At 34.7% G+C, this 144,179-nt stretch overlaps 8 protein-coding genes and 5 pseudogenes across 13 annotated transcripts; 2 read left to right on the forward strand and 11 right to left on the reverse strand.

Moving 5' to 3' along the window:
• The first annotated feature begins 8,808 nt into the window (after nucleotides 1-8,808).
• LOC145563242 (WAT1-related protein At5g64700-like) lies at nucleotides 8,809-15,519 on the forward strand. The gene is made up of 8 exons (XM_081623686.1): nucleotides 8,809-9,084; nucleotides 9,339-9,401; nucleotides 9,504-9,620; nucleotides 12,484-12,742; nucleotides 13,528-13,686; nucleotides 13,984-14,135; nucleotides 14,940-15,149; nucleotides 15,297-15,519. Exons 1-7 carry the CDS (start codon nucleotides 8,912-8,914, stop codon nucleotides 15,106-15,108), a joined length of 1,092 nt encoding a protein of 363 aa, XP_081479812.1. The 5' UTR covers nucleotides 8,809-8,911; the 3' UTR covers nucleotides 15,109-15,149; nucleotides 15,297-15,519.
• A 1,452-nt stretch (nucleotides 15,520-16,971) lies between these two features.
• On the reverse strand, nucleotides 16,972-25,229 carry LOC145564618 (uncharacterized; annotated as a pseudogene).
• A 2,285-nt stretch (nucleotides 25,230-27,514) lies between these two features.
• On the reverse strand, nucleotides 27,515-30,162 carry LOC145564619 (replication protein A 70 kDa DNA-binding subunit B-like; annotated as a pseudogene).
• Nucleotides 30,163-31,548: 1,386 nt separating this feature from the next.
• Nucleotides 31,549-35,358, reverse strand: LOC145563243 (uncharacterized). Of its 2 annotated transcripts, none has more exons than XM_081623689.1 (2): nucleotides 35,039-35,358; nucleotides 31,549-32,213 (listed from the first exon to the last, which is right to left on the reverse strand). In XM_081623689.1, the coding sequence occupies exons 1-2, from the start codon at nucleotides 35,159-35,161 to the stop codon at nucleotides 31,923-31,925; spliced, it is 414 nt and encodes a 137-aa protein (XP_081479815.1). In that variant the 5' UTR covers nucleotides 35,162-35,358; the 3' UTR covers nucleotides 31,549-31,922. The 2 variants fall into 2 exon arrangements, with proteins under 2 accessions (XP_081479815.1, XP_081479813.1); XM_081623687.1 differs by having other exon boundaries at nucleotides 35,009-35,358.
• A 5,054-nt stretch (nucleotides 35,359-40,412) lies between these two features.
• Nucleotides 40,413-51,619, forward strand: LOC145563244 (uncharacterized). 3 transcript variants are annotated; one of them, XM_081623691.1, is made up of 7 exons: nucleotides 40,413-40,716; nucleotides 43,186-43,215; nucleotides 43,310-43,408; nucleotides 44,258-44,390; nucleotides 44,682-44,982; nucleotides 45,085-45,139; nucleotides 49,169-49,414. In XM_081623691.1, the coding sequence occupies exons 1-7, from the start codon at nucleotides 40,588-40,590 to the stop codon at nucleotides 49,172-49,174; spliced, it is 753 nt and encodes a 250-aa protein (XP_081479817.1). In that variant the 5' UTR covers nucleotides 40,413-40,587; the 3' UTR covers nucleotides 49,175-49,414. The 3 variants fall into 3 exon arrangements, with proteins under 3 accessions (XP_081479817.1, XP_081479816.1, XP_081479818.1); XM_081623690.1 differs by lacking the exon at nucleotides 49,169-49,414 and adding an exon at nucleotides 50,863-51,618 and having other exon boundaries at nucleotides 40,414-40,716; XM_081623692.1 differs by lacking the exons at nucleotides 43,186-43,215; nucleotides 43,310-43,408; nucleotides 49,169-49,414 and adding an exon at nucleotides 50,863-51,619 and having other exon boundaries at nucleotides 40,414-40,716.
• A 776-nt stretch (nucleotides 51,620-52,395) lies between these two features.
• Nucleotides 52,396-53,169, reverse strand: LOC145563245 (uncharacterized). The gene has a single exon (XM_081623693.1). It carries the CDS (start codon nucleotides 53,126-53,128, stop codon nucleotides 52,511-52,513), a length of 618 nt encoding a protein of 205 aa, XP_081479819.1. The 5' UTR covers nucleotides 53,129-53,169; the 3' UTR covers nucleotides 52,396-52,510.
• A 1,095-nt stretch (nucleotides 53,170-54,264) lies between these two features.
• LOC145563246 (uncharacterized) lies at nucleotides 54,265-60,325 on the reverse strand. 2 transcript variants are annotated; one of them, XM_081623694.1, is made up of 11 exons: nucleotides 60,160-60,325; nucleotides 59,969-60,019; nucleotides 59,822-59,863; nucleotides 58,530-58,649; nucleotides 58,274-58,419; nucleotides 58,048-58,195; nucleotides 57,861-57,944; nucleotides 56,647-56,762; nucleotides 55,690-55,748; nucleotides 54,941-55,031; nucleotides 54,265-54,832 (listed from the first exon to the last, which is right to left on the reverse strand). In XM_081623694.1, exons 1-11 carry the CDS (start codon nucleotides 60,254-60,256, stop codon nucleotides 54,599-54,601), a joined length of 1,188 nt encoding a protein of 395 aa, XP_081479820.1. In that variant the 5' UTR covers nucleotides 60,257-60,325; the 3' UTR covers nucleotides 54,265-54,598. The 2 variants fall into 2 exon arrangements, with proteins under 2 accessions (XP_081479820.1, XP_081479821.1); XM_081623695.1 differs by lacking the exon at nucleotides 60,160-60,325 and having other exon boundaries at nucleotides 59,822-59,888; nucleotides 59,969-60,015.
• Nucleotides 60,326-60,809: 484 nt separating this feature from the next.
• Nucleotides 60,810-63,774, reverse strand: LOC145562021 (trihelix transcription factor DF1-like). Its single transcript, XM_081622173.1, has 2 exons — nucleotides 63,285-63,774; nucleotides 60,810-62,462 (listed from the first exon to the last, which is right to left on the reverse strand). The coding sequence occupies exons 1-2, from the start codon at nucleotides 63,542-63,544 to the stop codon at nucleotides 61,241-61,243; spliced, it is 1,482 nt and encodes a 493-aa protein (XP_081478299.1). The 5' UTR covers nucleotides 63,545-63,774; the 3' UTR covers nucleotides 60,810-61,240.
• A 6,150-nt stretch (nucleotides 63,775-69,924) lies between these two features.
• LOC145562022 (protein BOLA2-like) lies at nucleotides 69,925-78,119 on the reverse strand. Its single transcript, XM_081622174.1, has 3 exons — nucleotides 77,985-78,119; nucleotides 70,462-70,484; nucleotides 69,925-70,360 (listed from the first exon to the last, which is right to left on the reverse strand). The coding sequence occupies exons 1-3, from the start codon at nucleotides 78,045-78,047 to the stop codon at nucleotides 70,165-70,167; spliced, it is 282 nt and encodes a 93-aa protein (XP_081478300.1). The 5' UTR covers nucleotides 78,048-78,119; the 3' UTR covers nucleotides 69,925-70,164.
• Nucleotides 78,120-78,736: 617 nt separating this feature from the next.
• LOC145563247 (fibrillin protein 5 homolog) lies at nucleotides 78,737-81,254 on the reverse strand. The gene is made up of 7 exons (XM_081623696.1): nucleotides 80,950-81,254; nucleotides 80,581-80,696; nucleotides 80,348-80,470; nucleotides 79,552-79,650; nucleotides 79,392-79,436; nucleotides 79,207-79,280; nucleotides 78,737-79,096 (listed from the first exon to the last, which is right to left on the reverse strand). Exons 1-7 carry the CDS (start codon nucleotides 81,206-81,208, stop codon nucleotides 79,018-79,020), a joined length of 795 nt encoding a protein of 264 aa, XP_081479822.1. The 5' UTR covers nucleotides 81,209-81,254; the 3' UTR covers nucleotides 78,737-79,017.
• A 765-nt stretch (nucleotides 81,255-82,019) lies between these two features.
• Nucleotides 82,020-109,352, reverse strand: LOC145562023 (uncharacterized; annotated as a pseudogene). The gene is made up of 26 exons (XR_014094263.1): nucleotides 109,047-109,352; nucleotides 108,193-108,377; nucleotides 105,974-108,109; nucleotides 104,779-104,854; nucleotides 101,012-101,134; nucleotides 100,163-100,382; nucleotides 99,534-100,022; nucleotides 99,283-99,468; nucleotides 98,897-99,190; nucleotides 97,230-97,874; nucleotides 96,048-96,444; nucleotides 95,840-95,967; nucleotides 95,010-95,180; nucleotides 94,500-94,712; nucleotides 92,950-93,501; nucleotides 92,767-92,826; nucleotides 92,286-92,614; nucleotides 91,209-91,617; nucleotides 89,834-90,253; nucleotides 87,986-88,102; nucleotides 87,783-87,904; nucleotides 86,962-87,703; nucleotides 86,527-86,781; nucleotides 84,707-84,889; nucleotides 83,440-83,783; nucleotides 82,020-83,352 (listed from the first exon to the last, which is right to left on the reverse strand). The product of XR_014094263.1 is annotated as an uncharacterized LOC145562023 (transcript).
• Nucleotides 109,353-129,626: 20,274 nt separating this feature from the next.
• On the reverse strand, nucleotides 129,627-130,669 carry LOC145563248 (RING-H2 finger protein ATL78 pseudogene; annotated as a pseudogene).
• Nucleotides 130,670-138,982: 8,313 nt separating this feature from the next.
• On the reverse strand, nucleotides 138,983-139,982 carry LOC145563249 (RING-H2 finger protein ATL78 pseudogene; annotated as a pseudogene).
• Between the last annotated feature and the right edge of the window lie 4,197 nt (nucleotides 139,983-144,179).

Raw genomic sequence — 144,179 nt, forward strand, 5'->3', positions numbered from 1 at the left:
AATCAGCGATAAAGTTACTTATAAATGGTTTGGATTTGAATGATTTGGTTATATGGTTTGATATGTATATCTTTGAAGAAGTGAGTTTGTACTTTTGTATGACATGAATCGGATTTGATATTAATCATATCTACTAAATTTGGTTTGTGATCTCATAATTTTGTAAATTTATAAGAAATACACCCCTCTTTCATTTGTTGTGAGACATCATATAATGTCTTCCACCGAGATCTAAACTACAATTGTAATTACGAAGAAAGGATATCCATAACATAACTTGCCGTGTTGAATACTATTGTACAACAACAACAATATTTGTAATCTATAGTGTTTATGTACATTAGTTAATAAAAAAAAATATGTAGTAGGGGTGGCTTTGCCACATTTAGTTCCGCCTTAGTTTTTTATTTCTCGGGCCTTGCCTCTCGTTTGCACCAAAAAAAAAAAAAAAAAAAATTAATAATAAAAAAAAAATTAAATTACACTTTTAAAATATATATTTAGATCAATCCAACAATATTTCATATAGATATTTACACATATTCCCTCTGTCCCATAATAAGTGGTATGATGGACTTTTTTTCACTATGCATATATTAACTTTGACAATAGCTTTATACTAACATACTAAAAACATATTTATCGTGAAATATGTTTTTAATTTGGTATTAATATAAATTTTCATATTCTATTTAGTCATATATAAGTAAGGTTAAAGGTAGTGTATCGTTATGTATATGTGTAAAATTTGACTGTGTCAATTATTTTGGAATAGGGAGAGTATATATTTAAAAGTATAATTAAAGTTAACAGATGAATAATGCATAAAGTCAAAATGTTATATCCATTGCGAAAAATGAAAAATATTGTAAGTAAAAATAAATTATAAATGATGAAGTATGTGCCTATTGATCTTCCAAATTTAACCTAGTTTAGACTTTAGGGTGGTACTTAATTTTTTGTGAAGCGGGAGAAGTAGAAGTGCAGAACGACACAAGTTTTGGGATCGAATGCTTTTTACCGTACTCTTTGCACCCCAAAAAAACCACAAGGTCAATACTCGATCCAGTCATAAAACGAAACATGCGGACAATTTTAAGGATGCTAACTCGCACGAACTATACCATATTGTTTTGGCCCACAAGACCTGTGCTGGTGGTTGCCTTTATTTCAAAGCCCAACTTTACTACATGTCCAAAATAAAATCGTAGCACCTCATTACGAGTTAACGACCCATTATTGAGCTTCTGAGAGATTGCTATATATATCCAAGTACACTCAAGGGTTGTTCGTTTAATAACACATAGGTATCCTAAAAAATCAAGCTAATAAGAGATAAACCATCTATAAAAGGGCTCCAACACTTAATATTTCACTTGAAAGTGGGGGGTGGGGGTGGGGGTGGATGAGATTTGAACATCTGACCTTTTGTGTCACGCTGGCTTCAATATGATATTGAAAGATTAACTCGATTAAAAGCTTAAGTTCAGTGACTGAACCAGAATAATATATTAGGGGGGCCAAGATCAATTTTATTTACTTTAATCTCTATATAATTAAAAAAATTAATTAATGAATAAATTTTTGACTCTCTAAAGTTTTGAAAAAAGTAAAAGTAACTTTAACATTCTACTTTAATAAGACTATAGGAGTCATGTGGCTTAAGCATATGTGAAATACTGATAAATGTGAAATTTAGGAGTAAAGTTTATTAAAAATAGCAAAAAGTGGTTAAAAATGAATGCAGTAAGGTTCGAACCTTGCCAAAAATGAAGAGAAATGATCTCACTTTCACGCTTGACCACCTGATCTACCTAACAAATATTCTCTTAATTACATACAAATATGTATTATACGAAATCAAGGGGGTGGCCATAGCCTACCTCAACCCCCCTTGATTCCACCTCTGCTTAAGTTGATGGTAGAAACCCATAAATATGTTTTATACTTTATTTGTTTATCAGTATCGTTGTTGACTTGGTTGCAAGGTGTAATTTGGACTATATGTGTACCGGTTCTTTTTCACAAAGTATTACATAGCTTAGTCAGAGATTGAATTTCAAACAAAATGATCGTGTTCTATATATCTACTCCTCCCTTTTTTTTTTTTTTAAAAAAAAAAAAGAGACTTGTTATACTTAAATTATTATAAACATTAATTAAGCATTTAAATGGAACACAAAAGTGAACATAAGACCTTCATTTTTTGCGTCTTGATTTTGTTGGAAGAACGTTAAAGTAATGGGGTGCCTAATGCCTATTGTCTAATTATGAATAGAATTTAAAATTTTAGGAGCAAACATCACTTGTTTTCAGAAAATACGACTATACCAAGAGATCGAATAGATTTGAACTTTGGTTGTATACTTGTATAGAGTTAAGGAGTACACAATAACGATAGAGAATAGATTTCTTAAAAAAAAAATTAGTACTCATATAAATTTTCAAGATTTAACTAACTAATTAAGCTAGCTAGCGTGTAAAATAATCTCAAAGAATGTGGTAAACTCCATCAATCCTTCTTTTTTTTTTTGGTGAAAACATCATATTATGCCTTCAACTTAGGTATTGTGGTTCTTGACAAGTTGTCATAATGGACAACTAACCCAAACCTACTCATCTTCAACTACACATAACAAACTTACCTTTGATTGTTTTTTTTTTTTCTTTACCCGAAACAAGTAGTATTATTTCGACGTACACAACCCACTCAACCTACGTAGTCATGTACGTATCAATTATCAATTATCAATTATCAATAATCAATCTTCTCTTTAGTAAAGACGTGAGATGTTTTTCAGATAAGATTATTTTCACAATTATACACAAACAATCTTTTGGAGAACGAAATAAGAAAGTACAAACTTTCTTAGCGCAGTCCAATTATTGGCATAATTGTGTAATATGGCTAGTCTTCTTTTCTGATTTTATTGATGTTATTTCCTTGCAATCTGCTTTATAAGTTGCTTTTGAGAAAGTTGAATGCAAATTTTCATTTCTCATGATACTACAACTAACATGAACCATAAACTTCACTTTCATAATTTCATTTGATCTTTTCAGCGGACCATAGTTTATATTATTTATATATGTGCATTTTGATATATTATATGGTACAACTTTAATATAAATCAGTCAAAATGTAGCATATATTTGGACTTCTATCATTTGCTAATCAACTTCACCCCCTTTATTTATTTATTTATTTTTTTTAAAAATGTCCAAAGTAGATAAGTAGCCATCATAGGCCTTTATTTTAACAAATTACTACGTAAGTTCAATGCAATTTTAAGCAAAATCTTTTATATTATAGAGGGAAATTCCCAAAAAAAAAAAAAAAAAAAAAAAAAAAAAAAAAAAAAAAAAAAAAAAAAAACCACTTAAATTATAATTTCAACGTGTCCGTGTTGGACGGTTCATTCATATTTTATGGTGAAGCTTTTAAGAAATGATAAAGTTAAATTAATCTATTTGTTGATTAATCTTGATTTTGCACTTTAACTTTGTTAATTATTGGTGGATTTATGGGGAATGGTATATAAATCCTAGGAAGAAAACTATTCGAAAAGTTTTACTGTTCATACTTAACCCCTCTCTATCATCTTTCGTACCCTTTAAAACCAAACATAACTTGCTTTTTAGCTCTTTAAATATTACCCTTAGATAGAATTTTACATGTGACTTATTTAATTAATTTGGGGTGATCAACCTTGTTTTATACTTCGTACAAGTTTTTGCCAACTTGTACAGTTATACACATATTATTTTAAATTAATAGGCAGATTTTTAATTTGTATGTGAGATATATATTGGATTGACAACATGCAATGTTTCAAATTAAATAATGAGAAATTAAATGTCTATTTTTTTGTGTGAAATTGGGGTGATGACCACAGTGGTGATGTACACAAGGAACAAATTGGGAGCTTATGAGAAACTCTTCTCTGATACATAAGTCAGTTTAAGCACTAGTGCACTACACATTAGGAGTAGGGCATCCTAATATTTTTTATTTTACCTACAAGAAAAGTAGTTTAGAGATTTTCATCGTGTATATCCTTGATGGAGATTAGAATTAGTATTTATCGATCAAGTGAAAGATGAAAATCATGTGACACGTGTGATGTGTCATCTAGCCGATGACTTAATTCTATTAATAACTATATATAGATCAAGGATAGATAATATATATGGTGGACTTTTAATTCGTGCCTATTATTATTAACGTTTTATTCTATTTAACGGATCAAATATATATATATATATATATATATATATATATATATATATATTGATCCGTTAAATAGAATAAATCTATATATATATATATATAGATGGATAGGCCCATCCATCATCTAATTAATTATTGACATCTTAAGGGCATGTTCACATTTACTGAAGTGTGCTGAATTAAACTGAACTGAACTGAACTGATTGGAGCTGAACTGAACTGAGCTGAAATGAATATTTTATGAGAGGGGGAAATTAGGAGCTGAACTGAACTAAACTAAACTGATTGGAGCTGAACTGAATTGAACTGACTGGAGTTGAACTGAACTGAAATTAAGTAAATGTGAACAGGCCCTAAGTTTCTCCCATGGAAACCGATTATGTCTTAATACTGGTCACACCTTTTCTCATTCGTCAAACATTACACGTATTTTTACAAGTGGTTAGAGCTTCCCTTCTGTTCCCAAGAGATCTTGAGATCGATTCTCATTACATGTCCTTTTGGCTCTCTAAACACCAAAAAAACAATATTACACCTTGTTCTACATGAACTTTTGGTAAATATTGATTCTAGTACCACATTTATATCTCATAATTTGGGGCAATAATATCGAGTCTAGTATATCACTATTCTCATAATAATATTACATCAAATTATCAATGTACTTTTATATCTCAATAATAATATGCTACTAATATCCCTTTTAAATTAAATCAAATTAATATAATTGGCCATATGATTGAAAGGAGGTGACATTATTGATGAAAATGAAAATGAAAAGATGGAGGATAATTGTCACAATACTCAAAAAGACTGACTATAAGCTTATAGATCTATGCTTGTCATCTTGTTTGAACCGCGTATAAAGCTTGTGCAAATTAAAAAAAGTGTCAATGAGGATCTTCAGGTCTAATAAAAAAACAAGATTTTATAGATGCATTATGTAATAGTAGTTTGATATTTAGTCCAAAATTAATGATTATATATTTATACAGGTCTCAGCTTGATAGAGTTATATATACTCACACGATCATATGGGAGGTTGGAGAGAGTTTGACTTATTACAAATTAAACCTTACAAAATTTCATCGATCTTAGCTTAATTAAATGCACATATTAATCGTATTTTTTTCATCAATGTGGGACAATTAGATAAACTATTGATTGATTAATAAAAATCTAGGTTTAGATATCGTTATTACTTAACAAATTAATAAATTATATGGTTTTACATTTAAAGTTTTTTTTTTTCCTTGAAAATGAATGCGCAAAGCATGTGATTTTCGAGTCAAAATTCGATTGTCACTGTATATAAAATAGAGTGCCATCATTGATTAGATAAATCATATAGCCCTTAGCTTCCTTTGTATGGATGCAAAGAACATTGCAAAGTTTCATACTATATTTCTCTTCTTTATATGGATGTAGACATGCATAATTTCATTAAACGAGTTAATCTTCTTTATGAAAGGCATATCTACTTTATAATAAACATGATTATTAATAGCTAATTGCTAAAAGTTGACAAGTGCATGTAGAAAAGCAAATTACTAATTCCTTCCTTGGCCAAGAACTTCCCTACTCCACCCTGGCTTGTATATGTATGTATTTGGTGTGTACATAATCACTCTCTAATGAGTCTAATCTAGTCCACTTTTGGTATCATCTTTTAGCTTTTACTATACGGCTATACCCCTTTTGTCTAGTACAGTACAAAATCTTGAGTTAAACTATTGATAAAGAACTTCATCAACATTTGTAATGATAAATATTCCAAAATTTTTTGGTAGATGATGAATAAATAACTACATAAAAGTAGTTATATTATATCAAAGCGTAAAGTTGTAATAACATGGACGTATACAAGTACCACAAAGTACGTGTTATGTGTTGAACCTATGTATTTACTTATAACATATTTGCATTCGTTAAAGGTCGGATCTATATGTACAAGTAGATGACTACGTGTACCATGGATACTTATCGATACACAAATGTAGTTGTGTTTGTGCAAAGTATGTATGTTGCATGCGAATGTAGCAGTACTGTGTTGATGTGTGCAAGGTTATGCCAAAAAGATAAGATAACTAGCTTGTACAAACCAATAAAATTGGAAGAGAATGTACATCCATTCAATTAATAAATAATTAACCAGAAAACAAATTAAAGCATTTATGATGAAAAAAAGTTGGAAAGAAAACAAAATTAAACCATCACATGCATAAATTCAAGATTTCTAGATGATGAAGGAACCCAAAAAAGTTTGTTTAGCTAAATTTAGGTCACGTTGGTTGGCAAGAATGCAAGACTAACATAGCCCAGTCGTTGATTATCTAAAAAAAGGAAGGTATATATGCTGTGACTTTTAATTTAACTAATATTATCTTTCTATTAATAGTACATGCAGTAACGTACTTAATTAATGGTAAGTTGTGAGCATATTATTTGCGCATCAAATTCGAATATTTAACATAGAGATTATTCATGATTATTACGTAGTGAGAATATTGAAAGAACCTAATGCTTTAAATTAAGCTTATTTAGGATATATTTATTAATTTTTTAAAAGTAATACCAATTTGTTAATAAATTAAAAATTCATTTCTTCTTTCTTCTTTCCCTTTTCCCTTATAAAAAGTACAAAATTACTCTTATAAATAGTGTGATGTCAATTATACCCTTTAAAACGTGTATTTACATATACACCCTCATTAATATGTACAAGATTTTTAAATGCATAGTGTTTGGACAATTATACCATCTACAATGATTATTTACTTATTTGCCCTTATTTATGATAATTACCTTTTTTTAACTCTTAAGAATAGTGTGTGGGCATTTATACCCCTAAATATATTTGTTTATGTATTTTCTCTCATTAATAATGCTGCCAATAACTAAATTTGTGATGTTAGGCCAACCAAAAGTGATTCCAAATATAACTAGCTATGGCGCGCACATCGTGCGCATTAGCTGCCCTAATATTTCTAAAAAGTTGAATCTAAGCTAACAAATACAAAGTCAACATGTTGAATCCACCAACAATTTTATTTCTTCATCATTGTTGAGTAGATCTTGGACTATAAGACATCTCCAGTTAGTCATACAATTTGTTAGATAATAGACTACAAATTTAGTTTATAGTAAAGAGGAATAAGAAGAAGAGGCAAGGATTAATCATGATTAATTTACTCTAAAAGAAAGCATGGAATGTTGTTACTTTTTTGACTTGACAAGAACTTGACGATATTAAGAAAAGAAGAAAGTAAAATGCATTATCCCCGAAAGTAGGTCAATTAACGCACAATTTGTGTATGCGTTTAATTTGATGTTTAGAAATTAAATCATATCTCTCTCCTCTTTCTCTTGGTATGAAAAATTTGGATTTCTTTGAGTCTCCAACTTTTGATATGGGGCTCAAGTAGCTTGAGACATTCCTGTCGATTCATGCTACTGTAAGAACTAACAAATTATCACTAAGCTACCTTTTTGGTTTACTTATAGAGTTTTAGCCTAGTGATTAAAACTAAACGTCTGTGTATAATAGGTCACGGATTCCGATTTCCAAGAATGGCTGAAACGATTTACTATTAGGTGTATTACCAATATATACTGTAGAACCGCCAATAATTTCCACATTATTCATTTAGAAACGGTGTATGTCTAAGTTTGCACTCCAAGTGGTATATGTGGCAAATTTAATTAAATAAGTTAGAAATTTAATTGCAAGAAATTAAATAATAATATAATTGCAAGGATGGAGTGCAATACTTGATTGTACTGTGTTGGTATTAGAACCACTAATTAACAAATTCTACATTGCATCCTTAGCATGATAGGAAGCCTAATTATTATAAAAGGTTTATGAACTTATTCTCATATGAGAGGATATTACAAATTACAGTAATTTATGTTACCTTTCTAATTTAATTAATTTCTCATTAAAATAATTCCTCATGAGAATTCATTGAAAAAACTAATCGAAAAAAGGGATAACACCTGATTGATTCGAATCTCATAAATAAATACATTGTATAATTAATGAATTCACAATAAGAAAGATATGTTATTTTTTTTTTCATATTCTTTTTACAAGTGCCTCTTAGACCTTTTACAAGTTGACAAATTAGAGCGTAATATCTTTTCTTTTTTTTATTATTATTAGTAGTATAATATAATTACTTATATAAAAAAATATCAAGAAACATAAAGAATTACATAATAATTAATAAAGAGAATGTTTTGCCTTCTTTTGTATTAGGAGAGAGAAAAAATGATGCAATGTAACAAAAATGATTCCAATCTTGTTGTTGGCCTATTGTTCACTTCCCCCTTATTTCTTGCTTTGCTTAAACCTACATAGAAAGCACTAAAAACAACTTTTATTTGGGCCACATGCCAAAGATTTTTACTTAAATTAGTTTCTTCATTTTTACTTGAATTAGTTTCTTCCTTACTAGTTTCTTCTTTCATTACTCACTAGTTTCTTCTTTCACTTTTGTTTCAATTCCTTTAAAGTATCTTCACTAACCACTCATGTCATATCACTCTCATCTCACTATCATACCTATATATTGATACTTGTATATATAGATGTGTTTTACAAGCACTAGAAAATATATACAAACTCATTCATAAATTGATTAGTTGATCAATTCAACTATTTATAATACTATTGAAATGGCACTTAGTAAACCAATTCTCGTTGTGTTTTTCATACAAGCCCTATATACTGGTATGTTCTTGCTCTCTAAGGCTGCATTCAACGTCGGCATGAACAATTTCATATTCACCTTCTATAGACAGGCCATTGCCACCATCTTTCTAGGTCCCGTAGCCCTCTTTCTCGAAAGGTATGTTACTTATTAAGTTTACATAATATGTCTATTGCTTGGACTAGTGGGAAGATTTACACGTACCAAGGATCACAAGCTCAAATCCTACCACTAAGATTCTTAAGAGTCAAAATATATCCTTTATATATATCGTGCACAACTGTTCCATATTCAACCTATCATGAAATTGTTTTTTGTTTCAATTTTTGAAACATGAATTATATATCGTCATTGATGACTTAATTATTATCTATTATTTTTTTCTAATGTAGGAAAAATATACCCCCGCTCTCATTCAAGAAATTTTGGCAAATATTCGCAATGTCTTTATTTGGGTAAGTTCGAAATTAACATGCTACATATATATGTGACTTGAATACGCCCGGTATCATACTAGTATTAACATGTGGTAAATAAAACTTGGTATAATGTTGCAGGATAACATTGAGTTTGGATTTGTATGGCATTGGGTTGACCTATACTTCAGCAACCATGGGTGCTGCTACAACCAATTGTCTTCCTGTCATTACTTTCTTCCTTGCTGTTCTTGTTAGGTACGTACGTAACTAAATTATACTGTATCATGTCCTTAATTAGTACTTTTTTTTTTTTTTTTTTCTTGAATGATTTCCATCTAAATATAGCACATATAGACATATAGTCATGCTTAGGCATAATACACTTGTACTATAATATCATATTTTCAAAACCAGACGTAACATATCAAACATACCGTACTCTACTTAAATAGATGGTGGGAGAGTACGTGGTAGTAAGCGGACATCCTTAATTACATCATATTAGCGTCATAATTTGTTTGAATATAGTTTTTCTGAAAAACTATCCGTGTCTCATCAATTTTTTATAGAGTTAAATATACTGTTGTCATATGATTTTGGGATTTAAATTGAATTCATTCTTTCTTATTAACGAATGCGACCTAGATCTATATCTGATCTCATAACATAATCATTTAAGTTTCACAGTCACACAACATTAACCAGAACTAGCCAATTATTATTCAAGAAGCCTAGCATTATTCAAGTGGAAGTAACCGAAGATCCTAATAATTGCTTTAGAAATTGACAAAAACCGAATCAGAGTAATGGGTAATTTTGTTTTCTTATCTATTTTGTAATTTTTTTGTAATTTAACTTTAGGAAAATGGATTTGGAGGAAGATTTAATTGAGCACCACCAAATTATATTGATTGGACTTGTTGTCTGTACGAATTTTTGGATTGGCAAATGGGAAATGGCCATTCACCGCAGGTGCTCTAAAGTAATGTATTGATACAAAAAAAAAATTAAAATAAATGAAAAAAAGAAATAAATTAAAATATAAAATAATATAAAAAAATATTTAAAAAATGGTGGAAGTCATTTTGGTGCTGTACTATTCATCTCAATTTGATCCCACTATTATAAATCTATAACTCCCCACAGGAGACATGTCTCTTCATTTAAGTTAATTTGAAACGAATAGTTTGTTTGCTGCTATAGTGTTATTACTCCATTCGTTTCTAAAAGATTTTATCATCTTAAAATCTTTTTTTTAGCTCCACAAATTTCACTTATCGCTTCTTCTACCTAGTGGTACAAAATAAAATATACATAATCATTTAATACAACTTTTTAAAAAATAACAAATAAAAATAAGACAGATAAAAAAGATAAGAGCGAGAGAATACTTCCGTACAAAATATCCCGTTATTATTTGACTTTGGGGACTTGGGGTTGAGGTGGATGGACTATAGATTAAAGATTTCATACAAAGTGATCTGAATTATGATGATTTATTTTCCAATCACGCATTGATCAATTCATGATCACATTGTACAAGGATGTGATACCATTCATAAGTGTGGTTAGCGGTGTATAGCATTTTTCTAAATTAAATTAATTAATGATCGAGTTTGTCAATAGAGATTCCATGCAATACAAGTACGGAAAGCTAAGAAAACATTTGTTACTCGACTCCTATAAATTAATTACAATTAGACATTTAGACGGCTAACTAAGCAAAGTAAAAGGGATATATCTAGTCATTAGTTAATAATTACTATTTGTATGTGATTTGTTGTTAGCCAATTAGTACAACTACTCTTATAAAAATTGGGGTGTGAACAAGCTCGGTCAAATTGCATATCTTTACATGAAACAAAGGTTTTATACTAATGAGAATCTGTTCATAGTTTATTTTATTTTGTTTTTTTATTTTTTTATTTTTTTTTATCGACAAACATTAAACATGAATTCATTTAAATGGATGCATATAGAATCCATTTTCAAAGGTCGTTTATTATTTAATCCAATTCAGCTAAGCTTATTATTTAAGCTTAAGATTAAAACTCAAAACTCAAAATACAAATGATCATGTTTATGATCATCATGTTCAAAAAAAACCTAAGCTATTAACGAGCTAAGCTCGAACGTAACACTAATAATTTCTATCAAAGTTAGGTTAAATAGACTAATTAAAAACTCGTCTATCCTTAAATCGTTTGCAAAACTAATTTTAATAAAAGGGGTAAACAGTGAACAGCTCACTAAAGAACAAACTAGCTTAGAAGGAAAGACAATTAGGTAAATCCAATTGGTTTTGTTTTGTACTGTGCATTCCACATCCTTTTAGCAATCTGTTTTCACTAGTGATTATATTAGTTGAGTTTCCTGTTTAGGATAAGACCTTGATGTCTCACACACTTATTCAAGTAATAACCTTAAACTGATAATAACCTTAAACTGATAAAACAACGCGTAATGATTAATAGTGATTACTTAGATATAATTATGATGCTTAAATTAGTCTAGTAGTTAATGGAGGTCAAGATCCGCCAAAGTCTAGTAGTCTAAATTCCACATAATAAAATTGTAAACATAAAAATTAATAAGGTCGCATATCAATCGAAAATGGTGCAAATGATGCTTAATATCTAAGTATTCCTAACTTTATGCTACATTTTAATTTAATTTAAAACTTCTTTTTGTACAGTTTAGTAGTACGTTCATAAAGGTTAATTAATAAGGAGAATAATAGGAATCTCTTAGCTTTTGCAAAAGATTTAAGTTATTTAAATGAATAATTAGGGTGCAATTTATAATGTCTGTAATCATATCATGGGACAGCCATATATATATATATATCTTAAACTGAGGAGTGAGTACTTATGGTCTGGTCGTTATCTTAAATAATGGTACCATTGTTTTCCTAATATGCGTTTATGGACACTTGTAAAACTAACTTATATTCAAATTTTAAGAAATTACTATAATAAGTAAATAAATTAATAATCTTACTATACTTAAACAATTGGTCACATGAACAGTATACGTTAAAAAGACTAAGTTGCTAACGTGTTATATAAGTATAACGGTTTTTCTAACGAGTGAATTGAATAATCTTGTTGTGTATCAGATTAGAGGTATGGAAAATAAAGACAGCCCCAGGAATAGCGAAGTTAATTGGCGTAGTGATATGCTTGGGAGGTGCCATGACTCTAGCACTTTATAAGGGTCCTTCCATTAAACTATTTAGCCATCCTCACTTGCTGGCTGGTCACCCAGCAGCCAACCAGCCGCCACAGACTCAAACCCACTCCGGCCCCACTTGGATTAAGGGTGTTTTTATCTTGCTCACCGGTAACACGTTTTGGGCTCTCTGGCTTGTTATGCAGGTAATACACACCTATTTTCTTATTACTATTGCATTATGTTGAGACGTTTAATTTCTTTCATATTTGCCAATAATGCATGAATCAATCATTTATAAATTTATCATCTATAAATACTCTGTATATACTCGTATTATATATTGATGGTATTTTGAAAATGTAAATATACATATTAAAAGTCTATATCCGACAAATGGTCAAGTACTCAAGTTCATGATGATTTTTATTTGTAAAAACTCAATATCTACGTTATAGTCGTACAATTTAATAGAAAATCTATATCCGGCAAACAATGGTCAAGTTCAAGCTTTTTTGTGAGTGAATTTCGATATCTATGTTATAGTTGTACATATAAAGTTCTTTATTACATTATCATTCTTTGTTACGTTATCATAAATCAAACGTGCATTTAAAAAATTCTTATATTTTTTTCAAATCATTACAACATCGGATAAGATGTTCTCCACAATTCAAAGATATACATATGTACTCCACAATTCAAATATTAACATTAGTTAAAGACCTTAAAGTAACTTCAATTTCAAGTAGTGTACCCCCAAAGTAGTTACAAAGGGTACAAAATCTAACCCACCACCAACAATGATTTATGTTCACTCTTTCATTGATATACATATCGTGTTACTCATGTTATAAATCGTACCTTGAATTTGATTGCGCATTATATACTGTTGTAAAGTCACTTACTACTATTTATTTTCATGTGCATGATTTTGATGTTTAATAACTCACTCTTTTTTTTTTTTTTTGGATGAAATATAATAAAATAGGCTCGAATCATGAAAGGGTACCCGTCAAAGCTTTTGTTCACAGCACTAAGTTGCTTCTTGAGTTCAATTCAGTCATTTGCAATAGCTATTCTTGTGGAACGTCGTCCTTCTCAATGGATGCTTGGTTGGAATGTCCGTCTTCTAGCCGTTGCTTATTGTGTATGTTACTTAATACACTTCTCTCTTCTTTCTTTTCGCTTATATATTCTTCCTAACCATCAAGCCTTTTGCATAAAGAAAGCGGAAAAAAAAAAAATACTAAAACAAATATTGGGGGATATAGATTAACACTATATTTTTTAGTTCTAATCTTACAATAAATTATTGTAAATTCGACCATACAATTTTTTTTTTTTTTTAATAGCAATCATAGATTCAATGTCACGTGTACGTAATATTTATTTTTGTTTTAATGTTAAATAACCCTCATGCATACTTAAAATTATGTTGAAACAGGGAATAGTGGTGACAGGAGTGGCATACTATTTACAAGCATATGTGATAGAGAAGAAGGGGCCAGTATTTCTGGCACTGTGGACTCCTTTGGGCCTTATCCTTACCATGCTTTGTTCTGTTCTTCTGCTTGGAGAGATAATCACTTTGGGCAGGTTATTACCTAAATTTCTCATTTATGCACTATATATTGGGCAATTGGCTAATTGGCAAATGTCAACTTCTCTAAATTTGACCTATCACCTTTAATGTCTTGTTCCTTTTTTTTGGTGTACGTGTCAAGTTTCATAAATTTAAACGTGACAAATATTGCAAAGTCAAATTAACATCAATTATATATTGAACTTTTTGTTTAATGTACTTGTAGCTTGTACTATGTACGTAATCATTATAATTTTTTTTTAGTAATTTTTAAAAGAAAAATACATCAAGAACAATCTCTCACGATTGAACCCTACCTATCAAGAGAAAGAACAAAAATGAAAATTACTATATATCTAACTAAGGATGAATTTATATCTTTTCGGATCAGATGAAGATGAATTATCATACAATTATAACTAATTACATTTATTATATCTCTAAATAAAAATTTAACTAATTATACTAATTGTCTTGTCTTACCGGAACTTATATCATTTATTTATCATTTTACTCAAACTAACCAAGAAGTTTATATGCTAAATGATTAATTAAGTACTTATGATACTTAATAAAGATGATTTTCACTTATATGAACTATGTGAACTTCTCGACTTTTCAGAATTATTAGACCTTAAAAGAACCTGTATATATAATTTAGTTCGTTGTAAATCAAATTTAGGTGACCCTTGTTAGAAATATAAGCTTATATAATCATTCATATTAATCCTTATTTGAACTTATATTTTTTAAAATAACTAGAAATAAAGTAAAAAGAACGAGGTCTAAATATGTTTTTGCATGTGTTTTATTTTCAGTGTCATAGGTGGAATTTTGCTAGTTGGAGGGCTCTACAGTTTCTTGTGGGCAAAGAGTAAAGAACAAATGATAATTCCATCAACTTGTTCAACCGTTGTTGAAGCAGATAAAGAAGGCCTGGAATTTAAAGTAATAAAAGGAACCAAGAATTCACCCTCCATTGTTTAAGTATATATATCTAATTATTGATGATTTTGTAAGGCAAGAAGGTATTCCCAAATTTCCTTCGTTTTATTATACTACCTCCGTTTTTTTTTTTTTTTTTACGTTATATCTTACACACTTTTAATTTGCTTAAATTCGCCCCTTTTATTCTTAATATTATTTCTTATTATTCCGTTTTTACGTGGTGTTAGATCACTCGAAATTGAGAGAGCATCAAATCCGATCTAGAGACTTGAAGGTGTCAAGGACCAAGGAGAATTTCCATCATAAGCTCTCAAGTTTTGATGTTGGCTGCTGATTTCTTACACTTACACCAAGTATATTTTGAGAAGAAATATGAAGTATATATACTGTATTAGGGTAGCATTAAATCTATGCATAGATGATGATGTAATTCTCTTACCTCATTCTATGCCTAATATAAAGTACATATATTTTTTTTGTCTCCCTAATAGAAAAAATACGAAGTACTACGTATATACAAGCATTACAACATCAATCTACGATATGAGTGAATTTCATTATATGGATGGTCTATATATACAACTTTCAAATGTAGTGTTCGATTCAGGGGATTGAAAGCATATAAAATTAAGATCACATACTTGCATTGTATACAGTAAGTGACAACGGCCGTGCTAGTGCCGGTGATGCAAGGCTGAAAGGCCTATTTAATTTCAAGGGTTGTCATAACTCATAAGGTTCTCATTTTGTATCGACCAACATGCCATGGTACGAGAAAAGCACGATTGGATTGCCATTGTTTGGCATGTCAAACCATTGTTTTAAAAATAAAAAAATAAAAATAAATCGGAAACAATTGATTGTGGTAGACTTGTAAGGCATGCCGTCATGCCTTGCCATTGTCCTATCCCTTGGGATGGCCTTCGCAGTGAGTGGTTTGACCGGCATATGGCTCGTTAATAACCTAAATGTCTAAGGATCTATTTGTTTCATCTTATTTTAATTTATTTTATTATATTTTATAAATAATTAGTTAGATAAATTTTAATAAATTAAGTTCAAACATGTTTAAATAATTTTAGACAAAATCAAGTTATCCAAACAGAACCTAAACATATCTAATCCTACTTTTAACCAAGAATTTAGAAATAAAATGTCTGTCAAAAAAAATAAAAATAAAAAGACTTGAAAGAGCCTCAAAGAGGGAAGAAGTACAACAGTACAAGGTCTCGGGTTCAAAAATGATGGAAGTTAACTTACTGTATGATAGTGGGGCAGTAATAAGCCCAACAAGGCTAGAGGCCCACCATATATAATAAGCAAACTTTTTTTTTCTCTCTCTCCAGAAAACTTCATACTAGTAGTATACAACTAGTACAATACCCGTGCGATGCACGGCTTATAATATTAAATAAGATTAACTAATTAATATGAGAAATTAATCCAACTTATGAGTAATAAAAATATGAAACAAAACTATCATCAACTGTATAGTGTGAATGATATGTTGTTGTAGAAGTGTTTTTGTTAAAACTTCTTGCTCCCTTATCATATAAGTAATCAAGCAATAAATAATTGTTTTATATGAAGAAAAAAATAACACAAACAAATCTATTTAAGGTCCAGCCCAACACATACAATGTTTGAATAAAAGTTAAATTATTTGACTCTAACCACAAAAATCTAATTAAAGTACTTAATGCCTTTCAATCTCTACCTACTTCGTCCATTAGTTGGGCATTAATAAAAGTCCATGAATTATAGCACTGCAATGTAAAAATTGATTACAAAAGTTAGAGAGTTTAACAATAAAATTAGAGAGTTTAACAATGTAGATTTAAAACAATGTTAGCAAATGATGAATATTAATTTATATATTAATTAGTGTTGAGTAATACCTTCTCATGGCAAATTTTGAAATACTTCTTTGTATACTACATTGTTTGTAGTGTTAGCAATATTTCCGTCCTTATCGCATATTAGAACCTTCAAACCTTTCTTGTTTGTAACTCTGGAGATTGCAACATAAAGCTGACCATGACTAAAAACCGGTCTTGGTAGATATAAACCAACATGTGAGAGTGATTGGCCTTGGCTTTTATTTATTGTCATAGCAAAACAAACTACCAATGGAAATTGTCTACGCTGAAGCTTGATTGGCAAAGTGGTAGTATCCGATGGGCTTAGGACCATTCTAGGAATGAACACTTTATGCCCAATGTTACTACTTGAAATTATTTTGGCTTCAACAACATACTTTCCTAGCTGAGTTATCACCAATCGGGTACCATTACATAAGCAAGAAGACTGATCAATATTTCTGAGAAGCATGACAGGAACACCAACCTTCAATCTTAGCCGGTGATTTGGCAAACCGGAGCATCTAATGGTGTTTAAGAACTCGGGTGGATAAAAGTCTTCAATTCCCATGGTTGTATCTGCTTGACATATGCTATCAGAACTCAAGTACTCTATTTCTTCACCTAGCATTAAAGATAGCAAGTAATAGTCAATAAAAATCGTATATATTAAATTAAGAAGTAATCATTTATAAGCAAGTAATAATTTAAACTTTATCTTCACCTGACATTAAAGATAACACATAATCATTTATAGCTTCAACATTTTCGTGAGTTGGTGCTAAAATTGCTCTTTCTTGAAAGTATTTTTGGATCCCACAAATTCTGAAGAATAGATGGATAAGTACTATCGACAATTGCTTCGATCGAATTTGTTGCTTCCTTTATCAGATTGTCATCAGGAATTTCTATAGTACCTTCACCATCATTTGGCTCTCCTACCGTACCATCTCCAATTTTTAATATCCACTCTGAAAATTCTCTTATATCTGTATTACTTGAATTTGATCGTCCTACTTGAAGCCTCATATTTTTTGTCAATTTTAAGACCTCACAAAAATTCCACAAATAAGATGAATTGATTGTTGCAAACACAATGTCTTGTCTACTTCCCTTCGAGATAACTGGAAGGATTTGTCCAAAATCTCCTCCAAAGACAACTACCTTACCCCCAAATGGTTGCTCTGAAGGCCTTAAAACATCTCTTAAACTTTTGTCTAGTGCTTCAAAACAGAATTTATTTACCATAGGAGCTTCATCCCAAATGATAAGCTTTGTCTTTTTTAAAAGCTCCGCCAAATCACTTCCCGATTTTATATTGCATGTTGAGTCTTCTGTTACATTCAAAGGTATTTTAAACCTAGAGTGAGCTGTTCTTCCCCGGGGAAGGAGAAGTGATGCAATTCCACTTGAAGCAACAGGGAGCACAATTTCTCCTTTGGATCTTATAGCAGTGCATAGAGTTCTCCAAATGAAAGTTTTACCTGTGCCACCATAGCCATATATGAAGAAAACACCTCCCTCATCTTTTGAAACCGCACTCATGATTTTATTGTACACCTCTTTCTGCTCATCGGTAAGACTTGAACAAAGGGCCTCATGTTCTTGTTGTAATGATGATCTATCATACTGCAACTCATCTTGAATCAACTTGTTTCTTCCTTCTGACATTAGCATATCATCTGGAAAAGGTATCATGGGATATTTTCGAAGTGTGCTACCATTACTTTGTAAAAAATTTTCTATTTCAGATAAAGTGAAATTCTTTAGCTGATCATCTGTTAACTGCAAATCTATAATATAGTTGAAATTATGTCAATGATTTGCATTAAAGCTTATTGTAAAATTGTGAGGTACGTAGTACATAATTATGTATACTCAATTATGCAAATGTATTGTTAAAACAAAAAATGGAAATGAGCGACCAAACGTACAACTAAACATCCAAATGCATCAAGGAAATTTTCACGCATCTATCCTTCTCAAAGTTAACATGGCCTAATATATTACAAAAAAGTAAAGTAGTGTAGATATTTATAATTGCATTCACATGCATGAAAATAAAGAATAACATATGAAAACCAAAAGGATATAACGTAAAGTATGTAAAATAAAAAAAAATAAAAAGTCTTTTTTTTTTAATCAAAATTGAGTTAGTTAGGTGTAAAAAAAAAAGAACAAAAAGTGAGTTCGTTACGTAAGTCATGGTAATTTGCATTCACATGATCACATCATATTAAATATCTTATAAGAAATAGTAATAATATTATATGTTAGAATATATTGATAAGTATCAATGTATTCTTATTGTATATTAGTTATAGTTATATATGCTTAGTGTATATTTGCACCAAAAAAAATATATGCTTAGTGTATATTTGTCTTCCATTAATTGTAGGAAATTAGGCCTACTTTATAGTTTACCATACGTAGCTTACAGTGTATATAATGCATTTGATAGGGTTGTTAATATTTGAGGAATTATCTTCTTTCATTATAAACATAATATTCTAGGGAGAACGAATGAGGAAACTAATTAAGATTTAAAATATCTTACAGATTAAGATAATATTCTTTAAAAAAAGGATATTCAAAGTATACTATTCTAATATTTATATATAGGAAATTTACTTATGGTAATTTGCATTTGATTATATATATAATAGCCTTAGAAATAAGAAATATTCTATACATAAAATTGGGATATAAATTAAGGAATTTGCATTTTATAAAATTGATTCCATGAGAATTGCATTACAAGTTAGAGAATATATACATTGTACAAGTTATAAGCATAGAGTTACGGCTAGTGGAACGACATATGTTTATAGTATACAAAGACCCACCTAATAAATAATCCAAATCTAACAGCTTAAGAAATAACATATCAAGGGAATTAAAATGGTCACCTATATTGGCTATATATTATGAATGAAGTATCAAAAAAAAAACAATCAAATCAATTAATATATATAGCTTAATCTTAATTACAAATTAACTATTAAACTTAAATTTAATCTCAAGTATTGACAAACAAATATTTGCTTACCTTGAATTTGTAGGCAACGCCTTTGTTTGTGAAGAATATCCTCCGATAGTAAATGCCATGTCGCATTCCACACATGTTCTAGTCTTGATAGACTATCTGACAATAACAATAATGCAAAAAGGCTCCTAAGGTAGGTTGCAGTTCCCCAAAAACTTGCTTCCGTGATTCCATCAATGTACTCTTTGTCATCATCTAACAACCCTCTTGCATAGCAAGCTTCTTTAAAAGATGAGTATAAAACACCATTGACTGATCTAATATCTTCATAACATGTCGGACCTCTCATATGGTTCAACAAAATTCTCAAATAGTACTTTTCACCACAACCTGGAGGGACATGATAAATTCTTCCAATAGAAAATGAACGTTGCCTTTCTTCCCACCTGCCTTCTTTCCACACATACTTTGTTGGAAACTCAACATAAGTGAGCTTTCTAGCTCTCGCATCTTTTTTATTACATTCCATCCATGCCAAAAACTGAGATTTCCCAATGGAAGGTTTATTTAATACCGCATCTATTGGATCATCATCTTCGAACACGACATTTTGCTCACCAGGAAGATGAAAACTTAGTCTTTCGACAGAAGGAGTTCTATAATGCATGTCAAATCCAAAAATTCTCCACACTGCTTCACAGGGTGAAATATACCTTCAAACAATAAATTAAATTAAAATAAAATTAAAAATAGATAATGGACTTCCTTCAGAAGATGAAGTTGAACAAAACATTTTCAAACTCTTAGTTCCATACATTATTGTTTTTGGATAAATTTTTAGTACATACGAGGTACTAATCTGTACTATACAATAGCAATATACTATAACAATCTAATCTTTTCTAGTATGAGGGGAAAAAAAGGCAATTCAATCATCTAATTGACCTAGTGACACTTGTAGTTGTTGTGGATGATTAAGCAAAGCATATTGTAACATATAAGCTTTTATAGCATGTTTTTAGATGGAGGCCATTGAACTCTTTTATATGCTTTGAGCATTAGCAATTTGTTTCACGAGCACATTTTTGCTGAAGACATGCAATGTTTCCTCCCTCCAATCAACAATCATAACCTTAAATCTAGGAAATAGTCACATATTGTGATATCAAGAGCAGCAATAAAACGACCATAGTATAAGCATGGCAAATTTCTGCCATTGACTAAGTACGTATTTTCCATGAACTAAATTTCATTACATGTGTAATTTAAATAAGTTATTGTGCGACTAAAATTTTAAATAAGTACATGAAATCATACCTGCAGTCGTAGTATGCTTGAATTTCATCAACATTATCACAAGGTCCTTCAGATCCTTTAGAAATGGCAGCAGTGATCCGATCATTTCCTTTATTTATATATTTAAATAAGTACTTGATCGACCTATGTTGATTACACCACTCAATGTTGATATGAGCACCATATTTTAGGAGGAGTGTTGGATTATATGGAACAACAAATCTGTTATCCAACTTTACTCCATTCTTTTCAATAAATCTTCCATTGTCTCGTCTTCTATACATCGGATACCCTTCTTCATCAACACTTGTTTCTTGGATAAATTTTTTTGGGAAATGTTTCGAGCACCTACCCTCTTTCATGCAAGGAGAGTTTCGATTTAATTCACCGCAAGGACCATGCATCGTGTGATCTCCCACAACTTTATACAACTTGGGGTCTTGTTTTGGATCAGGAATTTCAGCATATATGATTTTATCAATTTCTTGATCATTAGAAATCTTGCTTTCACGATGTAAAAAAAGAAGAATGTGAGCATGAGGCAATCCTCTCTTTTGGAACTCTATTGTGTAAACCACTGAAATTATTAAACTCAATTAATTAGTAAATAAAAAATAAAAAAATATATCAAAACATAACAAGATGCATAACTTATATAATTTAAAGTAAAAAAAAACCAATTTGAATTAATCATTTAAAATTTCATATCAAGTCGATATAAATCATGTCATTCTTTTATTCTTGATACCATCTAAATATAATATCCAAATGTTGTTATAAGTAGTTTGAGTTTGGTTTGAGCAATCCCTTAAAAGCTAGAATATTCCATTAGGACTAAATATGATTGATAATGTTGTTGTAGAAACGAAGAGAGATGGAATTAATAGTGTCCCCCACTATCTTGTAAGCCTAATAAAAATCTTAACATTTTTATATGGTTACAACCATTTCAATATTCCTTTGAAGTTCAAGAGGAATAAGTCCACATTAAAACATATACGACATATTATATACATCAACATATAAAAGAATATCCATCACCCACTACTACCTCCAAATTAGTTTACTGCAAATTTTAGAAAATAATGATAATTTTTTTTAAAAAAAATGCAATAAATTAATTTTCATGAGTATTGATATATTTTACTACGTATTTTTACTTTATTTAATCTAAATTTTCTTTTGCACTCTCTCGCAAAACCACATGAAACAATAAATTGACGACCAAATTAAAAGATATATTCAAACAGAGAAAAAGAGATGACTTACAAGCATTAACTTCGAAGGGAAATATCTTTTGCTCCTTTAGATCACTTATTAAGCGATCTAGCTTCATTTTAAAAACTCTACAAAGGATATCTGGTCTATCCTCTGGCTTCAAACCTCTCTTTTCAACGAACCTTGTGATTTCTGGCCATTTTGGATTACAAGTAAATGTAATAAATAAATCCGGATATCCATACCACTTGCAAAGGGCCATTGCATCTTGATAATTCTCCATCTTATATCTTGGTCCAGCCGTAAATGATGAAGGTAAAACTACTCTCTTTCCGGTGGAAGATGGCTCTGTGTCTCCTCTCATTACGGCATCAGCAAGATTCTTGTATAATTCTGATCTTAGCTATTTTTGGTGTGTTCGGATGTAAGAAAGTCTCTCTGCCTCGATCATTGTATAAGCATCAACCAAAAATTGTTGGAATAATTTTTTTGACAACAATAGTGTCGCGGCTTCATTGAGTCTGTCGATAATCCTAAATGCAAAAAACTCTCTCATACTTAGCCTAGACCTTTTCCTCGTAGCTCCAGTGTCCCTTAATGGGAATATCAATCCTATAACCATCCTCACCATATGGAAATAATAATGGATATTGTAAAGCGAGGTAAGAAGGGTGTAACTCGTTGATGCGTTGAAGTGCACCAGATTGTTTCTCCACAATAATATCCCTATCTGTAGAACTTCCTACATCACCAACAATAAGTGCTGCCACTTCGGATGCACTTGGGAGGTTGTATGTCCGCCCATCTGTTCCCCTACTTCCGATAAGCTTTAGCTTAACATCTTGAGAAGCATTAGAAATAAAACGATCCCTTGCCATCCTAAAAGCTTGAGCAAGAGGGTTGTGTAGATCAAGCATAGTTTTGAGATCATTAATAATCCCATCATCAAAATCATCAGAATTTCTTAAATAGTTATGCAAAAAAAAAAAAAAAAAAAATCCCAAAAAAAAAAGTGTTAGTATTATATTTGTAATAATAATATCCTTCAATTGAATGAATAATATTTCATGTATGAAAGATAAATGTTACACACCTCATATTAAACTTTCTGTTGGAAATCTCATTTTCAGTGTCATAGATGTACAATTGAGCAAATTTCGGAGATGATCCGGAAGTCGGTAACAAACTTCCTATTTTGTGATAATTTTGACCATGCAATCTAAAGGTATAAGGCCCTCTACCATGATTAATTGTTGAATCGATCCTTCCTCCCATTGAGGTAAATGAGTGCATACTGTTATAAGGTCTTATGTTTTCTAGAAAATGGTTACTTCTAGGATCCTCCTTCTTTAAAAGACCATTAAGGGGTGGTGGTGGTTCTTTTAGTAAAGGTAACTGCACTTTTCCTTGCATACAACATAATGAAAACTTTGGATCTTTTGATGAGCCACGTTTCTTCTCTAATCGATCCTCGTACCATAACATGGCTCCACAAAATTTACAAATACAAGTCGGATCTCCAATGTCCCAATACTCTAAGTAAACATTAAAAAAATATTGTTAGTTTAGACTTTTTTTTTCTTTTTTTTTTTTTTTTTTGCTAAATAGTTAAAATATTAATACGTTTTGTTGTAGATTAAATTAATTATCAATAGTTCATCAAAAGTACATTAAAATTAAATAGATATATAACTTAAATTTAATCTCAATACTTATATTTGTAATATACCTTGATCTCCTTGAGTATATAATTATTAAAAGTGTTATTGATAGAAATTGAGTTATGGCTCATGTAACACGTCTTCATTTGCACAATCTAAACCTTCAAGCTATACTATATAAACTATAATATTATAGAATGAATTTGATTACTTACCAGTACTTGAAGTAGTAGCACAATTTGACATAGTACTTGTGACAGATTTTGTGATAGACCTTGTCTTATCTTGAGCCACACCATCACTTTGAATTCGGTTGTCAGCATGATTCGCTTCATGAAACAATACAAATAGTGATGATTAGCATAGATTAGTTGCTAAAATATCTTTTACTGTATCGTAGAAAATCACCTTGAGTGTTGCAAAAAAAAAATTAAAAGTTACTATTCCATACAATTGAATAAATCTAATTACTTACCCGAACTTGAAGTAGAAGCAAATGTTGTACTTCTGATGGATTTAGAGTTAGACCTTTTCTTTGCTTGAGTACCATCACATTGGATGAAAACATCATTTCTTTGAATTAAGTTGTGAATATGATTTGCTTCATGAAAAATACAATACGTGAGGATTAGCATATAATATCAACAAATTATTTCACATATAAATTTTAGCTCATACACTATTGCACATTCAACACAAAATGTAGCTAAATTCATACTACGTACATCACATACTCTCAAGATTAGGATATTATGCATAGGAAGTCTCCACTTATACTATATTGATTATGAATTATTAATTGATGAATTAGAAGTAAAGTATGTAAAATATAAAATGTTGATCAAAATATGATGGACCTGACCATTTGAAATGTCACCCAAAGCTGACCACTATTGAATGATTGCTCTCTTTGTAGCCTTGTTTTTGTTGCTTGGTCTGTAGAACCTAAATCAATAAATTAAATGTTAGCTTTGATCATATATACGTACTTGTAAATAGCGTTCTTATTTCATTTTGAGTACGTAAGAGATGTATGGGTATTGAAAAAGTACCAGAGTAATCAATTTCTTTTCTTTGACGCTTCCTTGTTAGAATAGCCTTCCTCCTTAGTCTTGCAAATTTCGCAAAATTTGGATCCATAGAAAAATCTTTTATAAAATGCAAAACAGATTAATTAAGTGTTTCAATTAAGATTCATGCATGAATTAAAGTTTACTCTCAATAATAGAGTTATAAGAATTAGTTCATAAACATGAAACTACTATATAAAGAAGTTATATTATATTATATTATATTATATAAATATGGGAGACAAATGGAATAAATAAAAGACAATTAACCACATAATGAATAAATTTCAACAACGGAAGCCATTGAAGACATGTCTGTCACTAATCACTACGAGCGTCCAAATTTTCCCTAATATATATAGAATTCAGAAAAAAAAAAAAACAATCAAAATTCCCTAATTAGTAATGGCGCTGGCAAGTTCATACTATAATCAATACATCACCAAATACAACAAATCACTTTGAAATTGACAAAACCCAATCAAAATTATATAAGAGTTTAGATAAGTTATCTGTAATTAGTACTAAGCAAGTCGAAATTGAGAAAAATCAATCTATCGCAATTCCCAATTTGCAATTGTTGTTTTTCGTACAGTACACCAAGTCCACGAATTTCCTCCGTTTCTCGCAACAATTCAGTTCACAACATTCAACTGGGCATCAAAGAAACCAGAAAATTATAAAAAAAAAAAAAATACAGAGGTTGAATAGTCATTAATGGCGCTGGCAGAGGAGTAGTTGGAGAAGATTAAAGAAAGTCTTGATTAAGGAGGGAAATTAAGTCTTGATTAAGGAGGGAAATTAAGTCTTGATTATCCGGTTACCAATCATAAGGTTTGTTAAAAGAATATGGGTTTAAAAGTTGAGTTTAAAAATATTACTAATTTTCTTTGGATCTATTACATAACTTCATACGAATTACCATATATAATGTAATTTTGATATCTTTTATATTAAGTAATTTTTTTTCTTTACATAACTTTTATTATTTATATGTATACACATACTAAGATATTTTATCTTATAATTTCCTTACTTTACCTTGCATGTGCATATGTCTGGAATATTTTGAGAATTTTCAAACCTTTTTAACATTATATTGTATGTAGATGACGTAATTTGTAGAATAAGATACTTAGAATATTCCATTTTTTATTGAATAACTCTTTCGTTTCATATTAATCGCAACATTTTAACTATCACACACATGTTAATATTCAACTTTGACCATTGATATTTGTAATTATATTATTATTAGGAAATACAAAAGATTATCTATGTAATATATAAAGAGAAGAGGTGTTTTTGGTTGGGAATTTTTGAATGGACCATTTTACCCTCTCTAAATAATTTATTAACATTATACTTACACCTCCCAATTCTAATTGCGCCATGAATTATGGTAACTCATTTTAATCGGTGTATATCAAAATCATTTACTTACAAGTTTCTTTGAATTCACTTTGTTCTCATTGTTCTCCCAATTTTAAGTTCAAACCATTTACTTTCATTATTGGCTTATTGCAAAATTCACATTACTTTGTATTAATTGTCAAACAAATATTCCATTAAAAAAAAAAATTTGTCAAACAAATACTTCGTATTAAAGATTAATTACAAGTCTGCTACAATGTGAAGCTAAATAGTAAGGGTTAGTACTCTATTCTTTCTATTTTTATGTTGCTGAATTTAATTAAATCTAGAATACAAAAGTTTGTGTGAAATATTTTGATGTTTAGAGTTACTCAATAATTGATTTAACTTTGTATGCTTGAGAGTTAAAGCACAATGAGATAAACCATGAAGTGATGACAGAGATCAAGTGAGATTAATCTTTTACGAAGTAATTCATAATGTATCATAGCTGACCATGTACTTCGTATATATTTATTACATTCCTCTCTGTTATAATTTTTTTTTTGTTGTGCACGCGCTTCTAAACTTGTTTAATATAATGAAAATATAAATAAAAATCAATCCAAATGTATTATACATGGCTACAGATGTTTTTAGTACAATGGTAAAAAAAATATGGTCAAAGTATTGTACTTATACTACATTAGTGTCTCACATGGTTAAGGAATCTAATGTAAACTATATTCATTGATTATCACATTCAAAATATCATGCTATTTTTGTAAAAAAATAAATAAAAATATCATGCTATTAATAAAAATTGAAGATATAAATTTACTAAGATTAGCATATTATTAAGATAAAACCGTTCAAAGAAACACTCCATATAGTCATTGAAAAACTCATAATGTAGATAATTTATTTTGTATTCAAAATACTAACATTATTAAGAGGTCCTAAATATTTTTTATTATATAAAACATTAAAAGTAGCTGAAAATCATCCATTGTTGGTATTGTCTTCCTTTTCAATCTTAACCACGACCTTCTTTTTGTTAGTAGAGCGTTGTGCCGAACTTGTTTCATCATCAATCTCTACATTTGTAGCATCATCAAGAGGTCTTTTTGTTGGAGTGACAAAGGATACATTAGGGTTTTCATTATCACATACAACGGTGGCCAATTCCTACAAAACACAAATACGGAGTATATATATCAATACATATTATAAAAAAAAAAAAAAAAAATTAAAGTAGAGAATTTTGGTAGATTTTTAATATATGACCTTATCTTTGTCGACCGAAGATTTACTTGATTCATCAATAGACTCAATCTCCACACCCTTTTCCTGAAACATGATGAATTAAATAATAGCTTAAAGCTTTATTAAGGATAAATATTTATTGAATTTAATAATATGAATTATTAATTACCTGCAAACCACCGTTGACATCCAAGAATGATTTGATCAATTGTTCATCATCACTTATTCTTAGGACAGTATACATATCCCAACTATGACTAAGATTGTATTTAGAGATATGAAATCGAAACAAAAATTTCCTATCGATAAGCATGTCAAGTTCTTCCGTAAATGAATCATCTTTGCCATCCTACAAATATATGTCACAATTATTGAAGAATCAATCGAAGCAAACATTTTAAAATAGTTGATAATTACTATCATTGGTCAAAACTATTATAATGAGTGTATACAAAGCCAACATTATATGTGATTAAAATTATACACCTTTGATAACTTCTCTTTCAAATCCACTGCAGATATTTGCAAAATTTGATAAACTTCCTGATCAAACATAATAAAACTGGCAGTTCCACTATCATCCTCTACTATTATTGTAAGTTTATACCTGTAGAAAATGTTATTGGAACATGACATAAGAGTTGTTTTTTCAATAATAAATCCTAATCAAAATTTAATAACAATTGCAATTCAATAATATAACACCAATTACCTCGGCAGTGCAGATTTGACGTGTGAGTCACATTTTTTGCACCAATATTTTCCACCACCTTCATAGTCAGCCTTTTTGTTACAATTCTTGCATGAGTTATAATACCACTTGCTATCATTTTCAATAGCAATAATAGTAGCATAAGTCACACAAAAGCATTCCTATCCAAAAATATATATTAAAAAAAAAGTTAATAATTTATTATAATGTCAATATAATTTCCAGCATAAAATTTTGTTTTATAAAACTTATATGGTTTACCTCATTAGTCTCACAAATCTCGTCCAGTTGCTTTCGTTCATTCAAATTTAAGAATTCATCTGATATTGAATGTGAATTTTGACTTGACAAGTGACTTATTACATGCGATTGTGAATTTTTTTCACCTTGAACACTAAAATAATAATTAAAAAATATAAGTTTCAATTAAATTGTAAGAAAATTATAATGTACAATATGATAAACAGTGTATAATACCTTCGTTTGTAATCTTGCACCTCAGGTATATCCTCATTATTGATGAATAATTTTGTCGCCCATAATGAATTTGATATGGAAACTTCATCTAGATAAGTTATGATCATGGTAATTTTCTTAATACAATTATTAAATTTGGACGAAAATTACTTATCATAATATCAATATATATTTAATAAAATATCACCTCTAAAACTCTTAATCTTAGCAAATTGTAGTACTACAATTATGGGTCCTTGGATGTCATCTTTAGTAGTAGACTCCGACAGTTGTTCAGCATATTTTCCATACAAGGCACAAGTCAGCTTGTTTTTGCTACAAAATAGAAGATAATTGTAATTGAAGTTAACACATAAAAAAGAGTTTTAATATTTATATAAAATTCCATTATACTTCGTATAAGTTAGTGCCTTATATGTATAATAACAAATATCAATATTGTCAAGTATATAGGCTAATTCGAATTGATAAATTCCTTACTGCAAGTCTTCTAGCTCAATTGTCAATTTGTGATTAGGAGTATCATTTTTTGAAATATTGATAAGATCGCCCATGCCGGTAAGCTCTCCAATAACATCTGTAATTATTTATAAAAATATTAGTTGATAATTTAAAAACACGAAATTATAAAAAATGGTTAATACATTGATATAATAAATCGTACCTACTAAAATCAACTCATTGACCTGTTGTTTGAGGATTTTGTCGAAGGACACAAAATCAAATCCGTATTGAGGAAGTTGTGCATCTTCACAATCCCTAACAATAGTCCTATAATAGAAGTTCACTTTATAGGCATGGCTAGTAGCCAAATGTTTGCCAGCATTAGTAATCATTCCGAAGCTAGAGATAATACGGGAAGTGCCCTCTTTCACAAGCCCTTCAAATCGTCGAATGAGTGATTCTTTGATAGTTGCTTGTATTTTAGATCCCTGCGTTTTAAACATTATCATATCAAAATCAATTTTGCATTATAATTTACAAGTAAACATATTACAAAAAGTAAACGTATAAAAAAGAAGAAAATAATTATGAACCTATAATAGTGTACCTTCTCATCAACTAAAATTAACTCAAGTGAGTTAATTTTTTTTGGATTGGAATAGTCAGGTTGATACCATAGCCTCACAATTCGGACTTTTATTCTCCATGATTCTTTAAGAGGGGTGAGATCAGATATCATAGTAAACGCCATTAAAAATATATTAATTAACCTGGATAATATGACCTTGAAGTAAAAATTGTTACACTTATATGACTATTATGACTCTTATTTATATAGTTGATAATACAAATAATATTGTATCTTATTTTCTTATTTGAACATATATGATTTCATTTTAATATGTTAACTATATTTTATCTTTGCCATTTTTTGATCAAAATATGTAACAGAATATTATACCTTTTTGATCAAAATATGTAACAGAATATTATACCTAGGCTCTACCTAAGGGTAAGTATTCCGTTTTTCCGTATACAAGATGCCAAAAACGGATTAAGAAAAATTCAAATCATTGGCCGTGCAAGAAATCCAGAAAAAATTGACAAAGTATCAACGAAATTAACCATCTTAATTAAGTTTGCTAAGAAAATATGCAACATATTATGTAACAGAATATTATACATAGGATATTCCTTATTTTTTTGTTAGAATATTATCTTAAGTTTTTAGATATCCTAGATATTTGATCTTTCTCCTTTTTTTGCTAGAATACGAATTACCATACATATGTATTTTGATATTTTTCCATACTAAGATATTTTGTCCTTATGTAACTTTCATTATTTATATATAGTAAGATATTTTTTGATACTTTTCTTAATATACCTTGCATGCATGCCTACGAATTACCATTATCAGATCATATGTTATTTTGATATTTTTTTATACTAAGATTTTTTATTATTATGTAACTTTTATTACTCTATAATAGACTTTACTATAATAAATTATGTATTTATTTAGAATAAGATGTATAGAATTTTATTAATATAAAAGAAAAAACTAATAAAAGACAACGAATCATATTGAGACATTTGTCAGTCTCACATTGAGGTGCTTGTCTTTTAGTATAGTATATAGATTTCATGAGCGTAAAAAATCTAAAATATACTCTATCCGTTTTTTTTAAGCTACAATCGTTTTGATGGTTTCTATTGTTTATGTAGTGGATTTGACTTGTAATTTTAATTAAAAAAATTGTAATACTCGTATGTAATATGCTGTTGAATTAATTACAATGTATATTTTTATGATATCAAAATTTTATATTTAAACTAATACTCGTATAAAATTAAATGTACTCCGTATTAATGATCAAATATGTGTATCGATAAGTGTCTTTAGACAAATAATTGCAAGTATAAAAACGGATGGAGTACTTGAAAAACTACTAGGTAACACATGCAGGAGAAAAAAATAAAACCTTTATCAACCTTGCAATGCTGATTATACCTTCCAAATTCAATTATGGAACATTGCATCATTGATCTCAAGGCATACATTAAGCTTGTGAAGACAATAATGTTTTCTAAGGGATTAGACGCTAATCTTGCGAATACAGTATGTAGTAAAAGATTAACACAAAATAAATAAATAAGAGCAATTTTAATGAACAATCAAACATATCAAAATGTTTACAAAGAAATAATAACAAATTCATGAAACTCAATTTCCCCTAAAAAAAACAACACAAAAGGAAAAAAAAAAAAAAAAAAAAAAAAAAGTCATAAAACACTCTCCATACTCCATAGTCCCCATACATTCACATATTCATTTAAACAAAATCCCAAATAAACTAATGTAAATTTTCAATTAACAATTTTTCCTACCCAAATCACAAACTTATTGTTATTATCAAATTTTTTTTTTTTTTTCTTCCCCTCTTGTATAATTTTTTTTTTTTTCTTTGAACAGCAAATCAACATTTGATTTTTTCTTCATTTAGCCTCTCATTTCTTCTCCGCCGTGGCTGGAGCTGGAGCAGTGGCAGCAGCTGGAGCCGGAGCCGGAGCCGTGGCTGGAGCTGGAGCCACAACTACTGGCTTAGTCTCTTCTTTCTTGGGCTCAGAGGCTGCTGGCTTAGCCTCTTCTTTCTTCGGCTCGTCAGCCGGCTTTGGAGCTTCTTCTTTCTTAGTCTCAATAGCCACTTCTTTGGCTACCTCCTCAACCTTTGGTGGCTCTGAGGCCTTCTCCTCAGCTGCCTTTACGGCGCTCTCAGCTTCGGCCTTCTTTCCATCATCCTGTAAACAAATCAAAGATAGTTCATGAGAAATTGTTCTTATGACAAATAAACTAATAATGTAATGTAACACAATCATAAACAAACATTGAAGACTTGTGACAAATGAATGAATAATGTCATGTTGTCATGCACGCATGTTCGTCCAACAACTTCGTCCAAATACATTCAATAGTTCATGTAAGGAAAATTCTTATGATAAAAAAGTCATACGATTATTTCCCTTTCATTCTATATCATACAACGGCAATAATGTATACCTAACATATGGAATTATATATTAAAATTGGACAATAATATAGACGGGAAATGACTGATATATATGTATTGTACAAACATGTATGTACTTCTATGTAGGGACGATAAAATTATTAGAAGTGACAAATGTGGAAAGGCGGAATTAAAATGAAAAAAACAAGGGAGTGGAAGAAACACTTTAAGAAGACAAACTAATGTTGCAAGGAATACAAAGACATAAAGGTAAGAGCAAATAAACAGGAGGAGGCAAATCATACATATTTGGGTGTTTTTTCCTTGAGCAATCAACATGACCACATAAAGAAAAGATGGACTGAGTATTTGGGTCCCAAAAACAGCTGTGAAAGAAAGGACAACACTCAAAATTGACAATTATAATGTTTTTAACAAATAATTAATGGGATTTAAGGACAAGATTCCTCGTTTTGAACCCTTTAAGTATGTACTACTTTTAAGAAAAAGATACCCTCAAGAAAATGTTGCGGTCTTAGCTTGCGCAATTGTAGTTTTAAACGACATTTTATTAGGCATATATGATTACGACAAACTTCCAAATTACGTGTCACTAAATAAGAGATAATTCTCTCAAAAAAAATAAATAAAATTATGACACATAATATATATGCTTGAAAGCTGAAAGATGAAGATGTTTGATCGACAAAATCATAGAGGTTGATAATTTTTATATCTTACGAAATGGTACTATAATTTCTACCCTAGCTTACAAAGTTTTACTTTCTAGCTTTTACTTGAAAAATAAATACTGGATTTGGTTGTATAAGTTTTTATTCTATTGCCATTAAATTTTTACACTTTTTTGTTGTAGTTGTATGATACGTTTTGACTTTTTTCACTATTAAAAAAAATTAACATGAAAAATATTGTTAAATAGATATTGATATAAAATTTCATAATATTAACTTTTTAATTTATATCTATTTAAGATCAAATTATTGCATTGACATATGTGTTAAGTTTGACCGTGTCAATAATTAAGGAACGAAAGGAGTAGTTCATGACATATACTAATATTGATGGTGATAATTATTGATGATAAAATTTTATCGTTTATTTGTTCATACTATATGATATCATTATCAATTTATCGTCTATCAACGTCAACAATTACGTTTTCTAATTGAAAAACTAACAAAACATGTCAAAATAATGTCATCTGAAAATGAACTAAACTAGAAGACTTGTCAACTGTGTAATTTAAAGATATTGGTTACGTAATTTTCAAGTTTGGATTCCGTCAATGGTGACCTTTGAGAAATTAGGCTTTCTAATTTTAGATTTTTTTAATATATATAATTTTTGATAAAATACAAAAATATATGGAGTGGTAAAATAGACATTTTGGTAGGATTATTTATAAAAAAGTCTAAAATCAAAATTTTACTACAGGCATTGCAAATATGACAATAGTGAAATTTTGTTTTTAGAGTACGTTTTATTTTAAATAATGATCCTACCAACACATTTATTTTTTCCAAAAAAAAATTAAAATAAATGATAATACTCCGTCTCTTTTTTTTTCTTCATTTGGAATTTTTTTATATATAAAAAAAAACGGTTTAAGGAAGAACAATAGAGACGAATTAAGTAAAGCCAATTATTTGGCAAATTTACGAAGGACGATAATTTTTTAAAAAATTGGGGGGAAAAAAAAAGAGAATAAAACTTAAGGCCAGGCACAAACACTTGATTACCTAAAAAAAAGTCCAAATTTGTTTATCAATAATTAAAAATAATTTATATTACATTATTACTGTACAATTTTTATATTATAATAGGAAAATTAAAATATTATTGCAAATTTGCAACTATTACTGGTGTATATTATACACAATTAATATTTTTTTTTTTTTTTTGGAATGGAAACGACAAGAATATTTGGACAAAGGCAATATTTATATACGCTTCCACTAGAATTTTTTAAGATGTCAAAAAAATATTTTCCACTATAGTACTCTAACATCAATGAAAATTTTGATTACGAAGTATATTCTACGGAGTTATATTTATATTCCATATGACATACTTGGATTATTGCCATCCAGGATTGGGGAAACATAAAAAAAAAATAAAAAAAAAATAAAAAATAAAAAAAAAAACCTAAATAGTAAAATCATGTTATATGCATTACCTTAAGAATAAATCACATATAAATATATAATATACGAGTAAAATGACATTAAATTTAGAATTTTTTGAGATGAAATCACATCTCGTCTAATAGCTTTAAATATTTTCTTATAAATTTACCAAATTCCTTTAAATATGTACCCAAAATAATAACCAAAAATATGCTGAAAAAAAAAATTGTATGCATGCATGTCAAATTAAAAAAGTTCTCTACCCATTCTAATATATATGTTGTTAGTATTTGAATGATAATTATCTCATTTTTGTAAAAAAAAGTCAAAACAAGAAGGACTTTTGGAGACGGAGAGTCCGAAAATATAAAACATGGTTGGTTACGTCTAAATGAATGAGAAAAACAAGAATATAGTACATAAATATATGATTAATGACCTCTAACATTATTTGAGCGAGAGATGAAACCTTGTTTTGATCAACTTGAATATCTCTATCCTCCACCGTTGTTGTTGTTGTTGCCTTTGTTTCCGGTACTTCAACCGGGGCTTCTCCTTCTGTTGTCAACGGCTTGTTTGCGCAGTTTCCCATTTTCTTTATGAATTTACTTTTTTACCCCTTTCTCTTCCCTTCAAAAGCTTCCACAAAAACTCTTGTTAGGAGGAGAAATTAAAGGGCTTTTTGGAAAAACTCAAAATATTTAGGGGAGAGAGAAAATGCAACAACTCAAATGAAAAACTTTTTAAGAGTTTTTATTTATAGAAATTTTTTGAGTTTTTATTTGCTGCTCCGACAATCATTCTGCGGCGTTGAATAAGGTTATAAATATATAGACAACTGCCAGCTAAGCCTCCCTTTTTTTATAATTAAAACTAGTGTGTGACCCCGGGCGATGCACCGGGATTTGCTTTGAATATCAATACATATATTATTTGGGCTATAAAATCATAAACTATATAATTACAAAAAATAAGTGGACAATAATAACTAATGAAATTAAATAAATGCTCTCAAATTGATGTCTTGTAAAGTACAAATTAAAGTATTTAGTGTATTATTATTGAATATGAAGCACAATGAAAAGATAGCAAAGTTGGTAATAACATTACTTTATTTGTTATTGGTCTTGTGTTCAAACCTTGTGATAAACATTTCTATTGCAATTGAAACATGTTCGTTCATATTACAATGGATGATGTGGTATATTACGGTGATGTGGCATACTCCTAATACATGTGAAGGGTGGCACATATCTTGTTTAGGAACGCTTTTTAATATATAAGTATAGATTAAAAATTATTTTTACAAATTTTTTAAAATTCTTTTTTAATTTTTTTTGGAATGTTATATTGGACAGGGTGTAATACTAATAGCTTATTGGACACAGGCTGTAGAATTTTTTTTGTTTTGTGATCTTTTGTTTACTAAAAATGTCATTATTATGCATAGCAAATTTTACAAGTTTTGACTGTGGTTATACATTGTTGCTGGCATTTTATTACGAGTATTGATTTAGGCTATGAATTATAAAATTATGGTTATATTGTTATGGAAATAATCTAGAAATGACTAATAATTATGTTGTTTTGATTCTTCAAATAAAATTTAAAAAAAAAAAAAAAGTTGTTTTGAATTCTAGACTAGAGAGCATGTAAGGGATAAAATACTTGATATGTTTTGGATAATCTAGGTCGACTAAGAGCCCGTTCACATTTACTTAATTTCAGTTCAATTCAGCTCCAATCAGTTCAGTTCAGTTCAGTTCAGCTCTAAATTTCCCTCTGTCATAAAATATTCATTTCAGCTCAATTTAGTTCAGTTCAGTTCATTTCAACTCCAATCAGTTCAGTTCAGTTCAGTAAATGTGAACAGGCTTTAGTGTAGATATATGATATTTAAGAGTCTAGGTTGAATGAGAATATTTTGCATAACTAGGTTTAGTATCTGGTAGACACGTGTGACGTATGTCATGTATCATACGTAGACAATTTCAACGCTCGTTGAACATAATAACGATATCAATACAGCTTAGCCATGTTACATGTTTATCACTAATCACGACTCGATTCTCCTTGACATAAACTATTATCAATATATCTTACGCTTCTTGTAAAAAGTACAATATTGCTAAAAATTTCCATTAAAAGAGCTTTCATGGCTTTTCATTTCCCAAATAATCTTATTTTAAATAAATTGGTTATAAGAAAATTTATTTGTTGATTTTTTGTGGGGAAGTTGATATTCACCGGCTTATCTTGAGTGCTTCTAATGTTAGCCAAGTTTACACGTGCAAATGTGCAATGAGAAGGTGTCATCCTTTATTGACAAAAGCTCCTTCAATTTGTCCTTGATTGACTATAACTCTTTTCAATTTTATTGTTTTCCTGATTGTTCATCATAAATCCAAATCCTCATTTATTATTGATTGACATCAACTCTTTAATTTATTTATTTTCTATTTCATTTTCACCTATTCATTTTGGGGTTGGTAATATGAGCCTAAATACCCTTTGAGTGGTTGTAGTGACTAATTACATGATTTCCTTGGTTAAAATTGTGTGACCAATCGATCACAAGTGTATTAGGGAAGTATTTATTGCAGAGAGAGATGATGAAAAAAAGGACCTATATATTTATTTTATTTATGACTTGTGTTATTATTGTAACTCAACCCTTAGATGATTTCATCATGTTGTTGAAATAATAACCTAATTAGAGTTTCTATCCTATACCCGTAACAATTTAACTAGAAAAACCCAATGTTAAATACTTAATAACATCTTTAAATTGTAAAACCTCGCCTAAGTAGGCATTAAAATGTAATTTTTTTGTAAAACACCTCTTAAGAATGTTGATTTTAATCTTTGTGTAGGTGACTGTCCATATTATAATTATCCCGTTGTCGCACTTGAAATGCCAATTATGATTCCCATTTTTTGCTCCGAAACAAAACTAATCTTCAACATCAATTTCCTGTAGTAATAGTGTGTTTTCCTATTCCTTTATATTATGTTCAAGAATTTATGTTACAAAACAAAACTATGTGCTCCATTCCAAAGAAATCACAAATTCCATGATCTAGTAATTGGCTAACAATTCCAATTAGGTGTAATTAGAATATAAATAGTAGAAGCACCAACATAATACAATATATTCTTCCATATGATGTTGTGACATGTATGTAATCCAAGAACTCATGATGTTATTGGGTAGCCAATTATATTCATGTTCATTTTTACAAAATATATTAATTCCAATTAATCTGGCCCCACTAATTCCAAAATAAAAAGTTTGGTAATTTAGGTGATGCATCACCATTTCTTTATCATCGTGGGGGCAAGTACTTTGAGTTATGTACTCCCTCTATTATTTTCTGAATAATAATAAAAAAAATAAAAAATAATAAAAACAAAAAAACAATTATTTTATTTTTTTACAATTTTTTAAATTATTTGTTCGTAATTATTAAAATTGTGTATGATTTTTGACATGATAGAGTTGTGGAGGGATGCCAAACTAATAAAGTATTAATTCGTATTAATTTGTTTGGATATTCTTTAATTTATTCTTATGAGCTATGGTAACACTTGGCAATATTATAAATTCAATGGATTTGATTTATTTTCAATATTTGGTATTTGTAAGAATCTATTAAATTTGTAATATCTGTATCTGTTGTAAGTCCTTGTAACAGATTATCAGCTGGTTAGAAATGGACAAGATGAATGTGATAGGATTGTTTTTTTGGTTTTTAATTATTTGGCCTATTATGAAAAATTGTTCTGTATTTTATTAGGAGTGGTAAGTTGGTTAGTTTCTTGTTTATGATGTTAATTGGACATGGAATCAAACCTTATCATCAATACCGAGTATATGGATTATTATATTCTAGGTTTATTTATATGTAGTATACTAGTAATTTTTTGTTACATAATTATGGTCGTTCGGAAGTTGATAAAAAATGGAAATTGGTGAATGGTAATTTAATTTGATAGTTTATTACAATAGTTTACGGAGTATTTTTCACTAAAAAAGTAAATTATAAATAAATAACAATATTGCCAAAAAAATAAAAATAAAAATAAGATAACAAAATGATAAAAATATTCTCAGTAACTCACCTTTCTCTCTCTTTTTTTTTTTTTTTAATTGATGTCAAGAGTGTCATTTCACTCCTTATCCCACTTCTCGCCTGACCTTATTACATGATAATAGACTTGAATTTCCAATCAAATATTTCGATCATTTTGATCCCATCCTAAAAAGCAAATATGGAGATTTTAAATTACACCTTTTATTTTCAATCTCAAGTTCCATTTTTCATAGAAATAAGTAGTCGGGCCATTTAGAACTAAACCAAACTAAATTGACTAGTGAGAGATTTTAGTTTGATAGGACGCTTTTTTTCTTACCTATAAAAAAAGTCTCAATGAAAACCAAAGGAAGTAATGTTATTAATTTATTTTGTTTCTCATTTCTTGTCATCTACCACGTTCAAGAATTAGAAGTGTGGTTTATACCATATGTAGAAATAAAACTTTAAGATTTAACACCAGATGTATTGTCTTGCCACTAGGATATGTCATATCTCACATGTCACGCTTGCGTTTGCGAAGAAATAATCAAAGCATAGTGAATGAAATGAATCAAACATATATTAGCTATGTAATAGCTCGAGGAATTATTCAACCCAATACTAGATATCTATTAACTGTAAGAGTATGAGACTCCATACATGTGACTAATGATACTATCTATACTTAGTATCTAGAAACTCAACCGAGAAAGACATAGGTCATTAGGTCCTCATCTTATTACACTTCCTTATTTTTTTTCAACCCAATGTGCCACAAGTCTTCTTACATTTTTAATTTTTTTAGCACTATATCTCTTTCATTAAACTTAGATTTTCATGCTATTCACAAAAAAAAAAAAAAAAAAATAAAAAATAAAAATAAATTTAAACCTTATATCTTCATTTCCCATGCACGCTTCATCTTCATTTCCCCTCTCCAATTCAATCCTTTTCTTTTCTCTCTTTAATTTTTCTATTTTAGTCCCTTCACCTTTTTTTTAATTTCCTCATTAAGAATAAAAGTCCTAAAAAAATTAATTTCTTTAATTATGTTTTTGGTTACACATTACACCTATAATAATTTGCTGGTATTTTCTCACCATCTCTCAATATAATTTTCTATGAACAACTCGTACATTACATGGGCTAAAAGACTAATTTTATGCTTTGATATCATATTAAATTTCAGAAAAACTCCTTAATTTGGAATGTATACCATTAATCAATATAGGCATGCCATAAATATATATAGGGTTACAAACCTAAGCCTAATTACATTAGGAAACCTTCAAGATAGGCATACAAAATATACAAAATATATCCGAAATATATGACAAATATTATCATTCTATAATACTCGTATCTATCAATAAAATGTCATGATATTTTTGGTGTTCCACCCAATTCACCCTTTGGGCTAATACACTCGGTTCACCCTCTGGGCTAATCCGGATTTAGGGATCAGTTCTGGCTGGTTAGATTCCAATCCCCTCCCATTTGTTGTTTGCAGGAATCGAACACGAGTCCTTCCTATCAAGTATAACATGTCATGATATAATCACACAGGACTCGGATTATGCTTCTATAGTTGTTTGTGACACTACCCGTAATGAGCTGTAAGCCTGTAACTATTGAGTTGAGCTGTGATCCGGGCCTAGACGCCTAGTATATCCCAAGGTAAGTGATCTTGGCACGAGCCTTATTAGGACAAGATGACCCAATTGGGCTAACCCAACCAAAAAAACTGCGCAACACGAAAGCCTGAATCAAGGCAACCAAAACTCCCAAAGACCTAAAGATGGCCTAAGCAAAAAAATTTCCCAATTTCATACTCTGAATCAAATTGATTCATCCAAACAGGATTGCAGAAAAAAGTCTCAATTTTTTTCATCGATTCTTTAATTAATTGATACTCCATTGAAAAAGAACAGAATTTTCATCAATGCAGGCTCTACCCAGATGCCGCAGCTTATTAATTTCGCGGAATTCGCTTAATTTTTCATCAACACAATTTGCTTCTTTCCATTCAACTCCAATTTTCAATGAAAAATGGAAGAACAAATGGAATTCTGTAAGTTACCCTCCTTATTTCTTAGTTAATTAATTCTATTTTATTTTGTAAAGTTTTATGGATTGATATTGTGTGGATAATATTGTGGAGATGAATGTGGATTTAATTTAATTTTGACAGTGCTGCAATTAATTAGAAATTGTGTGAATTGGAAGGAGAAAGATGTAATCTTTAGTATGTGGGTAACTGGAAATTAAGATTTGAACTATTGAATTATTGTTAGTTTGATGAGTGGTATTTACTGGTAATTTTTAGAAGTGGTGATCTATGTATGGGTTGAAACCGTAGAATACTCAAATCTTAGGTAATCTGTAACTGTTACTAGCTATTTTATGGAATTGGATAATGATATGATACAGACATGAGAAAAGATTGACAATTTTGAATAATTTTCCTTGCAACCAACATGGCAACACCGCAACATGTACCACTGATTGGGATTCCGGTACAGAACACGTTGTTCACTTGTTTGCTTGCTTCGTCGAAGTTTCTGTGTTATATAGTAGGTGACTAGGTCACAAGTCCTTGTCCATTCATCTTTACATTACTAGGAAGTGAGGTATTATTTTTACTGGACACTGCTTTAGATTGATTGGAGTGGTTTTTGGTGTATGGACAAGTAATGGATAATTGCTGTATTGCATCGGTTGGACCTTGAAGCCGGTTGTGTCAAGATTGAGAGTTTAATTAAGGGTTGGATTCATTGAAACGGAATATGATAGTTGATTAACAAGAACAGAAGAGAACCAATATTTACATGGTGTGGCAAATGTGCAATAAGCCTAAAGCCTACATCCATTAACAAGAACAGAAGAGAACCAATATTTACATGGTCTGGCAAATGTGGCAATAAGCCTAAAGCCTACATCCATCATTATTGCTCCGTAAATTCTTTTCTTTGATTTTTGGGGGCTTACATACCTTACTTACATACTGAAGCCTAGGATTTCTAATAGAAGTGTTGACTGTTCGACAAAGCCCATGGGTGTCTTCTATCCAACATAATCCTTTTTGTAGCTCGACTGTTCTATTGTTGATATGCAAATTGAAGGGAACATTTAGCTATTGGAACCATTGAAGCCTTGGAAAGAGTTGGGATCTACTAGGATTATCCCTCGTATGTTAGTCTTGCAGCATTTGGTGTTGTGGTACTATCCCTATAAAAAAGCTTTCTATCCGAATTCTTATTTCCTATTTGTTTTGAGACATATAAGCAAGGGTAATGATAAATAATGTCTATTAGTGCAATCTTACAGGGAATGGGTTTGCTTTTTTAAGAATCCCACAACTCTGTTTCTTTGTTCAGTTTTTCATTTTAAATTTATTCAGCAGAAGTAGTAATATTTCTAGATCTGGTATAGGATACTCTCCGAGGTTTCTATTCTGAGCTTGCAGAATTGGCTCTTTGCTAAATTTATTGGAGGCTCTTAGCAGCACAGCTACTGTCTTCCTACTTTAGGGCATCTTAAGGATCATTATCATTACTAAGGTCTGCATAGTCATTAAAGTTAGAGTCTTCCACAACAAAATTATTGATCAAACTGCATAACTTAACAATTATTATTCATGTCTTTTTTATTTTTTATATGTTATTCAAGATGCATGGACTAGTTTAACTCAATTTGTTAACGACTTGAGCTGTGCTGAGTTGATTCAAAATTTGGATGAGTCAATTTGTATAGCTGACTAAGTAACTGTCTCATCTCATTATGCTGATTAGAGTTTGGAATGTTGGATTCTCGGGAGAGTTGAAGTCTGTAGAGAGGATATGCTTTTTCTTGAAAGGTGGTAATCATCCAGGTTTGAATTTGAGCTCTATAGCTCCCTTGTCGAAGCTTAATGGCAGCATGGATTTGTTTGAGAGTCTGTCTAAGTTTAGCTATTTCTTGTGCTATTCCTTTTTCTTGTTGAAAGCAAGTGGCAACATATATTTGGTTTTAAGCACACTTAAAGCAAGAGATAATTTTGAGGGCAGGTTTATGAGTGTAAGAGGTTTCAAATTTTTGATGTGTATTATTAAGTTTGTTTCGAATAATGTTTCTATGCTGGAAGATGGTCGTTGTTCTGCTATCAAGTCCCCTTCTTCACTTTAGAGCACTGACTTCTTATAGAATTCTTTGAACCATACCTATCCTAGTGGTTGGGTTTTCTTTGCTTGATCTTGCATATCATGCTTTCTGTGATTGTTTGGGGATTAGGTGATTGGATTATCGTTTAATTCACTATAGAAACAACATATACTGAAAAATTCATCCGACTTTTTTTTTATTTGCCCTATGTGTTCTTTATGCTTGCTGTTTAATGATCATGCTCTTAGGGGTAACTTAACTCTAAACTTAAAGATAGAACTGTTCTCACCTTTTTTGTTTTAATGCTTTACTATCCGCACCCTATTTGTTTATATGGCTTTAAAAGTCTTGAAAAGGTGTGTGACAGTGACTAGTGTTTCTTCCCCTTGTTCCATGCCAGGACTTCAACGGAGGCCAACAACCATCTAAAGTACTTACCTCCCTTTTTTGTTTTTACCTTCTACGTTGTCTTTCAGTTCCTCTTTTATTGCTCATGAACTCATATGGTAGAACCAAAATTCCAGAATTATGCCCGATATGTGACACGCCAAAAGCGAGCTGATGCAAAGAAGGCACTTTGGGGTCTCTTATCTGAATATGGGGAGTCAGGAATTTCTTCTCGGGTATTGCACTATCATGTTTATTTTCATTTACAGGTCATACTGGCTTAGTTCCTCTTAAGGGACAGATTTTGCTGTATGACTTAACTGGTAGAGATGATTTGTTGAAGCTATGGTTTCTTATAACCTCCATAGTCATTCAAATTATAAGAGATTGGTTATATTTTTACTCTTATGGAGTAGACATTTGGGTTATACTATAAGGCTTAAAAGCATGGTTTCTTGTGAGTTTTGATGTCTCTGCATTCTTGCCTACTGTCTAGCAGAAAAGCAATGTTGTTGCATTTGAACTCATTGTCTAGTCTCCATTGTATGTAAGTAGATACTCTTCGAAATGCCAGTTCTGTGGGATGGTGATTTGACTACCTTCATAATATATCAGCAATAAAGATCTAGTAAACTCTTTATTACACTTAACACTACGTTTGGATAACAATAGTGAAAGGGAATGAAAAAGAGGGAAGGGAAAGTTAGGTGAGGGGAGGGAGAAGGTGACATTCCATTTTTCTTCCAAGTCTCTCCAACAATGGAGGGATTTGGTTTATTATAAAGGGAAAGGAAAATGGATCCTTCCAATTCCCTACTCTTCCCTCGCATTCGATATTTAAACATACAAAGGTGCATCCCTCCTTTTCTCTTCTCTTCTTTTCCCTCCATTTCTCTCTATCCAAACATAAGGAAACAGCATAACTATAATGCAATATGATTTATTTTTGAACCATGTTACCAAGGCATTATAGGAGGAACATATTTCCTACATCGGCTTTTCGGTAAAGAACTTATTTGTATTTTGATGCAACAGATAAGCATTGTCAGGTTTAGTAACACTTGTTTGGCATTTATATGTTTCAGAAAGATGAACAGAAAGCATATGGAGCAAATAATTGGGACACGGACACTGATGAAAAACCAAAAAACTCTACTAATAAAGGACGATCAAAGTCAGACTCTCGTGCTCAAAAGATTCGCAACCATAGAATGAGACGTGAGTTTATGCTTCTTCATAATTTTTCCTAATCTGCCGTTTCTGCACAACAAATTGCTGTCTGATTAGTGTAGATATTTCTTGCATTTTCTAGTCTCTCCATAATGGCATACCATCTTCCTTTTTTTATTTTATTTTTATTTATTTATTTATTTTTTTATTTTTCCTGGAGTACTTTGTAATTTCTCCTTTTATGTACACCTCTTATATTTTAATCTTTTGAGTTCGTTTATAAAGATCTTCATTACTTCACCGAAAGTCTTCTGATAAAGTTGATGATGCTTCACTTAGGTAAGTTTCGAAAAGGATTTGCGTCTGAAGATGATGATGATCATCCTGAACATATCTTTCAAGCTTCTTTTGGAAATAGATGGTATTCATGGTCATGGGCAGGAACTTCTTATAGATCAACTCCTCCTGGTTTTGACTGGAGAGAATCATATTACAATACAAGGGATCATCAGAAAGAATGGAAAACAGCGTACGAATCTGATTTAGAAGATGAAGCTTTTAATGTCGGATCATGTTCAGATAGAGCCGTACTTGGTCTGCCGCAAAATGGTCCTCTGAAGTTGAAAGATGTGAAAACTGCGTAAGTTCTAATGACTGGATTATCAACTCAAATTTGGTGCTGAACAGTAAATCATGGATGTTATTTAATTTCTCTCTAAAAAAAACATTTCTACCCTTGCAGTTTTCACTCGTCGGCACTGAAGTGGCACCCTGATAAACATCAAGGTCCTTCACAGGTTAGCATCCAAAATTTTAATTTTTCACCCATCATCGAATGCACAGTTAGCGTCACCTAATTAGCTGCCCATCAAAGAAATTAGTCACCCAGTTAAATATATGACCGAATCTGTCATCTTAAATTTCTCAGAAGTGGCTAGAAAAAGTATAATATTAGTTCTCTTGAATCACCTGATCGATGACTTGAGATTGATGTTTGTTGGAATGGTAATTTTATTCATGGGAAGCTGTGTTTCTCTAAAAGAAGTGAAAATAGGAAATGGGGTTTTCTTGAAATATTCACAAGTTTTTTTTTTTTTTTTTAATCATCCAGCAATGTCCATGAATTAATTTTGTTTACATGTACTTGTATTATTTGTTAGAAGAACTCGTACCATCACATACTGATAAACTATCCATCACTATTTGAAGTTTAGTGGATACGGAGTACTGCATTTATCTGGGATGTTAATGATCATTCAACTCCCTCACTAAATTTCAAACACGACTTTGCCACTCTTTAACAGGGGAATGATGGACCGCTACCCGGTATAGGTCGCGTCGCCCAATACCAAGTGACGTCAGTTTTTTTTTATTTTTTATTTTTTTTTATTTTTTTTAAGGTAAATAACAGTACTTAATAAATAAATAACAATATTTGATAAACTAATAACAGTACCTTGATTTAAACTAACGGTTTACACAGAATATTACTATGATTCAATTTGATAATTTATATGACTTTTATTGGTACTAGTTTTCACTACTTTACTACTTATATCTTAAACAAATTAGCTTTTACATTTAATAGTCCACCATGCTTCGCAATATAAAATGTTTTACGTAGAGAGTTTTGACCAATACCTGAACTTAGTCGACAATGGAACTTCCGGCGTTCTGAGCTTCCGGCTTTACCAAGGTAGCTAACCCCAACCCCGTCTTCCTTAGATCAGGCACAGCACAGATCTGATTCATTTCCTACCTTAGATCGTAATCTCTACTTAAACAATCTTTATTGTATTTGTGATGGTACTTTTTAAACATAAAACTAACTCATTTGTGACATAAGTTTTGAGAGGATAAACATTTTCTTCTGAAAGGAAAATTTTATTTAATTTGAAAAGATTACAACACTCATTTCTTACAGAAATAAAAATAGAAAGTCTAAACAGACATGACAAGAAATAGAGTTTTTCTCTACGTTAAGAGAGATGGAAAACCAATCTATCTCTTAAGGTGAGGATTTTCTCTAGAGAATTCTTTTGTTTTTAGAAATGCTCTAGCAAACTCACTTCAAGCCTGCCCTCACTTCTTTGCCTAATGCCCTTTATATAGGGGAAGGCTTACAAAAGGTCACCGACACTTTCTATGGCTTACAGAAACCATGACTCAGCAAGTGAATATCGTTCACTGCTTTCCTAAAGATTCTTTAAAACAAATAAAACGTGCTACAACAGTAAAAAGTAGAATACATAATTTCTGGTGTGGGTTCAGGACTCCATCATATTTTGTAGACCACCTTCGTTGTCCTTACTTTCTTCATAATGGACATACATTTGGTTGTCTTCTTCTATTCCGTGATCCATCACACATTTGGCAGCATAGGATTCATCCCATGTGACAAAGATCTCAAATAAGTGCTCTTTTCCTTCTAAGGATAAATATTTTCCAGCTTCAACTTGTTCAAGATAGTCATACACTGATTCACCATGTAATACTCCTTCTTCTAAATAATTCTTTAACCATTCTGGTGCTACTATTGTAGTATTTCCCACATGTATTATGATTGGTGGCTCTTCCTTTATTGCCATAAATTGGTTAAGATACCGAGCAATATAGAAAAATCCATATGCTCTAGCCTCCGTGGGATCCCTTACTCGCCTTTGCTAGATACAAATTGGATCTTTGACTTTGCGATGAACATCTTCAAACATGATCAGGAAATGTGGAGAGCTAACTTTACCTTCCACCATTTCAATGTTTGCACTTTGTACAAGGACTTGTTCAACTCTTCCTTTGTATCTTGTTGCATCATAAATTCTCCTAAATACATACTTTTGAAATTTTGTGAGCTTCTCAATGAAAGTAGTATTGTGATCAGGAAATGGAACAATGCTATGAACCATTCCATAATCCCAGGCTTTGTAGTGCTCCGCCACATATGGTGTCCTCCATTCCGGAAAATGTGGATGAATTGACACAGTACCCACTCTGGAATTAGTGTTGAACACTATTCTACTTCCTCATAGATCATAAACATCATACAACTTGTATGACCTTGATACAACTAAATTGTACCAGAATTTGAAATCGTTATCTTTTATTTTATTTAGTATTATATCCTGAACATCTGGAATGAGTCGTAGGATAATGACCATTACTTCGTACATTAGGAACCTTCGAACTGTTACATGACAACTCTTAATCAAACCATCTCGAGATCTCCTTTTTAATGAAATAATCATGGCCTCCATCAAGGCCCAAGTGGAGGGTGAAACCCGCTCCATTGCTTTATTTGTTTCTTCAATAAGAGTTTTTCTCTTTGCCTCCATCTTTTCTAGTTGATGGGCAGGAGGTTTTTCTGATGTCTCGTGCTTCTTCGCCATTGGCTAACTCTCTGGTCAAGCTATCTGCCAAAGAATTCTTTGATCCCTGTATATGTTCAACAGTAAAAGAAAATTGGTTAAGCCATAATTGCCAACGCAGGAGTCTTCCTTGCGCTTGCATATTTGACAAATTCTTTTTAACAAAACCAAGTATGCCTTTGCAATCTGTTCTTATTAAGAACTGTTTAGGGGCTAAGAAGATTAAGATCTTCTTGATCCCTCTAATAACTGCAAGGATTTCCTTTTGCATGGTAGGATAATTTAACTCAGCTTTATTAAAACTTCCACTGCTATATCTACAGAGTCTTTCTCCTTCTTTGACTTTTAATACAGCACTCCAGTGCTCATTACTAGCATCTGTTTCAAGAATCAAATCATCTTCACTAGTAGGTAGTGTTAGTATAGGAAGATGTTTACACATAGCTTTTAAATTTTGAACAATTTTGGAATCATCTTCTTTCCAGTTCCAAGTGATTTCTTTCTTGAGTTTGTGTTGTAATGGTTTTCTTAATAGAGCAAGATTTCCTATGAAATCAGAAGCATAAGTTAAACATCCTAGAAATCTTTCTAGTTGTTTTCTATCTTCATTCTTATCTGGGAATTTTTCAATCTTTTCTAGGATATGTTTTTGCTATATTATTTGTCATGCTTTAATCTCTAATCCTAAAAACTCAATTTCTTGTTTAGCATAAACACATTTATCTTTTCCAAGGATTATACCATGCTCAGCACATTTTTGAGTTACCGCTTTAAGATCATTCTTATGCCGTTCTAAATCTTTTGAGAAGATTAAAATATCATCTATGTAAACCAAACAACAATGATTAAGTTCTCTAAAAATATTATCCATTCTTCTCTGAAATATTTGTGGAGCATTTTTTAATTCAAAAGGCATTACTAACCATTCATAATGCCCTTGAGGGGCACTAAATGTAGTTAATGGAATACTTTCTTCTTCCATTTTAATTTGCCAATAGCCACTCTTACAATCCATCTTAGAAAACCATGTGGCTCCTTGAATTCTATTAAATAGCACGGTTTTATTAGGAATGTAATAGCCATCAAAAACAGTATTGTCATTTAGTTGTTTATAATTAATGACCATTCTAGCTTTACCTCTTTTTTCTTCTGCATGGTTTCTAACCATGAACGCTGGACTATTATGAGGACTTTTGATATTCCTAATTAACTTCTTATTCAACAATTCTTTTATTTGTTCATCAAATTCTAATATATCTTGGTAGGTATAAACCATTTGTCTTACTCTAATAATCTTATTAGGATTTGTTAGAGTTATCTTAGCAAATGCCTTATCCTTTTCCCAATGTTCTAATGGATTTGTTGAATATAGTTTTTCACATAATTTTTCTTGTTGCTTATTTATCTGATCCATTAATGATAAATCACACTGAGAAATTCTAAGTGCAACCTCTCGTTGTGTAGGTGTAACCCTATCACCACGCTGGCTGCGCGCAAATTCCACAATGTAATTATCAACATATTTCATATTACAGATGGACAAATTACTTAACTTTCTTTGATATTCCATTTGTTTTTCATTAGGATCAGCTCTAGGACCAATGAATTCTAACTCGATGTATTGACATAACTGTCTGAACATTCTAGTAGGAGATTCACTAGCTCTTAGTGTAGCTTTGACTTCTTCATCTATTCCATCGTACCAATCTTCTACACAGCCATAGAAACTATGTTCGATGTAATTTAGGAAATTTTCAGAAGTCCATTCAGTGTTTAAATTGAGTACACTACTCATGCTCTTTTTCCATTGATCTAAAACATCTTGTCTATCTCTTACACCATCTAACTTAAGCTTATAGTCAGTTTGACTTATAGGTTCAAGGGTCACCTCTTCATGTTTAGGAATTTGATTTGGCATAACCTTGACACTAAATCGGGTAGTCTTCCCTGGTATGTATCTTGGTCGTGTGCAACTTCCTTCTCCTTGATACCTAGGTCTTTGGATAACATTGTTTACATTATTATTTTCATTAATAATTTCTACTCCAACATCATTACTATCCATTACCCTTTTACCTAGTTTATTTTCAATTTTTTGTTTAATCACTTTTATAGGTAGAAAGTCCAACTCATATAGTTTCATTAATTCCATTTGTTGATACAGGTCTTCTTCTAAAGTAGCATAGTTATTCTCATTAACTACACCAGCATCAATCATTTTTTCAGATATTATTTTCATGATATCATTTAGTTTATTAGGATTCTCTTCTTTATCAAACAAGATTTGCAAATCTTCAATCGTTTTCTCCTAAAGATGATGGCTCATTTTTAGTTTCTTTGTTTTTTTCTTGATTACTATTAGATCTTTTAGGGAGTGATACAGTAAATTTCTTATTTTTATCTAAATTTTGAAAAGGATACTTATATTTATAAGGAATAACCTTATCCTTATTGGGTGATACTTCTTTATTAAACTGATGTCTTACTTCGTTTGTTAAAGCAAGTTGTACTTGTTTAACTTGTTCTTTTAGCTCACTTATGTTTTTACTAATATCTGATATCGTTGTTGATAGTTTATGTTCACTACTCATGCAACGACAATGTATGTTACCAACTTCTACTTTAAGCTCACCAATTTGATCTACCATATAATTAAGGACTGGGACAAAATTATTAGTATTTTCAGGAATATGATAGTAGTGTTTAAATTCAGGCTTCTTGCACTCAGTAGATGGTCTAGTATTCTCCAGCTTTACTTACTTATTTAAATTAATTAACTATTTTACTTAGATTTAACCGTATGGCTCTGATACCAAATTTTCCCAGTTGTACTACTAAAATAGTTTCTAATCCTATAATAATAGTATTGTCTTCCTTAATAACAGATTTTTCTTGGGCAATAACAGTATGCAAATAAAAGTACTACTGAAAAGAGCAAAACGACACTTTGATAACAATATTGAAGGGACATATAACAGTATTTAACTTTATTATAACAAGCATAGACTTAAAATAACAGTATAAAAATAGCTGATTTTGATTTTCCAACACTTAGCGAATTTTTTTTTTTTCAATGTAGGTATGGACATATGTTGTCCCTACCTGGTAGTGGGCAATATTTACTCCTCTTTAACATGGTGACTGTTACTCAAATGCAGGCCGCAGCTGAAGAAAAATTCAAACTGTGCGTGAATGCATATAAATCGTTGTCCAGTGCACTCTCTGGGGCATGAGCTGGTGGTTCTATTTTTGAGTTCATTGTACATTAATGGAGAGCGGCCACGGGAGTGCTATGCGACCGCAGCATTCCCTTAAAGTTGAAGGGAAAATTCTACAGGACTGCCATAAGACCAGTGTTGCTCTATGGTACAGAATGTTGGGCTTCTAAGAAAGAGCATATTAAAAAGATGGAGGTTACGGAAATGCGCATGTTAAGGTGGATGTGTGGAAACACTTTAAGAGATAGAATCAGAAATGAGGTTATTCGCAAGAAAGTAGGTGTGGCGGGCATTGTAGATAAATTAAGGGAAAATCGTCTGCGTTGGTTTGGACATGTAAGACGGAGACCCGAGGGTGCACCGGTGCGAAGAGTGGAAGAGTGGGACCATGGAGGGATTAAACGAGGAAGAGGGAGACCAAAGATGACTTGGTTGGAAGGAGTGAGGAAGGATATGAAGTGCATGGATTTACGTGAGGATGAAGTTTTGGATCGTAAGGGATGGAGGAGAAAGATTTATGTTGATGACTACACGGAATAATCAAATTTGGTTCATGTTAGCCGACCCCACTTTTGGGATTAAGGCTTTGATTGATTGATTGATTGATTGATTGTACATTAATTGTTTCTTGACATCCATGGCTTTGCTTTGGGAAATAAATGGAGATGTACATTATTTAAGTTAATAAGAAGCTCTATTTTTTACGATGTTATTCTGCTGAACAAGAATGTCCCCAAATGCCTCCGGTAACTCGGTTTTGAAGCGGGTAATACTTCGACATTTCCTTAAATGTAGGTTACCATATTTGATTTGATAGTTGATAATCCTACTAACTTGAAATCATTTTAACATCTGATAATTCTGATTTAAGTGTTTTCCACCAAAGTCGAATGTGACCTATAATTTCTAAATGGACAATCATGAAGCTTTCCTTTTTTTTTTTTTTGATGAATTATGAAATATCTCTAGTGCCAAACCATGTAAATAATTGACATACCAAAAATTGACCGACCAGAATTCAACATATATATCCTTTACTTCACAGTCACCACCACATATAATATGGTTCATTTTATTTACTGTAAAGAATAATGATACAATAGTGAAACGTCCAATAATAGAAAGATTTGAATTTTCAGTCTTTTGACTGAGAAATACTTCAATACCATAATAAAAGTCCTCAAAATTTGTGCACCATTAATTTAGGGTTGAAGAGAGAGAAAGTAGATGCAATTGATTAACAATTGACAGTAGTTATCCGTTGCATCCTCAGCCTTTAATCTTAACTACACACATGCTCTTCTTCAATTCATTTTTATAGTACAGCCACTTGCATCTACCATTGGAATTTAGTTGTCGCATTACAAATTTAAATTATTGTACTTATCAACTAAAGCTCTTATGAATTTGCGAGTAACATTTAACATGTGTACTACATTACTAATATCTAAACATGATTAATAAATCATTAGCTACTAAAGAATGTAAAATTAATACTCATCTTTATAATACACTAATTTAATTACCCGATAAAGAAACAAAATCTGAATCAATAATACAAAAGAATAATAATTCTAATTTGTTTTTACTAGAAACAAAGAAGAACAACAGAGGAAGAAACCATAAAACCATAAACCAAGATTAAAAACCCAAAATAAAGTGCCCAATTTCTCTTAAACTTACCAAAATAACTCTCAGGAGGTTCTTGATAATGAATTTCAAAATCCTGCCCATTAACAAAACAACCCTCATCGTCAACATCATTATTAATTATACCAAACGACGCGTGATTTCTTGTATCACTATTAATCATAGTGATCGTCTTAAGCTGCCTGAGCTTATCAGTAGCAAGACCAAGAGTAAGCTTATGACACCTTCTTTGATACTTGAAAGCATTGATGCACCTAAGAGTTTGTGCAACAGATACATAGAAGATGAGATGAGAAAAGGAGAGGAGTGAAATGGGGATCCAAGAATGGCGGCATTGAAGGCGAGTGCTAAGCGAAAGCGAAGCAAACACTAAGGAAAGAAAGAGGAAGAAATGTTGAAAGAGCTTCCAAAGTTGCTTCTTTTGGTGGTCTACTGCTCGTTTTTTTTCAAGGGTTTTTTCGAAATGGAGTTGGATTATTGTGTTTAAGGTTTGAATTGCGGTTTCTTTTGGGATTATTGTGGGTTCTTGATTGTTTTGTGTTTCATATTCTGCCATTTTTTTGGAAGAAAGAAAGAGAGAGTGGTTTGGTTAGTGTTTAGATGGGAAGAGTGATGACTGATGAGAGGTGTGCTGCTCATCTGAATAAGATGGATTTGGTTTTGTTGTTTTTTTTTATGAAAGTGTGGGTATTATAATATGTAACGGTAATAAAGTTGGAATCACCGTATTTGTGGGGCATACCCTTGGCTCATTTAGTCATCTTACACAGCATGTTGACTATATGGCTCTTGGTTCATGTAATCATGTTGATGTAGCCTCGGACATCCCGGAGCATCCGGGCCACCAGGTGGCGCGTAGGGTGGGGGTGCTTGTTGATGTGCGTGCCACTCGGGTTTCCTCATTTCACGGGTAATTGAGTTTACCTTTAAGAAAAATAGAGTATATTTCAGTATCTATATGAAGTGGTTCTTAAAAAAAAATTGCTTACTTGATTCTTGTATGAGTAAAAAACAATTTTATTATCTTTGAAATAAGATTATAAGAATGCATCAAGTATTATTTCCTACATTTTTTCAATTAAATTACCAACATATTTACATTTAAGGCATAACTTATTTACAATCAAGGCCTAAATTTCTACTCCGTAAAAAATTTGTAAAGAATAGAATATATAGATAACGCATTTATATATGTAAAACATTTCTACAACAAACGATTTTCTTTCAATATAATGGTAACTTGAAAAAGTGATGCAATATAATTTGTAACTGTTTCCGAAGTGAAGGGAGTACAGTAGTATACTATTGAATGATGAGACTTCCTATTCATTATCCTATATCATATTATTATTCATGATAACATTCCTTGAGATGATGCAAAATTAATTATTGATGATTAATCAAACATAAAATTAAAAATGATGGGGCCTGGTAAGTGAGCCAAAGGAGATAATCTTCCAGACAACTTGATATTGATGTGGTGAAAAGCCCGTAATGTCCAAGACCATATGGACCAAACCCACTGGCCCGACCCATTAGTCCTTTTCATGCTAGAGGTCTCTATAAGTACTCGATTCAAGACTAGAGGCACATTTTACACATTCCTTTTGCCCTGCATTAGTTGCACCGACCAAATTACGATATTATGCAAAATAATTAATTACGGAGTACAATATTAATGAAGAAAAAATCTCCAGAAATTCAAGTGAGGCTAGATATAATTTGATAAATTATAGATTCAGAATGATTTATACAGAGTATATAAGCATAAGGAAATTAAACAACCAACCATGCTGATCAAAATTATGAGACCCCAAGGGAAAAAAACAAGAAAGATTTGGTCTTATGGAATATTGCTTTCCTTTTTGCCTCAAAATAAAAAAAAAAAAAAAATTGCTTTCCTTTCATTCCTTCCTATGCAGTCGCAACTCGCAATCAGTTCTTCAAGCTCCCCATCTCCAATTCATAAATTTTCTCTAGCTAAAGGCTTCGCCTAGGATACATAAATACCTCAAAATTCAGAAGTTCACTTCAGTTCATCAATCTCAAAAACACGAGCAGTCCCATCAAGAGAGACAGAAACAAGGAAATTCCTGTCAGCAGAAACACTCAAAGATTGAACGGGTTCAGAGTGTCCACTGAACGTTCTGACAGCAGTATCCTCTCCGGAAAGACTATCCCAAACTCGCACTTTACCATCAACAGATCCCGTCGCTATAAACCTTGATGTCCCAATCCATGTCAGGCATGTTACCCCATCCTGCTTAAAAGTAAAGGGTAAAATAGTTGCAAATATACAAGACAAACAAAAAAAAGTCCACAGTATCAAAACAGCCAACATGAATGGCCAAGCCAAATTTAAGCAAACCTCGTGGTGATATGTACTGCGAGGTTCTGAATGTTGAAGATCCCACACGATTAGTTTATGATCCAAGCTTCCAGTTGCCGCCCATGGACCGCTGTAGTAGTAGTAGATTAGTGAGGTTAAACAGTAATTGATGTTCAAAAAAAAGGGAAGAGAATGCACAAGGGTTTTGAGAGTTTGAGTCATGCCCAAAACTATATTTTGCCTAATATCAGCAGGTTCCAGCCTATATTTCATATGCAAAAGCAGAATACCAATTGGTTATGGAATATTTGATTATTTCCATGCAAAGTAGAAAATCTGGAGAGTATTCACATACGACTCCAGCAAACAATCATAAAAATTACTCATCCTCCAATTTGCTCCTGCCATTTTCAAATCCCTAACTACTAAGATTCTCTCTACCTATTCATGATGCTCATGTACTGTTAGTACAATATTTAGAAAGTTACATGTTATTTAGAAAGAAAAAACCATAACTCCAGATGAAATTCGACAGATTACTAAAGTCGAAACTTCATTAAACTGAAGAATAGATTTTCATTTTCCATAATTTTTGCCTACTTGGGAACATGGGGTGAACAAATAACACCACTTCACTGCCAGACTAACTGCCACATATAGATCATACCACAGAGCAAGTTGTAATCTTGACACATATAAAGGTCGACATTTGCTAAAACAATGCTTGTATGATACTCATCAGCCACAAACAAAAGATGCAACAGAAACAAAAAAGAAGACCGACAAACCTTGGTGAAAACCCAACACATTCTACTGAATCTGTGTGAGCCCTAAGAGAGCTAATCACCTGCACAAGTAGGATCTTGTAAGTTCCTGACCACCAAAAAGAGCATAAACAATGTAATATTTCAATTAGAGAATTTAGACACCAAATATGATCTTCAAATGCAGCATGTTCCCCAGAACCCACAAATAATATATTGATGAGTAGATACAGCTTTATGCAACAATAAAAGTATACAGATTCCAGGTAGCAGTAGGTTCACCAAAAAATGATTGTAAATTCAAAAACGGTAATTAAAAAGTAATGGAAATCATGGAATGGGTGAGAGAAAAAAAAAAAAAAAGTTTCCATTTTTTTTAAGTTCCATCAAGATTACCCTGAGTTGCAGCAACTCTTGAAATGCATGCTCCAGAGAACTCATGCATCTAGTATATTGGCTACCAACTTACAATTTAAGTTTTATTTGAAATTTAACCACTGTGATGAAGTGATGTGACTTAACTGAAAACCAACCTAAAGTTCCCCCATTTGGCAGCTTAAAGTAAAAAGACATTCAGAATTATTGATAATATTCAAATTCTTATTGTGTAATAAAAGCAGTAAGACTGCAAGACCCACAGACACAGAACAAGGCCTTTACCATCAAAATTATGAATTATAACATGCCATATGCAGTAATGCACTACCAAGCTGTCATTGCCAATTGGGCCACGAGAACACAACAGACACATGCATCACTATCAAAGAAAGGTAATTAGATCTTCGATGGTGCATATCACAGATGGCATCAGAAAAGAAGCAACTACCTAGAGATCAAACTTTTCAATTCCGTAAGAAATGACACACTATATAATGTTAATATTGTTAATGGAAAGGGATTGAATTCTTGTGGGCAATACGAACTTACAGAACCAGGATGAAGGGTAAGATTTAATTATAAAAAAGTAAAAGCATGTCTAACCTTCCCTGACGAAATATTGACCATGTGAACGTTATGATCCTTCGACCCAGTCAAAACTATAGCCGAGTCGGGGCTTATTGCCATGCAAGTTATTCCATCAGTATGATAAGGGTGACCTGGATCAAAAAGCTAAATCCATCAGTGAATTTCCCCTAAGTTTTAAAGGATGAATAGCATAAAAGACAAAGCCCAATCAGATCATGCTCAAAATATCAGCATAAGCATCTGGAGTATTACATTGTGAGATACACAAAATTACAAAAGTATCAGTTAAAACTTATACTTGAATATCAAAGTAAGGAGAAAACAGGTGTCTTTCTAATACATTTTCTTTATAAATAATTCACTAGAACTAAATTGTCTCGTATCTTAACACATTGTTAGAATACAGCTAGTTTACATGTTACTGTTAGAGTGTTAGCTATGATTACTGTTTCTGCTTCATTGTTCCCTTTACCTTATGTCCTTATTCACTATAAAGCCAAGCTTAAGGAGGAGTTACAGTGACATTGCTATTACTGGTCTGTATCTCAACTCCTTGACTAGCTAGAAAGCTGCTAAAATACTTCTTCCCTTCTTAGATTAGACTACTACACTGCTTGAGCACCTCAATAAAGTGATTTCATTGACTACAAACTTTCTTATTCTTTCCTTGGTTTGATTAGGCTGCATTATACACACAAAATTTCAAGATACTTATCATTGATTCACCTAGACACAATTTGCACCTGAGAATTTCTAAAATATTTTTACTGATATGGGGGGAATCAACAGTTTTTCCATCCTGGTATTCTCTCAATTGCGTATGGAAGTCAGATCCGATGACAAATAAGTGAATAACAATTGCATTACCAGCTTAGTGACACAGATCAACACAATTTCTCACATTAAACTTTCAGGTGCAACTAGCAACATGATGCAGATATTCAAGAAAGAAACTGGAGCCTCTTAAATGGTACGAATATTTTTGATACCTCAATATTGAAGCACATCATCTATAATGCAAAATCCAATGTATCCCACACAGCCACACCAGCCTTGACCAAAAAAAAAAAAAACCCAGACATAATTTGCTTCAAGCCTTCAATGCAAATTGCAAACTATGGACTATGGAGCACAACAAACACATCACTCTCTATAGTGTTCTAGCTACTTCATTTTTGCTTGCTCATACTTTAGGGTTGATATGTTAGAAGATAAAGGTCATAGCATACCTTTAATTTCATGAATGTTCTCGCCACTTTTTGGATTCCATATCCGCAATGACGCATCATCCGATCCCGTGCATATTGTTTTTCCTTTAGAGCACAGATTAACAGAATTTCAGATAACATTTCGTCATAGAAGAGCAAGTTCAATAAATTAAAATAAAAAAAGCCTCAAATGTATGAGTTAGATTACCATCAGGGGTGAAGTCACCACAAGTCACTACACTTCCATGACCACTAAACATGCTAAGGTAGGCACCCTTGTCAGCATTCCACATCCAAACAGAGAAATCCTCTGACCCAGCTAAGACAAGATGTCCCCTAGGATGCCACTTAACCCACTGAAAAATACACATTTCATTATAAATAAATTATATAGGCCAAATATATGCCAGCACATACATCTTAAATTATAATACCTCAATTCCACCTCCTGGTCCATCAAGTGTGCACTTCAGTTTCTCTGAAGAAACATCCCAGACGTGAACAATTCCATCAAAGCTTCCAGATGCAAGCAACTGCCCATCAGCACTGAAAGAGACACTGGATACTGTCTCTTTATGACCTGGCAAAAGCACAAAATTTTTAGCAAAAAAAAAACCATGGATAAACTACAAGCTCCGTATTGGTAAAATAGCAAATAACATGCAGATCAATCAAAACAGACGAGTTTACCTTGGAGTTCGAAAGCCCAATCTCCTTGACCAATTCTCCACATAAAACCCTTGTCATCACCACCCCCTGTTGCAACCAATGTTGGATCTGTCGGGCTGCAGGCAACCGTGTATACTTCATCTATCCAATAGAGAAGGAAGTATTAAGACAATAGCAAGCAATAGTTTGTCTAGCATATGTGTAGACCAATCAATCTATGCTAACTTTCATCTATATTTCTCAGCAATTATAGAAGCCACAAACTTGCAACTTCTTTGACTAATTTCCCCCTTCCAATCCTACTAATAGGTCATTCTTAGAATGCAACACAGCCACAATAACAATATGGAATCCTTTGCATCAATGTAACTAATTTTACTAGGGCATACTATAGTTGGGGGACTCGTGTCTTACGACGAGAGGAAAGGCATACTCTCATTTGGACTCAATCTTTCTCAGTTTTCTTCTACATCACCAACAAATGCTCACTAAAGGACATGCCATAGATAATCCACAAGTAATTAAGCGGGGAATAATTTGTATCCCCAACCCCACCCAAAAAAAAAAAAATCACAATGCTTACCAACTTTTTTAAATTTATAAACATTAAAAAATAAAAGTTGTAATTTAAGCAATGTACAGAAACTTGCTGCAAAATTGACATTAGAGCTATCACATATCGGTTTCCTTCTTCTTTTTTTTTTTTTTTTTTTTTGTAAGATTAAATATTCCGAATTTTGACATTGAATAGAAAATTAAAGGAACATCAAGTGCAAATCAATATTCAGAAATTTTCCAAACAAAACAACTCCAAGTCCAAACAACAAGAAGAACCCTTAACCTACTAAGACTTTTTTTTTTTTTTTTGTTGAAATATTGATTAGCACCAAAATACAAAGATCATAGCTTTACTATATACTAGATGAATCCCGTGCGATGCACGGTTTGTTTGATTTTTTATTTTATGAGCTAAAATTTGTTGTATATTTTGATAAAATTCCTAATATTAAAAGATAATATTTCATATTTAATTAATTTAAACTTAAAAATCTCATTCGCCAATTTTGCTTACATGGCATTTGAATTATTTAATTTTAAAAGAAATTAATAATCTCTTATTTAATTGGCTACTCTTAAGATTTATAATCGGCGCTGAGAAAATTAGATCCTACGTGGCACTCTAAAATTTCGGGAAAAAACTCCCCTTTATATATATATATATTAGATTGCCTTAAAGTTTAACAATTGTACTAAATTTGCAAAAAATCAGAAAGTTTAACATAAAAAATAAAAAGCACTATTATATTACTCACCAGTATGACCGGTAAATATATGCATAGAATCATCAGCTTCCTCTGCAATTACCCCATCAATACAACACTATTCGAAATAAGACACAATTTTTAAAAAATAAAATAAAATAGAAAAAGCTTTATTTTTTTTCCCAAAACTCTTCTTACCAATATGTTCATCACCATCAGAACCCTGTTCTTCATCTGCTTCAGGAAGCTCTGATTTTAACACAGATAAAACAAATTAATTCAACCCACAAAACAATGAAATTTAAAAAAAAAAAAAAAAAAAAAAAAAAAAAAAAAAAAAAAAAAAAAAATTCAATTGAATGAAATTTGATAGTAAAAGGGTGAAATACCTTCATCGTCAGAAGGGACTTCTTGGACGATATCAGATTCATCGAGAAAAATATCACCTTGTTCTTCAGTTTCTGGGTGATTATTTTGGGGATTCATTGTGTTTTTCCTTTTTATTTGATTTTATAAATGGAACAAAAGATAGAGAAAGAAGGGGTTTTTCAAGGGGTTTTAATGTTTTATACGATGCACTACAATTAAAAGCCAAGCCCACCAAAAGCACATTAATTAAATAAAATATAATTGCTTTTTTTTTTCAAGGGGTTTTGAGTTTTGACTTGTTTTAAGTTTTATTTTATTTTATTTTTTTTGAACGAAAATTGTTTTAAGTTTTAACTACGTAGTAATTGTGTTAGAGCTATTTTCAATAACCACACTTGTATATTTAATAGGTTAGATATGTCCATTCCCATATAAGTCGAATTTGTATTATACTGTATAAAATAATATTTATATAATAAATTTATACGAAGTAATTAATTTATTATGCCTAGTCTGTTGCAATGCCATATAGATATCAATTTATGTTTGGCTAAGTGAAGATTGCTAACTCATACCTTTACGTTATGTAAAGTGTATAGTTGTATTAGTTTCGGGCTGAAAATCACAACTCTATTTCAACCTAATTATCAAACAGTTATGCCAACTCAAAAAGGCTGAAAATCACAACTCTATTTCACCCATTTCAAACAAAGAACATTAGTATCATTATTTAAGTACTGTGAATTGAAATAGTGATTGACAAAATTGCTTAAAGTTCCTACTAGGCCTAATTTTCACACTTTTTTTTATTGCCCCAAACAAACATTACCAACCTTGTGCAAGCACAGGGTCTAAGACTGCCAAAAACTAGAACAGGAGAAGGTATAGTTTTCTACACAAGACATACACTAGTTTCCAGGACTCTATTCTCTATAGCAAATATATACTCGCCAAACGACGGTCATCGACAAAGGCTCGATTTTGAAACATCACATTTTCTTGTAAAACCACAACAGCACTTGGTGATATACACAACCGGATGCATCTTCACTTCTTGAAGTTATATTGACAAAGTTAACCTTGCTCGCATTATGTCCTCATTCAAACGTCCACCGACAAAGGATTGTGAGTAACAACCTGATAAGCTCTTTCAGCATCATTACCAGTCTCTTCAACATGATTCAGTTTATTATCTTGCTTAGTTAGTCCACCTTGTTCTTGCTGTAAAGCAACCTGTTCCTGATGCTGTTGCCTTGAATGATGATTCATCATGTGTAGCAAGAGCTCTTCTGGTCTCAAGTTACTACCAGAATTCTCTGAATTGTTATCCAACCTCTTGGATTTTATGCTGTGCAGTTGGTCAAGTAGGGGGAAGTAAGGACATGTTTTTGAATCAGCATGCCTCTGTTTGTTGCCGTCTTTCACTCTTCTGTAATACTTGTTTATGTTCTCCCATTTCTCCTTACACCTTTTAGCATTTCGATCATAGCCAAAGTTTTTCATTGCCGTCGAAATTTCCTCCCACATAGGCCCCTTTGGACCTACTCTTTGGTACTCCAACTCCATGTTAGTTTTAATCTTTATCAAAGCTTCAACTTCTTCCTTTGGCCACCGTGAAGAGGAATTTTCACCGTTATCTTTCTCTTTCCTACACACAACGCTCATTTCTTGGCTTGGTTTTTCTAGCACTGGCTCAGAGGTTCCAGAAATCTTCCCTTGCTCTAAAACCTTCTGCAAGAAAGCAATGGCTGCATCCTTTGCCGCTGATATTGACCTTTCTTGCATCAAAAGCTCCTGCTCCTTCTTAATCCTATCCATTTGCTGCATCTTCCATGCCTCTTCTCTTGCTTGTCTCTCATGCTCATGTTTATCTAGTGCTTCCAGAAACTTATTTTGCAGAGCCTCTTGTTTCTCAAGTACAGATTTCATTAGTATATCAAAGAAATCAGCCCACTTTCGCTTTTTTGTCCTAGCCCCTTCAGCTTCACTTCCTGAATTAGAGGTAGTGGATGTCGAAATGGTGAAAGAATCCAAGTTTACTGATGTAGGCATTGTCATTTGGGGTACACATTGGGGGTGACTTGAGATTGGAGACACAACATATGCAGTATCGTTCATACAGGTATCCGCTGGCTCAGAAGCTGAAGTTTGGAAAGAACTCTGCTGGTGACCAAGAGCTTCTAACTGATCAAAAAACCGATATGCCTTTCGATTTGTACGATCATATGAGCAGTTTTTCAGTCTCCTATGGTATTTGTATATATTCTCGAATTTCTCTTTACATTTTTTGGCACTTCTATGATATCCAAGTTCAGCCATTCTCCTGAAAACAAACAACATCAAAACTCCACTTTCTGCCAAAGCACCCAATTTGAACCACGAAACAGGTGTACAGCATAGATACATAATCACAAATGCTAGCTACTATTTTCTTACATTACCACAAAGCAAATTAGCAAAACAAGCAACTTCATGAACGATCAAGTAAACGCCATCTTACCAGTTAGTAGTGGTCACTCCGTCACCTCATCTAGTGCTAAAAGAGTTTCTAATAGAAGTTGAAAGCCTTTATTGTATACACTATTGACTATTCCACTCCTATGTATCTTAAAAGTCCTTCATCTCTCTACCAAAAAAAATGTTCAGCAATGAGCAAATTCACACAATTTCTCAGACAGAAATTTCAATTTAATTTATGCTACAAATTTAACTTATCACTATTTCCAACTACCCAAATATAATCACCAAAATTCACACATAAGTTCTCAACAATACAAAATTCATCCATAATCCCAATAGATAATCAGCATAATTCATCAAACTAAACTTCACATGAACACTCTCACTCACTCAATTTATCCCTATCATCAACTTACCATATAATTTTATTACATTAGCTACTTCTTATTTGCATAAAAATCATGCACAAGCAACAATATAACCCAAAAACTTCAACTAACAAAAAAAAGTCACACGAACATTGTTGCAATAGCTACCGAAACCCGGGATCAAATCCCATCTACATCATTGTCCATCTCGGCACCCCTATAAACCAATAAAACAGATACCCAGAAATTTTCACAACCAAAAATCACTAGACTAACACAAAAAATTGAACTTATTTTGATTGAACTGGAATTCATACCTAGAAATTTCATCCCAAAGTGGAGATTTAGACCCAGAATCTCGAAATGCAAAATCCATTTCAGACCTTATCCTAAGCAAAGCCATGGTTTCTTGCTGCGGCCATCTATTAGCTGCTGAATTTCTCTCAGCTACTGCAACTGCAAGCTCTGCAGCACCATTTTCATCTTCTTCCTCCTTATTTTTAGCATTTTCTCTCTCCTCAACTTTCTCTGACTTACCCAACTCATTTTCCCGCCTATCCCCTGAAATTTCCACCATTTCTGAATTTCCCAGCTTCTGAAATTTACAGCCCAGAAAAAAGTTTAATCTTTTAAGTTGGGTTTTTGTGAAAATTGAAGTGGGTTTTTGGGTAAATTTTACTTTTATTTATTTTTTATTATTTGAGATTGATTATTAGGATGAAAATTAATTTGGGGGAAGATGGGTGAAATTAGGGTTTTTTCAAGTGTAAGAAAAAGGAAAATGAAATTAGGTGAGCATGATTTACCAGATTGTGTGGTAAGTGAAAGATGGGATGGTTAATATGTGTGTGTATGAGGTTAATTTAGACAATTTATTAATTTGGATTTGTGGGGCCAAAAATGGAAAAAAATAAAAGTTAATTGGTCAATCATGTGGGCTTGACAATAAAAGATAAAGATTTAGGGTTGTAATGAAATGAGAAAATATCATAACATAGTGTATGGATAGACACGAGTAAGGAGGAAAAAAGTTTAAGCAAGTTGGCATACTTATGCAAGTTACATTTGTCTCATTGATTCTCTTGGTTCATGATTTTACTTCCTTCAATTATGATGAGCATATTTTTAGATGTATAAAATTTTGGTTAATAATTATGATTTTAGTTCCTTCAATTATGGTGAGTATAAAATTTTTAATATGTAGATGAGCTATGTTATTTATGTATGTACCATTAAATTTTAAAAATATATACAATAATGGTTTTAAAAAAGCGATAAAAAAGTATATGGAGTATATTTTTTTTCCTTCTATTTGTAGGTTATATTAAGTGAAAATTAAACCTCAATATTTGGCTGAAAGAATAAATAATTTCAAATCTTGTACACTAAAAAAATTTATAAATTGATCAATGATGCATCAATAATAATTTTGTTCGTAATATAATAAATTTTGAGTTGATACAATTATGATTTTGTGTAATTAATGAAATCCTAAATTTATAAAAAGGTTTCTTCACCTATTTTTGATACTTCTTCGATCCCGCACAAAATTTTACTCATAAAACAACTTTATAGCAATCCATGAAAATAAAAAAGCAAATCCTTCCTCAAAAGAGAGAAGAAGAACCTGGTCTTTCAAATGAGTCAAATCCTCCTAAGGAAGAAGAAAAACCTTGTCTTTCGAGGGATAAATGTTGCTCCTAGAAGAGTAAGAGTTATTATAAACTTAAGCAAGAGAAAAAGCACGCATAAACGATTGGGGCTTTCCACCGATAAAAACCGATGGAAGTCCCACCAAAATTCAACAATGGAGGCTAGGGTTTCAGAGAGAGGAAAGAGAGGCTATGGTTCTAGATATGACTTGATCAACATAATGAAAAGATCCTTATTTTTCATACTTCTAAACTACTCTTATTATAACTAATATTATCATTGAAAAAAGTTAAGTTTGTAAACACTTTTCGGTTATGTAATTTGTCAAAAACTTAATAAGAGTCTCTATCTCTCTTGTAAAAAAGGATGATGAGATGATTAACCCATCAATTTGTTAGGTTAGTGAATGATATTTTCATGGAAATTCCCTTGTTATTGCTGGACAATTCTCTACTCAATTCACTTACATTTCCCTAACAAAAAGGGCATCAAGTTTGGACGGTGTACGTAAATCAACAAGTTACATGTTTGCTTGTTTTTACCAACAATTTGCAAAAAGTCTACTACTATTGAAGATAAAGAAGCCACCCATTTAGGAATATGGACTTATTTTCATATTTTAACTACAGTAATATGCATGTTACTAGCTCATGCTTTCAAAAGGGAAAAAAAAAAAAATTGTGATATGCCAGTTTTTTATGTACGAAAAGTTTGAACTTTGAAGTATGAGTGATTAAATTTCGGCTGGTCAAATTTAAAAATCACTATCAAAACTAGTTGGCAATTTGGCAGTGTTCCAAATACCCACTTCATCAATTCATTATTAACAAGTCTTAAAATTGAAACGTAATTACATTATGTTAATTACTTTGAGGTTATGAAATGAGGTTCTACTAGAGGCACTTTGGAGATAATTATTCCTTACATATACCCATTCTTTAAGTTAACGGGTTAAATTGGCTTGAAGTGGATGCATCTAGATAACTAATCCAACTTTTTTTTTTTTTAATACCGAGTAGACTTTGCATTTTCAAATGGTCTAACCTAAAAAAATACTCGTACCACAACTAGTTTTCCAACAGCCATAAAAGCTAAATATAAAGTTTTTCAGCCTAAACGAGAAGGTTAGCTGTAACAACATATTCTCACTTAAACCATTGAACTCTTTCTCTCTCTAGGAATTAGAAACCCCTGTTCTTATCCCTCACCGCTTCCACCGCCCCTCTCTTTCTCATCCCTGCTCGCCGGCGACAGGCGCGGTTTGCCTAGCCGTCGCCGGCGAGCCCAACCTTTCAATTAGTTTCCTTTCCTGTTTTTGTTTCGTTTTTTTAGTTTGCTTTCTTTTCAATTTGTTCAATAAAGAAGACAAGAAGACCGATTTCCCGTCAACTTCATCGGTTTTTTTTACGGTCGTCAGTGGTGTTAGGTTCCAATTAACCAACGAAACAAGAAGCCAAGGCTATCCTTATCGCCTCCATCGAAAGGAATTTCGTAAGTTGTGCTCCCGGCGGAAAGGGTAAAGTTAAGGCTAGGGTTTCCCTCCCTTAATCCACGGTTCGATTTGGGTGATGTGGTTCTTCTTGCGTTGGCCTATGGCGGCTGTTCTTAGTGGTGGTTTAGAGCTCGACAGTGCTGTAGTTTCTTGTTATCTTCTCTTAGTTTAGAGTTGATTTGTTCTCTGTTTGCTTTTGTTCTTGTTTTAACTTGCGTAGTTTTGCTCTGGTTGTTTGGGCTTTTTGCCTTTGTTTAAACAGTCTTTGGTTTTGATGTTTTGGCTTGTGCTGGGGCTTCCTTTGGTAGTACCTCTTACGGAGAATAAAGAAGTGTTATTTGGGGTCTTGTTGGGCAGTTTTGCTTTGCTTGTTAGAAATTGCAAGGTCAAGTTCAACCTTTCTTGTGGTGTTGGTGGTCCTGTTGAGTGCCTTTATGGGGTGTGACTATGGTTCTCTGGAAGTTATAGGTGAGTGGGTCACCGATTGTTTTAAAGAGGTTTCATTTATTAGTAGTGTGGTCTTCCAGGGGGTAGGTTTCTGCATTTGGAGTTTGCTGGTGGTAGGTGTTGTTGAGTGGAGAGGTTTGTTGTCTCGTCCTGTTTTTTCGTGGTGTTGGGATGATAAGAGTATTCAGTCAGTTACTATCATCCCATTGTTAGTGTTTGTGGTGGCATCGTCAGCCATCGTTGTTAATCCAAATGTTGAAAGAGGCTCCCCATCTTTAAAGTTTGGGGTAAGCAAAGTCCTCCAATGTCCTGCTCTCATTGTTGATAGAGTTGCAGGCAGAGAACTTGCATTGTTGTGCAAGGTTTCTCAGGGTAGAGTCATAAGGAAAAATGACTCTTTTGGTAGTTTTCCCAGACTCCTAGGAAGTAGTTGTGCTTTGTCATCCCTGGGAGTGGAATGGTGTCGATGTTCGGGTTTCCTACAACAGGATGCAGTCTTTCGGTCGGTGTTGGTCTCAACAACTTTACTTGTGCTTTTGCTCTTGGGTTATTGCAAGCTTCAGATCTCTCTTGGTCCATCTCTAGTTTTTCGGTTCAATTGGCTATTCCTGGTCCAAGATGAAGTTTTGGTGGGTTCCTTTTGGTTTTCCCGACTCCGAAGTCAATGGTGTTATGCTAGAGGTGAGCAAACCGGGTACCCGGTCAAATTTTTAGGAACCGGACCCGAAATTAGTTGGTACCGGGTCCTAAAATTCGGAATTGGAATTGGAACCACATCAATCGGGTCCTAAACTTTAGGAATTGGAATTGGAACCGCCGGGTACCAGGTCCAGTTTTGGGTACCCACTTATGTACATAATTATCAAATTTTAATACAAATTTATTTGATCCATTTTCATTTTTAGCGTTTAATACTTATATTTATATATGCATGATTGCATGAAGCTATTTTATTTAGGTTACATATTAATAATATTATTTTTTATTTTACTAACTAGATACATTTAACATATTTCTTTTTTTTTTTTTTAAAAAAAAGTGTATTTAGTTTAATATATATTGGGTAACCGGGTACCCAACCGGTTTCGGGTCCAAAAAATTGGGAATTGGAATTGGAACCGGTTGCAACCGGGTTGAATGTCAATGCTTTCATTTCCTGAAACCAACCCTCAAAGTAAATGATATAAAAATAGCATATGTAAATAAGTTTAAGATCAAGTTCTTCTGTTCTCTCAGTTCCTTTCTTCCCCGAGACAATCTCTAAAATACAATCTCACATGTCGGTTGTTAACCAAGGGTATACCACTTGAGGGAGGGCAAAATCAATCAGATTCTGACCTGAAAAGAATGAATTTCTCCTGAACTTCTCCACCTCCCACCTAGAGCAGCTTCGCTCGCGGTGATCTAATTATTGGACTAGCTGAACTAAGACTAAGTAGATCTTCTAGAACGACTGCCGGACCATTCCATTCATTGTCTTCTTCTCAACCTATCCTCTCCTCGGTGACTCTGAACTACCAAGCCAATCTCTAGTTAAAGGTAGTTTACTTGCTTACTCAAGAGAGTCAAAAAAGAGGGACTACTACTCCTTTTTACCTACTTATCTAACCACCCTTTTTTGCAAGAGACGCTTTGTCCACTTCCTAGCCAAAGCCCAATTCACCACATGAAAGTTTGTCACTATCAATAGCTCCTTACTTAGACCCTTCCTTCCCCATATATTTGCTCACATTCCGGGCGAAGGTCATAATTTGCAGGAACATTCTATGGTCTTAATAAGAGGAGGTAGAGTGAAAGATTCGCCAGGTGTGAAATCCCATTGTATTTGAGGAGTCAAGGATTTGCTGGGAATTCCAGATCGAAGAAGCGGCAGATCAAAATATGGTGCAGAAAAACCCAAATCGATATGAACTGTCTCCTACTCTTTTAATGTAAATGGGGAGCTCACTATCCCTTTTGCTGGTAGGAAAGGTCTTAGACAGGGAGACTTTATCTCTCCCTATTTGTTTGTTCTTTGGCTTCTTTTATTGAGGGGGTCCAATTCCAGATCCGGACCCACCGGTTCCTAACCGGTTCCAATTCTAATTCCGGGTACCCGGAATTTTTGCTCACCCCTATGTTATGCATTTGGTGGTCTTTATCACGACTCCAATTTTTGGTCCTCAGCAAAGTTACACAGGGTTGCTAGTTTGCTGTTAGTGTGTTTAGTTTCGTGTGTTCGCTTGGTTTTTAGTTTTTTTAGCACTTAGATTGTAATTTGCCTTTTATTTATAAAGTTCTCATTGTCAAAAAAAAAAAATAAAAAAATAAAAAAAAAACATATTGTCACTAGCATTTGCCATATTGTTAAAAATGAATATACCCAGCAACTAACAAGAAGAAGACAAGGCCTGAAATTACTGGAGTAAAATGATACGGAGTACATAGTATGAATTACAAGTACATGACCTGAAACATTTGAAAGTCGTAGAAATAGGCGTTTAAATAATCTATAGCTAAATATATCTGTCACGTACAATACGAAGTTAGAAGTATAAGCTACTTGAATATCCATATAATTCTAAGTTTCTAACTATTGGAATGAAGCTAAAGTTCTTCCCAAAAATCAAAACCAACCTTAGTGCAATCACATTCATGTACAGCTGCATCAACAGCTCTTGACTCTTGTCCTGCCTTCAATATTATTATACAAGTAATAAAGTTCATGTAAAATCAGCCAAACTCACAATCTCCCTCTAGTTATCAACTCGTGTATACTATTTTAAGACGTACAGGAAACACTATCACATTTCCTAATATAAGAATGGATTATTATATAAACCGAACATACCCAACTTTAATGGAGGTATGGAAAGAGCATGTAAAACCATGACAAGATAAGAGTTGGGAGAAATGACTTAGAAAGAAAAATGAATTTCAGGTGGAGGGAGTATATCCGACTGTAAGAAAAACCAAAGGAAAATACTAGCTCTATAAATGCTTTTCGTACAAGCTTATCACAGAAACAAATTTCTGAACAACCCCCCCCAAATGAGGTTTTGTTTAGACCATACCATGAAGATGAAAGATGCTTAAGAGAGTAGGGACTCTTCAACCTCTTACTTAGGAGGCTGTCAATCATGCAACACATAGGGACTACAATGTACTCCTTTTACACTGATGGAAGGTCAACTTAATAAAACTAACAATGAAACTGTACTATTCATGGATTCCCGAGGGATACCAGTGACAGACCAAGGGTAGTGAAGCAAATACTCTATGCCAGATGATGTTCTAGGAGAATATAGACAAAATCATGTATGGGAAGCAAAAAAACAGTTCTGTAAGAACCTAAATTTTCCAAGGTAGTCACTCACAAGCAGTCATGTAAAAGCACCAGATTAGCATTTGATTACATGTAGTTGAACAATTTAGTTAATGATGTACTTTATTACATTGTTAAATTATGGTCAACAAATCCTCAAGGGTTTTTTCAAGTGCTGGATGTCTTGGGTATATTATCATAAGAAATGAAAACATACTTTCGTGATTTGCTATATCACCAATTACATTCTGGTCCTACTTTATAGCTGCATTAAACATCTTGGAGTAGTAGTGTAGCCTCCTTAGGTGGCTGCTTGTGAATTTTCAGAATCTTGCTGTTGTTTCCACTGTTCGGGTGTCAAGGCTTTCTTTATCGACAAAGCATGGATCTCTTGCATCTCTTTCTCGAGTGCAGCATTAACCATCCGATGCCTCTCCAGTATTCTCTTGCCCTCAAATTGTCCTGAAACTATTTCAACAACAAAGCTTGCACCACACCTAGATTCAGTAAAAAGAGACGTCAATAAATTCTTCTTTGATATGACGTGCCGAAAAAAGAATTGTGTATTACAAAAACAAGATATGATCTTGAGACTTACCCTCCAGAGGTATCAACTACTTCCTGCAGCATGGAAAAAAAAAAAATCAGTCAGAGAATAAGTATGATTCTGATTGAATTCCCTAACAAATCAAAAGAGCGCATAGATAAACAGTCAAGCACCCCCTTCTCGAATTGTAAGTCTAACCAAGCTTTGTAATAAAAAGGCTAACCAAGCATTGTAAGTCTGAGTCATATAGGTTCACAGTGCAAATTGCAAAGTCACTGCTCCCTTTTCGAATTTTGTTTTTCTTGTTTCATATATCTGAATTATACCTTGTAAATCTCATACGTAGTATATATTTTTAACAAAACTATATGGATGTACTGCTTACACAAGAAGATACTAGTTACTTGCTTGTATTACATTGAAAACAATACAGCACAAAATCCCAAAAAATTCCAGCAACATGAATGCATAATCCACAAAACTTACATCTCCAGCATAAATGATAAAAATCATAAACAATAGAATTTCTTACAGATGTCCTAAGTGAACCAGATAGCAGCTCAACAGGTTTGAATAGGTATGACAAATTGACTAGAGACAAACTCTGAAGAAGCAGTGATGGTACAATTTTTCAAAACAATAAGTAATACCGAAAAAGAACAAAAGAAGTCCAAAAACACTTTTCAGATCAAACTTGATACTAATCACCTATGTTACTCCGACTCGTATTTGAGTCTTAGTTTTAAAAGGCACAAGGCGCACCAAGGCGCAAATGGTCCTTGCAGCCTAGGCGCAAGGCGAAGGCGTGCGCCTTTTGTATGCAAGGCGCATGTATTTATATATTTATTTCAAATTATTTTTTACTTTGATTGTACTTAATACTAATTAAAAAGATTCATAATAAATTAAATAATGATATATGTAAAGCTAAGCTAGTCTGAATTTGAAAAAATGTCTATCATTCTTCAATTTATAACTTCCTTGAGGTGCAAAGGCATGCCTTACCAAAGGCGCTTTAAGGCGCGCGCCTTCCATAGGTGACTGAGTGTTAGAATCCAACCTCTTAATTATGTATTCTCCTTTATTTTCTTTGTATTTTCCCTTATGTATTGCTTCTTAAGTCTTTCTTTTTATTTTCTAGGCTCTAGGGAGAATTATTGTGTTACTGTCATTTCAACGTTCACTTGTATTTCTCTAGTAATACTATATAAAGCTCTTTAGGGAGCGAATGGTTATTGAATCTAAGCTCCCTACCCCGTTGCTATTGCTTTAAGACTTGTGTGTTGTTTAAGCCTTTATAGATATTGTGCTTGCCTTGTTTTAAAGCATCCCCACCAAACCAAGAGACCCAAGATACACTTTCATCTCGTCGGTTCCGCTTGTGCCCGCTTCGAAGTATCGGCCGTCACAAGCCCCGACTCCGCACTCGTTGTCATCGTGTGCCCTTTTAAGACACCTTTGGTCCGTGTTGCTGTGTGCTCACGAACCTCCCTTAAGTTAGGCTTGCGTCCTTGTCGTCAATAGACAAGCGCGCGCCGCACGATCCAGCGTCAAAACACTCGGACCGTGACAGTTGGTATCAGAGCCGAGCTTGCCGCAGATATGGCAGAAGAAGGAGAGATGCATGAATATACAATTGAGGAATGACTTGCTTGGCTTGAAGGCAAGTCCGAACATTGGGCGATGCTCGAAGAAAGGTTGCCCAAGCTCGAGGATATTGTGATAAAACAAGCCGAACAAATGGAGAGGCTTGCAGCAACAGTGGATGGGTTAACGGAGCAGCTTAACTTCGTGCAAAACGTTGCTGATGAAGCACAAGACAAATGTGCCACCCTAATGCGTGCCCAGAGAGGGCTCGGGGGAAGTGGAGGTGCCAAGATTAAACCTCCCAAACCTCGAACCTTTAATGGCACGAGAGATTCAAAGGAAGTCGATAACTTCATCTTCGATATGGAGCAATACTTCCGCGTCTGTCAGTTGGAGAGTGAGTTACAAGTCGATACCGCCACTATGTATTTGGTGGATGATGCAAAGCTTTGGTGGCGCACCAAGTACGCCGACATCCAAGCTAAGAGGACGTCGGTAGATACTTGGGAGGATCTAAAGAAAGAGCTTATGGCCCAATTTTATCCCGAGAATACCGAGTTTGTTGCTCGCACCAAGCTCGCCGCTTTACAGCATAAGGGTTCTATTCGGGAGTATGTCAAAGAATTTTCAACGTGCATGTTGGAGATCCACAACATGTCGGAGGAAGATCGTCTATTTAATTTTGTGCGCGGTCTGAAGGAATGGGCCCAAAGGGAAATTTGGCGCCAGAAGATTGATACCTTATCGGGAGCTATCGCCGCAGCTGAAAGGTTGATGGACTACTCGTCAGAGAAAGGGCAAGGTTTGAAGAAAGGGAATAGTGGTCCGACACCGAACCCTCCTAGAAACTCGGGATATGGTTCACAAGTGAGCTCCAACAACTCAAACAATAGATATAACAGGAGTGGGGGAGAAGACTCTCGGAAGAGTGGAGCTTCTTCCTTCTCTAGTAAAGGAAGCACACCTAGTTCATCTTCGGCAGCCAGGCCATTGACGTGTATCCTTTGTCGGGGACCGCACAAGTGGTTTGAATGTCGACACAAGGGAGAAATTGACAGCCTCCAAAAGAAACTTTCCTCGATGTCCTTAGAAGCGGCGGAGGTTGAAGAAGCTGATGAGATAGAACCCAGTGAAGGGGAACATTCAAGATTGGGTGCCATTCGTATGATGTGTGCTATGGAAAGAGAGGCCTCTGAAGGCCAACCCAAAAACTCTGAGTTGATGTATGTGAAGGTGTTGGTAAATGGCAAGGAAGCTCAAGCCATGGTGGATACAGGTGCTACCCACAACTTCATTTCAGAAAAGGAGGCAAAAAGACTGGGGTTGAAGCTACTACCAGAAGGAGGTAGTATGAAAGCGGTAAATTCGGCTGCCAAACCAATCCACGGCGTTGCTAAGAGAGTGACAATGAAGCTAGGAGATTGGAGCGGACAGGTGGACTTTACCGTGGCGCCCATGGATGACTTCAGCTTGGTGCTCGGCATGGACTTCTTACACTCTAGTAAGGCAGTTCCGATGCCGCACCTTAGATCTATACTTGTGCCCGGGCAACAACCATGTCTCCTCAGAACCTGCAATCCGGGAAAAGGGCCGAAAGGGCCCCTCCTTTCAGCAATGCAATTAGAGAAGGGGTTGAAGAGGAACGAGCCCACGTTTCTCGCAACTCTGTCCGCTAAGGAAGATGAAGCAAGCGGAGACCTTCCTCCTGCCCTTGCTGAGCTTCTAACAGAATTCCAGGACCTCCTCCTTAAAGATCTACCAAAAGTTCTCCCACCTAGAAGGGCGGTGGACCATGAGATTGAGCTAGTTCCAGGGGCGAAACCCCCAGCGCGAAGCCCTTATCGCATGGCTCCCCCGGAATTGGCTGAACTCCGGAGACAATTGGAGGACTTGCTCGAGTCAGGCTTCATCCGCCCATCAAAGGCTCCTTACGGGGCCCCTGTGCTCTTTCAGAAGAAACAAGATGGGAGTCTTCGATTGTGCATCGACTACCGAGCATTGAATAAGGTTACGGTGCGCAATCACTACCCTATTCCTTTGGTGGCGGATCTGTTCGATCAGTTAGGGGATGCAGTGTATTTCACCAAGCTAGACTTGAAGTCTGGGTACCACCAAGTTCGCATTGCCGAAGGGGATGAACCAAAAACTGCTTGTGTGACAAGATACGGGGCGTACGAATGGCTAGTCATGCCCTTCGGATTGACGAATGCGCCCGCTACATTCTGTACTCTGATGAACCAAGTATTCCGAGAATACTTAGATAAGTTTGTGGTTGTGTACCTTGATGACATTGTTGTTTACAGCAAGACTTTTGAAGAGCACCTCGAGCACCTCAGATTGGTCTTCGAGAAGTTGAGAGAACATCACCTGTTTGTGAAGAGAGAAAAGTGTGCCTTTGCGCAAGAAGAAGTCGGGTTTCTTGGGCATTTTGTGGGGAAGGGTCGATTGAGGATGGACCCGAAGAAGATATGTGCTGTTCGCGATTGACAAGATTCCAAGAACCCCTCCGAACTGCGATCCTTTCTGGGATTAGCGAACTACTATAGAAGATTTATCAAGGGATACTCAGAGATCGCAAGTCCGCTCACCGATCTATTGAGGAAAGAAAGTCGTTGGGAATGGTCAGGCCCACAGAAGGAAGCTTTTCAGAAGTTGAAAGAAGCAGTGGTGAAGGAGCCGGTCCTTGCCCTTCCAGACATCACCAAACCATTTGTGGTTGAGACGGATGCTTCAGATTTTGCTCTAGGAGGAGTGCTTCTCCAGGAAGGGCATCCCATAGCATTCGAAAGCAGGAAGTTAAATAACGCTGAGAGGAGGTATGCGGCACAGGAAAAGGAGCTACTCGCCATTGTGCACTGTCTAAGAGGATGGAGACACTATTTGTTGGGATCAAAGTTCACCGTCCGCACAGACAACACCGCGGCGAGTCACTTTCTCACCCAACCGAAGCTGACAGGAAAACAAGCCCGGTGGCAAGAGGCCTTAGCCGACTTCGACGTGGAGTTCACCTATAGAACGGGGTCCAGCAACAGAGTGGCGGATGCCCTGAGTAGGCGTGCCGACCTTGCTGCAATGTACAAGCTAGCGCCAATGAATGCAAGCAGCATTGCCACGTCCGTGAGAGATCAAGTACGAGCCTACCTCCCAGATGATCCGATGACAAAGACCATAACGAAGTTGATTGAAGAAGGGAAGACTAGACGCTTCTGGTTGGACGACGGACTTATCTTCACTAAAGGGACAAAGCTTTTCATCCCTAAAGCAGGAGGATTGAGAAAAATGTTGCTGAAGGAATGCCATGACACGCTATGGGCGGGACACCCAGGCTGGCAGAGAACCCTCAGTCTACTCGCGATGGGGTACTACTGGCCAGGAATGAAGGAAGATGTGATGAGCTACACCAAAACTTGCCTTGTGTGCCAGCAAGACAAGGTTGACAGACAAAAACCCGGAGGTCTCCTAGAACCCCTCCCAGTTCCCACTCGACCTTGGGAGAGTGTGTCAATGGACTTCATTAGCGGCCTTCCGAAGGTGGACCAGTTCTCTTCTATCATGGTGGTGATAGACAGGTTCTCCAAATATGCAACGTTCGTGCCCATGCAGAAGGCTTGTGGTGCAGAAGAAACGGCGTCGCTCTTCTTTAAACATATTGTGAAGTACTGGGGATTGCCGAAGAGCATAGTGAGCGACCGGGATACCAGATTCACGAGCATATTTTGGTCTGAGCTATTCCAAATGATGGGGTCTGATCTCAACATGTCGTCAAGCCACCACCCTCAATCCGATGGACAGACGGAGAGATTCAATGGGCTTCTTGAAGAATACTTGCGTCACTTTGTGAGCGCTAATCAGAAAGATTGGGTGAGACTTTTGGACGTCGCACAACTTTGCTTCAACGCTCAAAGGAGCTTTTCCTCCAACAAAAGCCCCTTTGAGCTGATCATGGGTCAACAACCTCTCCTTCCGCACACAGTGGCTGATTGGGAAGGTGGAAGGAGTGCTCAAGCTCGGGAGTTTACAAGAGAGTGGAAACAGAACACCGACATTGCAAAAGCCTACCTAGAGCGAGCTTCGCGTCGGATGAAGAAATGGGCTGATCAAAACAGAAGGCCGGTGGATTTTGCAGTTGGGGATATGGTGATGGTGAAGGTCTTACCAGAACAGTTGAAATTTCTAAGAGGCAGAGATCGTCGTCTGATTCGGAAATACGAAGGCCCCATCCGTATAACTAAACGGATTGGGAAGAATGCTTATAAGATGGAACCGCCTGCGTGGATGAGGATTCACCCCGTCTTCCACGTTAGCCGTCTCAAACCTTATCATCCAGATCCCGAAGACAGCAACCGCAACGTGAGCTACCGCGCCAACATCAGGCCAAGAACAAGAGCCACTCCAGAAGACTGAAGCTGCTAGGATCCCTAGAGTATGTTTTGTAAGTCGACGAGGACGTCGACAGCTTAGGTGGGGGAGGATGTTAGAATCCAACCTCTTAATTATGTATTCTCCTTTATTTTCTTTGTATTTTCCCTTATGTATTGCTTCTTAAGTCTTTCTTTTTATTTTCTAGGCTCTAGGGAGAATTATTGTGTTACTGTCATTTCAACGTTCACTTGTATTTCTCTAGTAATACTATATAAAGCTCTTTAGGGAGCGAATGGTTATTGAATCTAAGCTCCCTACCCCGTTGCTATTGCTTTAAGACTTGTGTGTTGTTTAAGCCTTTATAGATATTGTGCTTGCCTTGTTTTAAAGCATCCCCACCAAACCAAGAGACCCAAGATACACTTTCATCTCGTCGGTTCCGCTTGTGCCCGCTTCGAAGTATCGGCCGTCACAAGCCCCGACTCCGCACTCGTTGTCATCGTGTGCCCTTTTAAGACACCTTTGGTCCGTGTTGCTGTGTGCTCACGAACCTCCCTTAAGTTAGGCTTGCGTCCTTGTCGTCAATAGACAAGCGCGCGCCGCACGATCCAGCGTCAAAACACTCGGACCGTGACACTGAGCCTCGCCTAGCTAAAGCCCATTTCCCTCAGCCTAGGAGCGAGACGCGCTTTTTAAAACCAAGATTTGAGTGTCATGACTAATCACAAAAATAAAAAAGAAAATATAATAATAATAATAATAATAATAATAATAATAATAATAATAATAATAATAATAAATAAATAAAAAAGAGGCATGATTCGAGACTAGCAACTTATTCTTCACCTAGTCAATGTAGCTTATTGCAGTGCATTTGTTGAACTCCCAATTCAAAATTTTTGCAAAGTAAGAGTACCCATTTCCTCACCTTAGTGTAATAGACACCACCCAACGACAATATTGCTAAAGTTTCCCAATTACAGTAATAATACAAAAACTCAAACTATTATCAGTCCAACCATCTCAACACAGGATCCCCTAATTTCGAGTTGCCTAATTTTGAATTTGATTTAAAAAAACTTAATCATGGCAACCAAATGGCATAGTTTGTTTAAACAAAAACCCTAACAACACAATCTCTTTGCAACCAAACAGTTCTAAGTCTTAACACAGTCCAAGTAGAATTTGCTACTTCTTCATGACATACCATACCAATTACCATTAATTCAAATTGCTAAAATTCATCAAATCATATACGACGTATATTTAATTATATTTTATGATACTCAGGGAAATCTAGTGCTCAAATGCAACCAACAAAGCCATAAATTAATTTGCTAAAATTCATCAAATTATATATATTTTTTCATACATTACGAAGCTCGGGAAATCTAATGCACCCTATAATAATTATATTGTCAACAAAAAGGAAAAAAAAAAAAAAAATCGACATATGCCCAGAAATTTTACTCGTTTATACTAGTAATCTATCATAGAAGTGACAAATTGTGAATCAAACAACAAAAGATCTTCCATGGAAACAAAAATAAAATAAATTCATGCAAGATAAATAACAATAAAATAGTAAGAATTGAAGAAATAAAAGAAAAGGTAAGGGAAATTACGAGATGAACAGGGCTGAGTTTAGACGTGAGAGAAGACTCGACTTCCTCCTTTGTCACCCCCATTTTCTCTCTCTTCGCTGTTTTTTTCTTTTTTTTCTTTTTAGTTTCAAAGATCAATTATAAATGAAATGCTTAAGCTTTTTCTTGTAATGTGGATTAATTATGCGTAATTCCTACGCTAAAGCCCACTGTATTATATGGATCAGCCCAATCATCTTTTCTGTAGATTCATTTCGAATAGATTCTGTGTATTCATGATTTGGACGTCCTCCCTCACATTTAATTCAGAGCTGTCAAAACGGGTTTACGGTCAATTTTCAGTTGTAATTGGTTTGGGTCGTATTGGATATTGATTTATGTGGGTTAAATGTATTTATACAAATCGAATGTTAAAAAATTTATTTTTCGAATAAGTTTGGTAGATATTAAGGGCCTGTTTTGATTTACTAAAAACAGCTGAACTGAACTGAACTGATTGGGGTTGAAGTGAACTGATTAGAGCTTAAATGAATTGTTTATGAGAGAATGAAATAAGGAACTAAACTGATTGGAACTGAAATTAAGCTGAACAGAACAGGCCCTATCAAGTCATATTTTAGCTCTACGTGTGTTGATAGGAAGGTTTTTGTAAATCGAATTGATTATAAAGAAAAGAGATCTTGATGAATAACTTATAAGCAAATTTAAATTTTTTTGTGTAAGCAAATTTATATTTTGTAGATCTTTGCACTATACACTTAAAATTTCCGTGCATAACTTTAAATGATAATTAGTATGGTATAGACACAATTAGTATTTTGAGGAAAGTCGAAAGGTTTGCAATCAATATTTGGGCTTGCAAACAAATTCCGCAGACAATGAAATAATATCTACAAAGCATTGTATTTGTGAGAGTCAAAATAATACATGTATAAGAAGTGAATGCTAGCCCTGCACACTTGAAAATTCTCACTTCCATACTTTTGTTTGCCTCTTGTAAACTCTTATAGCACTTGATCTCAAGGCCATGATAGAAACATCAAGGTAAAATTGATCAACTATCTGTTGTTCTTTCTAGTATGAAGATGTTGCCTTTATTATCTCTTCCTATCCGCATCGTGTCATCTACATATCTGTATCATCTGTATCAAGGATCAACAGTTTTCTTTCAACATTGACCTTTCGTGCCAAAAGATCAGATATTGGATAGTGTCATTTAAGCAGATAAATCAACAAAGGATACGTGATCTCCAGCCAACCTTCTGGATTGAATATGCTGAGTAAAAGATCATAATTTTTCTTGAACAAATTCATCAGCTTGAGTTTTTGTCAATCATATCAGGGGAAAAAAAATCACAATTGAGTTAGTTTATCACCATCTAAAATTTGTACAACTACAGTCTACAGAGCAGTAGACGACGTGCATACCTTTTCTGGGGTGATCTGTGAATTGTCATACTTGATACTCACTCTCTGTACATAACAAAAAGAAGCTCAATATATTCATACACACTAAATTACAATGGTCACTTCAGAGTTCAGACAGATTAGTAAATTTATTAGAGTTCAAGGAGATGTGGAGGCTTACCGATGGCGAGACAACACTGAAAGAGGCCTGAACTGTCAACTGACCATTTAGCAGAATCAGTCCTCTTGCACTGAACTTGATTATGTTGACTGCTTTGCCCTCCATTATTTTGGCATCAACACAAAATCAATAGCTTTATAAATGTTTCATAGGCAAACACAGTATTTATTCAACAAAGAAAAAGTAATCCTATAAGTTATAAGACCTCTAGTTAGCACTGAACTAGTTTATGCCAAAATTCAGATAACACCCCTAGATAATCCATAATCTTCAATTATAGATTCCTCAAAAACTTGTCATTTTTCGATTCTTGCTTCCAAACGTTAAACCCTTACAACTATTATTGTGCAATACTGCAATCCATGATATGCAAGATAAACTTTGGCTCATTATTGGAGTAACCAAGCTAAACAAAACACAACCAACTATCCGAGTCAATGAGACATTTGTGTAGCGGGGTTGTTCGTGATCAAGTGCAAGCATTCCAATCCCTCGAAATAGATATAGGTTTCTTTCATATAACATCTCTTCCCAAAAATACCTCAAAAAGGAAAGACAGTAAGATCAAGAGGTTGACTTATCCCTGAAACCCTGCTTAAATTAGAATATGTAACATATTTTACAGGATTCCTGAAGGCTAATTAGTTATCCCCTTTCTTTGAAAGTTTTTTCTCCTAAAATTAGATAGCATCAACAATCAATTCATGCCTAAAACATGATAAATAACTAGCAATTTGTATAAAAGAGTAAGTCTGTAATAATTGATAAGGTTTCTAAAATAAGAAAGTAGCCATACCTCAGCAATATCAATGATCTGTAAAAAATCCCCCAAATTGATAAAATCTCTGAGTCCAAGCTTAGTTCTTTTTGAACCCAATATAGTAATTGTACTATATATAAGCTTCCAGCATCCACTAACCTTTCCAATTACAGAAACAAAAACAATGATTTAAAAAATAATTAATAATGATCAACTCAGTATAAAACAAGTCAATTATATAGAAATTATACCCAAAAACTTTGCTCTACCTTATCTAAAGTGTGTGTTGGATTGGGTGTTGGGTTATTAGCTTCAAGTTCCATCACCAAATCCTCAATTTCTCTCTTCTTGTCAGAAGTAACCCCAAAAACACCTCTATTGGTACCTATACACACATGCACAATATATGTCAATAACAAGCTCAATTAGTTTAAAATATTAGGGTGTGGCAACCAGTATCGAATCTCGTCTACATCACTGCCCTTAACGCCTTCTAGTACATCAAAATACATACATTACACAGAAACAATAAATACGCATTTGCCAAGATTGACTTTTTTATCTAGCAAATCAAAACCCACTAAAAACACATTTTTTTTTTTAAAAATGAATCTTTATAGAATAAAAAGAAAATGTACCTTCAATAGAGTTATAAATACTTGATTTAATAAGAAAATTAATGTCTTCATTATTGAGAAGCAAATCTGAGCTGTGTTCTTCAGCAGCACAATCAACTCTAAGTGTAAACCCAGAAGATAAATAATGCTTAAATTTTGTACAGTTGAGTTTCGAATTTGGAAGTGAGAATGATGAACTAAGTGGGATTTTGATTTGGGATAATTGTGGAAATGAATGTGAAGCTGGGATTATTGGTGGTTGCATAAGCTTAGTGGCCATTGAAGGAAGGATAAAAAAAAAAATTCTTACAAAATTATTGGGTGGACACACATATTAAAGGGTATAATGGGGTATTTTATGTAGTACGGTTGGGGTAGTTTCGGTAATTCATGTCTTTTTAACTCTAATGCCATCGTTTAATTAGTGAAATAATTAATAGATTAACAAAGATTTTTTTTTTTTTTTTTCATTAACAAAAGTTTAGATATGTGATTCATGTAAACGAATAATATCCACACCCAATTGAACATAAAAATACGAGTAATAATTTTTGCTTATCTAAAATGAATGTGCAAAAAATATTCTTATTCACACCTCTATTGACCTTTATCCGTTAGGAAAAACATATTTATTTACATTCATTCATCAAATTTTTGAAATTTTAACTGCAATATAATTTAACATATTAATGGCCAAAAAAATTACAATGGTAAGCGTGAAATAACAATTATAATTTATAGAAGGGTATTTGCAAAATTACTCATTAATTATTTTTTCAAACTAATCAACTGCTAGACACCTAGAGTAATAGCAAGTAGCAACTCTTGTACTCCGTAGCATTTTCCTTTTTTGAACAAGAACTTCTCTGTGTATGTAATCCTCAAATTCTCAATTGATAGCACAGAATACTTTTTGAAAATGGACGGGATTCTTTTTTTTTTTTTTTTTTTTTTTTTTTTTTTTTTTGAGAAAAAATGGCCGGGAATATTATGCATAAAAATATAGTCTCTAATTCTCTATTCAGATCAGGCTCCTCAAAGCCAAAGAAAATCTGTAGCAATGAGACACTGAAACAGACATTTCATATATCTGAATTAAATCACTTCTTGATTCGGTAAATGTGAACTGCACTGGATAACTCAACTGTCTTCTTGTTTGAGAACTGATATTTACAGAATTTACATTTCCTTTCGAAAGAATAATATACCTTTGTCCTACAAAATTTGAGACTCAGCATACCTCAGAAAAATTCATTCCAAATGATGAAGCATACCTCACAAAAATTCATTGATGATGAACACGGGCCTCCACCCAATGCTTGCCTAAAAAATCCACAAGCTTTTTACCTGAATCTAGAATTCTACACTCAAAATGTATACTACTAAGTTGCCTAATGTATAGGGACAGATTTCTTCCGTGCCAATTAACCTGGATTCCAAACCATATGGACTCTAGAAGACAGCAAACCAACATCGCACATAATCTACAAAATTTTCACAATCCTTGCCATGTCCACCTTCATTTGTTTCCATATACTAACAGAATTCACTCCTTTCTGCATCACAGATAACCAGGGATTTCGGAAACGTTAAGCAAGCTTATTGCATCAATACAATAACATTATTACCGACTTTCTTCTGCATCAAAATTCACTATCTCCTTCATTATCCCTTCTACATCAATGGGAGATATGCCCCACCGTGCCCTTTTCTCAGCACAAGTGGTCCAGCATTGTCAGGAACCTTGTCCAATGTCTTGTTACATGCATCAACCACATCAATAAACCCAGTTGCAATGGAAGCCATCTGCAAACGGAACCTCAAATCTCTTGTTCTTTTTAGCAAACAGCGAAATGACCTCCCCAAATACTTGGCCCATTCAGCTGGTAAACCTCCTCCTGTGAGCCAGACTGAAAAATGGGACTGGTCTACCCTTGCTACCATCTCCGCTCTGTAAAATTTCGCCAATTCAATGAGCACAGAATTCTGGAGAGGAAGCACAGCCACAAATTCAGCCACAAATTGCTCTACAACTTCTGGTTTAAGCATCTGGGTCCACAACACCGGTGTCCATTCACTAGGTTGATTAATTTTATAAGCTTCAGCCACAATCAATGCTTCCTGGAAACGTGTCTGCTCAACCAGTAACCTGCGAGCACTGGTCTCAGACAGATTCAACCACTGGATATCAGGCATACGAATTTGAAGGGATACGAGGGAAGCCTGTGCACAAGCAGAACGCGTTTTATTGCCAGCATCAATAGAGGAGTGAACCTCTGCAGCTTCAATGTAAAAGTGCATTGATACAAGGAGATCTTCATTGTGGTCCTTGTCAGGGCGCAGGTGCCAGCGCTGATAAGACTGTTCAGCTCGTGACTCAAGTAAAGAAGCTGTTTCGTGCTTCAAGTCAAAGTGTTTATAAACCTACCACAAAATCACGACATAAACATTATCACAAACAGAAACAGTTAGCAGCAGGAGGAAATGTAAACAAGAGGGGAAAAAACAAACCATGGCTAAATCATCATGATCATTGGGGTTAAAATGCTTTAGTGCTGTAACAACAGCCATGCGAAATCCTCGGACAGTTTCAGCAACGGCACTGTTTGCATCAGCAGCTGCAGAATACTTTTGAAGAAGAAGATCCAGTTGTTTATTTTCAATAAGAATGCCAAGTATAAAATTCAGTCCATGGAAGTTCCCCACTCCAGTAATAAGACGAGCCAAGCAAGAAAAGTCACCCTCAGAAACATAAGCCTCAACCCTTGTTGCTGCAAGGGCTACAAGAACATCGACCCCGTCAAGACAAGCTGATGACTGTGGTAGAAGTGGTGCGACAGAATAAGAAGTTCAACCTAAAACATCAATTACAAAGAATAAGCTTTAGCAGACACAATATATTATCATAGGCAAAAAGGAAATATTATGAGATAGGATTACAGGAATCAAGACCAAACACATTGAGGAGGCACATTTAGTACTGCAAACTAAAATCAAGCTGTAGACGGTAGGCCTGTAGCATATAAGGGGAGTGAAAATTGATCTTTCTAACACTACATAAAATAGGAACACGTATTTTATTGACATTTCAGTTTTCCTTTCAATACTACAGAGAATGCAATAAATACACTGCTATCCTCATTTTATTTGAAGTGAACTGAAAATGATACATACTTCCTCGGTTTCTATTTAGTCGACACGTTTCTTTAGTCACGCTTGTCAAAGCACAAATTCAATTATTAATATCTTTAATTACCGAGAAGCAAAAATTATGAAAAGTTGATATTTTGAAAATATATATCGTGACGAATCTAACAAGATCTCACGTGACTATATTTTTCTTTACTTATAAAGCACAAAATACGGTCAAAGGGGAGTGTATGAATGGTGCTAAAGTAAAAACATGTCAACTAAAAAAAACGGAGGTAGTATAATATTTTCTCCCTTTAATGTACATTAAAAAGGATAGCATAATATTTAAGTTATAACTATTCCAAATTTGACCCATCTGAACACATACGTTATATTCCACCCATCTTAAACAAATCCTGCATTTTAAATCAGTAATGATTTGAACTGAGATATGCTCAATACCTTAGTCTCAAACACTAAGCAAAATAGAGACAAATTATTCTATATTCCACCCAGTGACCCAGATATAAATCCCGCATTTTAAATCAGTAATGATCCCAAGTTTTGACGGTACCTTATAAAAACTTAAAAGTAAAATCTTTCCAAAAATTAAAGCATACAACAGACCAAACAGCAAACACCTTACCTCACAGGCATGTGGAATTTCTTGACCCGTAATAACTAATCGCATTAACGCATGCCCTATCTCTTGTTCCGAGGGACACAAATCAGCCCACTTCAAAAAGTCTGAAAACCGCCACAACAAAGGAGCAGGCCCTTCCTCCTTTTGAGAATCAATGTATCCACCACGATGTGCTGCTAATAAACCCTAAGACAAATATGTGAAACAGTAATGGACATTGTTATCTCCTGTCTCGAAATGGTAGACCACATTTGAAATTTAAATTCAAAGCTTGCTAATTTCATTAAATCTGAAATAAATAATATTCACTAGTTTTTTTTGTACATTTAACCTATAGGTAATGTGATCAACATATCTCAACACCAATAGTCAAAATTAGCAAATTTTTAGCACAAAATCAAGTGTAAACGTGTATTCTATTATTTGGGATAAAAGAAGTCAAGAAGTATATGGTTTCATCATATCTTATTCCACCTAAAAAGTTATAACACATATTTTTTCCAAGATCAAGAATACATTAATTGATGAAAACTCAATGAAAAATTTATGTCAAAGTAACAACGAATTCTATGTTTTTTATTTAAGTTTGGAACATGATACATCCTAAAATTCACAGAAAAAATACCATAAATTTGTTAAAATCTACCAAACATTTTGAAAACACACCATTAGCCCATCCCAAACAAAATTTAACATTTTCCAATTCCATAAATAATTATATATAAACTACTGGGCTTAATTCTTTCAAATTTATATTATAATTAAAAGAGAGGGGTGGGGGGAGTTCTAATAGTAATTAGATTCTTAGTAACCCTTTCCTCAGTCACTCTAGTCCCAGAATACCTAAAGATAAAGCTTACAAAAACCTTGGACATGCTTCTATTGTAATCCGTCCATTACTTTCTATTTCTCCCATTTAGAATCTACCATTTTAAGAGAGAAATTTAGATCATGAGTATTCATCGATTTATACAAGGGAAAAAAAAAAAAAAAGAAAAAAAAAAAAGAAAACTCATGTGGGACTGTGCTAGATTTTTCTTGGCGTTTATTTTACAATACATCCATTTGTATAGGAAAAAAATACTCATGAGGGACATTCTATAATTTTTTTAATAATATGTAGTTGAATATATAAGAGCTCAAATGAGTGTACTGAAATTTTTTCAAAAAGGCAAATGGAACAAGCAAAAAGGAACATTGGGACTTTGGGAGTAATATTTTGTTTGATAACCTTCCAATCTTCATTAATTATTACCAGAATACTTAGGGCCTATTTGATCTACTGAGGTGAGTGAGCTGAACTGAACTGAATATTTTATGAGAGAAGGAAATTAGGAACTGAACTGAATATTTTAAGAGAGAAGGAAATTAGGAACCGAACTGAAGTGATTAGAGCTGAACTAAACCGAACTGAAAGAGAACAAGCCCTTAGACAGATTCATCTCGCAATCAGATTAGTATTTAGTGTCTACAAAAATTTGACTGCCTTATGTTCATAATATTCAGAAGAGAAAACTTAAAGAATGCTTGACCCCAAATATAAAATAAAACGGAGCACTTGGTTTATTTAGCTAACACCTGTTTTCTTCATTTTAAAAATAAAAAATAAAAAATCCTGCCTGAAAGCATATAAAACAAGCTACTCAAACAATAACCAAATGGAAATATATATATATATATATATATATATATATATATATATATATATATATATATATATAAAGTACCATAATATTGGTTGGTGGCTAAACATGCTCTAATGACAAGAAAAATATACATACATATATATACATACCAATAATGCAAGAAATCATAACATATACCTTCAAGAAGGATTCTGCCAAAATTTTTGCAATACTTGTAGCTGGTATAGGATGAGACTGTACCAAAAGTCTTGCTTCGTCAAAAGAATCTTGTGCTTTAAGAGAAAGCAACTGTAACAAATCAGTTGGCTGCTTCTCAAAGGCTTCCGCAAATGAAACACCCAAGACATTAGCAGCCTTCAAAACAGCAGAGATTCTCTTGCAAAGTCCACGTCCACTACCTTCAGTCAATATGTCAGATAAACTCTCTAGCACCTATCATTCCAAAAAAAGAGCAAAATCATTTTTCAGATGCAAGAAGCTATGAATTATAAACCCCCAAAATTACATTGAATATGCCCTAAGAATAAATGGGAGGAGACCAAAAAAGCTTCCATGGATAAAAAACAAAATTTTCATAGCCAAGCTGAAAGGTTAATCAGAATTATAAAAAACCTGGAGTGGATCAAAGAGATGATCTTCAGTGGGCAGGTTATATGACTGGATAAGAGAATGTAAATCCTCATCCAGCATTAACAAGGAATGCTTCTGCAGTGGTGTTGACAGTTCTGCAAATTTTAGGGCAGCATCTACAATTTTCAACTGAAAAGGCACATGGCCAGATGAAAGCTTATGTTGCAGTTGCTTGGCAGCAGTTATTTGTCCAAATTCCAATAATGAAAGGACAGCCCTTTCAAGTTCTGCTGGTCCAATTCTTTCTTCCCAACGTGAAAATGATGCATCGATTCTCAGATTTTCATCTTGCAAGTCATATACATGGTTCAAAGGAGGGAGAGAACTCCCATCAGCATCTGAATCAGCATCAGCACTCCTGTCGATTTCAGTCATGGACTGTCTAGAGGAACTAAATGGTTTAGTCCTCCGTTTAATCTTTGTGCTCCCAGTTGCAGCTGATATGCCAGCATCCCAGGGTTGTGAGCTCTTGTGACGCAAATTATTATTTTCTTTGATATCTCCTTTCTCAGAAGCTCTATTTTTCACTGAATTTATGTGGCTATCCATTTTCATGACAACATCTGCAGTTTGGTCCACGATGTTGGCACTATTTCCTGACATCTGATCTTGACTAGATCTGGTAAAATTGGAAACTTGCTCACCCTTTATATGAGCTTCAGATTCTACAGCTAGCAGCCAAACTCTGGTTTCAATTTCCCGTAAGAAATGAAGAGGACATACACTGATAGATAGAGAAGGCACGTTAGAAAAAATGGATTAAAAAAAGATATCAGCAGTGCAGACAGTAGAGTGAAACTTACGGGTTAGACTGCGTAATTATTCCGCTTAACCATTGTAGAGAAAGAAGTAACAATTCATGTAGCTCTCTCGATGGAAGTTCTTTCTCCACCATCTCTGCATGTTTGAGAAAGAACAATCCTGCCTGAAAGGGTAAAGGCAAATAAGATAATCTCCTTCCAAGTTTAAGATGCCAAATTCATAAGTATAGCAGGCATAAATCTACCTTTAGAGCAGGAAATGAATATCTAATGAACAGATTTTGACAATGACGCCATAAAGCAACTCTCTCTTCGGGTACATCCCAAAGAAATTCCTTCCATTCAGCAACCATCGACTCCGCCTACATGGAAAACCAAAAGTATCAGCATTATAAAGATAAAGGGTGAATATATACACGCTACGGATCCTGATTACAATACCACACAATGGATTTCCTTCAATAAAGAAAGGTTATAAACTTTAAATAAGATTAGAATATATTTGTCATCGTCCTTCATATAGAATATTAAAACAATTAAAAAAAAAATATCAGCTTTTAAGAAATGTATCAGTAACACAAGTAGTACAGAAACCTACTAAAGATGTCAATATATAAATAAACCAGATGGGGATGCCACTTCAATGTAACTGAAATCATATAGGTAGTTGAAGTTACTTCTTCAGTAATATGTTCCTAAACATCAACTGTGAAATACATTTTCTCACCATTTCATCGACAGTGCCCTTCATTAGCTTTCAGTATAGCACTGTCCACATATTTTGGTTCAAAGTACAAGGAAAGTTTTGTCATAACAATTTGCAACGAATCAGTCATAGACCTTCCTAATCCATGTGTTTAGTCAACGGACTCAAAGGGTATTGTCAAGCTTAAGGTATAAGATCTTTGATAAGATCCTTAAAAAGATTTGAAGATGAGTTTGAGTACTTTAAACTATAACTCCCTTTCGTCTCAGTATAAATCTTTGGTAGCAAAAAAGATTTTTTTAAGCATGACCACTAACCACTATCCGAGACCTAACCTGTCAGATTTTATGTCCACCACAGATGCAAATCACCCCACTGTTCAGAGTTTTAAGACACTTCTCCAAGATCTCAAAACACACAAAATAATCAAGCTTTAGCCAGCCATATATTAACACCCAGTCCTTTTTCTAAATCTCATTAATTATGGACAGATTGGACTTTAAGCAACTTTTTCTCTCTATGAGATGCAGTTCATGATTCTCACCTAGGTTATCCTAATTTGGACTATAGGGGCATCCAGCAACAGGGTACTACTTCAAAAATGAAAAGGATCTAGACTCCTAACGAATTTTGCATGGTTACCAATCTTACCACACACTATTCTATATGATCAATTGATTGTGCTTAACTACTTACACATGATATTATTCACTATTACTTTCCATTTATTGATACTTAGTACCAGTAAATGATAGAATTCCTCTCAATATATATATAGAAATAAGCTCCAAGATATCACACCCAATCATGATGTATTCTCCAAAAAAAGTGTGATGCATTTCAATCACCAACTACACATTATAGTCCCAAACTTTCATCAGGTGGTGACAGTTTGAGAGTTGACAAAGATTAGAAGTAGCCATAGCCAGTCAATAAACTAAAATCTGATATAAACAATGAATTTAATTTATTGTGCAAAGATCAGAAGAAGTAACCATAGCCATTCATTCAACTAAAATACGACAAAAATCAATGAACTTAAAAATTGTGCTCAGTGGGTTGAATTGAACAGCTCCCCCAATTATATTATACCATTTTCAAAGGAATGGAGTGTGATAGAACACATCCAAATATTAGCATAACTAGATTCTAAGTTTATTGGATAATTCACTAAATGCTGCTTCCTGCCTCATATTTCTTAGTTCACAAGAGATAAATTCTAGAGCACTTTATTATATATATTTGATGTGTAAAAATTTATGCAACCATACAAAAATATATGCATGCTGCAGCATCCTATAATCAAGTGGAAGCTCAGAAGCCAATTATAATCACAGATGTGATAAAATTAAGGAATCTACAATAGCTAAAATGAGAGAAGCCTTGCCTGTCTTTCAGTAACATGGTGAGCAGCAGACTTCCATGGCGTGCCACTGGCCTCCAATTGACGTGCCCAATTGCGGGTTTGTTCCCAGTAACCATTATTTTCAAGTGCTGTTAGGAGAGAAGCATCATCCAAAGTCTCGTTTCCTAATTGAAGATACTCATGCTTCCTAAGCGCAGGCTCTGCTAAATTGATTTTCCAGTATAGACGTTGATAATATGCAGCAGCAGATCCTCCATCAGCAAAATCAGAAGAAGCGAGAAGCTGCAGTAAGCATCTTTTTTCATAAGGTGATGGGCATGTTGAAAGAATAGCATCAGCAGCTTTCACAGCAGTCGAGCTTATCCAAGATGCCTCCTCCTTACTGGATGAAAACACCCCCAAATGAATTGAAGCTTCAGATAGACGCATCTGAGAAAATGCCTGTACGGAAAGCAATATTAAAATGTTACAAGCATATATAAGAGGATTTGGCCTAAATGTTAAGCTCAAAGAATCACCAACACTATCCTCATCAAGCAATAGAGCAGTATTTGGTTGGGAAGCAATAGTGCAGTATCTAGGGTTTCAGGGTTGATCATAGAATCTCCAAAGTGGAAAAGAATTCATTATTGAAGATAAGAGTGGCACAGTTTCTACCCCATGCCTTACCTTCCTCTTTCTAGCCCCTCCATCAACATAATTATAAAAAGTGTCTATTACTATTCTGAAATGTGAAAGGCATACTCCATTTGCCAAACACAAGAATTTACAAAAATAGAACTAGAGCACATTCAGTACAATATATAAACCAGTCACATTCTCTCTTTCTAAAAAGAAAGCTATAATGGGGAAGATCATCCAGTCACTATTTCAGGTGTCATATTTATAAGAAACCTTCTAACAAAGCGGTTAATTATATATTGCAACAAGGCAAGGTCGAGAAATTGGAAGTAAGATTTCACATAAAAATATGAATTATGCATCAAATGATACGAAAAACTTCTGGCATATAACGATGGGGTTAATGGCTATCTATCTCTAGCACTTAACAGAAGGTACATCCAGCATTCAACTTCTATTTCACTTGCTTAGGCTTCTAAGGATAACCAGTACAACAAGAGACATTCAGGAGTCGAGCAAGTTCTCCAATAAAAACTAAAGATAGCACAACACATCAACATAATTCTGATTTCTACCTTAAAATACAATACAAGACAAGGTATGATATAAAGCTGAGGCATAAACAGCAGAGAAAAAGCACAGCAACCTCCAAAAATTTTTGTAGTGAAAATTCTCTTCAAAAGCATGAATTACATGATATCAGATCACTAGCAAGATAAAAGTTACGAAGCCAAAAATGTTAATAAGTTTTCAAGCAAAAACTTTATAAACAAACCTGAAGAGCACGAATGAATGGTAACAAAGGACATGAAGGAAGAAACATCTCAAATGCTCTCAGCAAAGGAAAAAACTGATTTCGCTGACAAAGAACAGCAACCAGTTTAGGCAGAGATGTAGACCAGTCATCAGAACTCTTCACCAATTTGACATCATCCATGGTTCCTAATTCCTTCAACTCTTCAACAAGTGTTTTTGCATGATCATTTGAGGTGCAACTCGCAGTGGCAGAAGAAAAGTCCTCAGAAATGTCATTCATGAGACGTCGACGCTTTGAACTTTTCCGATTATAATGGACAGTAGAAATTCTATCACCAGCTGGCAGGGAATTCGAAGTCTCTACAGCAGCTCCAACATTATTTGCTATCTGAGTAGCAATTTCATTTTCTCTACTTGAGCATATCTCCCTGTAATTCAAACATAAAAAGAGCAATTATAAGTCTAGAAGTAAAATCCTTGCAAATGATAAGTCTTTATCGAGATGCTTAGTCAGAAAAAAGCTGAGTATTTTTTTTCTCCTGAGGTGAACGTAATGTACATTTTAGTATCTTCTCTAGTTAGTATCATTAGTATCTTCTCTAGTTAAAATGTTTAAAAAATATATAAATCGTCAGTTTAAAAAAAGAAGAAAAAAAAAAAGAATAAAGTTTTAGCATAAAAAGAAAACTTCTTCAAAATTCAATCTTACATGCAGTCAAAAATCAGTAAACAAATAAACATGTTTGTAGATAAACAGATAAAAATGTTGTAAGAGTTCTGAGACCTATAGAATCATATTGAAAATTCATGTTCTGAGACATAAAGATGATAAAACTTATTACAATTGCTCCCAACAAAGTACCGTAAATAATAATGTAACACCGACAAACACTAGCATTCTAAGATCCGATACTCCAACAACTATATCACCAGTCAAAAACATAATTAATGTGCACTTACAATTTTTTCAATTTTCTAACATGAAATAATTAGAAAATATTTTCACATCAATAACCAAACACAACAACAACAACAATGACAAAAAGGATCATCAAAACATAATGCATTATTGCACAAACAAAGAGTCAATAATTACCTTGCAGCTGTAATTTCCAGCCAGACTGTTAAGCAAGATAGTGGAGCAACATCAGGAAAACATGAAGCAACCACAGCCAACAAAGACCAGCTCAACTCCTTTGCCTTCAAAAGAAGTGACTTTCCTGATTCCTTTTGTTTTTCACATTGAGCTAATATTTGAAAAAGTTCAGCTGAAATAAATAAAGTTTGATCAGGATGGGAAGATTCATTCCTTCCTTTTGGAGAATCTGAATTAGAAGGCACGACATTCTTCTTCCTCCACTGCATGCCTCTCAAGACTGTCAATATGTGAGTCCTAAGACGTGGATCAGTAAACTCTTTAGCAGCCTAAAATGACAAAAATAAATAAATATATAAATATTATGGAACATATTAAAGAAGAAAAAATCAGAGATTAAAATTTTCTGACTTGAGATATCATTATAAAAAAAGAGAGAGAAATCTGATCCAATTAAGCAAGAAAGGTAAATATTCCTTACCACATGAATCACCAAATCAAATGGATATCCACCAACCTGCGCCTCTGAGAGAAATCCAACCTAATGGAACAATAACAAAATTAAACAATCATTACAGAAAAAGCACCTTGCTTCCCATTCTGAGATTACTCTACATCTTTCAACCTCTATTTTTCTATTAACAAGCAACTACAGCACACATACCCAGTCATTGTCTCTTGCTAAGAAAGCAAGGTACACAGTGCTCAAAGGAATCTGGTGCATCTGGCAAAATAGAGTAACTAAATTCCAGTGCTGACTAGCAGCCTTTTGTTGAGATCTTAATTCATTTCCATCACCTTCGCCACTCAACAGCCAAGAGCCACATGTTTTCTCACCAGCATATGATAGGAGGCTAGCCTTCTCCAGATGCTGAAGGACAAGCAATAGAGTTGGAGGCAGATGATTTGTGGCAGGCTTCTGAGCATCCTCCTGTTTATTTATATTTCCACTCTGGTGAAGGTAATAATCTGCCAGAGCTTGAGCAACAGAATCTGCAACAGTTGCTTCACTAGAAGCAGCATGTAGTGTAGCATTGTTGGACAAGAGTTGGTTTTGTTGCATAATTTGATTGGATCTATAAAAGGAATGTATTCGTCTCAATGCAGCAACATCAACACGAAGCACACTAGCAGATAAACCACAAATCTCCAGCAGTAAAGCACATGAAGAAACCAGCACATGATCTTGAAAATGGGTTATAGCCAGGGGCACAACCTGAAGCATGGAGAGCACATGAAAAAAAAAATTACATTCAAGAATAATATAACAGATAGATGGTCATAGGTGAGACATTAATTTTAGTATTATTATTCACAAAGATAAGCATAGAACTGAATGAATACTCAGTATCTTCATCAGCTTTTCTCAAACTTCAATTATAATATATTGATCGGCAAGAAATAATATAATGTTCAATATCAACTTTCAAGTCAAGATTCATCATTCATCACATAAAAGGGTAGTGTCTTTAGCATTTCGTTGGCATGTATATATCAAACGTAGAGCATGATCAGATAATCCTTATTTGCTATCCTCAATTCAAGGGACTCCAGGTCATCCTTTGTAATCTGAATTTTTGAATAGTGAAAAGCTTTAATCTTAAAAAATAATGTAGATGAAAAAACTGATGCAAGCATTGACAATATCAGGAATAAATTAAGGTTATCTAGGCATTCACAGTGCTCTGTTTTACTCCCCTCGCGTAAGAGGTGATGATATGACTGCTGAAATTGAGGGTAGATACAAAAATCCCTGACATTATAAGAGCACAGACATTTACTGATTGTTTTTAGCACAGAAGAAAGAACCAGCTCCTCCACAATCAGCTGACTGAAATCTTCTTTCAAGGGATTTGTTCATCACTTCATCACATTCAAGTCTCAACATAAAACAATCACTATCTCCATAGCCCCATAGGCAGGTCATCCTAGACACACTTTATGCGGAGTTATAGGGAAGACAGATGAGCATAGAAGAATAAAAGCAGCAATTTTATGCTTAATATTTCTCTTTTTGCACATTTTCCAATTTCCCAGATGAGCTACCTTGCCTACATATAATTAGCTTCTGCATGCTAGACAAAACTACATATTCCATGATTTAATGAATCCAAAGAGGTTGTGGCATGCTAGTCATAAACAACATAATTGCTAGTTTAGGTTCACTACATTTTTACAATTACTGATCCAGAATAAAAAGAAGGTTGACCATACCGAGGAAAGAAAAGATTCTTCGTCTTGTGTCAGTGGGGAAAGCAGTGTTTGCACATCTGACTGGACATTTGCTTGCCCATGAAGCGGTGCATTTGATTGTCCTCTGTCAATGACACCGGATTTAAGCTGATGGACCCTAGAACCAAGAAGTTGGTTAAAGGCAGCCAGTGCACGTCCACGATGCAAGTGCTGCTCCAGAGCAAGTCCAGTTTCCTACATTAAATGAATTTAAATAAGAAATGGCCATCATACAAGAGAATAATATATTCTTCTTTAACCATTTTAGATAGACAACTGACAAGAAAAGTCATGACATCCAAATTTTACATCACTTATCAGTTAATTTATCTAGCCTGTGAGCAGGTAAATAAGTAGGCAAAGTAAAGTGTCATAAATTCACTCCTTTCCACAAACCCGGGAACAAACTAGAGATAAACAACAGCAATAAAATTATGACATAAATTAAGGCATGAAAAACTGATACGGGGTACATTAGACACTGTTGCTAACCTCTATTGAAGAAGGATACAATTCTTGTTCAATTTGTTTCTGGATAGCTGCTTCCCAGGACATTGCACTAATCTCAGAGTATTCCTGGACATTCATAAGATATTCTATATCACGCTGCAGATAAGCTTCTTCAGCTGTCAGACTTGTCATAGACTGCCATCCCAGTGGACCCTACACCAACAACAGCAGATAAAATATAAAGGATAGAAGCAACAATTTGCAAGAGAAAATGAAGAGGTGCACTATGTTTGGTTGTTTGCACAGTTACAAGAACTGAAACTTAAGTAATAGATTAGAAATTTTATTTCTCAAACTTTGCTGGTATCAATAGCATAATTTTTTTGCTTCACAACAAATATTTACAGGAAAAAATACTTGTTTGTTCTGACAAAGATAAAGAATCATATTGATGAAGAGAGAAAGGATATGACCAAAGAAGATTAAAAAAAAAAAAAAGGTAATAAAAATTATTTTACACTCTACAGTGTAAGGTCATAAATAAAATTATAAAAAATAAATAAGAAGTTACCACAACTAAAAATTCTGCTTTATGAACCCTGAGAAAGACTTAACATCCACATGGTTTATGATCAATGTGAAGATACCTACTCCTAGGAGAGAATTCTTAAGAAAGTATGACCAAACCTCTCAGAGCATATACAAAGAAACTTGGTTAGAGACTTCAAGAAAAACAGAGGGAATGTGAAGAGTTGAAGACCTTGATTCTCTTTAAAAGTTTGGTACACTGTGCACAAATCCAATCCCTTTCTCCAATTATAAGTATGGGATATCCCCATATAGCCAAATATGCAGAAGAGACAGACACTAACCTGAACAAAAAGTTGAATTAATCTCCGCAAACTTGTGGGAAACCAGCAAGGCAGCATTTGCAGAAGTGATGTGTCATGTCCAGATGAATAAAAGACACTATCCCGCCAATTGATATATGCCGATAAAGCTGAATTTCCAAATAGTTATTGATGCCTACAAACTAAACAAAGAGTGACCAAGAAACAAGGAAAGACAATAAAGGTTTACCATTCCTCCCTTTAAGACCCCAGAAGCTCTGAGTTGTATCATGTCCTAAACAGGATGCCACAAGTGTGCGCCATAGAGTAGGGAACTTTTGGAGGGCTGGCCTCAAATTTTCCAACGTACACTGAAAGGAGTTACTGCTCCTCTTCACACTACCACTGCTCAGGCAGCTTTGTATAGGCAAGGGAGCAAACATTAATGTGGCCAGAGCTGCCATTAACCATCCAGCTTCAGCAATATCATCGACAGTAGAAATTATTTCATTTGCCTCCACAACAGGGAGGCTACTGTCAGAGGATACATCACGCACTAGAAGTGCACGGGCATTAAAGAACGATGCATCATATTCATGCCCCTTAATCCTTGAAAAGAGCAACCATTTTGCCCATTGATGATCCCCCTGTGAGGAAGCATATTTAGTACATATTTATAACAACATTTACAAAATTGACAAACCATTATGGATCCCATCAACGGCAGACAATCTACAGGGAGAAATCTACAGACTCACCAATCACTAGCAAGAGGTAATTCTGGAATTTTTTAGAGAAAAAATAAAAAGAAGTAAAAAGTTGGCAGGTATATATATATATATATATTTTTTTTTTTTGTGAGAAAAAGTTGGCAGGTATATAATATGTGCATAAAGTAGCAAAAATTTGATTTTTTTTTTTTCGTTTTATATAAAAACAACCCATTCACCCTAACTAGTGAATTGATTTGAGTATCTACACACGTATCTATTCTATTCAGCCTCTTTTCTCCTGCAGTACAATAGATTCCTTTTCCCTTAGCATCTGTTTATTTATTAATTGAACTCTTTCTTTGCACTAGTTTGGTATTGCAGATGATGTTGTATTAGTTGTGCATGTATTTATAATCCATATTAAAGATCTTCATGTGTTTCTAGAGCAAAAAATACACATGCAATGGTAGGTAAGTACAGTTTTTTTTTCCTTAGTTTTATACTTTTATGGTAGGTTGGTTACATACAAAGAGGATAAAAGTCATAAAACTTATAACCCATCTAGAAACCCATAAATAATGAAAATTATCAACATATGAAACAATTCAAACAAAATTATCTTGACACCATCAAAAATTTAAAAGGCCAACAGAGGAGGATAAGGAACATAAAGAGAGGGGAGAGGGGGGAGTCCAAGAATATCAAATTTTATAACTTACTGTAGCTTCCAGTAATGCACTGATAGCCTCATCATCCAGGGCCAGCTTGTGATGATCAAGATAAAGGTCTAGGAAATATGGCAAGTTATTTTGCGCAGCATAATGCACAAGAAGTTTATGGAAGGCCTGTAGAGTATTTGGGTGCAATACTCCAACATTTGCAGAATCCAAAATTGCTGAGTGGTCCAAGGATCCATTCTGAGCAGCCATCCCATTTTCTTCATCAAGAAAGCCACACTGGGCCAGCAGAAAGATTACTTCTCCTGCTCCATCCCAATATTCTTTTAGGAAAATGAATCTCTTGGCAAGCTCTTTACTTATGAGAACTCTCAACCATGATGAGCACATTCCAGTGGCTGAAGAATTAAAAATCCTAACTTTTGGAATGTCGATACAAACTGCATCTATTTCGTCAGGAGAGCATGCATAACTGCCATAATCTGGAAATTCCATACTGTATCTAGTTGAGGAAGAAGACTGCACACTGTCCAGACTGATTAGGAGACTTTGTTCAGCTAGTAACGAGCTTGGAATCATGTACAAAAGTTTAGATACTTCCTCCCAATCATTATGGCATACATGATATTCCAACTGTGATTCCCACATCACATGAACACCCAATAGAAAAGGTTGATCCAGCAAAATCTACAAAACAGAGTAATTAAATGTTACTAACATTATATTAGGCACATCATTTGTCAATTCAATCTCCACAAGTTTACAACTAAAGTGAAAATAAGCTTAGAAGTTGCACCAGTAATATCTAATCCCTTTGGTTGATAAATAATGCACCACGATAATGTATGTTGAGCACGAACTAGCAACGGGACAACAAATCAAAATAGAGACAGTAAAAAACATAAATCACAATCTCGATCATGTTAATCGCTGACTCATTCTCATGGTCAGGCAATTCAATGTATCAACCAGAGGCCCACAGCTAAATGAGTTTACAGAGATGACATTGAATAAGGACTAAGGCCAATAAGTAACAAGATAGTGACAATCCAAGTGTCCACAAAATAAATAATACTTTGTCATTTCAGTAGAGAAATAACACGACATAGATCAATCACAGAAATATGAGAGAAAAAAGTTTTGCAGAAAGCAAAACTTTCAATCTAGATAACAGTGCTCATAGAAAGCATAATATACGATATTCCTTGACAGTTCAGACATCGTGAGGAATCATAAACAAAGTATTGAATCAATGGATGGCAAAAGAGAGCAATAACTGAATATTTTTTTCTCAGCAATTCAACAGGTTCAGCTTTTCCCCAGACAGACAAGAGCTGAAGATGCCAATTTACATAATGGTGCTTGTACAGACAAAGCAAGAACTAAAACAAAAAGGACATTATCATTAGCTGTATAAGCATCTAAAAAATCTATGTTGAACATCTTACCACCCGAATTTCAAATGGAAACTAGTATCATTTCTCCTCTCAAATTGAAAAACCTAATAACATTACATCAAGTTTTAAATCCCACCCCTTCTCACAAAAAAAAAAAAAAAAAAAAAAAAAACAAACACACACACACACACACACTATTTAAGCACCACACATACCTTATATCAGTTGGCTAGTAAATCAATTTTGCCAAAAAAAAACCACAAGTCACAAAGTAATAAGCATTCAACCGAGATTACTTTTGACACAACTTACACGATCAATAGTTGTTTGGTCCCAAACATACGACCACACAGCAGCTGCAGCCCAATACCCAGCATGGCTGCTGTCGTCGTCAATCTCAGTGTTGCCAACACCATTAAAATTTGCCCATGAACCTAAAACTACTCCATCAATGTCACCACACTCAATAACAAGATTTCTGAAAACAGGGGGGAATAAAAGATGCAATCTATAATTTCCAGATGCTTCAGTAGGCAGTAAATCTTCACTCCCTTCCTTTCTTCGGAACACATATGTTTTCCAAAAGTTATTGCATGGGTAAATCCTCTGCCACACAATAAACAGATATCCTATCAGCTCCACAGAAATTATGAGCAACTAATTAATCTTAAAGTATTGCTAGCTCTTTAAACAATTACCTCAATCAATGATATTCTTTCAAGTATTGCCAGCTCATCTAACCCGAGAAATCCATGTTTTTTCGCTTCTTCAGCAATTTGCTTCCGCAGTGATCTGCTCACTGTACCAAATATCAACTGCTTCAGACAAGCTTCTATGTCTTCTCCAAGCTTTTGCAGTGTGGAAACAGCCAATGTAGTCTCACCCTATCATTTTGCTAGTTATTAGTAAAAAATTATGTCTTCCAGCTATGTAACCACAAAATAAATACCTTTAAGAGTAACTCATATGCAATAGCCTTTCCAATATCACGAACTTCAGAAAATGTATCGCTGGGCTTCTTGTCATCAACAAATTTTTTTCTTTGATGAAGATGGAGCTGAAGAACTGCCAATGGAAGACGGCCAGCCAATAAAGCATCTTTAACAACATTCCTTAAGTCCAAATTCTCCATCTCCCAACGTGCAAACATTTCTTTAGGGTTCTCCATGGGGAAAAGTTTTGTTCTTGGGATTGCCCCTGACACAAGAATGGACTCTTCATCAGGCATTTCTGAATTCACAAGACAATTAGATCCCAGCGGTTCAACAGGCACTAATGAAAGTTTCTCAGATTCATTAAAGCTTGCATCCCTTTCATGTAAAGCAGGTTCATGTTTGTTCGGTTTCTCCAATATCACATCATCAGTCGCAGAAGAAAGCTGATAATGATCCTCGGTTGAGTTCTGTGAGCCCTCAGGATGTGCTTCCAAGGTATCCACCTGTAACTTCAAGCAGTAGAAAACATAAAATATTATTTCAAGGTTGAGCATTGAAGTGCATAGTTTGGTTTTTTTTTTTTTTTTTTTTTTTGGGGGGGGGGGGGGGGGGGGGGGGAAGCGAACAACACACATTAACATACCGATCCTTTCCCCAGCCTTGTGAATTTTGCAGCAAGTTGACATTGGATATTACGAATAATCTCCAGGTAATAGGCCATCTCATGTAGCCTTTTAGAATCTGTGAATTTTCTATGATCTTTAGAAGACATGAGTAGAGGTTGTGAACATTCATTCGTAAGTTTCAAAATGGCAAATTTACGAAGCATCTGGATTGCGAAACGAGCTCCTAATGCCAGTATTCTGCAGCCATCATTGAACATGAAGCAGAACCAGTAGAAAATGAATATTAGCACAGCTCTTTCCAAACCACAAATTTCTTAATATAATGGTAAACTGGCTAACTGCTAAAGTAAGAGTTAATCATATTTCTCCAAAAGTAGACTCCTTTTCTCATTATATTATACCACCCCCTTTAATTTCATTATTCCACAAAGATGCATCATACGATCCGCTGACAGTGACATAACAAAGATGGAAAGACAATACCCAAAACTTTGTTTAGAAGAATATTACAGGTGTGAGGATGAAACTTGTGACAAGTGAAACTAATTTGTTCACTCACTTGGCCCTTCAATCAATAAATTATAAAAAGTACATGAACCTTGAAGTTGTGAGAATGAAAGCACCATCTTTTTTTGTCACAGTCCCTTGAAGCTATATAAATGAGACCCGTAACAAGCAGTTAACTCACGCACAAATTTTCCAAACAATGAAATATATGAAAAGCACCAAAAGACACGCAGCACTCATAGAACAAGCCAAAACGGCAGCAATAAATATTGGGTACACCACAATAAACAAATTATAGATGACATGCTGTATTTCAAATAGCTATAAACCTTCAAATTTTACAAACTTGACTAATATACCTTAGTGCAGCAGAAACCTCAGCATCGTTTCCAATTGTGTCAACTATCATGTAAATGGCACCAAAGATCAATAACAAAATCCCTTCTTCAGCTATATCAACCTCCGCAAGCATTCCTAAGGCTCTGTTCATCCAATAAACCACCAACATAGACAATAAATAAACAAACATCCAGATTTTTAAATATTCGGTAATCTAAATGCTATTACATCGAATGCCAGACAGTACAACAGAGCTATAAGCTATCAGCAGGGTTTTAAATCTTGGATAAGATCATGACCACTATGATAATAAATTGGTCGCACAGAAAACAATTGTCAGGTGTTGATGCAGGCAACATTCAATATCAAGTTACCAACTATCAATTCTCACTATATTGAGGATTTATTGTAAAAATATACATTTGAAAAAGCCTATAGCTTGTCAAACTCCAATCATAAGCTATACCGTTTTTTAATACTTTCATCAGAGTGCTTGATCCAATTCTGCATAATAGCAAAGGCTACTTTAATATGATAAACCTTAAATCTGCACATCAGCTTGATTTCCTGCACCTCTTGACAATCAGAAAAGCACCGAAGGTACAAAAACATACTTATATTTTTCATCCTCCCCCACCTCAAACCAAACCATCCAGCAGAACTTGAAGCAGCTCTTTCACCTTAAACAGTTTTACCTGCTGAACAGAAATTCCTCAGATTAACAGTTATATATTGACCAAGTTTTCTTAGCCATCCAAGAATGATGTATGTTAGGCCGTAAGGAGAACTAAGTTCAAATGTTCAATTATAGAAACCAGTGGTTTGATCTAGGATGAGTGATACCCATGAACCCGTACTTGATACTTTAAACCAGGTGTTTGGGTTAGAAATTTATGTCTCAAATCCTTCCAAATTTATCTTTCTCTCTTCCTCCCCTCTTATTAAGGTGATTATTTCTCTCTCGTCCACCTCCCTTCAACCACAACAATGGCTTCCCTCCCTTCATCCACAAGAATGGCTTCCCTCCACCAGAGATTGCTTCTTGTATGAAAAGGCATACTCCTCCATCACTGGCCACCATATTCCATTAATATCATTCTCACCCAGCTTTTTTAATCAATTTGCCGTCTTCCAAGATGCAACTAAGAGCAAAGCTAGAAATATAACACAACATTCGTTGTTTTAAAGCCACATATTTCTTGCTTTTGTCCATTAAAGATCCAGATCTATTACTTAAATGGCCAAAAACAAGAAATATAAGGCTTTAATCGATGACGTTAAAATAAAAAGTATGAAAATGCTATACATTGTTCAGCTATGGTGATTGTTAGCTTGTGTTGGGTAACAAGTGAAGATAGACAGCAAAGGGATTTTGGGAAGGAAGGAGATGATGTGGTAGCGCAATTTTGGTACTAATCGTGATGGCATATGATGAGTATTGGAGTTGTTTTTGGGGAAGTTGTGGTGGCTGCAATGGCATAGTTTAGGATGGGTGGCGGAGATTGGGGGGGGGGGGGGGGGGGAGAGGTGAACATGGTGTGGACTGCGGAGGCTGAAGTGATGTAAACTACCTGAATTTTCTATTATATACATATACTGATAAACAGTACATAAATATACATATATATTGGCTATTCTTATGGTAGACATTCCCTTCAAAGTTCAAACCCACCTCCCAAACCCCCTCCCCCAGTTTAAAAAATCAGTATTTTAGGGGGTGGAGGATGGGCACCACAGGAATGCATATAGCAAAACCCAGGAGAGGAACCAAACAAGCGGTATGAGGTTAAATAAATTCAAACCCATACTTTAAAGCAAACCAAACACTCCTCACACATTCCAGCCCCAAAGTATCACTAGATGTTGCAACTGTTTCAAATGCAAACTGAATTTAACCACTAAGTAGTTTATTGGCTGAAGATAATTTTCCACCAGTGAGCAAGAGAGAATAAATACGATAACAGAAATTCTGTATTTGAGAATATTGGTCAGAATATATGCAGTATTGCAGCATAATCGTTCTCTTAATTTTTCCTTGCTACTACCAGAACAGACAAACCAGATAAGACTTCCCAACTGTGACAAACCAACTAATCATATCAGATGCCACCAATAACATTTAAAAAAAAAAAAAAAAATCCAATGGCTTTCATCCCTGACATCATAACGGCAGATTGAGACATCCCAGGCAGAAGGAAATGAAGTTTTAATAGGCTGTTGCTTGAAGCTTTATAAAAATGTCATAAGGGACTTAGTTTACATCTCTGAAAGTTGTAAAACAATGCAGTTAATCTTTGCTATAATTATTTGAATAAGCAAGAAAGGGTTTATTGTCTTGTATTTTCCTCGGAGTCATATCATCAGAATACATATGTGTCAAGCTTTCAGCTTTTTGGAGGTTTACACTGAAGAGCAATTTTAGGGTATTTACTAGGCATACAGAGTTCGGTGCAGGGATCAAGCCTTTGAAGTCCTAACTGGCATTACTACAAACTCCATCTTGCCATCTTCTAAAGATACAGACATGCAATTATACAAGAGGTGATGGATCAAAAGCATTGGGACGTTTCTCTCTCTAGACTTCACAACGATTAGGAGAAAGATTTTATCTATAGGTTGAGCCCAAAAGAGGCAATGATAAGTATTAGAGGAATGACACAAGGTTAATTCAGTTAAGGTTTCTTGAGACATTCTCCAAGGGGATCACTATCTTGGTTTCCCTAGAAAGCTCTTTGGGATTTGAAAAGTTTTCACTTGTGCAACGGTCAAAGATAAACTCCTATAGTCTTGCATTTTTATTTTTATTTTTCATTATTTTTATTAACATTGAAGACTTCATTACACTATAAGTTATGTAGTGGATCTGAACACAAAGGACAGACTCCGATTCGCCTTAGGGAGAAGAGCACAGACTAATCAGGAGTTCATAATCTGGAGCAAAATACAGAAGCAGCCATCCTTCACAGAAAGTTTAATCAGTAATCCCTTTTCTAGCTCACTAGCTCAGGAAGTGCGTATAGTCTTGGGAGCTGAGTAGCTTCTCAAAGTGAGGAAATATACATTGATCACCTCCTCTCCTTCTACCTTAGGGATCTTTCTCTCTAGCTCTTACAAATAGCCTACTTTGTAATGAGCTCGGTGCATCAAAAGAAGGTACTTTCTTGAGGCTTAGAAAAGAAGGATGAAAGGTTGAGTTACAGAAGAAATTGAAGTCAGTTCTAAAGACATGTCGTGGCTTACATGAAAGAAAATAATTAGCTAATATTTTAGGGCAATGCTTCTATCCATCAAGGATATATATGTCTACAGTATTTAAGAGACTATTGCATAGTAGGAGCCAAGTGTTGCATTGTGAGCAGCGATATTCTTCTCTTGGCTTTGTGAATAATATTACACTCCCTCGATATCAACCTGTGTTCAATTTTGAGCTGTCCACCAGTAATATTTTTTGTTGCATGGAGAAAATTCCCCACCCAAACTCATGCATCATGGACCACCAATTTCTGCTTTCAATTCAACTATAGGCACAACCTCAAAGAACCCTACACTCCTCTAATAAACACTCTTAATATGTGTGCCCAATAACTGATCGAAAATTTGAAGACAGAAGGAGTACATGATAGAAGGATGGTTCAACAAGTCAGAGAAAAGAAAAATTAAATGGAGGAAAACATTAATATCACAAATAAAGTCACGAACATGAATATCACAAACAAAGTCACAAAACATTAATATCACAAATAAAGTCACAGAAGATAATAGGAAAGCAATATGTATCACATCTTACAGGTCCATCTCTTCAAATCTAAAGTATGCCAACGCCAATTGCAGACGACGCAGGCGGGAAAATCCAAGATTCCACCCTGCATAGCAAATATATATACATCATAAGATTCATAACCATCTACAATATACAAATGATAACACCAAACAAAATGCGTATTTGAATTATTTTTTTTAAGGCAAATGTAAGCATTTTTGTATTACATCTCAAAAATGATAATCACATCTGCATTAACAAGCACAGTTCACACTTTGGGATTTGGGTAATGAATTAAGACAAGAAGTTAAATCCCTATGTACACAATTGTTCAAGTTCATAATCCTCCATATCATTAGGTACATGTAGAGCATCTAGTCCCACAAGATCATGCTCAACAAATGTAGCTAGCACATTGATAGTTGGAACTTGGAACAAAATATACAGCATATATCCAATTATGTGTTATAAAATGGCCTAACATTTACTCAGAATGTAGTATGGACAATTTAATTGCAAAGAAATTGTCAATAAAAGGGAATTAAGTAGACCAGAATTAAAAAGTGCCTCAGCCAGTAACACATAGCTACTCCAGGAGCAAAAACTTATTCAGGGAGTCAGAATCTGAGATTGGATATTAACTAAAGGCCGTGGCTAGGAAAAAAAGGTTTTTAAACAAGACTTGGCAGCTTACTTGATTCTGGTTTTATTCTTATGCCCGTATTTTGAGGACAGCTTGTCCTCCTTTCGTAATTTTCTTTCCACCAGTTTTTCATTCTAAAAAATTGTATAATCAAAGCAACAAAAGGCTAAGCACTAAATATACTCAGAGCTTATAATCTTTATCATGAGCTCAAAAGGTTTAGTGTTTGGTGAAAATCATTAAATCCCAAGACATAATTAAAATAAAAATTGATGGTTGTCATTGTTTAACCAAGAACTCTGGGAGAGTAGAATTTGTGAAATGCAACAAAAGAACGAGCCTATTGAAGGAGAAACTTCTAGAAGAAAAGAGAGAGCATTGGGGTCGTACAGTACATACTCTCTACTAAGTTGATAAACATTGGACATCAGCACTCAAAGAAAATATCCACAAGTTCTTCCTGAAGCCCTTCTACAAATATTGTTAAAGAAAGGAAGGGATTCCACTCAATCAGATTAAAGCTAAAAGAAAAAAAAAAGCATTATACTTGCTAGCATGGGAGTTAAAGAAAGCACTTACCATTCTCCAAACACAACCTATCCGCTTCATGAGGACCTTCATATAGAATAATTCTATCAAGAACTGCGACTTGCCATGAAGACCGAAGCTGTTTTGATTTATCATATATCAATGACTTCTGTAAGTTAAGTGCAGTCGATTGAGTAGCTTTTGTGGAATGGTAGCTTATAGAGTCAATGGTATGGAAATTAGATGACAATGAGACAGAGGGAAGAACTATTGAGACTCCTTTCCTTGTAACTAAATATAAAGAACCCTGAAAAATGCAACCAACAGCCTCTTCATCAACAACATTTGCTTCACTTTGCAGGTCAAGTGTTCTGTTTACAAGATTCAAGCAATTATCATCACAAAACTTTGAATCTATGTACAAACTGGTATGAACAATACAACTCCTTTCATCGATACTACTTCTTCTAATTAGACGGGTGACCCCAAAAGAAGAAAAACAAATAATGTCTGCCCCACCATGTCTTGCGATGGGAATGAATAACTTCCTTATACAACACTTGCATCTAGATTCTGAAACAGTTGGACTGCTTTGCTGGGAAATTGTAGCGAAGCCATTCAAATTCAAATCATTTTGACTGACCATCCCCTGAATATGCCAATTTTGAACATGTTGACCACTTCCTAAGTCATCCTTTATAACTGACTTCTCGCAGCCTGAAGAAGTGCAAAAGACATTCTGTTGACTAATATTAGAATGACCAACAACCCATGGGGCCAAAACACCAAGCTTCAGGTATTGTGGAAGTATCTTGTCAATCATAACATATTTATCAGGCACATGATCACTTGCACATATTATATAAAGTATGCCACATTCGTCAACAACACTGAATTGACAGGAATATGGAGCAACAGTCAATCTTCTGAAACTTCGTTTATAGGCAACGCTGCAAGCTTGAGTATCATCAAACTTATTTCGTACTACATCGCTGTCTGCGATATTCATAGCTATTGATGAAGTTTCTTGTTTTGACAAATTCTTTTCAGGTTTAACTCCATGTATATGTAAGATATCCAAATATGCAATATATTCCCCCGTGACTGCACCATGAAGAAGAATGGATCCAAATTTGTTAAGAGAAATGAGAAACTTGTCAGAAATTTGAAAGTCTACCCACTCAGGTTCCAAGCCTATACCCTTTTGGGGAAGCTTAACATTATACAGCCACTGAATCCCATATACGTCTAAAAGACCAACAACAACCACTATGTCCTGACTTTCACAACTATAATCACTACTGATTTTGGTATTATCAAACCCAGCAGACAAAACAAACCCAATCATGTAGTGAAACCAGCTTGAAAATACTCTGAAACAGGTATAGGAACTGCTGGCGGAAACATTTGCAACAGATTCGATGCTATCTAATGATGTATGATCCAATGGAATTTGAACTCTTTTCTCTCCGTGTACACTTTCATCTAGTACAGAACGGGTACTGGAATAGAAGTTCACGAGTACAGAATCCCTGAAATCAACAAAGAATGAGACAACAATTGCGGAGCAGGGAAGCACTAACTTCTCAGGAAAACAGGTCCATACAGTGCCATCAGATTCCATAACCTTGGATGAGCTTAAAAAAGACTGCAGCCACTTTTTTGAGGTTGAGGAACTCACCACATGGCTTGTTGAATCCTGTCCAGTATAAGACACATTTCCTCCAGCTCCACTAGTCCTACTTGCAACACTGACATCTCCAAGAGCTTCATTGTCACAAGGAGACACACTACCCGGCCCCCATTCCACCCATCTCCCAGGCTTATTTTCATCTTCAAATGACTGTGTTGCATTAGGTTCATTAATTTGACGAAAAGCATGGAAAATTACACCACAATTGCCAACCACTATGAGAAATTCCCTAAATGGTGCTTCCTTGTTCTGTTTATAAGTATCTCCACACAAGCCCCAAGCCAGAGAATTTACATCAGATATAAAAGGGAAAGTATTTGATTGTGAAATATTGCTCTTAGCAGAATAAACATTATTCGAAACCCCTTCCACTGATTCAGGAATACTTGGAATATCTCCCAATGAATCTCGCCTACAAGCTGACGAAGATGACAAATTTACACTCTCTTGACTCTCATATTTACAATTTTCAGAGGATATGCAATAGGAATCATCTATAAGGAGTAAAGAGAGGGTCAATACACATTGAAAGAATTCATTAAAAATAGTGTACCTCCTTGAAACAAGTTAGCATCACCTCTTGATAAAGGGAGCAACAAAGCTTCACTTTGATATGAATGCAATAGCAAGAGCTCCCTCGTAGGAGAAAGAAAAGCTTCTTGATACTCCGATAGATCTGATCGGATATGAGAAGGATCCCATCTGTGCAACTGCAGTACAGCAGGGCCTTCCCCATTTTCTCCAACACCCATAGTTGATCACCTTAACACCCAAAAAATAAGCACCAAATTTACAAATCAGCGGATGTTTACCGCAGTAACATAAAAAAATGTAAATAAAATAAGCACCCAATAGCTTCCCCCATATCCTCAAAATGGCACACTGTCCTAGGCACTTCGAAAATTCCAAAAAAAATTCATCAAAATGAAACTTCTATAGAATCTCTCCTACTTTAGTCGCTTAACTATGTTAATTAGGTTATACAAACGTAAAAAATTAGGCCTCTAAAATAATATTACAACGCCAACATTAACACAAACATAGAGATTACATACTCAACCAGTCAACAATTCCAAAACCAGTGGATTTTTTAAAAAAGATATTCAAGAAAATCATCGAAATCAAACTTCTATATAATCTTTCTCACTTCTGCATTAAATTAATAATCAGGTAATGAAATGGGCATCTAATCTAATAGTCAATGTCGATACAAAATCACTCAACCAGTTCATTGAAGTGACATTAAATTCCAGAAATCGAACAGCATTTTGCATGATAAAATTACATGCAACGGATTTACCATAACAATAATCTAATCAAATCCTCCAGCCCAACTCCATAAAAATACAGATTACAGTAAAATAAACCTACTCAATTCAATTCACAAATCAAACAAATAACGAAAATTAGCCAAATGAAATTCGAACTAACCTGGGAAAGTAGAAATGCTCTGCAAACTACAAAACAAACAAAAATCAATCAATTAAGTATGACTGAGAAATAAAGAGAACTGAGAATTATGTAATGGAAGTCCATAAATGGATGAGGATAAAGAAAATTGTGGCAACTAACTGAGATGGAGTTCAATCGATTTGGGGATTTTGAAGAGAATTAGGGATTTAATTCTTCGAGTAATTGAATTGAATGATTGAGAGGTGAAAATTATGAGAGAGAAAATTGATGAGAAGCTGGGCGAAGACAAGGAGGAGAGCGGGAGAAGTGTCAGAAAAAGGAACCAAACAGCAATGAAGAAAACTGGAGCACGATTTTTTTCAATATTTTTTAAAAAATAAATTAATAAGATTTTTTGCAATATTATTATTCTTTTTTTTTTTACGTTTCTTTTTTTTATTTTTGGGGTGGTATACGGGTCTGTTTGGAACTTTGGACTATAGGTGTGTAGAAAGTGTGTTTGGACTTTGGATTATATGGACGGGATTAGACGATCATTTTACAAAAAATATTTCTTTCATATCTTTAGTGGTGTAAACTTATGTTCGATTTATCATATTTTAGTAAAAAAAATATATCTAAGTGTCTTATTAAAAAAAAATTGTTATACATAATAAACCCTTACATTCCATTATCACGGATTAAAAACTAAGAAATTTCTCCCTCGAAAAAAAGATAAACCTTGTATTTTGAAGGAACTCGGAAAATCATTGTCTTTTGATGGAGATTGAAATTTTTTTCTTTTGAGGGATAAAAGTTCCTCTCAAAAGGAGGATAGTTTACAAATAGCGTTAACAGTATTGATATGAATAAAAGTCCAACATTGCGATGAACACTTCTTACAATTCGTATGTAGCTCTACTAACTGTTACCTCAAATTACGGAAACAGAAAAGCTCACTAAAATTCGTTAAGTTGAAAACAATTAAACCTAAGCTTAGATCAAATCAACAACTATTATCTCCAATAATTGACGAAGAACTCAAACAAAACCTTGAATTCCGATAGAATGACAAAGAAATTCATGCTGACATACCTTCAACGAACTAACATCACCATTAACAACCGATTTACATCCAATTTAACGCCAATTCAGAAGGTTTGACTTTTAGGGTTTCGTCGCAAATAGGGCTTCCAGCTCCACCAAGGCATATACTCAGTTATCAGAGAACACAGATGTCCGTTTCAAATGCCACTTAAAACATTATATGCCAAATACTGCAAACACTCTTGTTAATTGGTGCGAGTTGACGATAATACCCTTTGAGAAACAACCAACATTTCTCATTGCATCAAGAGAAACTTAGAATTCCTCCTTCTAAACGTGGTATTCCATTTCTTTACAATTAGTTCAATTGCTGCCACCAATATAGAAAGAAAGTACGTTGTATTATGTTTGAACGTGGTACCAACATCAATGAAGTTTCAGTTGCAATCGCCTCTAATAGATCAAAACGTGGTATTCCATTTCTTTATAATTAGTTCAATTGTTTATAGATATGACATTACATACATGGGAAGAAAGTAACACGAAATTGTTGGTCTCCTTGAGATGGGAGGGGTTGGCATATTAGATAATCATAGGATTCATAGTCGGAAAACGTTAAGAATTGACATATCATGCATATTAGTATTTTTATGTTTTATTGCCTTTTCGCTATTTTGATTTTACTACTTTTTTTCTCTTTTTTTTATATATATATATCTTTTTTTAATTTTTTAAAAACTTTTTTTAATATCGTGCATCTTTGCTTTGGTTTGTTGTAGTCCCTTTTTTTTTTTTTTTAAATGTTGTAGTCTCTTATGATATTTTTTTTATAAATGTTGTAGTTTCTTCTGATATTTTGTTTTTTTTTTCTTTTTTAATGTTTCCTTTTAACATTGTAATTCCACTTGTTCTTTTTTCTTTTTTCTTTTTTAAGTTAAAAAAAGGGATAATTACAAAATAGAAGTAATCCGGATTATTATCTCGTCAATCAAACGAGAATAAGCACTCTTTCTCCTCGTTCTCTGTGAAAAATGGCGGATTGGAACCCTAACCAAAATCAAAATCGAAACTCAAACCCAGATGAAGAACTGGTGCTAGTTCCTCGCATGCGACTAGATTTCAATCTTGTCTATAAATGTGGAGGTTTCCATTATTACCCTTGTACAATGCTTGTAAACATCGTAACGGTGTTGAAGGATATCATCGGTTATCGTTTATCGGAACAAGACATTCACTTCAAATCACCTGTTTTCAATGATTTCAAGCGTTGGGAACCCATAAGAGATGAATTTGGGGATATCCGAGATTTGAGCTTTATTGATGGATTTCCTGGTGATAATCCCGACCAAAAATTCTACAATGCCAGACAATTTATCATCGACGAACTGCGGTCCGAGCTTATTGACGCCGGCAAACTATCCGGATATTTTTCGGTTTTCGCCTTCGTTAGAACTGATAGAGAATATCCATAGAATATTCTCATCTTAGGTTTAGGATATATTAGGTTTGCGAGTTTAGGCCATATTGCGGATCCAGAGAAAAGGAGAAGATTGTACCATCGTCGAAAGAGAGAGCACTAATTTTGCAGGAAATCACAATTGAATAAAAGCAAATAAAATTGCTTGGGAATATACTAAATTCCCACCACTAAACACCATTGCTTTGGTGTTTTCATGAGTAAAGTCTAGACGTTTGTAGCCGTCTGAAACATCATTGCTTGTGAATTTTCCATTAGTTTGTAGTCGTCTGAAACACCATTGCTTGTGAATGCTTGAAAAGGAATTGATGACTATGAAAACTATAATGGAGGCATCCTGTGCTGTTTACTCTTATTATGTTATAGTATACTCCATCGGTTTGAGAAAGTGAAAAATCTTGTGGACCTTGATGTGCAGAATTAGGATTCAAAAACGGTTGATTATGAATTGACTCTAAAGGACTGTGACGTCTCTCAAGAAGAGCTAACCTGCAATGAGTCATGTAAGGAATTTGTAGGTTTTCCCTCTAAGAAGGATCCGACATTAGAGAGCTCCTCGCTGCCTCTCTAGCTTCAACTGGAAATGCTTGAGAAGGAATTGAATACTATTAAAGATAATCTGCCTCTTCAGGCTCGAGTGGAAATGCTTGAGAAGGATGTGAAGACTACGGTTCCTGGAAATCTTGGGATCGATTCTCACCCCGTCATTGTGGCTTTCTAAACACCAAAAAAAAAACTAAGGTTGATGCAATAAAAAAAATACAGATTTTATCTTTTAAAATAAAAACATATTTTCTTTTTTGTCAAAAAAATAAACAGTTTTTTTTTAAAGAAAAAACTTTTTGACTAGGAAAGAAAACAAGTGTTTTTTCAAAAAATATTAAACGTTAATAAAAATTATTTAAACTTATTGTGAAATTTTGTTGGATTTTTTTTTTTTTTTAATTTTTTTATCTCACACTTCTACCCTTATTTTAGGAAATTCTCATATTAATAATTTTTTTTTTCATAAATTTTTTTATGAGCCAGCTAGGTTTATCACCTTATAAACTTTAGATGTTTATCTAATGGCAATCTTGTAAATAAATTGTCTTGATATTCGTGCTACATCAATATATAAAATAGTATTTTCTCCTCTGGACAGCTGTCTAAAATAATGACGTCAAAAGAAATAAATGACGTGTTATTAACAAACCTAGCATCTGCACTTTATTTCAGAAAAAACCCAAATAAAACCAAAATACAAGAAGATCGACTAACACCTTCTCTTTCGTAGAACTTATTGGAAAGGGTGAAAGGTTGCTATTACCACCTTCACCTCCGTCGCCGGAATTAAAGAAGCTTAAAGCTAAAATTTTATTTTGTAGCTTTTTCCAACCTTCAAATATTTAAAACAAATTGTAAATTCAAAATTATAGAGCTCAAAATTGGAGAGCTCGAAATTAGTTGATCTAATTCTTCACCTTCTTGTACCTTTGGGCTTCTTCACCATTGTTGTTCCTCCATTTTTTTTTTGTAAATCCGGCTTTGACATTTTCACCTTCTCCGACATTACGACGGTTTTGCCGCCGAATTTAAACTAAACCCCTAGGAAAAATATATAAGTTATGGAAATGGTAAACCCTGTAGGGGTAGTTGATTGTGGGGAATGAATATCTTCAACAATGGTGACAATGGAACAATGGAAGAAGGAAGAGAGAGAATAATAGAAAATGTGATGAAACAGAGGTAAACACCATCACATAAACTAAATAAGTTATATGACAAATTTATCCCTCAATGCGTGGTTGAATCTACTTTTTACCCTTTTAGCAAAGTTATACATCATCTAAAAATAAAAACATATTTTAACATTTTATTTGAAGAAAAGATTTTTTGAGAAGAACAAAAAAAAAAAAGTGTTTTATCAATATTTTTTTAAAAAATCGTTTATGTGAAGAAAATAAGCGCGGCTTGAAGATGTACTATTTTATCAGTTTATTATTATTTTTCTAAATCAAAATCATACTTATTTTTAGCATTATTAAACAATGAATTTAATAGCATTATTAAGCAATAAAGTAAATATGTTAGGGTCTTAGTTTTTGCCTAGTTTAGACCTCAATCACAATATTTGTGAAAAAGTTAGACCCTATTTGTAATTTTAACTCATTAAATATGTTATAATAGACATATAACGACATCTTGAGAATCACACTTTATTTTCATCAGAGACTAACACTCCTTATACTAGTTTGACGTAATATATAAAAAGTTTCATGTAATTTGTTAATATTTTTTAAAAATATTAACGTTTTATTATTCATGATCTAATTAAAAAGTTTCATACTTAAATCTAGTATGTCTTTTAATATAGTATCTAGAAATTTCAAAACATAGGTCCAAAATTTTTAAACTTTTATATAAAAATGGATATTTTTTATTAATCGAATGAACGTCAATCGATTTTATTTAAATTTTAATGACATTCAAAATTTAGTTCTTATTTCATTTAACTAATTTAAAACGCATATTTGTTTGGTTAATATTATGAGTACCATTTTATTTTTAGATGGCTTCTTCTATAAATAAAATTAACACTGACATTATTTTTATGGATTAGAATTATAGTATTCTTTTTGTTTGGGTCCAATTTAGTCTAATTGGGCCCAGTCCATAAATGATCCAATTAAAAGCCCAAGGTCAAGGTTCAACTCTCCATTTGTGCTAAAGTCAAGGTCAGTCAGACGTGGCAAGTCAATTGGGCTTAGGCCCACTCCTCCAATATGTGCAAAGGTATAAAAGCCATCAATTCCACCATTTTACATTCATTCACATAAAGCCTCAAACAATTAACTCTTTTGCATAGCTTTCTTTCTCCACGCATTGTACTAACTTTAGCATCGGAGGGACCTGCCTCGGCAACACCCCCCGAGGCTAGTTCACGTGTGTTTGCTGTGCAGGAAATCCTCGGCCCAACATCACTTGGACCGAGCCCGGTCTTCACTACTTCTTAGGACCTTCGGCAAGGTCCCATTATTTCACCCGAAACAATTTGGCGCCTTCTGTGGGGAAGACTTTCAAAAAATCTTTAAGCCAATTTCATTCATTCTGCCGTGATCTTAGTGTCAATGGCTAAGAACCGCAAGAACAAGAACGACGATGCTTCTCCTTCGAAGAGGCGCCGAAAGTCACTTGGTGGGGGGCCCTTGGACCACCCTGCTCCTAGTCCATCTCTTCCGCGGGACCGGAGCCCCTCCGGGGAGCTCAATTCCGGGGGGCAATCAAAGGAGAGAACCCTTTCTCCCATAATTCGATCCAATCATCAACCGAGTCCACCTCGGTCGAATGAGGATAATCAGTCTACTCATAGGACTCATTCTCATACTCGGAGTCAACCTCGGAGTATTCATTCTCGCTCTCGCTCTCAGCCGAGAACACCCCAGACGGGGCCCAACTCGGAGGAGGTAGTGAGAGCCTTGGCGGTCCTCATGGATGCCATGTAGGCCTAGAACATGCCACCTCAACGGGACCGAACTCCTCCGCAAACCAGGCATCAGCGGAGAACGCTCGGCCAGGAAGGGGGAAAACCCTCATCCTTCAGGGAATTGGCAGAATGGGAAGAGGAAACCTGGAGAACTGAAAGAGAAAGAAACAGGAACTCTCATTTCTTCAAGGAACCTACTACCCAACTCACCTTGAGCAAAACAAACAGGAGCAGCAGTTCTGCCTCTCGGCCAGAAACTGTTCGCCGAAGCGCTCTTGACCGTCTCGGCGACAGGGAGCGGAGTGTGCACAGCCGCCTCTCCTTTCCTGCAGCTGAAGCCCAGACTTCCCAGCCAGGGACGAAAACCATTTCTACCTCTCTGAGAGGGCGGAACGCGGTCCCTTCGGCTAGGAATAAAGGCAAGGCCGTGATGCTTCCTTCCAGTTCTCCATTCGAGCAATGGATATTGAAAGACCCTGTGCCGACGGTTAAAATCCCGTCGCACGTTACCTATGATAGGACTTCGGATCCGAAGGACCATATTGCCTCATACGAGGCACACATGCACCTCTGCCCCAGGTCCGAAGCGACCTGGTGCAAATATTTTCCCACCACTCTCAAGGGGGTCGCGCAAGCGTGGATCTCCAAGGGATTAAAGGAGGGCTCGATAACTGGGTGGGACGATCTGTCTGCCAAGTTCAAAAGCAAGTTTTCTACGGAAAATCGCCGGGAGAAGACTACTGCAGAACTTATGGGCCTGCAGCAAGGGGAGGCCGAAAGCCTCCGCGATTATCTGACTCGCTTCAGCAATGAGTCATCCAGCATTTCCCAGCTGGACCAAGGGCTAGCAGTTTTCGCCCTTCAGCACGGTCTCAGAACTGGACCGTTCTCCGACTTCATAGTCATGAACTCACCTCGGACCTTGGAGGAGGCTTTGAATGCTTCGGATAAGTTCATCCGAGCTGAAGAGTGGAACAAAACAAAAACCCAACCTCAATCTGGGGGAGGGAAACAAAAACAACAATCGCCTTTTGGCCTTGGCCTTCAGAAGAAAGCCTCAGAACGATTTTCGGCCAACGAGTTGAAGAAGGAAAAATCTGCTCCGTTCACGGGCAGATACGAGTCCTACACTCCGCTCGCTCTTCCGCGCGCTAAGATTTACAGCGTGACGAACGGGGAGCAGAGTTACAGAAAGCCGAGACCACTCACATAGTGGTATTAACGAAAAAAATAAGAATCAGTGGTGTGAGTTCCATGAATGACTGGGACACAACACTGAGGAGTGTATCCAGCTGAAGGACCAAATAGAGGACATGGTCCGGAGGGGGTACTTGAAAAAATATATCGCGGATCACCGCGAGAAAAAAGAGGCTGAGAAATCCGAAAAGGATTCTCGGCAGGAAATTGACTTCCCCCGAAAGAACAACAAAACTGTGGAGGGAAAATTCCCTCCAATTCATGCTATCTCGGGAGGAGTATGTTCTCGGAGGGAGCACAAGCGTCACCTTAGGGCTCTGACCCATCAGGTGAATCATGCTGATATTCAGCCACCACAGTCACCGGTGCCGAACATGACGTCCACTTCCGCTGAATGCCGGGGGGTAACGTACCCTCACGAGGACCCGTTGGTGATCATCGCCACGGTGGCCAACCACGACGTCAGCAAAGTTCTGGTTGACGGTGGTAGCAGAGCAAATATTTTGTTCCGAAAGGCCTACAATCAAATCAAGTTGAAGCCCAAGCACCTCACGTCGGTACCCTACCCGGTATCCGGATTCAACGGCGCTTCAACTTACCCGGATGGGAAGGAAGCCCGAAGGTGCAACTACCTCAAGCCATCCACTAGTCGTTTAGAGGACGACGATGAGGATGAGGAGGACAAAGAAAGCGAGCCAAGTGCGAAGAAGCCGAAAGGCCTAAGTGCTTCGGCCCAAGGTTCTATGCCCAAAGAAAAAGGGCCAGAAAAAGAAAAGGCTAGCTCTTCATTTGAGCCGAAAGACTCAGAGGGCCAGCTGAAGAAGAAAAAGTCTAGGACGCCTGCTGACATAGACAGCAGGCCAGATTGTGAAGAGTCCTGCCCAACAACAATGGAGCTGGACCAGCAGACTGAAACTATTGAGTTGACCGAAGGGGATGCTGAAAAATGTGCTACAATCGGGATGGATCTCGATCCGAACACCTGCGTTGAACTTATCTAGCTCCTCCGGGACAACCGAGATGTGTTTGATTTCTCGGCAGCTGACATGCCCGGGATAAGTCCAGACCTCATCTCTCATAAGCTTAACGTTGACCCAACGTGTCTGCCAGTTAAGCAAAAGAAGCGGAATTACTCTGCAAATAAGAACCGAGACATCGCAGCCGAGGTCAAAAAGTTGCTGGATGCAGGCTTCATCGAACCCTATCAGTATCCAGAATGGCTGGCAAATGTGGTGATGGTTCAGAAGGCCAATGGCGCCTGGAGAATGTGCGTTGACTTCACGGACCTAAATAAGGCTTGTCCGAAGGCTTTTTATCCCTTGTCCAGGATCAATCAGCTAGTCGACTTGACGAGTGGCCATGCCTTGCTTAGTTTCATGGACGCATTCTCAGGGTACCATCAGACCTTCATGCACCCCGACGACCGAGCAAAGACGGCATTCGTCACGAACGCTGGGGTGTACAATTACAAAATGATGCCCTTCGGATTGAAAAATGTGGGGGCAACTTATCAAGGGCTGGTGGATCAGGTTTTTGCCGATCAAAAAGGCCAAAACATGGAAGTCTATGTTGACGATTCAATCGTCAAAAGCAAAAAAGATGAAGACCATGTTAAGGACCTAGCCGAAACCTTCGCCACCTTAAGAAAACATCAAATGAAGCTGAATCCGAAGAAGTGTGTCTTCGGTGTGAAGTCAGGGAAGTTCCTCGGGTTCATGGTCAGCAAAAGGGGAATTGATGTCAATCCCGCCAAAGTCCAGGCAGCGCTCGATATTCCCGAGCAAAAAACAAAGAGGGACGTTCAGCGGCTCACCGGAAGAATGGCAGCCCTCTCGAGATTCATCTCCAGAGCCTCGGATAAGGGGTTACCTTTCTTCAAAGCCCTGAAACTCCCAAAGACGAAAGAGCTCGTCTGGGGAGACGAGCAAAAAGAAGCCTTCAAGCTGCTTCGGGAGCATCTGGCCCATCTCCCAATACTGGCTAGTCCAGTAGAGGGAGAATCTTTGTACCTGTACGTGGCTGTTAGCCCAGCCACCACCAGTGCAGTGCTGCTGAGGGAAGAAAATAAAATTTAGCAATCGATCTACTTCGTCAGCTACACTCTGACGGATGCCGAGACTCGCTACCCTCTGCTCGAAAAAGTTGCCTTTGCAGTGGTGGTAGCTGCTCGAAAGCTGAGGCCCTACTTTGATTCCCTTCAAATAGTGGTCTTAACTGATCAACCGCTGGAAAAAGTCCTCGGCAAAGTTGAAAAATCTGGTAGGTTGGCCAAGTGGGCTTTCGAGCTCACTGAGTTCAGCATCAGCTACCAGCCGAGAGCAGCCATCAAGGCTCAAGCTCTAGCGGACTTCTTGGCCGAATGCTCGTACCAGGAGACGCTAGACGATGAAAAGAAAATCTGGACCGTATTTACGGATGGATCATCCACCATAAGTGGTTCGGGGGCAGGGGTAGTAATAACCTCTCCCGAAGGCAAATCCTTCGAGTATGCACTGAAATTTTCATTCAAGGCTTCGAACAACGAAGCTGAATATGAAGCAGCAATTGCCAGCCTAGAACTGTGCATCTCTCTGGAAGCCGAGCATGTCTGTCTGAAGACAGATTCTCAGCTAGTTGCATATCAGATCGGGGGCAGCTACGAGGCCAAAGAGCCCTCAATGATAACCTATCTCGCCAAGATCAAATCAGTCATTGCAAAGCTGAGAACTTTTGAAGTTCAGCTGATCCCAAGGGGTCAGAATGCTCAAGCCGACGCACTCTCCAAACTTGCCAGTTCAACTCTCACTGAGCTGAACAGATCTGTGTATGTGGAAGTGCGCCAAGAAAGAAGTGTCCACGAAGCACCTGAGGTGTGTTGCGCCGACCCAGAACCCAGCTGGATGGATCCCATCCTATCTTACAAGCTTCGGGGGGAAATTCCCGAAGACAAAATTTTGGCCTCCAAACTGAAGCGAACCAGCTCAAGGTTCATCGTCTTCAGGGGAGAGCTTCTGAAAAAATCCTTCTCAGCCCCACTACTGAAATGCGTGGGCCCAACTGATGCAGATTACATCCTTCGGGAGATCCACCTTGGCATCTGTGGGAACCACATTGGGGGAAGAACCTTAGCCCACAAGGCACTGAGGGTCAGATATTATTGGCCCGCCATGATCTCGGATGCTAAGGAGCTGATCAGAAAGTGTGAAAAATGTCAAAAAATTCGCGCCAGTTATCCATCAGCCAGCCAGAGACCTTCAGCCAATCCTTAATCTGCTTCCATTTGCTCAATGGGGATTGGATATTTTGGGACCCTTTCCAGATGCACCGTACCAAAAAAGATGGTTGATAGTCGGCATCGACTATTTCAGCAAATGGATTGAGGCTGAAGCAGCTTCGAATATCATAGAGCACAATATCAGAAAATTTATCTGGCAGAACATCATTACTCGCTTCGGCATTCCGAAGGTTTTTGTCTTTGATCATGGCAGGCAATTTGATAATTTTCCGCTGAGGTGGTATACAGATCAGTTCGGCATTAAGTTGGCATATTCAGCAGTGTGTCATCCACAAAGTAATGGCCAAGCCGAAGCTGCAAATAAACAGATTCTCAATGCTTTGAAGAAAAGGGTTGAAGATCAAAAGTCCAAGTGGATAGAGGAACTCCCAGGAACCCTCTGGTCACTTCGGACAACCGAAAAAGAGGTTACGGGCTATTCACCTTTTGAGTTGGTGTATGTTGCCGAAGCAGTTCTTCTAGTAGAAATCGGTTCTGAAAGTTTACGAGTGCATCACTTCTCGGCTGAGAATGAGCAACTTATGAAGGAATCTCTTGATTTCCTTGACGAAGTAAGAGACTCGGCCCGAGATAGAATGACTGCTTACAAGCAGAGGGTCAGCAAGTTTTACAACCGAAGAGTCCATGCGAGGCCTCTCAAAATTGGAGACCTCGTCCTTCGGAATGCTGCTGCAGTTCAGAAAAGCCGAATCCATGGGAAACTCTCAGCTGCTTGGGAGGGACCCTATGAAATTTATGATGAGCTTCAGCCAGGGACATACCGACTTCGGCAGTTAGATGAAACTGAGCTGAAAAATCACTGGAATGCTGATGTACTTAAGAAATATCATGTGTAAACCCTTCGGGGCAGAACAATCTTTGTAAGTACATTTGAGTTATTGATGAAAGGCCTCAGAGCCACAATTTCCATAAATATTTGCAGTTTTTTGTTCTTTCAATTTTCCCTTATTCTATCTACTCTTTAAGGGTTTTTATTCAGCCTTGTCTGAAACCTTCGCCTTCAGGGCACCGGGTTTCAGATTGCTGAAAAACTCGTCTTTTAAAGAACTCTGGTCTTTCAGCTGAAGTGGAAACTTCAGCAAGACTTGTTCTCCAAGACAATGAGTCCATGGACAAATTTGGGATATTGCCTTACCTGAGCCTTGTATCCCAGAGGGCCATTATCTGAAACATTGCCTTAAGTTGGCCCTGTGTTTCAGATATCCATTCTTTCAGATAGACAGGAAACCAAGAATAAATAGCAAAACTGTTAGAAATTTTTACTTAGCTTCGTCTGAAAGCAAAAGAAAACAAAACCCAACTTAGAAATCCAAAGACCAAGTCTTCAGATTTCTGGGGGGGCAAGAGGCACTACAAGTGCAGATTGTCTTCAGCTAATCTTTAAGCCGAAAGCTATGTACTTAGCAAATTTCGTGAAAAATTTCAAAATTCAGAAAAACAAGCATGCAAATTTAAGGCAAAGAAATTGGAGAAAAGCATTGGATAAATAAGAAAAGTGCTCGGGAAACGAGCTACAAGTTCTAGTGTTCTAAAACATAAAGTAAAGCATCGGCAGCCGCCCACAAGCGGAAAATTACAGCTGCCGAAGTACGTACAAATACAAAAACTAACAGTTTGTACATCAAGGCAAGCTGAAGCAAAACGAAGGCAAAAATTCAGAAGCGGCAAGTCAGAAATTAAGCACAAGTTGATCCGCAAGTTTCTGAAGACGACTGCCCGAGTCCCTAGGCTTCAACTGAAGGATCACGCTTCTTAGTGGCGCTAGGCTCTGTGCTGGCTCCGGTTCCAGTTGTTGAATGTGCAGGCTGAGTCTGAGCTTGGGCCTCTCTCTCTTGGTTCTCGGCTTCTTCATCCTCAGCAACCTCAAGCTCCTCAGCTTGGAGACGATCCTCCAAGTCCACTTCAGCCTGACTGGCAAACAGCATATGAGGATGCTTTGGATCTTTAGCCCAAAGCTCACACTGATAAAAGTCTAGCTCAGGCACCAGATGAAGAGCCAACCTTCAGGCCACTTTGTACCCTTGGTGGAAGGCCGTGGCATACTGATCTTCAGTGTAATTCCTCACGGCCAAAAACCCCTCAGCATCAGCGAGCTGCTTCTGGACACCTTCAAGGGCTTGCTGGGAAGCAGCTTGCTGATCGACCAACTTTTGTTTGGCCTCGTCCAAGTCCAATTGAACTCTGTTTGCAGCAGCGTTGGTGTTGTTCAGCTGGTTCTGAACTAAGCCAATAGTAGTCTCTGCTTGAGACAACTCTTCAATCTTGGCCTTCAGCTGGCCCTCCAAATCTTCAATTCTCAGGATTTGATATTCAGCAGTAGTGTTAGCCTGAGAAATCTGAGCGTCCTCAGCTTGCATTGCCTCTTCGAAATTCTTTTCTTTAGCCTCAAGGACCTCAACCCTGGACTGCAGCTCCTGAATCTGAAGGGCAGCTCTATTGTTAACCTCCTCAGCAATTCGGCGCTCAACAACCGCCCTGAAGCTGGGAATGTCAACGGCCCCATACTCATTTATCAGCTGCTCCCCTTCAAGAAGGGTGGGGAAGATCTCATTTTGCATAGCATCGCAGAACTTTTTGAGGGCCTCAGCAGCCTGTTCCTCATATTTTTAAGCTTCAGCCTGCCTCTCTTCAGCAACCTTTACCTTCTCCTCGGCCAAGGATGCTTCAGCCTGAGCAATCTCCAACTTGTCTTGGAGATCGTCTATCAGCTCTACAGTGAGAGTCTGATTGTGCACAAACTGGAAACAGAGGCACAAGTCAGTAAAAAATAATATAATAAAATAAGTATATCAAGAAGAAAGTAAAGGCAAGACAGAAAAATTTACCTGCATCATCAGCAGTTGGTTGGATCTAGCAGGGTCAGGAACCCTTCTGTTGGATTCTCCTATCCCAGCAGTGGCCTTCAGCGACCATAACCTTGCCCTGTCTACTTCAGACATGCCGGCAAAATTGCCGAAATAGGCAGCAGCTCCCTCTCTGTTCTGGCCCCAAATGATGTCCCAGATGTGCTCGGGAATTGGGATGCGGGGGGCCGAGAACCCCATTTCTTCAGACCTGAATGTCTGAAAGGAGGGAATTGAATACGAAGGCACCTCAGCATTCTGGTCCTCCGTCTCTTCAGCAGATTCATCCAGGTTGACTGTCTCAACCACCGGATGTTCCTCTGGCTGCGTCAGAAGAGCGTCAGCAGCTTGCTGAATCTTCGCAGCGAATCCTTCAGCAGTGGCAGCATTTGTTATGTTTTCGGCTGCCACTGTCTCTTCAGCTACCCTTGTAGTAGCTGGCTCCTTCTCAGTGGAGAGCTGAGAAGCGCTCTCCTGATTCAGCACCTCCTCCTGAACCGCCTCTTTCGGCTAAGGAGTCCTTTGATCCACCTCCATCTCTCGTGTTTCTGGAGGAGGAGTTTTTGGTGGAGATGGGACTCTCGGTGGTGGCTGAACTGGGGGCGGAGGACCCCTTGAGCTTCTTGCACCTTGAGCCTTGCCTCGGCCAGGGGCAGGGTCCCTAATAACAACCCCCGGCATCGGCCTCAGCTCGAAGTCACCGGGACCCACGACAGCGGGACCCGTTCTTCTTCTCTTTCGTCAGACAAGAGGCTGATCGTCCATGTCCTCTGAATCCGAGGATTCACTGTCCGAAAGGTCTTCGGGACGGGCTGGAGCTTTGCCTTATCTCCTTCTGCCTCCTCCAGGCTGCAGAATTGGGGGGCAGGATTGAGTTAAAAGGAAGCTGAAAAGTTAAAAGCAAAAAAAAAAAAAAAAAAAAAAAAAAAAGCTTACCAAGGCCTCGTCTTCTGCCTCGGCTCTGGCAACTACTTCGTCTTCAGCAGCCTTGGAGGTCCCCTCACCTCCTTCGCAGGATTCGATGGCACGGGCAACCTCTTCAGCTGTCCGAGCAGCCTCCTCCTCTTCGGAAAGTAAGCGATACCAAGGGTCACGCTTCTTCCACCAGGGTTTTTGCCTCTGATAGAGCGCAGCAGCCTCAATCTGGAGGTGAGAATGGTCCAGGTGCGCCTCCCTGTCTTTCGGATCAGTAATGGGAGGAACCGAATTGGTGATGGTCCTCTCAACGTTGACGCCGAGACGCTTGTAGTTGACTTTTGCGGTGGCCTCGTTCAGCTCTGAACACCCAAATGAGCAGAAGTTAGTTCAGCAAAATAAAAACGCTGGACAACTCCAAAGAAAAAGTGCAAATCAAAAACAGAAAAAGAAAAAGGAGAAGGCCTCGGCCCCAGCCGAAGGATCTTACCGTCTCTAATCTTTCGGCTGAGGCTAACAGCAGCAAGCATATTCTCTTGGAAGACATAATGGTTGTCTGGGAGCCAAGTCTCCGGGACAAATCTCATTCGGCCGACCCCTCCAGGGTTATCTCTCTTCCCGAAGATATTGGCCTGATTGGGACGAAAGTCTCTTTGGCCATCATTTTCTAAAGGGCCCAGACTCGACATGTCTGGGTCAGGCTCGGAGAGATACCGAGGAGCGCTGAAGACGAAGGGATGGCCTGGATCTGTGGGTGCCCTAACCCAAATCCATTGCCCTCTCCAGTCCTTGTCTGAAGAGTCATTCGGCCACATTGTTAGGTACTGGGGGTGGGACTCGATCCGATACCACCCAGCACCATGCTCGCCATACCTGCTTTGAGTATTCGGCACCAGCCGATGGAGTTTTTTAAAGCAGTGCAGGTTCGGCGTGTATCTGAAGAACATACAGACCCATAAGTAAGTCATCACCCTTCGGATGCTGAAAGGGGTCAATTGGCACAGAGAAATCCTGTAGTGAATCAGAAGATCTCCGATGAACTCGTCCAAGGGGAAACGCAGCCTGTACTGAAGCTGCCTTGTGTACACCCCCACATACCCAGGGGGTGAACGATGAATCCTGTCTTATGCCGTAGGCATTCGGCACCAGTACCCATCGGCTTCAAGGATGCCGTAGTGCAACTCAATTTGCTCGGCGAACCGATATACTTCGGCGTGCCTCACCCACCAAAAGTAAGGCCTGTTCCTCATCATCGCCGAGATCACTTCGGGGTTCTCCCACTCCTCAAAGCCGGGGAGTATATCCCAAAGCATGGCAGAGACTTCTTCATCCTGCCCAGAGACGTTCGGCTCCTCCGTTCCCTCAGGAGGCGCCGAAGAGAACAGGGTTGCTCTAATCCCCTCAGCAGGGTCAGGTCTTGCCCTTTCCCCATTCCATGTTTCAACCCGGTCCCTCGGATCCGGAATTTGTCGCGCTCGCCGTGGCTGGCGTGATCTACCTCTCAAACCTCTCACCATTGTCGGATTTTCGAAGTGAAAAGTCGAAAAGAAGAGGGGATGTGTTCAAATTCTAAGAAAATCAAACAAAAATCAAGGAAAATTACCTTAATCTGAGGCGGAATTTGTCGATCTACAAGTTCGGAGAGACGAATTTCAGTTTCAAAACTCAATTCTAGGGGAATCAGTGAAGTTTTGATGCGGGTTCTGGGGTTTTTAGCGAGTTTGAGTTTGTGTTTATGAAGAAATGAGGAGAAATAGTGCGCCCCGTTCGTTTTATTTCCAGAAATGGGAATTTTGGGAGTCCGCACTTTAATTTTCTCTTAAATTCCTCATTAAGTAACCATTAAACACGTTCCCTCCTAATTAACTACCCATTATCCGTCCAACTTTCTCAATTATCCGTTCAACTGCAGTTACTTCATTAATTGCGGTTTAAATTCAAATCTTTTGGATTAATTAAATCATTTACTTCCCCCTTTTTTCTGGATTAATTAAACCCGACCCGTCATACTTCCAAATCGGGTCTGGGGGGCAAGTTGTTTAGGTCCAATTTAGTCCAATTGGGCCCAGTCCATAAATGATCCAATTAAAAGCCCAAGGTCAAGGTTCAACTCTCCATTTGTGCTAAAGTCAAGGTCAGTCAGACGTGGCAAGTCAATTGGGCTTAGGCCCACTCCTCCAATATGTGCAAAGGTATAAAAACCATCAATTCCACCATTTTACATTCATTCACATAAAGTCTCAAGCAATTAATTCTCTTGCATAGCTTTCTTTCTCCACGCATTGTACTAACTTTAGCATCAGAGGGACCTGCCTCGGCAACACCCCCCGAGGCTAGTTTACGTGTGTTTGCTGTGCAGGAAATCCTCGGCCCAACATCACTTGGACCGAGCCCGGTCTTCACTACTTCTTAGGACCTTCGGCAAGGTCCCATTGTTTCACCCGAAACACTTTCTAATTTTTAATTGCGGTCATGTGATAGTTGCATTAATGAATTACAAACAAATTTCGCTTACATTTTAATTCAATGATGATGTAATTTTAAATAATTTTAAAGCGGGTACTCACTTGGGGGCTAATCAATAAGTTGCACTAATCTACAGTTATGAACCTAAAGCTGCTAATATGGCTGAATCTAACAATTTCAGTTTCGATAACCAATATATAGGATCACTTGTTTTCATAAGGTCATATCCTTGCGATATTCGGTTTCTAAATTAGTTAGGATCTAATATACATAAAGTTTCATATAATATAATTAATATGTAACTTGTTAATTTTTAAAAAATATTAACGTTGTTTGTTTCAACCTTGAATCCAATATATCTTTCAAGGATTAGCATAAATAAATTTATTTATATTTTAATTAAGAATTAACTTTTGTTGATTTGAATCAATAATAAATGTTTTTCGTTTTTCTATTATAAAATATCATTTATCTTATCCCGTCAGGTATCACCGTCATATTACAATTGGGATTCAGGTTTCTTCTACCTCCGTGATTTGACCTTCATTGATAAATTTTCTGGTCATAATTTCGATTAAAAATTCTACAATGTTTGAAAAGGATGTGAAGACTATTAAAAGCTTCTTCCCAGTCTCTTTAGCTTCAAGTGGAAATGCTTGAGGAAGAATTGGAGACTATTAAAGCTAATAGGTTCATGCCAAAACAAGCTAATATTACTCATTTTGGATATATTCTTAACATTTTAATGTTAATATAGGTTGCTCTAAGCTTTTAGATGCTGATGTATAGACATAACATGTGAAAAGTTTAGGACCTTATTGCTCTTTAATCAATTGACTCTATGTTTTGGGGATTTAAGGCGGGTGAATATTACTTGTAATTGTAGAATTTATTGTTGAATGCTTGATGTGCTGTAGCAGAATTCTTGCAAACATATGACTCAATCTTCAAGGTACATTTAGGATTTGGTTGCTAGATGTTTGATGAGAAGAGTGTTTCTTTGACCCCTTAGTTGGAATAAACCTCGCGCTTCTAGTTAATGAGCATTTGGCTGCTATGCTCTTGTTAGATGTGATGAAGTTGATCAGTAGTGCTGTATGTACAGGAGATTAATACTATATCTTAAAGGAATCCCTAAACAATGGACAATGTAGCCTGGTTTAAATTTAATAATGTTGATACACATGAACATTGAACATCAGGTTGTGTACATAGGATTTTCATCTACGTGGTATTTTAGGGATGTTACTGGGCAAAAAGTTCATCTTATGGTGGTGAGTAGGTAGATGAATCCTTTTAGGCTCTTTGTTTCAACTAGATAATACTCGATCAATCCTAAACTTGCAATAAACCACATATTACATCAATGGTACATTTTGTTGCTGTCATATCCCAGCCAAGTAGTTGGAGGCCTTTTTTCTGAATTCCTGTTCTGGTTATCCTATACTCTTTTCAGCGCAGAAGTGATGGAATTGCGTACATCAATGAAAGACGAAACCCTCATGGAACACATAGAAACTACAAAAGTAGGAGTAGGAAAATTTCCAAGTTTAGTCCTGATATCTCTGCTTTTTTATTGCAGAATTCTGAGAATCTGAAAATAACATGCTATTGGTTAGGTACTTGTGTGATTATTTCATGGAGTATAATAAGTGATGGTAGAACTTCTGTTGGGATGATGGCTTCTGTGATGCCTGGACTTTGGTTTATGTTTGGTGGCATTTCCTTTTTGTTCTAACTTCTCCTTTCCTGCTTCTCTTCTTCCCCGCTTCCCGTGTTCATATAGTTGTACTCATTTCCTGGATGTTCCCTCATAGTTACTAACATCATGCATATCATCTGTCTAGTTAGAGCCTCTGTTTTAAAATATTGTATGGTGCATGGCATTTTCGTGTGTGTCAATTTTACTTATTTATCTGCTTTAACTAACATAGTGGCTGGTAAGGGACCATCTAAGCAAACCATTGCTTGTTTGATAAGATAAATGTTTTTTTTTTTTTCAAGGGTGCTTTCCATTCAAAGTTTTGCTGTTTGTGGGTTATTCAAAGCTCCTCCTCCGTCTCTTTCATGGAATTTAAAAATATTATCGTCCCATCTTACTTGCATCGTCGGACTGGTATTGGTGAGAGCTGCAACGGAGAAAAAGTAATTTGGTCGTATAACATGCAAGAAAATGATCCTCATATACAACTCCTTTTTAGCAATTTCTTCAGTGTTTCTGGTTAGAAAATTAACATTATACTCTTGCTACCAAATTTTAACAGAGTTCTATGTGTCAATCTCCATTTGGGCTATGTTTAACTAATTTTAAAGTTGTACATAAGCTTCACTTGCGACCAGAGTTTATGTGTCGCTTGTAGAGTTATAGTACCAAGTACTCCATGCGTTCCTTTTTATTCTTTACATTTTTTGACTTATATGGTTGAAGTTGTTCTCTAGCCTAATTGAAAGTCGTAGTTGGTTTTCCACTTCGGGGAGAAAAAGGAAAGGGCAATTGATATAAGTAAATTAGGCTCTCTAGTGATAAGGGTTAAACTTTAAAGTGACTTGAATGAGTGTCAAAAGATTAATGGGTTTTGAGCATTAAACCATGTTATGCTTCTTACTTTCTTCTTAATGCTATTGCTTTCCTTGTGTTGATGGCCCACGACGTGAAATTGTGCATGTTATTGCTTATGAAACCCCCCTTATTTGATTGCTATTATTGTAATCAGTTAAGCTTCAGGGTGACTTGGCTCAGTTGAGTACTACTACTAGTCTACTACTATGTTACAAATTCATCCTTTTGGTTTATATAGTGGGTTCATCCTCACCTTCCACACTTTTCAGCTCAACTTCTTTTCTTAGTCTTTTCTCCTTATGCCATCCGACCTCGAATCGCCTTTCTTGAAGGACCTGTTGGAAGCTGAAGTTATCCTGCACTTGGTATATATATTAATGTATAGCATACTTATATCTCTTTCGGTTGCCTTTTGACTTGGAATCCTTGTTGGCAAGCTTGAAATGGCATTTGAGGCTTCAAATGCTTGTTTAATTTAATGTAAGTGGTTTCATGTGAACGTTGATATTATTAACTAATTCCATATTCACAGGAATTAGTGTATGGGAAATGCCGTTGACATGTTGTCAATAATGCTCTAAACTATATCTCTTGTAGTATTTTAATTATGTTTGTGGTTAATACCATCCTTTTCGCCTTTAATTTCGTTTAATTATAGCTAATCGCGACATTACGTGGCCTACTTAGTGGCTGCATGTCCAGTGAAGTGGACATTTTAGTGTTCACACTTTAGCTGTTCACTTGTTTTTATGTATCTTTGTTATGTTATGCCCATTGTTTTATATTTCTGTGTGTGGTCCTTAATTCACTATGTTTGCTTCCTGTTATAGCAGTTATTATTTAACTATTTATCACTCAATTTGACTTTCTAATTTTTTATGGCCTTGATTTGCTATGAATTCTTCATTGTTTAAGAGAATTGCTATTATCTGCTGGACTGATGTTAATATTTTACCTTAGTAACACCTTAACACATATACATTGTCTGTAACTATGCATCTTTTGACTGGTTATCCAACTCTTTCGGCCCGGTTAATTGGTAGTAAAAAGATGATGTTAATGGTATAAAAGTTCCTGTAATTTTATAATTCACGGTAAAAATGCAACCTTACATTCTAATGTGTGTGCTGTCTTCTTACATTTCCATTACCATTTTATGTGTGTTATTGATGAATGGGGATGAAACTTTATGATAAAAACACATATGGAGATAAATTTGTTTTTCATAGACTTTTAACATGTGGTTTTCCTTTCTAATTTACATGATTTGATTTCCAATTATGTTTGCCACATTACATGTTTGTGTTTTTCCTTTAATAATTGCTTTTACCAAGTTTTAAGTGGTTAGGAACATAGGAGATAAGACTCTGTAAGTTGGACTTACTCAGATCCTGCACAATACTTGCAGGATCGGTTCTGAAGCATTGTCATTGTTCGTTGTTGCAAATCTTACAATATAAGTACTACTTGAAACATGTTCTTGAAGCTATCAATAGTTCCTGAATCCTGACTATACAAATCTTCAATTGGATGCTATTGATATACTACTTGTTACATGTTTTACTCTGTCTCAGAGGGCTTGACCTTACTAATGTACAAGTTTTTGTTTCGACGAATTGAGATAAGGATGCTAGTACTAACAATTAGCCCTATAACTTCTTACCAAATCTTCACGTTCTAATGGTGCTATATTTATGATAGTTGCCTGAGGTGGAAGTGGCAGTGGTTCAGGCTGTGACGAGCTAGCAGCCTGATCACAGCCAACAATCTTCTGACATGTTTCAATCAAGCAGTGCCTACAGGTTGGGCATGAAGAGTGAGTATTGAGCCACTTATCAATACATTTGATATGGAATCCGTGTTGGCATTTTGGCAGTAGCCTCAACTTTTCTCCTGGTGCGAAGTCTGACAAGCATATAACACATTCGGTACCAAGACCGGGGAGCTTCAGGTTGGGTGAGTAATTTACTACAGCAAAAGTCTTTAAAGCTTTCTTCTTGATGCCTGTGTCTTCTGAGCTTGGGTCGTTGTTGCTGTCATTAGATTCAGTAGGCATGAAATTCGAGCATCGTAGAGCACACTTGATTATGGAATTTAGTCCTAGTGAGCAGATTAAGGCACACAAGAGGACTGATAGTACCATTACTACATTTGCATCAAAGCCATTAGTTCCACTGTAAGGCTCTGTGGGGTCTACAGGGTTGTTGGCCATGGGTGGAGGTGGAGGCGTAGCGGCTGTAGGCGGAGGGTGGTAAAGAGGGTGGTGTTGTAGCAACCTTCTTGAGGATTGAAGGTTCATTATTAGTTCTTGATAGAGTAGAGGAGAGAGTGTGGATGGTGACATGGTTTTTTTTTTTTTTCTTTGTTGTGTGTGTGGGGGTTTGAATTTTGCAGGATTTGCCGTCCTTAGTGCCTGTGTTATGGATGAGTATATATAGACCACAGAGGCAAGGGCTTGGTCATGTGATTTCTTAAGCTTTGCCAAAAAAAAAATAATAAAAAAAAGTAAAATAAATAAAAAAAAAATAAATGATTGAGGTTTGATGGATACATTTCAAACATATCCGATAGTTTACTATTGCTCCCACTCTGGAGATAAAAAAAAACATAAATTTGCATGTGTTAGATTAGATGTAAAGAATATTAAAAAAATTTATTTTTGGCATACTTTTTATATATGTACTTTGACTAATTTTATTGAATTTGGGACAGATATTCAATTGTTGTCGTATTGACATAGGATTTTTTTTAATGGTAAGAAGAAGGGGGCACAATGGGCACACCTATGAGGGAAATAGAGTACAAAGTGGGAATCGATGCCACTACCCCATAAATTACAGGTCTAGAGTAGAGTATTTGGATCAAAAAATCACAGAATAGTAGAGTATAAAAGTCTTGGATAGTTGGATTAGTGTATTAAATAAAGTATACTTATTGTTTTTGTACAAGGTGGTAACAAACTAACAAATACACTATTCATTTATACTTTCTCCTTGAAATTATAGTCATTAATACTGATAAGAATGTTTCTGATTTAGACCTCCTTATAATCAAATATTGAACGATTGGAATATTCCACCAGCTAGGGTACGGGGCAGCCCAGGCCACCCACTAAAGTTATATATTAATGGATTTTGTAATCAAAGATGTATCATGCCCACTTTCTTTTAGAGAAAATTGTTGCCATGTGGAAATTTTCAATTATGATGAACAATATCTATCTCAATACTATTTGGGTCCCTCTTTTGCCTTGCTAAATTATGAAGAGATTTCCTTTTGTGATATGGACTTCAACAAGAGTTTTTTCTTGGTAGTTGAAAGATTGCTAGCTCTATTGAGTCAATTTTTGAAATTTGGATGTATTCTATTTTTTTTTTTTTTTTTTTTTTTTTTTTTTAAGGCCAAATAGTATTTGTGGGGGCGTTCTACAGTTGGATAGAGATTGAGAATTAATAATCGAGAAATTTATAAAATTATTAATACAGTATTATGTTGTTTGGTTTATACTTTATGAAGACAAAAATTTGAGAATTAATGAATGTGTTACTTAAATATCTTGGGAGTAGTTGATATAAAGAACACAATAAAACAGCGACAATTCCTTGTTTATTTTGTGACGAGGGTAAATAAATTGTGAGTAGATGATAAAATTACAAAGATACTCTGGCTAATCTTATTTTCTTTTGGTTCGTTATTGGCTTATTTACCATCTCTTTTACCTATCCCTTGGGTGATAAAAACAAAAGAACAAATCATTTTATTTTCATTCCTTATTCCACTTTCTATTCCCTTTCCCGCAAAACAAACATGAGAATCTTGAATCAAAAAACCTGTGAACAAAAGGGTTTGTATGGGTGGTGGTGATGGTAAGGTGAGGTAGTGGTTGGCATGGTGGCGGAAGGAGGTCAAATTGAGATGAGTGAAGGGAGGGGCAAATTAGTCAAAAAATAGGGCTTAGTCAACAAATTTTGGATGGTAAAAAGTAATACCTAGTTGTACAACTTTGTTCCTAAGATACTCTGCTAGGTTAACTTTTGAACAAACTCAGAAAATATCTTGTTTTCAACATTTTTTTTTTTGCTCTTTCAGAGCCTAACTCAAGTGCCTAAGCAGATTATACAATGTTTTGGGTTGTGAAATAGCATGTCAGTCAATTTGAACGGGTAATTTGGCCGCCATAAAGTACAAGCTTTACCGGCCAAAAGAATGAAAGATTGAGAGCGATATAAAGTTACGGGTAGTGATATGACCTTAGTCCTTAGGTAAGGAAGGTACTAAGTTGACATTTGACTGATAATATCTTGCTTAATACATATGAAGTAGTACTCTATCTATTTTAAAATGTTTGTCCTATTTGTTTTTTAATACAGAGTTATAATTATGTTATGGAACAGAGGAAGTATTTCACTTATACCGAACTTTTTAGTATATATGGAATTACACGAGTTAATCAAGTTGACATATGCATGATAGACTGATAGTTACTAGACTTATCTATCGTCTTATCACTTTCTATTTTGATTTGATTATTATGGTGGCAAAGATAAGATCTTGTGGATCAGCCAACCCACTCGACGGAAGTTCACCAACAACTGACTTTACCTTCTATTCCATCATATGAGGTTTGATAACATGATTTAAAGGAGCTTTTAAGGATAAAGCTTTTAATTTGCTGCATTAAAAGTCGACATGATTCATTTGTTTTGCTAAAGATGAAACCGTGATTAGTTTTGCATTTTGTGCATTACAGCATTGAATGAAAACTATGGCTAGAAAGTTGATGGTTACTTTGTTGCTACATACATTTCGTAACTAGCAAGTTGCAATGATACAACATTTTATCTGTTCTTAGTTTCTAGGATTGGCCTGGCTAACATTTGCTTAAGAGTTAATTAATTGTGAAAGTAAAGTCTAAAATTCGTAGACATTTGAATGTGATGGTGAGGGTGTTTGGCCGGATTGTAAGACGTTTGTCACATGTATTGCAGTGAACTCTATAGGGCAAGGAGCTTGTGGTGTTCTGTCGTTACTCAACAGAGTGTTGTTTACTTTGTATTCGATAGGATGTTTAAGGAAAGGTAAGGAAGAATGGTGTTTGGACCGTGATATTAATGGAATTTCTATGTGATGGCAAAGAGAGGGTTCCACAAGTTGTATAAAGAGAGATGAGGAAGGGTATGCTGGTCGGAAGAAGGGAGAAAAGAATGATATAGAAGAGTTTGAGAGTCACAAAGATATAGATATGTGGATGTATTAATGTTAGTGCATTTAATTTGATGTTCAACATTTTTTTGTCATACAACATGAGAATTAAATAGTTTGTTCTTATATATGAAGAATTTTATGAGAGGCAGGAATAGATGTGGCATTTCTAATGTTGATGCATTTAATTTGATGTTCACTTTATTTTTGTCTTACAACATGGGAATTTAATGGTTTGTTCTTATATAATGTAGAATTTTGTGGGAGGTTTTTGGTACGCGTGTGTAGGGTGGGGGTGGTGGCGGCGGTGGTTGGGGGGTTTAAGTCTTTAATTACGATTAATGTGAAGTAGACGGAACATAAAATTACACAATAATTACATTATTAGTATGTGTTTCGTGGAATTATTGTGACAAGTGTAATTGCTATCAGGATTTAGAATTTGGAGATAGTCTTGACCTTATATAATATCATAAGAATAAAAATGACAAGAATGGAGGGGTGGGGGGAGCGATGCAAAGGTGTAGTAACTACACCTTGTAAACGGAAATTTGTTACCGAGTAATTAATTATATTTCAAGTTGAGGTTAAAACTTCAAATTACTACTTGTAGAATAGATGAAGTGACGTAGAATTGGTGTTGGTGGAGTGATCTTATTATCATCACATGAAAGAAAATTTGTTACTAGTACTAAGATTATTGTGAGTTGGTGGTAAAACTTTCAAATCTATAAAAGATTTATGTGACACATGATAGTTACCTTCCTTTAGGTCCCAAACAATTCATTATATAGTTGTACTAAAGTGGTTTCCTTTCATTTTACAAGTACAACAACAAAAAATATCAAGTAGATAGTAAGAATGAGACAACAAATTATTTATATTCAGTAATTTATAGTCCAAATGTTGTAACAAATTAAGATTTTATGGCTATTTTATATTCATGAATAGTTGAGATGATGTCTAATTAAATCTTGTCGATACAAAATTCATATTGGAAGTACTTCATTTCCAACCTGTTTTTGAAGTTGTATGTTATGTTAATGGCAAGCTAGAATTAGTTGAATGAGTATCTGTCTATGTTAGCTTTTGCATGCAAAATACAGAAATTAAAACACAGCGCTTGTCACTGTTGTCAGTATCCCACAAACTTTTATACACAATTGTCACTTTACCAAGTTTATGTCAACCTTTGTGTCAATTTCCACCAAATTATAGCACTTCCAATTCTCCTTCAAAAAGAAAAGCACTTCCAACTTATTTTGATCCTCAAGTATAATTAATCTTTGTGGTTTTTCAATTGAGTGCCCATCTAAGTAATTGCTGTAAGGCAGCTTGGTAAATTAGACTTGTTAGGGGTAAGAATCGAACCCCTCTTATAAGGGTGGTGTTATACTTTGAGCAATGCCTAGAGCCCTAGATCGTTATGCCTTATGTAAAAGTTAGATTTTATCGATAAGGGAATCGCTACCTAGGGCCATACATTTATGTGATTACTCCCACAGAATTTTTATGCGGCTAATGTGATTACTCCCACGGAATTCTACTAATTGTTCAATTTAAAAAGTTTTTATTTTTCTCTTCTTTTTTAACAAGATGAGGTACATGTTCTGGGCTAGATATTGTAAGATGAGTCCTCTTAAAAGTTGATGCAACCACCAGAATACAAAAGGGTGTGGGGGATTACTCCTTTAAGGCAGGATAGGCTAAGTTTAAAGTGAAAGTGAAAGGGTAAATGTCCCATAACTTCCATTAACCCTTGTGGTCTTGTCTACCTTTTCAATTTTGTTTTGATAACTTTGCAATCTACTTCGTATATCATTATCGATGTAACACTCAGATATCGATCTTTATTTTGAGGAGAGAGAAATTTATATACGTCGTATTTAAAAAAAGACGAAACTCAATCTAGAGGGTACACCCTTTTTTTGTGTGTGGGTCCCCCTACGATTGGTGCCTCTCGAAGAAGTGAGCTGCACGGCTGCTGTTTTGCACATGTATAGTTCTTTACTTTGCATGGATTGCTTTTGTTTGTAAGTTTTTGTGGTTTTTTCTGAAGCTTGAACATTTCCTGCTTAACAGGATATGTAGATTTTGATTGATCACATGGAGGTTCTATTCTGATGTTTAAGGTTCGTGTCTGGTCTCTAGACTATAATTTTATTGTCGTCTATCTTTGTTAAGTGACTTATGATTAGTACAAGCTAGTACACATACACATATACGAGAGAGTAAGGGATAGCTCAAGTGGTTAGAGCTTCTCTCTCGGTTTCAGGAGATCTTGGGATCGATTCTCACCCCCGTTCTTTATGGCTCTTTAAAAACATACACATACACATACACATGTTGTCAATATTGGAAAAGAAGAACAAAATATATGTATATGGGCTATATGGCTAGACTTAATTATATGCCTTGTGTCCTAGTACTAATGAGCTATACTGATTTGCTTAAGGTTCTAAGCAGTGTAGTCACACTCACATTAATGTATAAGATGAGAGAAAACAGTTATAGAGTGCTATTGCACTTACATGTTTAAGAGGATTTTTTTTGTGGCCGATCAATTTAAAGGTTATAAAGATTTCATATATATTGAAATTTGTATTGGCTGCCAAGTTTTGAGATCAATTCCATTACCCTGTATCCTCATATATTTGCTTGGTGCTTGGAAGAATAATATAGACATCATATCAAGCTGTTTCCCAAAGCATGATTCTTTTCTTGGTACAAGATTTGTTTTTAATTTTTGTTTCATTTTCTGCCTTCAAGTAGCATGGATATATATGCTTTTTTACTCTGATTAATTTTGTTTAATCATCTTTAATTTGTGGGTGCTTTGTAGCACATATCTAAGAAAACTTGTTATGATTAATTTATTGACTAATGTTGCAATTACTACTAAAATAACCATTAATAAATGATTTAATTGTAACTTTAAAGCAACATCTAGGTTTGTCCTTATCAAAGAGAGAAGGATTTACTACTAAATATTATCTTCAAAAAGTACCTCAGCCACCATCAAATAGGGATTTTTCTCGCCAGCTCTTTGCTCGTACTCCTTTTTGTTGGCTTACTATTTAGTCTTGTAACTATCAAGTGACATAGTTCCTCCGTCTCGTCTTTTATATCGTTTATTTTGAGGTGTTGTGTCCTCATTTGATGTATGGATTCCTAATTTATCTTATCTTTGCCAAATATATTATTTTACCATCTTATTTTAATTATATTTTTTTCCTATACTATAACTTTATAAAACTTTGTTAGAAGAGTGTACGGTAAATGAGTATATTAGAAAGAAAATAAAGGAATGGTACTTAAATCCTGAGATCAACAATTGTTTACAGATTTTAACGTACGTTTATTTTTAAGAAGGGAATGGGGTAGAAGAAAACTAAAAATCACTAAAAGTAACTGTTAAGAGTTTGGTATGGTTTAATTCAAGTACACCTTAGCTTTGTCAAGCTCTATAAGAGATGTAACATGCCATCATCGTGCGTTACTTACATACTTGATTCATGAAATCTGCCAGTCTAATTGAATTATCGTCATCACTCATACCAAATTAAATCTACCGAATTAAGTTTCACATCTTTCACTAGTATCCACGAGCAAGAGTTTGGTGTTGATTTCCTTTTTTCCCTGTCAAAAACTTACAAAACTTAATTGATGACAAGATAATAATTTTATCACCTAGCTAATTAAAAAATAAATATTTAGTGGCACTTTTTGTTCTTTTAAGAAAAGGTGAACTTTACTTCCCTTTCATTAACTCAGTGAAAATTATCTTTGATAAAAAGTACTTCAGATACTATGTTACCTATAATTCTAAACAAATCAATAGCAAACAACTAGCAGCTACCAATTATATTTGATACACAATCTAAGGTTTCAAGTGAATCATCTCGCATTGGTAATAAGAAATATCTAGACTTATAAAGCTCGATTGGTGAAAAGATTATAACTTTTAAATAGACTAGCATTTGTTCTATTCAGCTTAATTTCAGTTCAGTTTCTAATTTCCTTCTTTTATAAACAATTCAATTTAGTTCATTTTAGCTTATATAAGTAAATCAGAACAGGTCCTAATAAGAAATTAATATAATAAAGCAATACCTTTTATTTTATTTTGGAAAAAAGGCAATTAAATTATTTGTCAAAAACTAAGGGAAACTTTTCTTTGATGATTAAATATGTACTTCAGTTATGAATTATGATATCAATAACTTTAACCAAATAAAAAACAAACAACTAGCAGCTAACTATATATACTTGTATTTGTTACACAATTAAAAAATTTCAAGGTAATCATCTTACACTGATCTGATATAAGAAATTACATGTCAATGAAATATGAAGTATATATTTGTCAATTGTCATACAAGTATATTTTTTAAACTATACTGTAGCATAAAATATGAAAAAAGCATACTTTGAAGAGTAACATATTAACTTAATTTGGACTATTACTGTTCAAATAGAAAGTTGTAAGGCAGTGGAATATGCCATCGCAAATAGCAATAGCTTGTGAATGGGGGAGAAATGAATGGACAAAAGAGAGTTTTATTTTTTAATCCTTCTTTTAGGAAGCACAAATGCATGATTAAGGGCACTAAACAAGGTAGAGACCAACCAATAACAAAGTAGAATGAAATTGATTTATGCAAAAAACTAAATGTATTAGTACTAAACTAAATGTATTAGAAGTGGCCAATTGATTGAGGATTTGAGAATCATACAAGAAAATGATTGAAAATGTAGTATGGCTTTGACAACTAGCTAATTTTACAGACCAACTTGAGTGGAAAAGTGCTACTTGTAAATGCATTGTTTTTAGCCCATGGCATGGGACCCATGTGAACCATCCTAGGTGGAAAAGTACCCACAATTTTATTTTTTTTTATTTTTTTTTTTTTTTTTTTGGGTCGGAAAGTTTGGTAATTTTAGGCATAAGTTTGATTTTTCATGTAAAAATGACTACTAGATTTGATTGTCTTTACAAAATTTGGGGAGATATTTGTGACAAATGGTAAATAAATTTTTTTTTTAACTACTACTAGCCGTAGTGTTATTTGAGCTTGATTTATGTGTATTGATAAAGTGTTACACAAAGTTACTCTATATTTTATACATAATTGAGATGTGTAAATTTTAAGTAAATTGAAATCCATTTATGTGTATAGACATTTATAAAGTGATCGTAAAAGTACATCTTAGATACCCCCACCTTCAAAAAAAAGTAAGGGAAGGGGGATGAGAAACGATAAGCAACCATCCAAATTTGCAAAAAAGACCAATTTGATACTACAATTCTATAATTCCCTTATTTTAGTATGAGTCTAGATCTTATTGTAGCCTTTAACATACTTTATTTATTCTATCAAGTACCCTGTTGAGTATTAATATAGTAGAGTGAAACTTTTTCATAAAGAATCAGTCCAATAATTTAGACAATTATTGAGGACAAAACAAATGGCTAAACCAGGAATTTGTTGATTAATTGCTCTTCAGTTTATACACTTGTAAGATGATTAATCGAGAACTAATATCTATAATTTGTACAACAATAATACAGAGTAAACATGAAATTGAATTTTCCCCTAAAAATTCACTCTGAAAATTGATGAAAAACCTACAAAACTACTACTCCGTTCTAGAATTTGGCTAACTTTGAACAACTTCACTCCTATAATCTCTCACCAAATCCTCCCTTTCAAGTGGCACAATACTCACAAAAACCATGTCACTTGTTGATGTTGTTGTTGCTGTTGTTGTTGTTGCTGTTGTCGTTGTTGTTGTTGTTGTTGACAACGATGATGATTCCGACGATGAGGTAGTTTGATGATCATCACCACAACCAATAATCTTTTGACAAGTTTCAACTAAAGATTGCCTACAAGTAGGGCAAGAGGAGTTTGAACTAAGCCATTTATCAATGCACTTAACATGAAAACCATGATGGCATTTTGGTAATATCCTAACTTTTTCTCCACCCTTAAACTCTGACAAACATATCACACACTCAGTGTCTAACCCTTGAATTTTTACCTCCTTCGAGTATTTCACCACTGGAAATGTTTTTAGTGCCTTCTTATCTAAACCGTTACAACTTTTCTTCTTTTGATCATGACTAATTATGTTTAGATAGTAATTAGGCTCGCCAGTAATCATACTTGAGCACTTGATCACACACCTAATGAAGGTGTTTATGCATAAAGAGCATATTAAAGCACAAACCAATACCGCGAGGATCATGACTATGTTAGCATCAAGGCCGGAGTTGCCATGGCCTGAATTCGGGTCTAGGACTTGGTAGGTTGGTGTAGGTGCTTGTGTAGTAGGTGGTGAAGGGTGGAAGGGGGAGTGAAGTAGTAATCTTCTAGAATAGTGAAGGTTGGTGATGATTTCTTGGGGAATAGAAGAAAAGGAAGTTGAAGGAAACATGTTTTTGGTTTGTAAAAGAAAAAGAGAGTATGTATTATTGTTATTGTGGGAGGAGTGGATAGAGTTGGATGTGGAATTGTGGTTGTGTTGGAAGATGAATATATAGTGGCCTAAAGTTACAAAAAGTATAGATTTTGTCGATCCTATATACTTGTATAGGAATAGTTATCTTATTTGTAATCTACTTGTATATGTTTGTTGTTGGCAAGGATTTGTTAACACTTAACAGCAAGGATGTGTGTTTCCTTGGTATATTTTACCTAGCCGCCTTATTATTTAACTTAGTATAAAAAATTTTAAAGTTAAAGAGAAAAACCCTAATCAAACCTTAATACTGACGATTTTTTGTCCAACTTTTTTTATGAGTTGGACTCCTAGAAATAAGGGAAATGGATAAGGGATCATCACCCTCAAGCATCTGGGGTAGGGAGAAATCGACTTTGGGACCTAAGACAAATCTCCACTTAACTACACCAAATCTTACTTGATGACGCCCGTTATATATGTTATGCAGATATTTCTAAAATGAATACTACTGGTAGTAAAATGTCTTTCTCAGTACAACCCATTCCACAAATAAAAATGCCCAGTTAAGTACACAAACCTTACTTGATTATGACACACATTGTACTTCGTACTTGTATATATTTCGCAGATATTTCAAAGTTAAAATAGTCCTTCTCTAGCTACCTCGTTCCGTAGCTACTTGCCTACTAGAGCACTACGGAGTACTTCTTCACTAATAACAGGTAGATCTATTTTTAATTTTTGAATTGAAAAATTGAACTTTACACTTGTAAACATGTTTGTTTCTTCAGTCTCTACACTTGTCAAACAAACAAAAAAGTGCATAATTCTACTCCCTAATATTTTAGATTAAGAGCCTTGATTAGTAGACTGACAAGTGTAGAAAAAGTGCAATTTGTAATATAATTGATTAAGATTATGCCATATTGCCATGTACACTTGTGTGTTAATAATTAAGATTAAGTGGGAATTGCTCCTCAAAAATTAAAGATTAATTGGGTATTATAATAATCAAACTGGGCCCAAATACGCAGTTAAAATTTGACGGGTCAACCGAAAGAATGAAATGGGTTTCATTTTTATGAGTTGGTTGAATTGGGTGAGTATAGTTCATGGTAGTCCATGTGTTGTGTGACTTGTGTCATGTATTATACTATGGAGTATTATGAATATTGATGGTTCATAGTTATCTGCATGATTCGTTCATATAAGTAAAAAGTCCGTGAATATGAATAATATTATATTATATTATATTTATATTTATATAATTCGAGTTCATTTTATTTGGTTTGAATCGAGTCATTTTGATTGGATCAGTTTTGTCACAATTCAAGTAGCCTATGAGCAAAAAAAAAAAAGAAGAGTAGGGATAAGCTTCTTGCGCGTAGTTAGTGGTTATTAAGATAACTAAAGCGAAGGTGAGTGACAAGACCTGCAAATTTCAAGTTGACATAAAATAAAACTACAAGATGTTTGGTTATAATTATACGACAAGGTGCTTAAGAGTATAAAGGCAAAAGATCACCTCGTATTTGCTTGCATCCTACACCACATGTCCAATCCAAAAGACGTATTTATAGTACGTTAAAATAGTTACGGAGTAATTGCATTAAGCCATGCAATTAGTAGCTGGATCTCACAATTTTGTTTTTAGGATACTCAATTACATTAATTAAGAATACTTGCTATTGTTAATCTAAACCATACTTAGTACGGAGTATATTGTAAGCAAGCACCTTGTTAGTCCTTTTCAAGTGTTTGTTTTTTTAACAAGTTTAATTTATTCTTAATTAGAAAGTACTAATTGGGGGTGTTTATTTTAGAAGGTATGTACTAAGCTAAATTTCACAGGCTCAAAGGTCCAACCCTTCCCGAACCCGTACTCGAAAGCTTCCTCACCGACGGATACAAACTGATCAAAATAAATTAAACCTGACCAAAACAAATCAAATTAAATAACCCAGTTGCCACCTCTAATTATGGATAAGACATTCATGCCCCCTAAAGTACCGCTAATACAAAAATGATGAGCATTATATCAACAAACTATAGCCTTAATCAACTTAATAAAAGTTATAAGCAACATTATTTTACTAAAAGTGTTTGTAATAATAAGAGCTTTTAAAGACTAGAATTTTCTTATAGTGGTAATAACAAAAAAAAAAAAAAGTACAGTGCTCTTTTCATTTTGTCCACTGTTTCCCTTATTGTAAAGTTTAATATCTAATCTTGCACTTATATACTTTGATCGTACCACAAGTGCACAAGATATAGAGCAGCTTAATATCTTGCACCAATAATCCGATAATTATATATTAACCATCTTGATTAAAGTGATATAAGTACGGATTACTGGATAAGCTTCATTTGTTAATTTACTTGGTTAAATAACTAAGATTAGCCAAGAAAATAATTCAATTTACAGCCTTTTAAAAGAAACATTAAACTATCCAAACTAGTATCATTATACAAGATTATTATTACAAAGTTTTGATTGGTGTTTCTCAAAAGCACGATTCTTTTCTTGGTACAATTGCAATTATACATTGTTTTATTTGCTGCATGCCTTCAACTTGTAGGGCGGATCTCAGATACTTATTAACCCAAATCAAGTTTGTTTAAATGTTTAATCATATTTGTGGGGGCTTATTGTAGTGTCTAAGAAAACTATGGTTAAATTATTAACTATAGTTGCAATTACTACAATAACAAATTAACAACCATCAATAATGATTAACTTTAACTTTAAATAAATTAAACAACTTATGGGTTTGCCCTAATCCAGGAGTGTACATCTTCAAAATGTACGGGAATGTTTTCAAGAAGACATAATTAACCCATTTAATCAAACGGAAATGAAAGATCATATCCCTAAATTTATCCAGGCCACAACGTTTTGTGTATAGTAAGGGTCTATTCTGATTTACTAAACTGAGCTAAACTGAACTGAACAGAAATGAATTGAACTAATTGAAGCTGAACTAAACTGAATAGAGCTAAAATGAATTGTTTATAAGAGAAGGAAATTAGGAACTGAACTGAACTAAACTGAAATTAAGCTGAAGAGAACAGGCCATAAGAGGTATCCAAAAAGGTAGTTAAAAATTTTAGAATCAAGATAGTAATTAAGTAGGCTTTTCAGAACTGAAAAAAAAAAAAAAAAAAAAAAAAAAAAAAAAAACCTTTAAAGATATTTTGTTCATAAAAGTTAACTAATACGAAAAAGTAGTTGGTAGTAAGATGTTGTTCACAAACTTTTCAAGAAGTAATTGTGAGTCTAGTATAGGCCGCCTTACATGTTACATGTGTTTTTATTAAAAACAAATGTAAAAGTATTTAAGATAAATGCATACTTGGAAGAGTAACATATTAACATAACATGGCCTATCAGTGTCGAAATAGAAAGTTGTAGGGTAATGAAAAAAGAATTTGCCATCGCATGCAAATAGCAATAGCTTGTGAATGGAGGGGAAATTAATGGGTACAAGAAAGTTTTGTTCTTTAATCATCCTTTTAGGAAGCACAAATGCATTACTAACAAAAGTCGAGTGACATTGATACATGTAAATAACAAGTTGAGCATGTACTAGAACACACTAAAAAGTGACATTTTACTTATCATCTTATCATTAATATTTTGCTTGTTTTGGTTCAATGTCAGATTGTCAATAAATAGAAGATTCAACTGCTCACCAATGGTGCACGGGTCCATGTACGTCCAACAATTTTCGATTATTTCTCCATTACTGCGTATTAGTTATCGTTATATTTACTTTACAAAAAATCTTTATCCGTTCATCATAAATAGCACATATATTTTAGATTTTAAGATAAGTTTGTCCTAATTTTATTAGTGTTCTCCAATTTAAAGTAAACAAAATATTTTAAAAAACTTTAAATTATATATATTTAAATAAGAAATGAAGAAGTGGATATTTGTTTGAGGATTTGAGAATTTAAGAGAAAAGGATTGCAACTACTGCACGGCTTCGACAGCTAGCTAATTCACTATGATTAAGTAGACCAACTTAAGTGGAAAATTATCACTTGTAATTGCATTGTTATAATCCCATAGGGGGTAGGCCCCATGAGAGTATGTCCTAGTTGGCAAAAGTGCCCTTAAATAAAATTTTAACCACTGTTTCAAAAATCGAATAAAATAAAATTGAATTTAAAACCCCTTAGATGTGGAAGGTTAGATAATTTGCAAACCCACCCCCCCCCCCCCCCCCCTCTATTAATCTAGTAATACACAAT

This window comes from Chenopodium album, chromosome 10 (genome assembly GCF_948465745.1).
Source record: "Chenopodium album chromosome 10, dcCheAlbu1.1, whole genome shotgun sequence".
In the NCBI taxonomy this organism is placed as follows: domain Eukaryota; kingdom Viridiplantae; phylum Streptophyta; class Magnoliopsida; order Caryophyllales; family Amaranthaceae; genus Chenopodium; species Chenopodium album.

Excerpts from the sequence above, each read along its gene's own strand:
- LOC145563247 (XM_081623696.1), bottom strand. The coding sequence starts at position 81,208 with ATGGCCACTAAGCTTATGCAACCACCAATAATCCCAGCTTCACATTCA. Across the intron at positions 80,697-80,949 it reads TATTTATAACTCTATTGAAG|GTACCAATAGAGGTGTTTTT; the intron begins GTACATTTTCTT and ends ATGTGTGTATAG. Across the intron at positions 79,651-80,347 it reads AGATCATTGATATTGCTGAG|GGCAAAGCAGTCAACATAAT; the intron begins GTATGGCTACTT and ends AAAATAATGGAG.
- LOC145562022 (XM_081622174.1), bottom strand. The coding sequence starts at position 78,047 with ATGGGGGTGACAAAGGAGGAAGTCGAGTCTTCTCTCACGTCTAAACTC. Across the intron at positions 70,485-77,984 it reads AACTCAGCCCTGTTCATCTC|GAAGTAGTTGATACCTCTGG; the intron begins GTAATTTCCCTT and ends TCCATGCTGCAG. Across the intron at positions 70,361-70,461 it reads GTAGTTGATACCTCTGGAGG|GTGTGGTGCAAGCTTTGTTG; the intron begins GTAAGTCTCAAG and ends TACTGAATCTAG.
- LOC145563244 (XM_081623690.1), top strand. The coding sequence starts at position 40,588 with ATGCAGGCTCTACCCAGATGCCGCAGCTTATTAATTTCGCGGAATTCG. Across the intron at positions 44,391-44,681 it reads TCGCAACCATAGAATGAGAC|GTAAGTTTCGAAAAGGATTT; the intron begins GTGAGTTTATGC and ends TGCTTCACTTAG. Across the intron at positions 44,983-45,084 it reads TTGAAAGATGTGAAAACTGC|TTTTCACTCGTCGGCACTGA; the intron begins GTAAGTTCTAAT and ends CTACCCTTGCAG.
- LOC145563246 (XM_081623694.1), bottom strand. The coding sequence starts at position 60,256 with ATGAATCCCCAAAATAATCACCCAGAAACTGAAGAACAAGGTGATATT. Across the intron at positions 60,020-60,159 it reads AGTCCCTTCTGACGATGAAG|AGCTTCCTGAAGCAGATGAA; the intron begins GTATTTCACCCT and ends TGTTAAAATCAG. Across the intron at positions 55,749-56,646 it reads TCAATATTTCGTCAGGGAAG|GTGATTAGCTCTCTTAGGGC; the intron begins GTTAGACATGCT and ends CTACTTGTGCAG.
- LOC145563243 (XM_081623687.1), bottom strand. The coding sequence starts at position 35,161 with ATGGGAAACTGCGCAAACAAGCCGTTGACAACAGAAGGAGAAGCCCCG. Across the intron at positions 32,214-35,008 it reads TCGCTCAAATAATGTTAGAG|GATGATGGAAAGAAGGCCGA; the intron begins GTCATTAATCAT and ends ATTTGTTTACAG.
- LOC145562021 (XM_081622173.1), bottom strand. The coding sequence starts at position 63,544 with ATGGTGGAAATTTCAGGGGATAGGCGGGAAAATGAGTTGGGTAAGTCA. Across the intron at positions 62,463-63,284 it reads CTTTGGGATGAAATTTCTAG|GAGAATGGCTGAACTTGGAT; the intron begins GTATGAATTCCA and ends GTTTGTTTTCAG.
- LOC145563245 (XM_081623693.1), bottom strand. The coding sequence starts at position 53,128 with ATGGCAGAATATGAAACACAAAACAATCAAGAACCCACAATAATCCCA.
- LOC145563242 (XM_081623686.1), top strand. The coding sequence starts at position 8,912 with ATGGCACTTAGTAAACCAATTCTCGTTGTGTTTTTCATACAAGCCCTA. Across the intron at positions 9,085-9,338 it reads GTAGCCCTCTTTCTCGAAAG|GAAAAATATACCCCCGCTCT; the intron begins GTATGTTACTTA and ends TTTCTAATGTAG. Across the intron at positions 13,687-13,983 it reads TTCTAGCCGTTGCTTATTGT|GGAATAGTGGTGACAGGAGT; the intron begins GTATGTTACTTA and ends ATGTTGAAACAG.